Source organism: Passer domesticus, chromosome 10, assembly GCF_036417665.1.
Source record: "Passer domesticus isolate bPasDom1 chromosome 10, bPasDom1.hap1, whole genome shotgun sequence".
In the NCBI taxonomy this organism is placed as follows: domain Eukaryota; kingdom Metazoa; phylum Chordata; class Aves; order Passeriformes; family Passeridae; genus Passer; species Passer domesticus.
The window spans coordinates 7417559-7558234 of NC_087483.1; the positions used below are offsets into that span (position 1 = coordinate 7417559).

General features: G+C 47.5%; 5 protein-coding genes and 1 long non-coding RNA gene across 12 annotated transcripts; 2 read left to right on the plus strand and 4 right to left on the minus strand.

Annotated features, from left to right (window-relative positions):
• Positions 1–642: 642 nt before the first annotated feature.
• LOC135309363 (uncharacterized) lies at positions 643–31965 on the plus strand. The gene is made up of 16 exons (XM_064435515.1): positions 643–794; positions 1980–2778; positions 2900–2952; positions 3488–3664; positions 4023–4197; positions 4288–4313; positions 4775–4822; positions 5162–5234; positions 5523–5613; positions 5968–6099; positions 6750–6823; positions 7681–7817; positions 7949–8078; positions 10187–10610; positions 21832–21970; positions 31072–31965. Exons 2-16 carry the CDS (start codon positions 2056–2058, stop codon positions 31325–31327), a joined length of 2658 nt encoding a protein of 885 aa, XP_064291585.1. The 5' UTR covers positions 643–794; positions 1980–2055; the 3' UTR covers positions 31328–31965.
• On the minus strand, positions 24389–28824 carry LOC135308530 (uncharacterized). The gene is made up of 2 exons (XR_010368939.1): positions 25717–28824; positions 24389–25363 (listed from the first exon to the last, which is right to left on the minus strand). It is a non-coding gene; the product is annotated as an uncharacterized LOC135308530 (long non-coding RNA).
• A 1732-nt stretch (positions 31966–33697) lies between the features above and the next one.
• UBE2F (ubiquitin conjugating enzyme E2 F (putative)) lies at positions 33698–88399 on the minus strand. Of its 7 annotated transcripts, XM_064433576.1 has the most exons (11): positions 88265–88399; positions 86012–86145; positions 77530–77559; positions 76541–76606; positions 71332–71399; positions 67850–67920; positions 63759–63816; positions 63602–63628; positions 55001–55033; positions 52950–53012; positions 34008–34485 (listed from the first exon to the last, which is right to left on the minus strand). In XM_064433576.1, exons 2-11 carry the CDS (start codon positions 86127–86129, stop codon positions 34435–34437), a joined length of 585 nt encoding a protein of 194 aa, XP_064289646.1. In that variant the 5' UTR covers positions 86130–86145; positions 88265–88399; the 3' UTR covers positions 34008–34434. The 7 variants fall into 7 exon arrangements, with proteins under 7 accessions (XP_064289647.1, XP_064289646.1, XP_064289649.1 ...); XM_064433577.1 differs by lacking the exon at positions 63602–63628 and having other exon boundaries at positions 33698–34485; XM_064433579.1 differs by lacking the exons at positions 34008–34485; positions 52950–53012; positions 55001–55033 and adding an exon at positions 55646–55684.
• A 2703-nt stretch (positions 88400–91102) lies between these two features.
• On the minus strand, positions 91103–92494 carry LOC135309364 (interferon lambda-3-like). Its single transcript, XM_064435516.1, has 6 exons — positions 92388–92494; positions 92067–92280; positions 91744–91806; positions 91459–91602; positions 91308–91379; positions 91103–91219 (listed from the first exon to the last, which is right to left on the minus strand). Exons 1-6 carry the CDS (start codon positions 92492–92494, stop codon positions 91103–91105), a joined length of 717 nt encoding a protein of 238 aa, XP_064291586.1.
• A 5069-nt stretch (positions 92495–97563) lies between these two features.
• LOC135308535 (putative methyltransferase DDB_G0268948) lies at positions 97564–102304 on the minus strand. Its single transcript, XM_064433589.1, has 7 exons — positions 102161–102304; positions 101190–101318; positions 100737–100897; positions 100315–100528; positions 99693–99793; positions 99447–99584; positions 97564–97983 (listed from the first exon to the last, which is right to left on the minus strand). Exons 2-7 carry the CDS (start codon positions 101298–101300, stop codon positions 97893–97895), a joined length of 816 nt encoding a protein of 271 aa, XP_064289659.1. The 5' UTR covers positions 101301–101318; positions 102161–102304; the 3' UTR covers positions 97564–97892.
• Positions 102305–106838: 4534 nt separating this feature from the next.
• Positions 106839–120849, plus strand: MREG (melanoregulin). The gene is made up of 5 exons (XM_064433582.1): positions 106839–107024; positions 110055–110214; positions 117996–118086; positions 119659–119822; positions 120608–120849. Exons 1-5 carry the CDS (start codon positions 106936–106938, stop codon positions 120695–120697), a joined length of 594 nt encoding a protein of 197 aa, XP_064289652.1. The 5' UTR covers positions 106839–106935; the 3' UTR covers positions 120698–120849.
• The last annotated feature ends 19827 nt before the right edge of the window (positions 120850–140676 follow it).

Here is a 140676-nt window from a genome sequence, read left to right on the forward strand (position 1 = left end):
GAAGGGTCCGTGAGGGGAGAGAAGGGACTGTGGGTGGAGAGAAGGGACCATTGAGGGAGAGAAGGGTCTGTGAGGGGAGAGAAGCCATTGTGAGAGGAGAGAAGGGACCATGGAGGGAGAGAAGGGTCCGTGAGGGGAGAGAAGCGACCATTGAGGGAGAGAAGGGTCTGTGAGGGGAGAGAAGGGTCCGTGAGGGGAGAAAAGAGACCGTGAGGGGAAAGAGACCATGAGGTGAGAAAAGGGTCCTTGAGGGGAAACGGCGGTACTGCTTCTGAGGGGATATGGCGACACCGGCTCTCAGGGGACACGGCAGCCCTGCCTTTGAGGGGATGCAGCGGTACCGGGGATTCTGGGGGGTTATGGCGGTACTGGGTCTGAGGGAACACAACACCGCGCATTGCGGAAGGACGGGGCGGCCCCGCTTTCTGAGGGAAGCGGGGAGGAGCTGCCCGCGGCGAGAACGGGCTCCGCGCCGGCCAATCAGGCGTCGGAGCGCTGCGCGCCGCAGCCAATGAGCGCGGGGCGCGGCGGTGGGCGTTGGGCGCGCGTGTGGCGGGGCTGTGAGGGCTGCGTGCGTGCGTGCGGGCGGGCGGCGAGCGGAGCGGGCCCGGGCTTCGTGCGGACCGCGAGCGGAGCGGGATTGGGACTTCATACGGACCGTGAGCGGAGCGGGATTGGGACTTCATACGGACCGTGAGCGGAGCGGGGCCGGGGCTGCGTGCGGACCGCGAACGGAGCGGGCCCGGGGTTCGTGTGGGCGGTGGGACCGCGCCTCAGCCGGCCCTGGAGCTGCGGTGAGTCGCCGTTCTCCGGCCTGAGGGTTCCCCGCGGGCGCTGCCCTCAGGGCTCCCCCGCCCTCAGCCGGCTCGGCTGTGGTTCAGAGTTTGGTTGTGTCACTAGCAGCGATAGGGGGGTTATTGTACCTTAGCTGGGGCGTGGAGGTGTTTTGGTTCCTGTTCTCAAGGGAAAAGTCGCTTCTATGCGACAATAACGCTGTGATTTCTGTGCAGGCATCTGGGATGTGCTTTGGCGGTGCTTGGCTTTTTAATTCCACAGAGTTGCTCAAGGATTTAGCTAGGGGGTGAAAGTAAAGTTAATGTAGTAAAAAAGGACAATGTTTTTGAGGCAAAAATAGCTGTAGAAGTGTATAATTAAACCGTGGAGGTGTTCAAGACCAGGTAGGATAGGGCTTGGACCAGCCTGGGATAGTGCAAGACTTGAATATATGAACATTTGAATATTAATCCTTATTCCTCCCCACCCCCCTGGGAAGGGCTGTCAGAGACAGTGACTGGAATTGGGATGTGTCATTTAAATGGTTTAGAAAGCAGACGTTATTGAGAAATATGGCTAATGTTTTTGTGTATTCCTTTCTTTGTTAGAAGCTTCTGAGGGAAGGCAGAGGAGAATTGACAATATTTCTAAGAAACAAGCTTCACAAAGAGCATCTTCCATCCTTACATGCTTTCCTCTCTGCTTTTTGTTGGTGTTTGCTACCAAACTGGGTTTGCTGCAAGTTCAGAGCAGGTGTATTGCTTTAGTCTGGGGAATTGGCCAGCTTCCTTCTATTGCTAAATGACCTTCCTGTGTTCCTTTGCAACTTTCTGATTGCAAAGATTCTCAGGTTTTCTTAGGGGTTTGTCCCTGGTAAGTTTCTTCTTGCTTCCCCAGAATTAACAGCAATGTGCTTTGATTTCCCCCTTGTCCAACACCCAAGGGGTTTTTAGTTTTTGGGAGGCACAGAGCTCAAAGTTCACCTCTTCCTTGCTATAAGGAACATTTAATTGAACACTTTCCGTGCTGCATGATGTCACAGGGATTCCACCAATTCAGAAATCAGCTCTTGGGATTTCTTTAGGAACGTGCTGTAGAATTCCTGTACCTACTGTAGTAGGTGAAAATAGGATGGTTAATTTGATGTATTTTTTTGTCTTTCTGTTTACTATGGAGCATCTTGAACTTCTCTAAATTTTTTTAAGGTGGGAAGAGCCACACCAGTGACTTTGAGAGGTTGCAGTGGCGGTGAGTGGTGTGGATTCCTGAGGAGGAGGAGCCATGGAAGTGGAAAGGAGCAGCAGAAGGAGCTGCTTCACTCAGACCTCCTGCCTGGGAGCAGATTTTGGGGAGGACTCTCAGCTGGAGTACCTCAGTGCTCACGAGGAGTGTGAGGAGGACAGGAGCAACTCCAGCGAGCTTTCTGAGCAGAGAGAGGCTGCAGAGGTGAAGGCCACGCCACTCCTTGGTGACAAGGTGCCACCCCGCATCGCAGCAGGGGCAGAAGATTCTGGCAAGATCCAAAGACCCCCCCACAGCGTGGCAGTGGAGCCGGACATTCCCTCCCTGCCTCCCAGGGAAGAGGCCCAACTCTGCAAGCACGCAGAGCCCCCCTGCTGCAGCAGCTGTGAAAAACCTGCCGTGTGCACTCGTGGTGCCAGCAGCACTGCAGAGGGTGCTGAAACCCAGCCCCCAGTCGCTGAAACCCTCCCTGGTGCTGGCAGGGAAGCTGCAGGTGGATCCTCTGGTGGCAGCCCCGGGGCTGGGAGGTCGGAGCGTGCTGGAGCCCTGAAGAGCGTTCCCGGTGTGGCTGTGGATGCTGGCTCTGATCCCAGAGCTGCCCTCCCAGCGAGCAGAGGCAGCAGTGCCCAGGGCTGGGTCTGCTCCAGGGCAGGGAGCACTGAGGTAACCACGATGAGCAGAACTCAGCCCGTGGCTCAAACCTCCGTGGATGCTGCTTCCAACACGGAGTGGTCCTTAGGAGCTCTCAGCTCACACGTGCAGGTAACTGGCACAAAACAAGAAGGGACACCCGACCAGTTTGATAGAACTTCTGTTCATTTTAACTTGTCTGCATGGGTGTTAATCTGCAAGTTTTGACTTTTTTTTTTTTCTTTTTGAAAAGCAGGAATCCAAAGATCATCTGTCTGTCTGTGACTGGATGACAGGCACCGACAGGTGGGTCAGCAGTTGTTCTTGGTTTTGGAAATTGAGATTCTGGATCAGAGGTTTTTTCATGATTCAAAGGTCTGTGGCTTGGCAAAACTGATGGTGTTAAAAGCTTGCTGGGCAGCAGTTTCTGCTGGAAAGTCCTGGAGTGACTTTCCAGGTGAGAAGAGTGAGCTGAAGACTTCCTGAAGTTGAACAAAGACCAAAGCAGCCTTGTTCTGCAGTTGCAGACCTCCAGAGCTCCTTTCCAACCTAAACTATTCCACGGCTGTGGAAACAAAATTAGTGTGTTTGCAGATCTACACCGTTGCCAAGTTTCTTTTTGGTCTTAAGGCTTCACTTTTTGGGTAGAAATTATGATGGTTCTTGAGCAGTTCTCACCTTTGATAAAACTGGCTGTAATGCTACAATCATTATTGTGGGCTAAACAGGATTTTCCTTAAATCATATCAGAAATAGCTTCTGGCAACCTCCTTCAGAATAAAACACCACAAACAAAAATTTGAAGCCCTGAAATAAATATACTGTTATTATTATTTTGAAGGCCAGAACATCCCAACAAGCAAACTGGGAATATTTCTGCATCCAGCTGCTGTCAGAATGTCCTGCAGAGAGCGACTGAAGCAGAGCTGCAGCTCCTGGCCATCCATTACGAGATGTGCTACCAGCACTGCTTGAAGGTGTATGAGCTGGCTTTGGAGGAGAACACCTGTCTTGGGAGGCACGTGCCTTAATGTCCTTTAAAGTAAAATGGGTAACTGGTTATCAGGCAAAAATTGCTGAATGCTACTGGTAGATCCTATCCATAGCTTCTGGGGTGTTTATAATTAGTGGTGTTGTCTAGAGGACCCCTAAGTCTTATTTCAAGCCTTTTTAAATTTTTTTTTGTAGTGCTCACAGTCCCAAAATCCTGCACTTTTTTTCCAGGAATAAAACTCAAGTGATGCACAATACAGTTGTTAATTCATGTTCTATATAGTATAATGTAGAGGAATCTTTAAATCCTGTAAAATCTCCAGAAGCTGTAAAATCAATGAAATGTCTAAACTGATGTTGCTTTCTTACCCATATTTTAATAGCTGTGAGAAAAAGGCTGAGTTATATTCATCTCTGCTGTTGGTTTTGGATGAACTGGACAACAATTACAGCAATACCAGAAGGGAAATAAGCATGGGCATACCTTTAAATGAACTCCCACCACTGTCAGTTGAGCTGAAGTTTTCCCCACTCTCTTCCTTTTACGTCCCCTCCAAGGTAATTTCTTAACTGTTTTATGTTTTTAATATAAATTGTTTTATAATTAAGATAATTATAGATAAATCTTTCTCTTTTTTTTTTTGACAGTGTTTAAGAAAGAATCTTTACTCTGAGTAAGTAGTTTTCATTTGTTGTTGTACTTTCAAAGTTAACTGAAGAATGACTTTATAAGATGTTAAGCCTATAATTTCTTTATTTCAGGATGCATCTTGCTGTTTCAGGCTGTTTAGCTGAAAGATCAGCATAGGTTTTATTTTAAGGGCATTTTTCCTCTGTGGTGTTCTAGTATGGAAAGCAGGGAGTGTCTTTACTATCTTTATAGTAAAAGTTACCAATTTACAGGTTACTTTCCTGGTTCCCTGCTTTCACTACTAAAAGTCATTGTCTCCAGTTATAATGGCACTAAGCAACAAAAAAACCTCAAAAAATCCCCCACCACAAAAACCCAAAAGGACTTTGCTGCCAGCAGAGATTATATTAAGCATGTAGATAACATTAAGAGATTATATGGAGTTGCTTTGCCAAGATTATCATTCAGATATGAAGAATGATAGAAAAATAACTTTTTTTTCAGGCAGGTACCTGATAGAACACGTTCAGGAACCCCATCCAGTGACTTTCTGTAAGTGGAGATGAAAACAAATTTGGCAGAAAGTTTTTACTGAATTGGGTTAAATGCTAGAGACTGCTTGAAGTTTCCTGTTAGGCATGTGTGAAGTTAATTAAGAAAAGGTAAAGGCAGTTGTTTTGTTTTATAAATTATTAGTCAAAGTTGCACAGGATTTCAGATTGTAAGGAATACATCTGAACATCACACAGAAAACTATTAAGATATAATGCAAAAAGCCAAAATGTATTAATTATGTTAAATTTACTGTGAGCTTCTGGAAATATTTAAATTACTGTACAACTTAAAATTGTTGTCCCATATTTTGTATGAAAATTCTTGGCTGTGTTTTAGTGATCTTTCAGGTGAAGGGAAAGCTGACTTTGAAGAACCAAAACAGCGAGAAAAGGGGATTTCTGTCAATATGGTAGGGAATTCTTCACTCCTGGGTTTTGGAGATGGTAATGTTGAGAAGTATTTTCTCCTTTGGTACCTGCAGATGTGATCAGAGTCTTTAGGGCTCTCTGCCACTGATTGCAAATGCAGCTCATATGTTCACCATTTTAATTGCCCTTTCAAGATAAAATAACCTGGGGGTGCTTAAGGCTGAACAGCAATTAACTTTTTAAAATTCACCTGCTTCATGGGCTGATATTCTGAAAAATAACTTACAGTCAGGTGGGAGTGCTGTGCTATAACTGAAATGTGTTTGTAGGACACCTCACAGACTGATGGTGATCAGCCAGGTGACTCTGCTTCCCCTGAGACGTGGGAAGAGCAACTTAAAGATCAGGCTCTGGAACGTGGTGAGTGATCTGCTCCTCATAAAAATAATAATCCTTTATTTGTGAGCTGAGTTCACAGGGGAGGAAAGAAACCCTGAGTAAAACTTGTATATGGTAACAAGCTGCCCTTTCTGTGAAGTTATATATCAGCTATCACAATTTATTGATAAGTAATAATAGCTCTATATTAATCACATCTTAAAAACACGTTTCTACTTAAATTAGAATTCCAAACTAGCAGTGTTATCTCTTTGAAATGTAAACACCAAGAGATGTAAGCAGCTGAAATCCTCTTCAGCACAGAAATTTGATACTCATTTATGTAGCATACCATGATTTAAACTTTAACACTTGAATTTTATCCCAACTGCCAAGGCTGTGTAAAAAATGAGGAAGGAAGTGAGTATTGGTTTGATGCTAAGGAAGACTTGTCAGTGGCAGATATTTCAGTAATGTGCAAAGAAATGAAAAAGCAACAAGGAAAACAAGACTCGATTGACTCAAGAGGTAAAGTTGTGTGCTTTAAGCTGATAAACCAAATAATGGTGTTTATTATTGGAGTGCTCTGTTCCTTCTCCAAGCATAAGTAAACTTGGAATAAACGCCAGCTGGGTTTTCAGATTTTCTCATTCTCTAACAGTGAATCCTTGTATTCAGGGGTTTTCATCCATATTTTTCCTTGAAAACTTCACCTGCAGTGCTTGAACTCAAATTTGTAAATACCCAGCCAATCACATAGGTGGGAATCTTTCCCTTTTTCTCCCCCTCCTCCTCTTTGTGCTTCCTTCCCATGCTGGACTCTGCAGAGTGTGATGCAAATGCTTTGTGTTTGGAGACTTGAGGCACAGTGGTGGGTGTGGTGAGGAGTGCCAGGGTGTTGAAGGCAGAGAGAGCTTGGGGGTTCTCTGTACCAGCCTTCAGCACTGGTACTACAGAGCTGTGTTTCCTCTGCCTCTTAAAACCTCAGGAAACACCCAGGGAAAGGATGTTCCACAAACTGAACTGCTGTGCTTCTCAGGACATTCATTTTCTTGTTAGAAGGTTCTCTTCTTTCCCTTAGTTTCTTCTAAGGTTTTCTCTCTGGGCTGTCCAAAATCTCCAAAGATGTCAGCTCAAGAACAGTTAGTAACTCTTTGCTTTCTTACATTTATTGTTAGAAGTGAAGATAGTGGGGAGTGGGAAGGAACATTCCTCTGTTCCTGTAGGTGGCCCAAAGCCCTCAGTGCCTGAGGTAGGTCTGTTCTTAATTTGCAGTAGGAATTTCTTGCCTCTTTAAGGCTTCTTTCTTTCATACTCTACATTTACTACCAAGTGCCCTGCTCTGAAATCACCTACTCAACAGCTGGCACATTCTTTACTTGGAGATCATCAAAAGGGAAGTAATTATTGCTAACACTCCTTTGTGTGGCAGACTAAGAGCTTTAAATCTTCTTGTCACATAACATTTAATAGATAGAAAATTTTGTTAGGATAGGAACAGGCATTACATATTGGTAATAAATTTGTGCCAGAAGAGTGAAAACACCATTCTTTTGCCCCTGCCTCAAACTATGATGCTCCAGCTGTTTTTTCTTAATCCTAGGACAATATGGAATTTCCCTATTTGCACTAGATTTTTCATCTTGTAACACCATTTTTTTAGTGTAAATGTCATGTGGCTTTATACAGGAAAGATTTTGGGGTAATGGATGGGAAAGAGACTCTTGGATTTTCTTGCCTAAATCTAAGAAACCTCTACATACAAACAGGGTTTTGTGTTGGCTCAGCCTGGTCCTTGGAGAGTAAAGGGCAAATCAGTAATTGCTGGTGTTGTTCACATAAACCACAAAGATTTTGTGTCTTTGGGGATTTCCCTTTAAACACGCTGGTCCTTTGGGAAATGGTAATTGGAGCTCATTTAAAATAAATTAGATCCAATTATTTTACTTTATTAGAATAAAGCAGGAATAAGACGAGCTTTAAGGTGCTTTCCAACCCAAACCATTCTGTGGGTCTGTGATTTTATATTTATTCATAGGAAGGAGGTGTTGTATTACTTGTGCAACCCTTAACCCATGCATTTTTTTCCTTATTTTGATGCAATTCTAGGATCCTGGGGAAAATTCCCTGCAGAAAACTTCCTCTGTGAACCCATCTGGTGTCTTTGTTTCTCCTTATGCACTGAACTTGAGCAGCTTTACCAAGTTAATAAAGAGACTTCAGGAAAAGCATCCAGGGTTTAGCAGGTGAGATATTTGGGGTTCTTTTCAGCCCTGATTTGTAATAGAGCCAATACCCAGTTGCCAAATGCCAATAACTACTGCTAAATATGTGGCACAAAATGGGATGTTAACAGTTATTTCCTCAATTCCCACAGAAATGAAATCGTGGGGGCTGTGCAGGAGGTGAGGAAAATGAACAAAGGTGTCCTGAGTGGCTTGGCCATCAGCTCCATCGAGGAGAGGGCCTCTGACATTCTGAGGAAGTGTTTTCAGCAGGAGAAGCACTGAAAAAGGTGAATATTCCAGCCTGAGGGAATGACCCACCCTGCAGCCTGACTAGATTAATGCAGCCCGGCAGGAGGTGCTGGGTGAATCCACTGGAGCAGGGGTGTGTAAGGACTGGGAGCTCTAAAACAGGTTGCATTGTATCTAACTGGTGGTTAAGGGAATATGGGGATCTTGGAAGGAATTTTGAATGAGTTAGAGATGGGACCTCGATGAGTTTTTACATGATGCAGTTTATTATTCTTACATATAGATAGGGTGAGTTTGGCTCACATCTTTACTGCATGGTACAGAAGGTCACAAGACCTTTAGTCATAAGACTTTTTAAGGCTTTATTGACCAATAAAACACTCTGAACAAGGATAGTTATGTTCTTGACCCAATTTTAAAATATTTTGTCTTAGGGACTCTTGTTACAATGTAAGCTTTCTTAGCCAATCACGTTATGGCACACAAACCTACAGCACTGCATTCTAAACTCCTTGTTTATCTTTGTAATTACTTTTATTTTTTCTATATCTTAAACTCTAAACTTTTCTTAACTCGTCTCTGTTTTAAACTATAAATCCACATTCTTGCTTCTAGCAGCTAAGTTTGGAAGCCTTTTCCAAGGTCTCAAATCAACTCCTGTGTTTAATTCTAAGCTTTGGCTTACAGGCCCAGAGTTGTGAGAACTCCCTGTATTTTGGATTCCACCAGCTGGACTGCTTTGCTGACGAGCTGTGCCGAGGGCACTGTCACCCGTGCTCGGTGCACAGCTGACACCTAACGGCCAGGCTTGGTGTAGGCTCTCTTCCAGAAATCCCAGCCCTGGCTCCCTTCGGGATCCAGACACTGATGGTTCTGTCTGAAACCTGACACAATCAGGCTGTGTTTTGTGGTTTCCTCACTCCGATCCCTTTGCACGGCGGTGTGGCACTGCAGGAAGCTGCAGCAAGCTGAACGTGCTGAACCCACAGCCCGGAATTCCAGCGAGGTGTCTCTCCATCCTTGCTTGGTGCTGTGCTTGCTTTAGGTACCTCTTAGCAGTGCCACTGCCGGGTTTCCTGCAAAAAAGGAAAATTCTTCATATTAATCTCCTCTCTGACTTTCACAGGACTGCAGATAGGGGCAGAAACTCATCCCCAAAACGTTCAAATCCTATGATTGGAAGTATTTTCAGTCAGTAAGGTTTTAACAGCCTCAAAATGTGTTGTGCTTTCCTTGTGGAGTGATTATTTGGTTTTCCATTGATGCATGGGCTCTGCAGTCCTAATTGTTCCTATTACAGTATTTTTTTTCCTCTTGTTTTGTGTGGGAGATGATGACTTATAATAACTTTTATTTTCATCATGAGGGAGGTGTGAAATGGCCAAGTCATTAGTAAATAATGGGGAGAAGAAGAATCCCCAGTTTCCATAGTGAGGAACAAGTATGTAATACATTTAAGAGAAGGTGATTCTGCTCAGAGCTCACCTATAGTAACTCAGTCTCTGTGTTGTACTTTGTTCTAGACCCTGCTGCGGTTGTTGTTGGAAAGAACAGCCTTGTTTACTGTCAATAAAGGTTAAAGTTTGTTCTTCAAGAGTCGGGCCAGTGTTGTGCTGTTTGCAGACCTGTTCTGCTGCTCTGCTCTTGGCTTTGTGCCGTGCCTTGGTCCTGGTGCTGCAGGTGAGGCCTCAGCTTTGGTGTGTGCGGGTCTGTCAGGATGGAAGCAGTGCCGGCCTTTGCTCTTCCTCCTCAGCAGCAGCGGCTGTTGCTGTTTCTGCTCCCCGAGCGCGGCTCTGTGATTAGGCAGGTGCTGACAGCTCGGGCAGAACTGGCTCTCCGGCCTGCGAGCTGCTCTCTTCCTCCTGGGAAAGCAGAAGTGTGCGCAGTGTGAAAGACTCCAGTTAGCACGCTCTGGTGTTCCTTCGCGTTCCCTTTTTTACTGATCTTTGAGAGAGAGCCGACTTCAAGCGCGAGCTGTGGGGCAGTGACCTGGCTGCAGGCAGACTCCTGCCCTGCTCCCAGGGCCGTATCCTGATCCGGAGCTCCCAGGGCCGTACCCTGATCCGGAGCGCCCGAGGAGCCCGGGCGGGCTCTGCTGCTCAGGCACAGCTGGGAGCGAGCTGCAGGTGGAGCTCTAGGAGCTCGGGAGCGATGTTACACTCCAACAAAAAGCGGAATCCACAAAACATTTCTCCTCAAAATCGCGTTCCATGTGTGCGTTCAGCCCTGGAGAGGGGGAAGGCAGGGATTTTAGCTCGGGAGAAACCCCCTCGGTGGAGGAAGCCGGACTGCTCCCTGCATTCCCTCGGAACTGTGGGCTCCCTTCGCCGCGCCTTTGGGCTGCGAGGGGGCGATACGGAGAGCCCGGCCCCCATCCCGCCGCCCCCACGGGCCGCTTCCCGCTGCTCCAGCGCCGGGAGAGCGGGGCCGGATCCGGGCGGGGCCGGGCCCGCCCCTCCGGCAGCGCCGCGGGCGCGGAGCCCGCCCGGCCCCGGGAGCGGAGCCGCTCCTGCCGCGGGGCCATGGCCCTGCTCCCGCGGCGCTTCCTCTGCTTCGTGCTGGGTAAGTGCGGCCGCCGCGACACGGCTTCCCCGGGGCCGCTGCGAGAGGCTCCCGGGATTCCCCCCGGGAGCGGGCGTGCAGCCCCGGCCGCCGCCGCCGCGCGTTCCCCGCTCTCCCTGGCGCCCGGAGAGGCTCCAGCCTGGCTTCGCTGCCGACACTGCACTAGGGAAATTGGCCCCAGGAGCAGTGAGGTGGTGATGCTGTGGGACGCAGCCTGCTTCGTGCGGGATTCCCTGCTTGCTAGGTGAGATGGACCGAGGCGAGTTCTGCCTCCTGTCCGTGCCTTTTGTTGCAGATGGTTAATTACTGCCTTTGGAGTCTGTCTTCCCAATGCTGAGCCGCAGGGAAGAGGGGGCAGCCAGAAGAGCTGGGGTTGGGTGTTCTGGGTTTGCCGGTGGTGGGGTTGTTTCCTTGGGATGCACCGTGCCTCGGTTTCTTTGCTGCCCCTGGCATTTCAGTGCAACAGGTAGAGATTTGTGCCGTGCTTGTCACCTGTGTACCCGCAGCAAGAGCTCGGAGGGATGTTGGTGCTGTGTAAAGGTGTGCTTGTTTAAGGTGCTCCAAAGGGAAACCGCAGCCCCTCACCCTAACGCTGATCTCCCACAAAATCAAAGTGCTCCTTGAGGCAGCGCAAATTTCTCCTTCTTTCCCTTCCTTCCTTCCCCTGTGCCGGTTTTCCCCCCCAAGCCCCGGTGAATAATGCATCGAGCCGTGCTGCACATAACGAGCTGATCTGTACCGTGTAATTAACTATTTAATTAACTATTTACTGCCCCTCAGCTGTGCGGGGCACGAGCAGCCCGTGCCCTTGGACGAGGCACATTCCCCTGCTGGCTCGCAGGGAAAGGCTTCACGTTCCTGGATGCAGAACCCTGTGCAGGGAGCACTATCTCCTGCTGGCTAGGATTTCTCTCTGCTCTGCTTTCCCAGCCCGTCTCCTTTCCCTGACTCTCCCTTCTCTTGGCTGGGGAGCTGTAATTTTTAAAACTCCTCCAGGCTGCCCCTGTCCATCTCCAGTGGGGTCGGGAGCAGCAGGATGCTGCCTCCTGTGTGAACCAGGTGCCCAGTGGCAGCTAATCTTGGGGCTGTGGATGTGTTTTTCACTGCATTCCCCTCCTGGGATTTTGTATTTTGAACACATTTAGTGAAAGACCCATTTTTTTTACACCTTTCTGCTTTTACACTCAGGACTGCACTGAAATTCCAAGTGGCAACCGAGTGCCCAGCAGTCACGGTGATTTGCACCAATGCAGGTGTTTTAAAGTGACATTTAAAATTTATTTTTAAGGGACGTGTCTGAAAGAAAAACCTTTCTCTTAAAGCTTGAGCTTTAAGAAATTTCACCCCTGGCTGCAGTCTTTAAAAAGCAATGGCAGTCAGGGAATCAGCCATCCTAAAAACCCCAGTGGGGTTCAGCAGGCCAGGGATCCAGCTGTACCCCAAGGTAACCACTTCCATTATGGCAAAATGAGCCTTTTCTGGGTTTTGGCTGCAGCCTGCTGCAGAGGCTGCTCAGGGAGGAGGGGATGAGGCAGGCTCTTGCTGTTCCTGGGGCAGTGATGATGGTGTGGTTCTGTGCTGTGTTTTGGTGTTGAAGGGCAGTGCCAGGCTGCTTGGATTTCTTTTGGGTGTAGATAACTATTACTGTGAGAGGTAAGAGGCAATTGCAGATAAGGTCAGTAAAACATTAATATCTTTTTAATTCCGTGCATCTTCTGTCTGTGCTGTGCAGCACTGTGTTTGTGTAGCCTACAGAAAATGATGCTTTCTTAAAAACAAAACTTCTGGGCACTGTTTATGAGCTCTGCTGGAGAACAGGAATTAAAGTGCTTTGTGTCATCTCTCAGCCCAAAGCACACTCGGTAATGCCTGCCCCTGATTGCAGTTTGAGTGCCTCCTTTAGCAAAAGCTAAAGCTCCCTTTCAACTCGAATTTAAGGCTGCTGCCTCTCTGAGAAAATCCTCCTCGATATTTACAGAGTGCCCTCTTAGAAATCCCTGACAATAAAGTAAAACATTCCTCCTCTGAGAGCATGGAGAGGACTGAGAACTTCCTATGCATCAAAAGAGAAGCGTGTGGATATAGGGACAACAAAATTGTCTCCACCCTGTAATTCCTTCTGTTGCTCCCGTGGGTGCCAGTTGTTTCCCTGCAGGAACCAGTGGCAGGTGGATTTGGATTGGGGCTGGCTGGAGGCTGTGATCTGCTCAGGAATGGGAGCCTCTTGGCTTTGAGAAGCAGGGTTGCGTTTATCAACTCTGCAATTGTGAGTTCAAGAGCCATGAAGCGCCGGCGCTGCAGGCTCCCGATGGTGCTGACCCGGGAGGCTGCGGGAAATGCAAATGGAAATGCCATGGCCTGGGTGGAATGAAATGAGACCCCGTAATGGCTAAAGATGGGCTTGGCATCTCTCACCTTTCCACAGGGCTGGAAATCCACCTTGGGGCTGTGGCAGAGTTCAGGGAGGTCTTGGAGAGCCGTGGGTGGGAATCGGGAGTTAATGCTCTGCTCTGGCAACTTTGTTCTGTCTCCCTGAGTGGATGCAGAATCTGTCTCTGTCATTTTTTGGGGGGAGTTCGGGGCAGGTTTGGGCCCCAAACCCGTGGTTGTGGGCAGAGCCCCTCCCAGCACAGACCCTGCACCAAGCAAGGACCAAAACACCACTGGGCTGGAGCGAGAGGAGCATTAAAATCCCATTAGAGGGGAAATGCAGCGTTTCAGCTCACTCAGATAGCTAAATGCCTTTTTCTGCTCTAAAATACAGCCATGGCTGGGGTTTGCCAGGTCAGTTCCTGCTGTGGGTGGGTGATTACCAAGAAATCTTCTCTGTCTGCCATTATGCTGCCTACAGAGCTGCCTGCTTTTAATCATCAAATCCACTAATGAAGCTGCTTCGTGGTTTCAGTCCCTTGTCTCTGTGCTTCTACAGCATGAGCTTTTGGGGATGTGAAAACACATCCTGACACCTCAGAGAAGCACCCCAGTGGGGTGGCAGGCAGCAGCCTGGGTGAAAATCCCCCAGTTTCAGGCAAGGGTGACCCCCCCTGGGCATCCCTGTATCCTTCAGGGAATGTTTGCAGGGAAAGCAGCAGCGCTGTGTGTGGGGGAGTTGCAGAGAGGTGCAAAATCTCCGTGTGCTCTTCAGCTGGAAGGGAGGAAAACCACATTGAGAAGTCTCTGTTGAAAAGGAAAACAAATGATTCTGGTGATTCCTGGGCTGCTCACGTGGCTCAGCAGCAGATTTCAGTCTGGAAACTCTGTGCTGGAAGTGTTTGGTGAAGCTGCTGCTGTGTGCAGCCTGTGATGGGTGCACCAAGGTGACAGAGAGGTTATTTTGGTTTTCTCCCTAACAGATTTTTATATTTACTCAATATTTGCTTCTTCTTGGGAAATCTGTGAGTGATTTTTTTTTTTATCTTGAAGGTAATTCAATAAAATGTTTGCTTGTGTCATGTAGCAGAAAATCTGTGTTGAACACACGTTGAAACCTGAACCAGTAGGATCACAGTGTGTTGTCTCCAAACCAATGCCAGGCACTTTTAACCTTGGTGTTGCTTTTCCCTGTTCTTATTTTAGCCTCAATCAACTGAAATAGCTGAAGGAAAAAATAATCCCGGAGGTGGAAGGAGAGTACATTTGCCTTTAGCACATTCCTGAGATCTGGAGTGTGGTGGCTGCTCCTTTCTCCCTGCCTTTGAGACCCCACCAACATCTGTGGCATCCAGTGCTTTGTTGATGTTTTAAAAATAACTGTGAACCCGGCTCTAACGTTGGATTGAGGTGTTGGTTTGGCAGTGCTGGACACCACAGTACTCCCTGGGAAGGCAGGAGGGATGTGGCTGGTTCCCCTCAGCCCCTGGATTGGGGGTGCACAGAATCCAGTGGGGATCCCTCCTTTTTTCCACCCTGCTCTTGTGAGCAGGGATTTGATGGTGGCCACAGCCAGAGATGATTTGAACTCGGGGTAGGTGAAGTCAGGGCTGTGCAGACATTGCCAGTGCCTGTCTAAAGCCTGTGGTTTGCCTCCATTAATTCAGTCAAGAAGAGCTATTTTCCAAAAGACCCTGTTGTTCATCAAGGATATAATTATCTTTATAGCTAACAGCTCATGGCACATTTTTCCCTCCCCTGATGTGCAGTCAGCCAGCAGTTGGGTTTTAGCATACCTGGCTTTTGATTTCCTTTCTCCTTCCTCCCTTCTTGGCTGCTTTTGATTTTATTTTCCCTAGTGAGTGAATTTTGGTGGGTAAATAAAATTATTTGTCATTCTGTCCTCTGCAGAATCAAGTCTAGGGACATGTCAGAGAAATCCCATTCCTGGAAATGTGCTTGGCAGCCTCTGATGGATAACAAGGCTAAGACATAACTTGTGCTAAGACAAGTGGGAAACTGAGGCAAGGAGAGAAAGATCCTCATCCAGTTCCTTGGAGCAGCCTATTTCAGTGTATTTAGTAGTTAATATTATTTAACAGCAATGCTCTATGGCACAAAGTCACCCAGCTAAGCAGGACTGCCCTGCACTGGGCTACACAACCTTGATTTTGCATTTTCATTTCAGTCCCACATTCTGCATCTTACAGGAGCTGTCACACGGAATCTTGCACGGATTGGAATGAAAATTATCTTTCCTTTGGGGATGGATTGGATGTTGTAGGTGCTTCATGGAATACTGGACTTTGAAAGAGGAGTGACACAGTGCAGTGGTACCTCTGGGCCCCCAAAAGCCCCCAGAGAGGCTTTGCTTTCAGGCAGCTGGCTCCTGCCTCCACTTCCAACTAATAATTCCCTGGCAGTTATTTTTAGGCAGTTTATTTCATGCCCTCTTCTAATGCTTGGAGTAGCTATAGAACGGCAACAAAAACTCAAGCATTCCCAACCCAGCAAAAAGTAAATGCCTACAAATCATCCCAGTACCAGCTTGAGGGGTAAATCACTTCCTTCCTTTGCAGGCACAACAGGACTTGTGCCAAATTCAAAACCTGGGAGATCCTTTTGGGTTTCATGATGATGTTCAGCTGTATGCAAAATACCTCATTAATGCTGGCTGGGGAAAAAAAAAAGCAGCTTTCTCTTTATTTTGCTTAGTGTAATAAAATGAAGGGAATAACTATTCCAGGAGCAGGGAGTTAATAAATCAGATTAAAGGCCTTTAGGTTGTAGGTTGCACTTCCCCTGAATGTGAAGAAGTGGTTTGTGGGGAGGGCCCCAGAGGGCTCTTCCAGCCCAGCACCTCTTGTGCTGCATTCCCTAAAAGGTGGAAACCTTTGGCCCCTTTGGAAGTTTTCCACACAGCAGGTCCCTAACACGGCACACTGAGCAGGGAGTGACTTTCTCTGCTGCCTGTGGCTCCACTGTCTCCCAAGCCAGCAGGCTGTACTCCCACCATGGGCTGTATCCTAACCCTGCCTCTTTCCATCTCAAGTTTTTCCCCCTCTCAGCTTGAGTGGCTTCTCCCCCATCCCACTTTCCTTTTGTGGCAGTGAAGCTGTTGGAGAGGCAGAACTGGGGATGAGTTTTCCCTCTGCCGGGAGCTCCATCCAGCAGGGCTCTGTCCCTGTGGCCATGCCCTGTTCAGGCTCTGTGCTTTCCTTCTGCTGCTCCATCTGCAGCCCCCTGGAGCAGGGCAGGCAGGGAGGGGGATCCTCCTTTGGGGGTTTCCCAAGTGAGCCCTGGCAGCTGGTCCAAGAAATCCTGGGATCAGCCTTGCCAGTGCTTGGAGATGGGCAGATCTCCCCCACTCCCAGCGTCTGCTCTGCCTCCAGAATCCTCGCTGTGTTGGAAAGTCCCCACTCCCTTTCAGCACATAAAAGTCCCATGAATTCCCTTTTAATTTACATCCTGAGTGGCTGCCCTGGGAGAGGGAATCCTGCAGGTTGAAGACAGTGGCAGGGGAGGCAGGAGCTGCCTGGTTTGGGGACCTGAGGCTGCTCCTGAAGCATCCATGGGCAGATTGGGAATGGGATGATCCTTGCAGGTCTCTGTGTCCCCCATGGTCACCTGCAGGGCTGGGATCCCTTCATCCAGCTCCGTTCCCAGGCTGCTTCTCAGCCCTGGAGCTGCTGCTGGATCCCAGCCGGGCAAGGAGGAGGGGCTTGAAAACTCCATTCCCTGTGCAAATCCCAGGGGAACCAGCCCTGCCCGGCTTGCAGGGGGCACAGCCCAGGCTGGCAGCACGGGCAGGTGGCTCCTGAGGAGGGCACAGTGCTGGGCCAGCCCCCTGCTGTCCCCAGCCCCTGCAGATTTGTGTCCCAAAAAAGCATTCCAGCTGAACGCCAGCTTGGTTTTTCCCTGGTGAACCAAGGGCTGTTTGCAGGCTCTGAAGCCTCTGCTGAGCTGGTGCCTGCCAGAAGCAGCCCCAATGGAAGGTGGTTTTAAACAGAGGGTAATAACAGACCCTTCCCAGGTTTTTGCTGGGAAGAGCCAGTTTTTCCATTTTTGTGGCTGCAAACTGGGATGTTTTGCACACTCATCCTCTGCCTCCTGCCCCATGTCCCTCCTGTGAGTGTTTTATTCTGCAGCCAGGTCCAGACCACGAGGCTTGTTCTGAAGAAAACAGCAAAACCACCGCCTTGGAGAGGAGAGGCAAACAGCCTTTTTCCATCTGGGGCTTGTTGAGAGCACTGCTCATTGCCCAGGGGAGCTCTGAGAATTTGGGAGAAGCCCAGGGGACAATACTGGGGTGTTTGTTCTCAGAGCCCAGAGCTTTGCTGGTGCCACGAGTGCCAGCCCTGCTGTCCGTGTCACTTGGCACTTACCTGCCATCTTTGGGCTTCAGCTTTTGGATCAATATCTGCCTATTTCCTGCTCTTTGCTATGAAGCCCTGAACAGTTTCCCCCCAAAAATCCAGGCAGTCCAGCTGGATGTTCTGGTGAATTCTGTGAGGTGTTGTCAGACAGTTTCATCACTCCCCCAGCACTGCCAGGGGTACTTGCAGAAGTGCCTGGAAGTGGGAACATGCCATGCTGCTGTGCCAGCCTGGAATTCCCAAATCTGTTCTCAGCTTCCACAGTCCTCCCTGTGGGGTTGGTTGCACATCCCAGCAGGAGAAGCCCAGGAATTCCCAGAGTTCCTGGAACACTGAGGGGGGAAAGGCCAGAGAGTGAGGGATTGTGCAGAGGGGTGGTGATCGGAAGTGCAGGATGTTTCTGGCAGAGAAAGCTCAGGGATTTTTGCTGGTGAACCATCACTGACAGATGTGTGGGCTCACAGTGGTGTCCCTGAGCTCTTGGTCCAGGCTCCAGCTCTCAGAAGTGGAGTGTAGGAAAGTCCAGTTGTCTTCCCTCTTCCTGAATTTTTTGTGACAATTCAGGACCGACAGTGTTTTTCTGCTGAAATAAATGTGTGACAGGCTTTTTGCAGCTAGCCCTCAGTAAGCTGAGTCCTGGTGGATGCTTTCTGGGACTCTCCAGGACATCAATCCCAGGGCAATCATGAGGATCTGGGATGCCTGCAGAAGCCATCCCTCCAATCACCTCCTCGACTGCTCTCCAGGTGTTTCCTGAGAGGAGGCAAACGAAGGGTCCTTAATGTTGCATCTTTTCACAGGCAATCAGGGATTCTCTCAGCAGGGAAGGTTGTTCATCAACAATTCTCGTGGAAGGAGGAGAGGGAATGGCTTCCCACTGCCAGAGGGCAGGGTTAGGTGGGATAATGGGAAGGAATTCTTCCCTGTGAGGGTGGGCAGGCCCTGGCACAGGGTGCCCAGAGCAGCTGTGGCTGCCCCTGGATCCCTGGCAGTGCCCAAGGGCTGGACAGGGCTTGGAGCAACCTGGGACAGTGGAAGGTGTCCCTGCCTATGGCAGGGGTGGCACTGGATAAACCTGAAGGTCCTTTCCCACCCAAACCATTCCAGGGTTCTGTGATTCCCCAGCTAAAGACCAAGCTGGGCTGTGGAGGTGCTGTGTGGCTGCAGTGGGATGCTCCCAGATGATCTCTGCATTCCTGCAGCTCTCCATGCCATTGTTCCTGAGGGAATAGCAGTGATGGGGCCCAGGAGAGGGGAGGCAGCTCAGCCTTGGTCCTGTTGAGTTTTGAAGCTCAGTTCTTCAGAGATCCTTGCAGCCTTCCCAGATGGATGCTGCTGCGTGCAGAGCTGTGACTGCTCTGGAGCTGAGTTATTTACAGCTCACTGCAGCTGACTTACACCATCTCCATCAGCAGGGCTGAGGGCAGAAGGAAAACCTTCTGGAAGGAGAGGCAGGAGATACAAAAATCCCTCCCTGCTTTTTCCCCCCCTGTTGTTACAAACCCTGAGCCTGAAGTCTGCAGTGGAGTTGGGGAAAAATCTGTGAAGCAGCAGGGATCTGTGGGGTGAGGTGGGCACCATGTGGAAACGTGGCAGGAGCTTCTCACTTTGACCTTAATTTGTGCAATTACAGCTAAAGTCAGTTCTCCTGGTCAGCTGGAAACAAAAGAGCTTTTCTGCCTTGCTGTGCCCAGCTCCATCCTCACAGCCCTGTTCCTGCTGGGCCTGGAACAAAGAGCCCTTCACCATGTCCAGAATCCAGTGGCCTTGGAAAAGGTCACTGGCTGATGGCTCCGCTTTCCCCAGCCCCTGGGGCAGAGGGATTTGCAGAGCCCACGTGTAGGTGTGGGAGAGGCTCTTCAGGAGCAGCTCCTGCTGGGGCAGGCAGGGGAGCCCTGAGGAGCTGCCAGGGGCACAGCAAGGTGCTCACCTGCCTCTGCAGCACCTCCAGAGCTGCATCTTCTGAGCTGCTGTGATTGGCAAGGGCTTAAAGCTCCCCAGGGTTTGGTTTTCCCTTGGTTTGGGTTGGTTGTTTTTTTTTTTTTTTTTTAATGGTAGGGCTGATTTTCATGCTGGCTACCAGCTATGTGTGGCTTTGCTGCTGCTTGCAGCCAGGTTGTGGTTGCTTCCTCCCCATGGTTTATTCAGTGTTTCTCCACTCAAGGTTAAGGTGTTTTTGCTGAATTTCCTCAAGTGGCTTCGTCTCCTCAATTTCTCTCTGTGCTTTGCATGTCTCACTCATTCCTTCCTGTCCTGTTTCCTCCTGTGCTCCTCAATCCCCTTGGCTGCTCATCTTTCTGCTTTTTAATCCCTTCTCCTCCCCTGCTCTCCCTGTCCTTTTGCTGCGCTCTGCTCTGCACCTGACACATTCCCAGCAGCATTTTCTCTGCAAGCTGCTTGCCCAGACAAGTGCTGGCTGTGGTATTTACGTGTCCTTCACAGCCCAGTGCACGGATGTCACCGAGGGGTGACCCCGGGGTGCCTCCTGAGCTTCCCTGGGACGCTGGTGCTCACTCAGCTGTGTCACTCCTTCATTTGGCTCCTCCAGACTGGAAGGGATGGGATGGGAAGGGGAGGAAAGCCTCCTGGCCATCAGTCATCCTTGAGCCTGCCTGGACTGAGATTTGCAGTCTGTAAATAATTTTACATTTGCCTCTTGTAAAATTATCTTCTTCTTCTTCTTCTTCTTCTTCTTCTTCTTCTTCTTCTTCTTCTTCTTCTTCTTCTTCTTCTTCCTCCTCTTCCTCCTCTTCCTCCTCTTCCTCCTCTTCCTCCTCTTCCTCCTCTTCCTCCTCTTCCTCCTCTTCCTCCTCTTCCTCCTCTTCCTCCTCTTCCTCCTCTTCTTCTTCTTCTTCTCCTCCTTCTCCTTCTTCTTCCTTCTTCTTCTTCTTTCTTCTTTTTCTCCTTCTTCGTCTTCTCGTGCTTTGCTTCAGCATGCCAAGCCCTCCCATTTGGGAGCAGGGCTTATCCCTGCCTGATAAGGCTGTGCTCCTGGCTGGTAGCAGCTAGGCAGAGCTTGAGATGTTGATAAACTTAATTTTGTTATTGCAGCAGTGAGGGTTTAATGCTCTTTAACTTCTCTTGGCTCAGTAACTCCCATGGTTTCATCTCAGGTCAGGCTGCTGCTGTCAGAGGCAGCATGGGAGCCCTGCATCCATCCAGGAGCATCAGCCAAGGCTCTGGGGGCCCTTCCCACCCAAATTCCCACCCATTCACATAGGATGCTGCTACCTAAATGCTCCCAGGATTTTGGAGGGCTGCAGAGGGATGGTGTCCCATGGTGATGTCCCTTGGCCACTAAATAAGCAGCTCAACTCTGTTGTGTTAAAAAAATCAGATAAAAATAAAGCACAGAGTTATTCACACGTAGCAAAAAATAGATCTGGTATGTGGTGCCTGCCTGCAGTGCACTCCAGGAGCTGCAAAGGCACTAGCTGGCACTTTGGCACCAAGGGAAAGCTATTATTTATAGCCAGCCTCACTAAACCATTCCCCCAAAGGTTTTTTCCCCTTCCCTTTGTAGCATCACCGTCCTTTCCCTTTCCCCTCACCAGCAGCATTGCACTGATTGTGCTTGAGGCTGTAAGCAGCACCTTTTTTGTCCCTGTTTCAAAGCACTTGCAGGGACACATTCCCAGGAGGGAATTCAGTCAGCCAGGGGTGGGTTTGATGGATTTCCCTGTGCCTGTCCCTGTGCTCCATCGGAGCACACATGTTTGTTCCCAAGTGTGGCACTGGGCAGGTCGTTTTTCAGGGGTCAGCAGCAGGGTTCTCTTATTCCCCAGCTTCCCCCACACCCTTACTTGTGTTTCAAGCCCAAAACCTGGACATTTGAAGTCCAAAGGCACTTCAGGCGATCAGCAGAGCATAAATCCACATCCTTACTAATTTATGAGTTACCCAGCATGAATTGAATAACTGATTTATCAGCACCAGGCACTTGGGAGGGCCCCAGGGCTGCGAGGAGGGGAACAAACCTGGGAGGAGGAGGTGCCCTAGAACAGAGGCTGGACAGAGCTAAAGAATAAAGTAGGGTTTTATTAAAAGGCCTCAATGGATCCACCTTGGGCAGCACAAGAGCCCAGCCAGGGCTGCACCAAGGATGAACCAAAATGGTCACAAAATGGACAACTGGTCATGGGGTCTCTCACTTTTATAAGTTCTGGTTCATTTGCATATTGGAGTTATTGTCCAATTACAGCTTTATGTTATGAGGTCCCATCCTTCTTGTTTTTCTCTCTTTATTCTGCCATTGTTTGTGCTCTTGGGCCTGAGATCTGGATCATTTGTCCTTGGTCCCCAGCTAGAGAAGGAATTGTTTTGTCTCCCTGCTCTGTGCAGAGAGCTCACCATGCCCTAACATGAAGCTCAGAACTGCACACTAGAGCAGCACAGAATGTGAAAACTAGAAAAGCCAAACCCTGAGGCCTCCCTGTGAGCCCAGCAGAGCCTGACAGCCCTGGCCTGTCTTGCAGCCCAGCACTTCATCGCGGCCACGGCGTGCCAGGAGGCCGACTACGGCTGGATGATCCGGCACTACTGCCTCAAGGACTTCCAGGACAGCATGGAGGGCATCGGCCAGCGCCTCTGGTGTGACTGGGACGAGACCGTGGGGTAAGTGAGCTCCCTCTGCTCCTCCCTCTCGTCCGGCCGGCGCTCTGGGGTTTGTCTCATGGGGGAGCACCCTCATGTCACTCTGCTTGGCTGCCCTGGCTCTGTCCCTGCTGCGTCCCGAGGGGTTTCTCCAGCCTGGTCACACCTGGAGGGCTTGGAGGGGAGAGCAGTGGGTGCTGTGTGCCCAGACGTTGGTGAGGGTTTGGCACTGTCTCCTGTGTGTGCTGGGTGAGGGGGGTTGGGAATGCTGGAGCAGCCAGGCCTGGGGGTCACCACTGTGCTGCTGATCTCTCCATTGGCAATGTGGGTGATGGGACTGAGGGTAACCCCAGCACCTCCAGTGACACCAAACCAGGAGGGTTGTGCTGCTGTCCACAGAGACCTCAGCAAGGCTGGGAAGCTCCTGAAGTTCAGCAGGGAGAAGGGCAAAGTCCTGCACTGAGGAGAACAGCCCCAGGCACCATGATGTGCTGGAGCTGCCCAGAGAAACCAGTGTCTCAGTTTGAAAAGACAGGTGTGTGCTGAGGAGGGCAGGAGCCTCTCTTGAAAGGGAAAATGCAAACCCCCTCCCTCTGAATATTATAATTTTGAAATTAAGGGGCTCTCAGGCAAAGATATGGAATAGGAATAACAGTTCTTTACTAGGGAAGAAAATAAAAATGAAATAAACAATGCAGTGATAGAGGACAACACTGACAGAGAATACAACCTGACACCCTGTGGGTGAGGGTGGTGCTGGCAGTCCCATTAAGTGGTGGCTGCAGCCCTCCTGCAGTGCCAGGTGTGGTTCTGGTGGGGCAGGGATCCTGTAGAAGGTGGAGTTTTCCTCTGAGGGTCCAGTGGTGGTGTAGATGGGCTTGGTCTTCCTCTGGGAATGCAGAGCAGAAGAAAGCTGCCCCTCTGGGAATGCAGTGGGGAAAGGCTGCTGTGGTGTTCCCAGTGTCAGATTCTGTCCAGGAAGGAATGCTTGGTTCCTCCCCCTGGGTGCAGCATCTCCCAATGGCTTGAGGAATTTTATCAGCCATGCAGGACACTCAGTGGCCATGAACAGAAGATACCTCCTGCAGGGAGGATTTGTTGTGGAAAAGATAAAGAAAACTGCCCAGTTAGAGAAGAGAACTGCCCCACCTCTGACAGATGGGAGTGGAATACACACCCCCCGGCACACCTTGCATTTCCAGCCTAAGACAGCAAGAAAGGGACCTGCGGGTTCTGGTGAGCACCAGGTTGAACATGAGCCAGGAAAGTGTCCTGGTGGGAAGGCATGGGAAGAAACTGAGGCATGGAAGGTCCCCTCTGGACACCAGGAAATGTGTTTTCACTGAGGGTGGCCAGACACTGGCACAGATCTCCCAGGGGGGGTGTGGAATCTCCATCCTTGGAGGTACTAAGAAAAAGCTGAATATGGTCATGAGCAACCAGCTGTAGGTGGCCCTGTGTGAGCAGGGGTGTTTGGACAGGGTGAAGTGGATCTCCAGAGGTCATCTCCATCCTCAGCCATTCTGGGATTAAAGCGTTTTTCAAGGAGCCCAGCCTAAGCAGGGTTTGGAAGTCGGGGTGGTGGTCATGCTCCACCCCACAGCAGTGGGGCTCCCCTAGGAGCAGAGCATGGCTGGAAATCGATGGGTTAATGAAGGGGCAGACTGGGATCCCCACCACGGGGGCTTCTGGTGCCTCACAGCTCGATGGACATATTTCCCAGGAGGTTTTTCATGTTTGCTCAGCACTCTGGTTCTCCAGACAGTTCAAACCCACCGAGCTGTGCTCAGAGCCGCGCTGTGAGAAAACCCCAAACTGTCCCACCAGAGCTTCCAGGAGCTGTGTGTTGATTTTCCCAAGCACCTAGAGGGAGAGGCTGCAGTGGTATGGCAATGGCAGCTGCCTGCTAAGCCTCCTGTCTGTAATCAGTGTCAGGGAGGCAGCTGTGAGTTACAGCTTGGGAGCAGCAGAGGTGCAGCCTTGCTTCCCTGCTGGAATGCTTGGGAGCATCTCTGTGGGATGAGGAGGGTGGAAAGTGCAGCCCCACCAGGGAGACACCCCACACATGGTGAATGTGCTGCTCTGCAGGGGTTTGTTGGATTTTTTGGGGGGATTTCCTTTGGGTTTGGTTTTATTTTTATTGCAAACAGTGCTTTCTTTGGATTAGCTCCTTCCTATTTATAGTCAGCAGAGCTGAATCTTTTGGTACCACCACAGTGTAGATCTGCTGAGATGGTTTTGATTGAAGCTGAAAGACTGGTCGGGGTGGCTGACTTTCCATCTTGTGCCTTTCCTTGGCCTTTCCCTGGGAAAATGAAGTGGCAGCACAAAAATGAGCTCATGTGACAGCAGTAGGGATGGGGGTCAGCTGGAAACAGGGAGCAGATGGTGCTGTGTGCCATGAGTGCTTTGCACAAAAATTAAGAGGTTTTTGTGAGATTTCTGTGCTTTCCTGCTTCGTGGCCCTTTCTTCTGGGTGAAATTCAAACACACGTGTGTGTATCCACCAAAGGTTGGACTTGGAGGATCTTGGCTTGGATCTTGGAGGTCTTTTCCAACCTTGATGATTCTGTTCTGTTGTTCTAAACAACACCATTGGGTTTTCCTTCCCCTTGGTCCCTGGCAGAATGGAGAGGAAGAAAAGAGAGCTGAAAGACTGTGGGAGGTTTTTGGTCTTGAGAAGCCTGGTCTGTTGCTCAGAAATGCCCAGGGCTGCTGCTGCTGTTGTCCCAGCCCTGACCATCTTGTTCTTTAGCTGTTTGTCTCCTAAGCAGCTTCAGCTGAACTCGTTCCCCTTGAGGCACTTGGAGGAAATGTTGGTAAGCTTGCAGGGTTTAATGTGATTGCCTGAGTCCATTTGCTCCGTGCAAACACATGGCTCAGGGTTATTTGAGAGGTGACATTCCTCTGATCCCCTTGTGCCCTCAGGACAGTGGAGAAATTGGGTAGAAAAAGTTTGGTTACTGCAGTAAATCAGCTGCAAGGATATGGGGTTTGGGTGGGCTCAACACCTTGCTCCCTGGATTGTGTGGAAAAAAAGAGGAATCACCATCCTCTTTTTGGGAAAGGGAAGATGTCCCAGCAGGAGTGGGCAGGGGGTGGCATAGCTGGCTGGTCACCCCTCTGGGCCTAGGGGAAGGATTTTGTCTTCCACCAGGTGTGAGAAAAAGAAATGGAAATAAAGCACCTGCCTAGAGCCTGTTCTCTCCAGATCTTGCCCCAAACCAAGGCATTTCAGTGCTTGAAACCTGTCTGAAACGAGGAGTGTTGGGAGGTTCTGCCTCTGTACCACCAGCAGCATCATGGTGGGATGATTCCTGGATGCAGCATTTAGCAGGGAAATGCCCCTAAGCTCCATAATTCCTGCTCAGTTGAGGATGGCACGATGGGAACATCTTGACACTGAGAGAGACTCTAAAATTCAAAGACAGAATAAGTTTTAAAGTAGGTATGCTTTTTTTCAGACAATGAGTTTTAAAGTAGGTATGCTTTTATGCAGACAGAATGAGTTTTAAAGTTAGGTACGTTTTTATTCAGACAGAATGAGTTTTAAAGTTAGTTGTGCTTTTATTCAGACAGAATGAGTTTTAAAGTTAGGTATGTTTTTATTCAGACAGAATGAGTTTTTAAGTTAGGTGTGCTTTTATTCAGACAATGAGTTTTAAAGTTAGGTATGCTTTTGTTGGGCCGGACACATGAGGATATCTCCACCAAGTCATGCCTGCCCCCTGCTCACTCAGGTTTTCTTTTATCCCCTGGAATGTTACCTATGCATCAAGGTTCACAGTAGATAATTTCCTGGCTCCCCTCCCTCTCAGCTTTGTGTACTAATCATCTTGTCAGTTGTCTCTGGTTGTTGTCTCGGGGATCCTGGGGGATGAAGTAAACTTGTCTTCCTCAGGGCTGACGTTCTGACCCTGTTGCCTTGCACATGCTTACTGATCTTTTGGCCACTGTCCAAGCCAGGAGTCCAGATTCATTTCAGGGGCCCAAGGAGCCTCCATATCTCAGTGTCCTTGCATACTGTATGCTGTTTTTGATAAACATCCTTCCCCTTACCAAGCATCCTTGCATTCTTCCCTGCTGTTTTGCACCTAGTCCTTTCCTTTCTCAGGAGACCAAGGATGCAGCAGATATTAAGCAATTCCCATCATTTATGTGCCTGTTCCTAATCAATACTTTCTAATTTCTGTGATTTTTGTATGTATCCTCTAGTTTCTGACCCCGTGTTTCAATCTGGACAAATCAATTGTCTCAGCAGAGTCTGTCATCGTGGGTCACTGGTCCTGTTTGTAGGCAGCAGATGCTGCTCTGTGGATGGGTTCAGTAGTTGGTGTGTAGGTTAAACTACTGAGTTAACAGAAGATGAAATTGCTAAAACAGAGAAAGTAAAGAAGTTAACACAAAAACTGCTTTGTCTAATCTTACCTAGGGGGTTTCTCCTTACCCTGCTGCCCTCTCGCCCTCAGAGGCATCAGCTGAGCTTTTGCAGCACTGCTCCTGTTCTGGAGCAGCCCAGGGCTCTCTCTGGAGCAGAGTACTGGGTGAGGTTGGCCTGGGCCATGTGGACCAGCACCAGCTCTCTGGGAAGGTTTGTCCAGCCCCCTTGAGCTCTGCTGGCTTTCTCACCCTTGCTTATTTAGGGGAAAAGGGTGGATTTTGGTATTCAAGTTCTTCTCATGGACTGAGGGAGCCTGTGTGAGCTGTTGCCCACTCTGGCTGCCCTGGACTCAAGGCCAGGCTGGCGCTGCATCTCGGATCTTTGGTGGCCGAGCTGCTTTGGCCAGGAGCTCAGCTGTGCCCAGTGAGTTATCCCAAAGAGCAGCTCGGCTATTTTGACTCCAGCTCCATGGGCTGGGCCAGGGGGATTAGCTGTGGTCTCCCTGGAGGCAGCTATTTCAGGGGTGTGGAGGGCTGGGGCTGCCACTGCCACCCCAGTGCGTCAGCAGGCGCTGATGACTTGGGGATATTTGTCCTGCTGGGATTGGGCTGCAGGGCCGAGGCCAGGGAATGGATTTGCAGCAGGGTTTGTGCACAGGGGGATGCTCAGGGTGCTGAGTGCTGCCACAGCTGTGGGTGTCACTCCAGCCCAGCCAGGCATCTTCATCCCAAATATATCCAGGCTGTGGCATTGCTGAAAATCTCCCTGGAATGCTTTGCCCCCGTGCTGGGAAGGACTCAGCAGGGTAATCATGGTGCTGCTCTGACAGCTGCAGCCAGGGATGGAGCTGCTCTCCCAGCTGTCAGCACACTCACACTCTGTCTGCAGGTTATTGATCCATTATTTACAGAAAACAGATTGATCCATTCTCTTATTATCTACTTATTTATCTTCAGCTTGCCAGGTCCCTCCTGCATACCCCTTTAGCCTGGCTCCAGGCTCACTCTGCAGCCTTGCAGAGGAGGAAATCAATGTTTTCTTTCAATTTGCAAAGCAAAAGTGAAGCCTGATGGTGTTTTCTTTTTCACCCTCTGAAGCAAGGAATTCAGGGAGAACAGGAAATCCCGGGATACTCATGGTGAAAAAACCCCAAAGCTGTCAATCCTGTGAGCCCCAGTCCAAGTGCAACACCATCCACATCCAAGTGCTGTCAAGGAATAAATGCCACAGCCAATTCCAGTCTTGGCTGCAGTGGTAAAAAACCCCGGAGGAATTCCTTAGGATTTATAGCAGTACAAGCATTCAGATGCCATCAGACCCTAAATCATTCTTTGACTGCTTCCCATCCCCATCCTGCCTGCAGCCCTTCATCCCAGGCAGTCCAGCCACAGCATCCTTTAAAGCCAAAGCATTTCCATGGAGACAGGGACAACAGTTGTAACTGCAGCTCACATTGGGTAGGGAAAGAACATTCCCAAGCACAGCCAAGATTTTCAGGGCCAGGTGTCTGTCTCCTGGCAGTGGTGGGATTGTTTGTGAAAACCTGCCCTCCTCCCAGTGCTATCCTAGAATGGCTGCTTAATGTTTTTGTGGAGGAGATGGGGGCTTGCAAATGAGCTGTGGGCTTGTCTGAAAGCCAAAAGCTTGGCTACAGGCAGAATGGAAGCTTGGAACAAAGTTTATTATGGAGGCTGTTCTGTTGAGTCAGGAGATGCAAAAAGATGCAGAAAAACATCCTCAAATGTCCTGGGGTGGGGTCTGGGTGTGGCTGCATCCAATTATTTCCTACATAGCATAGGTATGAAATATTGCCCTGTTTCTTGAATCCATATTGAAGCAAAGCTGTTAAAATGAGCACAATAATTGTTGTGTAGAGATTGATGTTACCACGTGGGCAAATCGTGACCCCCCTTCTCCATCCATCCCTGGGAACTTTCTCAAACAGGGTGAAGTTCAGGCTGCTTTACCCCCCTTAGCAGAGCATCCTCTCTCCAGGGAGTTCTCACTCCGTGCCTCAGGGTGATCCTTGCAGCCTCCAGGCTTGGCTCAGCTCTGCCCTGCTGGTGTGGGGGAACACGGCGTGCTGGGGCTGGGCTGGGGGTGACAACAGCAGGGCAGAGCTGAGCAGGAAAACAACCCCCCCTTCTTGAGGATCTCACCACCAGCCCAGGCTGAATTCCCAGGGGGACCAGGCTGGCCTGGTGCTGCCACAGGAACGTGAGGAGAGAGAGCAGCAGATGCTGCCTGGGAGAGGCAGTGGGACACATCCACCAGGGCTGTGGCAGGGAAGAGCACAGTCAGGCCCAGGCAGCAGCACTGCTGCTCTCCAGAGGGATCCTGATCCTGTCTGACAGGATCGTGAGCAGCCTGGATCTGTGGTTAACCCTGGCTGTCCCTTCCCAGCCTGTGGATCCTGCTGGTGTCCTGCTGTGGCAGGAGAAGGTCCCCAGTGCCCTGTGACTGGTGCACCTGGGATGGACAGAGATGATGGAGGCACACAGGGCCGTTTGGGGGTCTGTGAGGTGCAGTGGAAGAAATGGGAGCACTTGGGCACAGCTGGGAGCTGAGCTCTGCTCTCAGCTGGCCGTGGATGAAGTGCCATGGCCGGGTGTGCTCTGGGTGAGAAATCAGCTCCTGCAGAGCACCAGCCTTGCTCTCCTGGCCAGGAGCTCAGCAGCCCTCAGTGTCACATTCACACTGGGACCTGCTCCTGAAGAGTTTCTTTTCCCTCTGGGACCCTCCCACTCTCTCCCCAGGGGCCTCAGGGGTGTGTGGGGTCAGTGCCCGGGGTGCCACCCTGCCCTGCTGAAGATGCCAGCTGGAGCAGGGGGCTTTAATGCAAACAGCAAAAGTAGAAGGGACAAGAGACTCAGGGTGTGCTGAGCCACTCCATCAAGGTGAGTGCCCTCCCTCCAGTCACAGCCCTGTGGCCAGCCCCTCGTGCTGCTCCTGGGGCCGTGGCTGCCCAGCCCCTCCCTCAGCTCCATGCTCACCTGCTGGAATGCACTGCTGCCCCCTGCAAAGGGCAGTGCCCGTTTATCCTTTCATCTGCTGCCACTGCTGGGCTGTGGTTCCTTGCATGTCTCCACAAACAGTGGTGGGAGCAGTGATTTATCCCTGTGGAAGAGCAGTTGGAGCCAGGGAAGGGCTAAGCCAGCTGCACTGTGGCTCTTGAGCTTTAAAAATAGCTTCTCTTCGCCTGTTAACACTTTCCCTCTGGTTCCTGAAGATGCTGCAGCTCCTGAGATCTCCTAAGGATGCTGATGAACGGGAAATGGTAATTTTGCACATTGGGATGCTGAGCAGAAGCTGTTTTAGCAGCTGCAGGCCCTATTAATTAAATCTCTGGCTGTGTGGGCACAGCCTGCCCCAAAACCCCAAGCCCCAGCTGAGGAGCTGTGCTGGGGCTGTGCAGAGAGGCTGGGAAGCTGCTTCCAAAATATTTCTTTTCCCCCAGGCAGGTTTTTAATTGGAGAGCTGGGGTTTGCTTTGCTTTGCTTCTCTAGGATTAGACATGACTAATTGGGATGGGGGGAAATTGTATCTGTGTCTTTATGCATGGCCAGTTTTAAAGCAGGGAGGGTTCAGCTGTCATTTTTAAAGCAGGGAAGGTTTAGCTGTCATTCCAGAGCATGGCTGCATGGCCTGGCACAGGGACAGTGGCTCTGGCCTAGGGCTGCTCCTGCTTTTCCAGGTATTAAAAAAAAAAAAGGAAAAATGGACTTGCTGGTCCTAGAGGGGTGGGCCTGCCCGGCTGGTTTCTGTGCTATCTTCCCAGTTTTAGGCAAATTGAAGGACATTTTAAAGTAGATGCAGTGGACTTATTTCTGTCCCACTTTGGACTGAGCCCACACAAGCTGGAGGATGCTGCTCCCAAGGCCAGGTTGGGATGGGTTTCCTGAAGGTCTGCTTAAAATGTGGGACTAGCCTGTATTTTCTAATAGCACCAGTTCAGCCAGGAAACTCTGCAAAATTTAACACAAACCAAACCAGAAACCTCCAAACTTGCTTCTTGGTATTCCTGTAAATACTATTTCTGTTTTCATTTCCTTCTGTAAATTAAACCACCACCACCACGTCATTCCATAAATGAAAACAGCTTCTGGGTGTGAGTGAGCACTTCAGAGTTGCCATCAAATGTGGGAATTTAAAATACCCTGTTACCTTTTTACCTCTCTGGCTGTGAACTCAAAACCCCATATATTTTTATAGCTCACATAAATTTTCAAAAACCCGCTATATATTCTCATGGGGCTGGGTATATCCAGCTGGAAACTCAAAATATAGCTAAAAAAATTTAAGCACTCACATGTGTAGTGCAACCTCAGGTACACACTTATGTAATAGAATATATGGTACGGGAAAGGATATACTGTATGCGATATATGAAAAAATACATAATATATATATTATATTAATATATATTATTAATATATAATATATACTATATATAATATAGTATATATTATATAATTATATAATATATTAATATATATAATATATGTGTTGTATATTATATATATGAGATATTCTATTCTATTCTATTCTATTCTATTCTATTCTATTCTATTCTATTAATTGTAAATTACGTAGTATATATTTTGTATTTTATAGATGCTATATATAAAGGATACAGTACTTCATATTGCACGGGGGGAAGGTGGGGTGGCCGTGTCCGGGCGCTGTGCCGGTGCCACCACGGTGCCACCGCGGTGCCAGCCGGTGTCCCTGTGTTTTGCAGCACCTACGGGGAGCTCACCAACTGCACGGCGCTGATCGCCGAGAGGCTCGACTGCTACTGGCCCAACCGGCTGGTGGACGAGTTCTTCGTGGCCGTGCACAAGCAATACTTCAGGAACTGCTCCCCGTCGGGCCGGGCGCTGCACGACCCCCCGAACGGCGTGCTGTGTCCCTTCATCGTGCTGCCCGTCCTTGTCACCCTGCTGATGACGGCGCTCGTGGTGTGGAGGAGCAAACGCAGCGAGGGCATCGTGTAGGGGCGGCGCAGGGCAGCGCAGGGGGGGCACGGGCGGGACTCCCCTGCGGCGAGCCCGGAGCTCGGGAAGAGCCTGCCGGAGGAGCGGCACGGAGGGTACCGAGCCCCGGAGGCTGGGACAGCATCGCCAGCGCCGCTCCTCCGCTGCTTCCCGAGTAAATGTCATTTAGCGATGGGTGTTGGGCGGAGCGGGCAGCGGGGACTCCGCAGGGCTCAGCCCGCACCGGCCGCTTCCCCGGCATCGTGTGCCGAGCGGGAGAACTGTAAAGGGAAAACCCAGGGGGTGTGGGGTAAAGGGAAACAAACCCCAGGGGGTGTGGGGTAAAGGGAAACAAACCCCAGGGGGTGGGGAGCTGAAATCCTGCCAGCCCCGCGGTGCCGGCGCGGCAGCAACGCGCGGGTCTGGGTGCGCCCGGACATCCCCGGCTCCCGCTCTCTGTCCTCTTCTGGGTTCCCCCCGCGCGTGGAAAGGCATCTTCTCCCCCAGCCCAAGCACTGGGTTTGGCCTGGGAGGGGGGGGACAACGCGGGGAAGTTGGCAGTGGGATCGGGTGGCACCGCTGGTGCCCTGGGGCTACTGACAGGGAACGGGAATAAGGTGCTTTACCCACCTAAATAAAGAAATAAATACATGGATAAAGCAGGTTCCCGTCTCTGTGAGGGCTGAGGTGAAGCCTCCCCTCGGTGCCCTCATTCTGTGATGCCAAGAGAGCCCCAGGAGTGGGGTCAGCTCAGAGCAGGGAGCCTGGGCAGCACCAGGGATGGGATGGGGAACCCCAACCCTGCCCTCACAGCTCTGGTCCACTCCAGACCCCTTCAGTGCCTTGCTGGCTCAGCGGGGTTCCCGGGGGACACCCAGCTGCTGTTTACTTCCGACTCTCACATTTCCCAAAAAAACCCCTAAAACCTAGTGGGACACCCAGCCCAGTGCCTGGCCCACCCAGCCCGGACCCCCTCTAACCCAAACCAGTCCATGATTCTGGCAGAAGCACAGGTTAGTTACATCTATACAAATACACATAAAAATACATATAAACAGATATATACTTATGTAAAGATATCAACACCCCCCCCAATCTCCTCACTGTCAGGAAAAATTCCGTTTATTTTCCTGGACTGTGAGGTGACCCCCTGTCCTGGACGAGCACAAACCAATGCTCAGACCCTCCTGTACAGTATTGAACAGTATCCAAACTTTATTGTTCTGCTCATCTCCTGCAGGCAAGCAGCAATCCAGGAAGGGGTGAGGCAGGATTGTCTGGGAGGCAGGGATGGCTTGGATGGCTCTGTGCTCACAGGGCTGCTGGTACCTGGACCAGCTTTCCCTGGCTCTGCTCTGCCCTGGGCACAGCAGCAGGTTCCCAGCCTGAGTGGGGAGCCATCCATGGGGACTGTGACCCCCCCTCCTGAAGGATGGAACGTGTCAACAGCACCAGGGAGAAGAACTACTTTGTTACAGCAACCTGGTTGAGCTTTTGACTCAAGAAGAGAGAATCCTTCTAATGCCACAAGCAAAATCCAGATGTATTCCCAACCTTGCTCTTTCTGTGAGTGTTTCACCCTACCTTTGCTGACATAGCTGTTCTGGCAGCAAAGATCTCTCACTGCAGGTGCCTGCTTAGAACACTGGGCTGGTCTGTGTTTGCCTGTGAATGCTGTCTGCAGGTGAAGCTCTCCTCCTGCACGCCAATCCCTGCATTTCACTCCCTGCTTTCCCAGGCCCCCAGTAACAGCTACAGGAGCTGGTGGAGCTGCAAAGGAAAAGGCACAGGGAAAACTCAAAGTTTCATGCTTACATTTGCACCCCAGCTCTGCTGTGCTCTTGAGGGAGATTGTTGTCATTTCCTCCAGCATCGGCAGCAGAGGAACAGCAGGAGAGAATGAAGGGGGAATAAAACCCCAGCAGCCAATGCCCAAGTGTCACACACACACTTGCTCTGCATGAAATCACACAAATATTTATTTCCTGGTTTGTAAAAGCTCAGCTGGGCTCCATCAGCTCCTTGTGTGATCCCAATCCTGGAGGATGCCCAGGGAGCTCTGACTGAAGCCTCTCCTCTGCAGGCTCTCAGTGCCATCCACTCCTTGCAGAAAAGGCAATTGCAGCATCACATCCTCCCAAACCAAGAAAGCCAAAGTGTGCACGAGGGGGGGAATGTGCTGTGGCTCCAGCTGTGTCATTCCCTTTCAGAGCAGGAATCCTGAGCACACACTTAGGTGCTCTCCAGGTGACAGTGCCTAAATTTACCCTCATCAGATCAAACAGCATCTGATGCTCCCTCCCCGCATCAGACTGGAAAGCCAAAGGCAGATTTCTTTTTTAAAAAATCTCCCTTCCATTAATTTTTTCACAGAAATATATAATATATATATAATATATATATATCATTTTACTAATACTAAACATACTTAAGTTACATGTTAGCCTGTATTTCTTTTAATTACTTCACACAATGAATAGAAACAAAAAACCAATAAACCTGTAGCCCAAAGAGGGCCTGAAATTAATAATGTAAAAATTCCAAACTGTGACAAAAACATACTTACATTAAACAGCATCGAGAACTTCAACACCAGAAGTAGAATCTCATTTTGCATTTCCACTCTGGCAAGCTCTAAGCCTCAGCTGAGTGACTCTCAGAAAAAGCTCATATTGTTTTTTCTGCTCATCAAAGGCAACAGTTTTGTGATTTGGTTCACAGGAGACCATTTATTGCCAACTTGAAGTGCTCCAAAAACACACCACCTTTTCTGCTTGGGCTGTTTGGGTTTGTTTTTTTCCTTCCCCCCCTCCACATCAGGCAAGAGTTAAAAAAAAAGTGTAATTACAATTTCAAGAGTGACTTCTTTTAACTTCTCAAGCATATCTCATCAACAGGATATACAGTACAGTTCAGAAGAGTAAACATTTGTAAAAGGAAGCAGACAACTTTTTCAACCAACAGACACAATTTCTTGCTGAACTCTCCTTTGAACATGGACAGGTTATGAAGTTAGTTTTCTCTTCAGTACAACGTGGACACAGGACTGGTACAAGCCAGGCTGCTTTGGCTGCTGTTGAGGCTCAGCACAGCTCTGGAGCCGTGGTCCTGCCATCCATCCCCCTTCATCATCTCGCGTAGCGCTTAATGTAATCTTCCACTTTACTGCGAAAGTCCTCCTGCAGGGAAGCACAGCACTGTTACAGCAGGGATGGGCTCACAGGGAATGTGGCACTGGCAGGGTGAAGCTGCCCACAGCTGTCCCCAAGAGCCCTGAATCCCTACAATTGCTCACAGCAATCTCCACTGGGGAATGGACTGGCACAAGTCTGCCTGCCACCTTAGGTGCACACAGACTGTCACTGCCTGCCATTCCATAACCTCTGTAGCAGGGAAAACCACAGAGCTGTGCTGGTTTGTGCTTATAAAGCACAGAGATGCTGAGCAAGAGAAATTCTGACATGGTGTGATGATCAGGATGCCAGGCAGACACCACATTCCTGGCATGCTGTTCTCACAGGCTGGTGTTAAGTATGTGCCACTCAAACACACCGAGGGGCCTGTGTTCCAGAGGGCATTCTGCTGGTTTTCCTGCTCCCATTTTTGTCTGCTGCTGGAATACAAAGCAGGAAAATCTGGGAAATGAATGTACTCACATCTGTTAAAAAAGAAAACAACTAAAAAACCAATGCATGCAGTAGACGAGGAGGTGTTGAACACTGTCCTGGTACACTGCAGCTGCCTGGAGAGCAGAGGCTGTGGAAGCACTGAAATCCTCTGCCAAGGCTCTGCTTTACTGAAGGGCACAAAATCCCACTGCCACGACCTGTGGGATCACAGCAAGGCAGGATCCTGCTTCAAACAATGCCACTTGGCAGCTCCAAGTCTGCTAATACATAGCATGATGCCTTTCAAACACATCCCAAGTGTTGTGGCACAGACCCCCCAGAGCTGGACATCTCAGCACACCAGGAAGAGGCACTAAATTGACATTTTTGCCTGAGTCAAGCTTGAAACACATCAATACTTCCCTGGCTGCAACACCACACTTCAAACACTTAAGATCAGCTCCCCTTGTGATGGTTTGGTTTTCTGCTGCTGAGTTTTTCCACCAGTGAAAGGATAAAGGTTATCCCACGGTTAAAATGCAAAAGCATCAAAGAAAACCTACGGTCCATCAGAAACTCTGTGATTTCACTTTTCAGCTGATCAGGTACCTCACGGATATCCATAAAAGTGCAAAGTGCTCAGAATCTCAGTGGAGTTTAAAATGCAGTTTAAGGCAGAAATATCCCATTACAGGGCTGCAGAAATCCCACTCCTCCTTGGGAACAGGCTGCCTGCTCTTTGGGCTGAAAGAGCATTTTTTTGGTCCAACGTGGCACTAAATAATGGCAATAGTGTGTGTACTGACTTTCTCACTCTGCTGCAAGCACACCCATTTCCACACTCATCCAACTGTATGCTGTGTTTAAAAAATGCTGTATTTTAAAAGCTAATGCCATCTTCAACTGCAATAAAATTCCCAAACCCAGGCGATTTCAACCAGAGATGCAGGTTATGTTTGCTGTGGTGGAAACTGAATTCACTGAGGGCTTCTTGCACATTGTTTCCTGTGGGAAATGGATTTGTAGGGAATTCTCCAAGCCTGACAGAAGGCTCACACATCTGTATGTAAACTCTGAGAGAAGAAATGAAGACTTAGAAATGCCATGGAACAGGACAGACAATGTTGAGAGAGAAATGGAACTAGAAACAAGTTTCAAAGGATGGCCTTGCAAATAAGACTGGATACTTTGGAGAAACAGAACTATGAAAGATGCATTGTAGTGGGACCCACGAGGGGTAATTCTAGATGATTTGCTTTAAGGCATTTACAGCATGGTGTGGCTAAAGCTGATAGACCAAGAAACACTTAGAATGTGTTGTAATTAAAAAATAGCTTCTGATTGTGGTAATGTGAATTATAACATCTGTGTGGTCTCACCCTTCTCATGAGACTGAAAATGAAATAAAAGTTTTTAAAATGCCTCTCAGTTAGCCCATCTCTGGGTCAGAAAGGGCATAATCCAAGAGTTTCCCACTCCTGTGTTTCTCCAAAAGATGGATCACTACAAGGAACTGAGCACAGGGCTGGGAAACTCCACTGGACACATACACAGCTGTACAATATCCAAGAGCAGGGCAGTGCAGACAGCTCAGAGCACCCTTGGCTTTTCCCTCTGTCCCTTTATGAGTTACTAAACAGGAAAATGGGCTCTCAGCAGAGCCTGAGGAGAGGAGAGAGCAAGAGCTCAGTAGGGAAGGCAGAAGGCTCCAGAAAGGCACAGTGTCACTCAGCAGCCCGGCCTGAAGGAGCTGATGGTGCTGGCAGGGTGCATTCACAGGGTGTGAACAGGAGGGGCTCAGCCCAGAGCTGCAATGTTCCATCCTCACCTGCCATATGGCTCAGCACCTCCTGATTCCTGGGGGGCACTTCTCTCTGGGCACAGCTGCTTATGTGCAACACTGAATAATCACAAGCGAAAAAAATCAGCAGAGCAGGACGTACCCTGCATTGTAAAGAGGCAAAATGCTGCTAGAAATGAGAAGGGAAAAGAAGGATTCCTAACATCCCCTCAAGGACATAACATGTCCCACAGAAAGTGCCCTCTGTATTTAAACAAAAATGTTTTGTTTGTACTAAGAGGTTCAATAAATAACCTTTACACGAATAAACACACATAAAGTAAACAGGGCAGGGGACAATGATTTTAAAGGGATAAAGAGGTTTCCTTTCAGTGAAAACTTCCTGCACAGAAGAGAAGCAGAGCTGCAAAAAGGAACCCCTGGCACCACCAGCCCCTCACACTGCAAGGAGCCTGAGTGCCAAAGATGGAAGATGAATTTTCCAAAAATGCCATCCTGCAACAATGGAAGGAGAGCCTTCCAACATCTGAAAAGACAGCATCATTCAGAATTCTCCAAGTCATTTCATAAACCCTTCATGGTCTCCAGGCAACTTTCTGATGCTGTCTTCAGGCTAAAACAGCTCCAAAGCCAAACTGGACACGAGAACTCAGGTGATTTTTTAAGGCTGATCAAAATTTATGGGGCTTTTGGCTTTGTTATTTTGAAAAGAGATGCAGCAAGAGCCAAACCTTCACAGATTGGCCACCAGATGTGGTCAAATTACTAAAAAATTACATCTGCTGTAAATCCACAGCGGAAAAGTGATCAGAGAGGCTGTGTACAAGGGCCTGGAGTGACAGGGAAAGGAAAGAATGGCTTCCAACTGACAAAAAATAGGTTTAAATTGAGTATTAGGAAGAAATTCTTCCCTGTGAGGGTGGTTAAGCCCTGGCACAGGTTGCCCAGAGAAGCTGTGGCTGCTCCCTGGAAGTGTTCCAGGCCAGGCTGGACAGGGCTTGGAGCACCCTGGGACAGTGGAAGGTGTCCCTGCCCATGGCAGGGGTGGGATGGGGTGGGCTTTGGGGTCCCTTCCAACCCAAACCAGTCTGGGGTTCTGTGGTTGTATTTAACAGCACTTGGAGAGGATCTGCAGAGCCTCAGCCCCAGAAGAGAATTCCATTCTACCCTTTCAAACAGCATGTAGAAACACACACTCAAGAACCAGGCACAGTTTCAAAAACTGACATTTGACCTGATTTTGCAGCTCTGGGAGAGGAGACTTCATTTTTTCAGCTGTTTATACTGCACCAAGTTATGCTTATTAACTGCTTGTCTTTTATTAAGCTTTCAATTTGTAATTTGCTCAGTTATCCAAAGCAAACACAATATTTCAGTGACAGCTACCAGAGAAGTCTGGAAAAGTACTGATGGAAACTTTCCCTTGGGAATCTTTATTTATTTATTTAAAAACAAATTATGTATAAGGATTACCCAAAAATAAAATTTTAAAAGTATGTATTAAAAAAAAAACCAAACAAAGCAGATTTAGCTCATTTATTACCCTTCACACACCCACCACTGGTACTTCACACCCTGCAGTGTTTGGCCAGCCCCTGCAGGAAAATGTGCAGGTTAACACATCTGTCCCCTCACTGTGACTACAACCAGCAGATACTGACATGAACTTTCTGATCTGCCTTCCCATCCTGTAGATCCACTATCCTGTAAAATTCCAGTGGAGCCAGAAAAAGATCACAGATCAGTTGTTTCTGCTCTTCCCTCTTCTGTGCTAGTAATCATAACAGTAGTAATTCTTTTTTAAAGCAGCTCTATTTTAACAGAACACTATCTCAACCCAACATTTACCACCAAGGTTGAATTCCAAACGACCTCTGCTAGGACCTGACTTGTGGTTCTGCAGTGATGAGCAAAGGGGGCTTCTGAGCAGCAGTAAAATGGCATTCATTGCTCAGCTCAGCCAAGGCTTTAGGATTTAATAACCCACTAACCCTATGAATTATTCTGAAAGCCATCTTTTCTTTCTTTTCCCCTTGCAGAAAATAGTAAGTATTCACACCCATCAACCCCCACACATCCCCTCCCATTTAAGGAGCTGAATGAAACCTTTGAGTAGTACAGAAATCTCAAGTATGAGGAGGTTTTTTTACAATTCTTGTTCCTGCCTTGCTCTCATTTGCCTCTCATTGTTTTATTTAGCTCACTCTCTACATGATGTGAAGAGTTTTCCAAGCTCTGTAATTAAATTTTACCTCTCTGAAGAAAGAGAGGAGTGGGGGGGTGAAAAACCTACACAAAGGTATCTCCCACGAGCTCTCTGCTTAGCAGGTGCAGTCAAAGCCACATCCATTTCCATGCCTGTGATCCCAACTTCAGATTTCAAAATTCTCCTAGACACCAAGCAATTGTCATCTTGCAAAATGATGAGGAAATGCTTTAGCAGATTTCTTAGTAGCCTAAGAACTAAGGGAGGGAAAAACAGGTGAAATTTTTACTGCAGGGAAAAAAAAAGACCAAAGCTAGAATACACCACTGCAGCTATTTGGGAAAGAGGAGCACTGTGAGGAAGAAGAGAAACACTAAGGTTTGGACTTTATTTTTTTTTTTAATTATCTGCACACAGAGGCAGGTTGCAGAATTGTGTGGGAAGCACTGAGCTGCCTGCCAGGACAGAGAGAAGCTGCAGATACCTTGCAGAGACACAGCAATTCGTTGACACACTGAACACATTTGCAGATTTGTTTGAGATTTCACATCTTAAGCAGGAACCATTTCCCTCATGCTTCCACACATTTTCTGCTGTCTGTCACTGGAGAAAGATAAAGGGAGAGAAGGACTCTCTGAAGTTCCTAGAGGAGGAACAGGCTATGGATTAGATAAATACACATAAATCCTGTTTGTGCAAAGGCAAGAGAATTGAGTCAGATGAAGAGAGCAAAGCAGCTTCCCAAAGCAAATTGTGCCCTGGATCAAATGCAGTGTGAGTCCAAAACCCCCATGAGGCTGGATGGAGATGGAGGCCTGGAGAGTCCTTGGGATTTGCCCAGACTGCCCAGGTCTCTTATTGCCATTTAAAATTTCACCTGGGCTGCTGAAAACAGAGAAAAAGGGAATTAACCCAGGGAGCAGAGACTGCTGGGTGCCTCAGTGCCCGAGGTCTGCAGTCTGCTCTGCTCCTCCAAGGCTGGCCTTGGAGGAGGGATCACCTTGCCAAAAAGTTACCCAAAACCCCTGCAGGAAAATTACCCGAATTATCCCAATTACTGTGAGGTCAACCTCCTCTGAGCTGCAAACACACTTCCACCCATGAGGATGCCACTCATTCCCAAGAGAGGCTCTGTCCTGGGGATGCAGATCTTGCTGGATGAATCACGAGCACAGAGGAAATGGGAGCTGCCTGGCTGTGGCCAGAGGGTTCTGCAAGTCATGCTCTGCTCCAGGCAGATGGTGCTCCAACTAACCTGACAGGGCAGGTGGGGAATGCAGCTCCAAGAGCTCAGAGTCCCCGTGAACAGCCCTGCCATATGTTCCCTTTCAAAATCCAAGGATGCTTCTAAAGGATGCAAAGCAGAAGCTTTCCTTTTAAGCCACTTCGTTGCCTCAAGCATCTAAAACAAAAGCTTTAAACATCTGCATTTCTTCCACATTACCTCAGCAAATCAAACCATCTGCAAAAGCTTCATCAACTTCGCTGAACCTGAGAGAGGCTCCATCCATAATCAAAGTGTTATGGAAGATGGGGAATGGTTGCTATAAATACTTGCAGCATTAGAAAAGGAATGTTTTTCCTATTTACATCTGTTAGCACAATTAGCAGCTGTGCTGTTGCTCATTTGCACATGCCATTTAATGCACTTTGTGCTCGCTGGAAAAAGCTTTCAAAGGCTGTAACAAGGACACAGAACATAAAATAGGGAGGCAATCCAAGAAAAACCCCAGTGCAGCTCTGTAAATGCAGAAGTGCTGCAGAGAAACAAAGATGTATTCTACCATGGCTGCCACGGTTTCAGTGGGAACAACAAACACCAAACAGGGTGGCTGGGGGAGCAGAGGAAGTGAAGGATTTACTGCAATAAATATGGAGATAAATAAATGCAATGACTCACAGGGAGAATTGTTATGAAAAGATGTTTTTGGACTGGGATGGAACTGTTGTTCTTAATAAGCCATTAAGCTGTAATCAGAGAGTAATAAAAAACCCCACAACAAAAGTTAAACAGCTTCCAAAAAAACCACATCAAGCTTGAAAGCCTTTTGGGACCACATTCTTTTCCAGTGTGGTAAAAGCTTGGAAGGCTGAGGTTAGCCAAAGGTAAAGATCTACTTCAATTCTTCAGATACACCTTGTGGGTGCATTTAATTAAAAGAATTCTTCAGTGTTTCGTAACCCCTCTAGAAGAAATCTGGGAAGAGATACTTGATTCAGCAGCCAGGAATAAATCTGAGTTTCTTATTTCACCTGAAGAAGGTTAAAAGCACCATCACACTTTCATCACTGCAGTTCTCTACTGTTATAAATAAAAAGCAGCATTCTCACTAATATTTAGAAATAGGAAGAGAGATTTCAGGATGTCAAGGGCTGGTGCAGGGCTATCAATTTAAACCAGGGGATGGGGTTAAAGTGGAAACCCTCATGCCAGACCAAGGACAGAGAGGAAACATGCACAGCAAGGATGAGCCTGTGCTAATTTAAGCAACAGCATTGACTCAAATATGCTACAGTGCAAACAACATAAAAAATGAGGTCCTGGCAAAGCCAGCTTGAAGCAAACAGCGAGAGCCAGCCCTGTTGATGTCCCTGGCATGACCAGCATGAACAGCCCTTCTGCTCTCCACCCTTCCCTGAGCTAAGAGCCCTCAACAAGAGTTTCTGACAAAGTCTGACACCAAATGGGCTGAAAATGAAAACTTTCTTGGACCCAGACCAGAAATCAAGAGCCTGAGAAGTTCCTGGTTTTCAACCAGTATTTTTTTACAGTTTCTATGGGTATAGAAGTAGTTGTATCACCCCAAACTGTTTTCTAACACAGCCTTGGATCTCACCAGAAACTCTCAGGAACTTCCCTTTTTTCACTGTAATTTCTCACTAGGACTGTGACCTCCCAAACTTCACATCACAGTAATTTTAAAACTGTGTGGAGGAGTTGAAAATGAGAAATCTAGTCTGAAGATGAACTGAAAACAACAAAAAATGGTAAGAGGTAATCCAACGAGATGTTATGAAAAGCAGAGCAGAATGCATGCAAGCAGAGCAGCTAGTGTGACAAAGTACACTATTTTACAATGAATTTTATCATGTCACTCTTTCTGTACGCCTTGAGAATTAATAATTCACAATGAAGAAGCAGTACTTCAAAGCCCTGACCTCAATTACTTCTTCGGCAATTTTAACAGCAGATCTTGCTCCAATGTTAGGAGTGAGAGCCAGCAGCAATGAAAATGAAAAAAAATCAGAGTTGCACACAAAATCCCCTAAAAATTCATACATGCAGCAGTGTGCATGTATGCACTAATTACTTCAAATGTGGCTAAACAGGGAAGAGGAAAAAAGACAGCTGCAAGAAAAAGATGCAGCTCTTGTGACCAGCAGGAAGCACTGGAACACCCTGTGGTGTTTGAATAGCTTGTGGGGAGGTCTCTTTACCAAAATAAAACCTCACTTAGCGTGCAGGAGTCTGGAGCCCCTGTAGCCAGGGAATGTCTAGCACAGCACAAGACACACTGAGCATGCAGAGCCAGCAAAGTGTGGCTGCTCAGACCTGCAGATCTCAGCACTGCTCCCCTGGCACTCTGCACCAGCTCAGCCTGAGCAGCAGCCGAGGCAGAGCAAAGCCTGGCTCTGCTCCAAGCTGGAAGTGCCCACAGAGCCCACCTGGAGCTTTCCTGGAGGCTCCCTCCCAGCCCAGCCTCGCCCTGCTGCTGCTGCTGCCAGTTTTGGTGATAGCTACAGAACTGGATGCAAAGACTCTGCTGCTCTGGCAAATGTGATGGGAATCCAAGGGTGTGCTTAAAAGCTCTAGGGATTGATGGGGAGGCTGGATGAGGGGACACATGGATGGCATCACTGCACAAGCCCTGCTCCTCTGCCAAAAACAAACACTACAAAGCAAAGCAATTGCCAAAGGTTCACTTTAAATTCAGGACAGAGCAGGTGAAGGGGCAGTGGGAATGAAGCTGCTGGAAGGCTGAGCTCAGAGGGCCACGAGCAGTGGCAGAATCACTGCCATTCCCAGAGGTGACTCTGAAATACCTCCTGGAAATGTCTCAAGGATGAAGTGCTGGAAAAGCTACAGAGCAAACACCCCCTCTAATGTGATTCAGAATCATTTCACTTGGTTCTGCTGGGCATGAGCAAGAGAACAAAGAAATGTTTCTACCACGTCCTTTAACTTGCATTCCATTAAAATGTAAGATTATTTTCATGGAACCTGACAGCTGCCTTGCCAAGTTTTCCAGAGGCTCCTTACTTTCATCATTATCCATAATTTTATATTTCTTCAAATTATTCTGCTGCTGTTACAAGACCAGCAGACTGACAGACTCCAACTTTCATCAGAGAAGTGAAAGGACAGAAAACAGAAAAGCTCTAAAAGCAGCAGTGGCACTGGATTGACACATCTGTCCACAGCACAGTGATGCACCAAACACCAGAACATTTTGTTAAAAAAGATAGTTTTAGTCTTGGGGTATGGAGGAGAAAACCATCAGGCTTGTCAACCCAGTATTTCCTTCACAGAAGTTTTCCTGTTCTACACCTAATTGCTACTATCTTGTAGTTCAGTATGTTCAAGACCACATTGTTTCGTTTTTAATATATGGAGGGATTCCCTCCTTCCCCTAGGCAATTACATTTCTACAGTCTATGAAACTTTAATCAAAAATTTACTTTAAACCTGAAGTGCCCTGCAGTTCTGAATCTCTCCCCACTCAAAATAATTGGAATTAATCACATTAAATCAATTGCTTCTAAAGCTAAGGCACAAACTATCTTTTCCTTTTCACCCATTTCAGCAGCTATCTGTACTATAATGCCCTGTTCAGGATATTACCATCCTGATGACAGCCTTTGCTCCTATTTCTAAAAAGATGGCCACAGACTTTAATCCCACATGAGAGAAAATTTCCTTTCAGCCCAGGAATTACAGCTGGGATTGACAGCAGAATACAGGAAATTGATCATGGATAAGTGGCCATTCATCCTAAGCCACTGCCAACCATGAAGAGCAACTCTCCCCTGAGCAGCACAAGGAGAATGGTTTTAAAACCCTTTTTGTCAGAGGCTTCCCAGGAGAGGGTGGCTTTTCCACCCAATTGTGACACTGTCATGACTCAGATCTTGGTCTTGCACTGAGCTCCTTGCCAAACATTCTTTACTCTCTTTATCACAAGGCTGGAGGGCTGAAATTTCCAAGATGTAACAGAGAAAAGCCCTGGGATGAGTCTCAGCCGTGAGTGCAGCCCAGCACTGATTTAAGCCACAGGCCAAAACCTCAGTTCTGACACCCAGAAAAAAGAATTTATTTTGCAGGCAGATGTAAAGAATAAAAAAGTAGAATGTCAAGATGAAAAAATTGGTTGCTTCTTCCCTTGTGCATTTTAGCTTATCTGGGCACTGGGAACCTGTGAGGACAAAGGGCAGCACAGCAGAGAAAAGTGGTCTGGATTTAGTCCTTCAAAAGTGATCCTGTCAGAGCGCAGATAAACCAGGTGAGAGAGGCTGCCTGTGCAGAACATCACAGCAACACTGAGACATGCAAGGAAAGGATAAGGAACAGAATGCAATTTAAATGTCAGGCTGTTAATCCAGGACTGAGATGATCCAAATGAACGCCCAGCCTCCCACTGCTCCATTGTCCTACCCTGGCTGAATCATTTCCCTCTCCACAGCACTCCAGTTCTCATCAGCAAAGTTCCAAGCACCACAACAGCTCTCCATCCTTTACATTTCATTTGGTTGCACAGCACTGCAATTTGTGGGCATCAGATCCCATTCTAGTCACACAAAAATAAGTGTCAAGCTTATAAATTCTGGAGTAAACCAACATTAATCACATCATGATACTGAAAATAAAACAGCCACCTATTTTTGTTTAAACCTGTTTTTCAATTTATAACAAAAGAAATCGAAATGAAATCACTTACAATGACTACTGAACACTACAAGAAAAATCAGGACAAGGTGAAAAGCTTGGCTTGCCTGCACCCAGTGAAGAAAAAAACCCAAATTTGCAGTGGTAAAACATCATTTTTCATTCCTGATGAAGCAAGTAAGACCCTTAACCCAAAGGATCATCTTTTTTGCCACCTGTTAAATCCTTCAGTGTTATCTACCTACTTAAATTTTGCTGGCAGACACCTGTGAGTTTTCAGAGAATATGAAAAACAGAATATCCAAGTCCACCTAGACCTGGTGTACTCCCTCCCCTATTAAATGAAATCCCATGTCTTTTTCCAGAGGGATTGCAGCCCAGGGGTTCATATGCTCGGTGCTACTGAAGAACCCAAAGCAGCTGTTGTTTTCTGCACCAAGCCCTGCAAGGGCTGGGGGAGTTCCAAGGGCTGGATTTGAGTTGAGGGTTATGTTAACAGCCCAGCAGGGAGAGATGGTGCAGGAATCTGAGCAACCCAGCTCTCTGAGCTCACATTTCACTGCTGGGGAGCACAACCCCACGGGCTCCTCTGGCCAGCAGCACCACTGATATTGTTTCTGCTCAATCAAACACAATGAAAGCAGCTGCCCAACCTGCAGGATAAAATCTCTGTAAGACAAGCACACAGAGTGCCTGACAGGAGCTGACACGGGGGAGAGCTCCACCTAATCACAGGAGGGTCATGGGATAACCACCATCCTTCTGACACTCCCAGATGAGGAAACCCAGGGGGATGCAGGATTAAAGGGCTCTGAACACACAGGGCTGGTGAATTGTTCCTGCACAATTTGTACAAAGTCTGATTTTTTTTTTCCAGTGCTAAAACAAAATCTGCCAAAATGAACATGGGTGCCCCATCCCTGGAAGTGTCCAAGGCCAGGCTGGACAGGGCTTGGAGCATCCTGGGACAGAGGAAGGTGTCCCATGGCAAGAGGTGGCACTGGATGGTTCCTTCCAAACCACACCACTCTGTGACTCACATGGAAATCAATTTGGAGCTTACATGGTAAAACATTTACTGAAATAAAGATCTTTCAAGACAGCAGGAAAAAAACAAACTATTCTGGCTTGGAAGCTTTTGTTACTGACTGATTCACACTCGTGACAAGGCAGGCAGGACATGATGACAAGCTGAATTTTCACACAGGCTCCTTTCAAGTCTGCCAACACAGGGCTGGAGCCCATGGAAAAGCCCCACTCCCTGACAACACCTCACTTGGCAGCTGGAACCAATCCCCTTTTCTGCTGTCACTTTGTCAAAATGAATGCAGCCCTAACCCAGGCAACCACCAGCACGGTGCCAGAAATAAATTCCAGAAAATGTTCTTTATTGCTGATTTCCCACTCCTTTATGCCATGTTCAAGGGGTCAAACTTTGATACTTTGGTTTTTTAACCCCTCAAAAAGCATCCAGCTCAATTTGTTCATGCCTTACACCCAGCACATTGCTCCTCCAGCACCAGTTCAGACACAATAATAATAAAATAATTTTAAAGACTACATTCAAGTAAATGTTTTTGAGGTATTTTCTCTGTTCTAAAGCTAATTTTCCAGCTGCCTTGAGTCATCACTAAACTTCTGACATTTGAGCTTAAAAAATGGCAACAGTAATTATCAGAACTCTTGATGTATCACTGTCACTGTTTGAATACAGAACTTTATAGAGAAATGTTTGGAGAAAAATTCCAGCTGGCTGGGATGGGAAACCATTTGCAAGGGTGAAAAGCCTGACAAAGAGAACTGGGCTAAAAATAATGCGTGAATGAATTAAATGAGCATTATTTCTTAAAAATTCCTTAGGGAAGGCATTAGAGAAAGCAGTTTGCCATTAAAAACCCTTGGAGTGCATTCCCTGGCTGCAATCCAAAAAAGAAACATTCAGATAGAAACGTGATATCAACTTGGGTCACAGAGGTATTTGACTTTTGAGCCACCCATGTGCTTGCAACACTCTGCAAAAGAAAAGCATTTCAACTGCTCTGTTTCTTCAGGGACCACTACCCACCACAGAGCACAGATTATCCACAATTATCTGGAAAATAAAATGCTTGTTTAGAGCTGTTTCTAATGCTTTCTACCACAAATAACATCTCTGAGATGCACAGTGACAGGATGCAGCATCCACAGTCCACGAAATTTTATTATATTTCATGTTCTCTAAGTGTTTTATATAAAAATGTCTTTTACAGAATCTTGGACAATTTTGGTGACTGCTATCCAAACAAGCTGGTTTGCACCCAAATTGGCCAACAATTACTACAGATCAGTGGGTAATATTTCTAATTCCCAGACAGATTTAAGCCTCAAGCAATTAAGGCAAAAATAAACTGAAAAAAAAGGCAGAATCTAAGCAGTTTGGAGGTAAGGAAGTGGCAAGGAAAAGACCTGATATCTTCTGAACAGGAAAAATCCCTGCAGGAGCTAAATATTCAAATATGCCTTTCACATGAAAATGATAAAGATAGAGCAGGTACAACAGAGAAAAAGAAGCTACTGTAAGATCACTTAAATTACTTTAAAGCAGAAGATCTGAGGAAGAAATACAGATAATGAATATTTTCTTCCCCAAACTTCCAAGTTGAATTTTGTTTCGTGTTAGTTTGCCTGCTCAGAGGATCCTGTGGCACACTGGCATTTACTGCATGCTTTTCACTCAGATGTATCAAAGAGCACTTCAAACAGACTGATCTCCTGAGATAAGAAATCACATTAACAGAAGAAAACTAACTTCAACATGATCAATGATGAGATAAAACAGAATCCAAATTTGAAGGTATTATTTAGTTTCAAATGCTTTTCATCAGCTATACAGAAAAATGGAATTTGAAGGAAAGCTTAAATCTAAATGTAATTATACCTTTATTATGCATGAGCACAGAAATAAAAAGCCAGGAGGATGAAAGCACAGCTGGCCAGGACATTATTTTGGAGGAGTCTTTAGAAGGATCAGATCTGAAATGACACAGAGGCAGGGAGCTCTGGGACTCTTTAGCTGTCTAAAGGCATCAGCAGTGCAAGGACAAAATTACTCCAAACTTCAGCAGAGATAAAAGATCCCAAATCTGCCAGCTCCTGTATTTAGCACCCTGGGGTATAACTCAGAGAAGAAAGCACCAGGCTCTCAGATTGGTGTTTGATAAAACTTGAGGTGGGACACGAGGACAGGAATCCCTTTCCACTTGGAGATGTGCTCCCCAGGCCAGACCTAAGTGCCTGATTAAAAACAAAAAAACAAACCAAATCACTCTTAGCTAAACAAGTTTTACAATCCCAACGTGCTGCTGCTTTCTGGAGGCTGTGCTGGGCAATGACAGCTTTTGATGCAAATGGAAATTCTGAGGGAAATTCAACTCAGTGTGTTTCCAGAGGGATGCCTGGAGACCCTCTACAGAAATTCTGTATTTATTTCTTACTTTCATTACTGACTTGCTGGCAACCTTCTCTTCCCATGGCTCACCTGCTCTCAGCAGGTCTCTGGCCCAGGCCCTGACACTTTGTCAGGTGCTGCTGGTTCTGCCCAGCTGTCCAGGGGTTTCACAGAATTCCACACTGGTTTGGGTTGGAAGTTCATCCCATTCCACCCCCTGCCATGGGCTGGACACTTTCCACTATCTCAGGTCTTCTGCACCCTGGCCTTGGACACTCCCAAGGATGGGGCAGCACAGCTTCTCTGGGCAATGCTTGAGCAATTAATGTTCTGTAAAAATTCTGAACTGTTTGCAGTTTAAGGACTCTAAAAAACTGCCTACAATTATGAAATGTTATAAAAATTCTTCAGTGAGATCTGTACTCAGCAACTGTTCCTAATTACCAATGGAATTTCTAATGGAATGAGATCAGTGCTCTCACTAGTGAGGACAACACGACAGTCCTCAAGTAACTTCAGGAAAACATTCATCCCACAAGAGTCATCAGAACAATCTCCAAGGACCACAGGCAACTGAGAGGAGTTCCTTGAGTACTGAGTATTTAAAGCCAAGTTTCCTACAGAACTGAGGCTGTGCAGGGCAATTACAATCCTGAGAGGAAACCTTAGGAGGCAGCTTCAGATTCTGTAACACCATGAACATCATAAATCCATCTCCACAGAAACAACCCTGAAATAAAAACTTTATTGTCTTTATCATGCAGAAAAACCTTTAATTAAAATTAAAAAAATAAAAAAAAAAAAGAAGAATTGCAGAAGTCAATCCAGAGCCAAGCTCCTCCACACAAGCCTATGCAAAATAATTGAGCATTAAATGCTGCTTTCCAAAGAGGATGCAAATAAAATCAGGGCTCACTGAATTAAGTGAAAAACGTATTTAAAGTGGGTCCTTGGCAAACCCACACCTCTTCCCATTAGGTTTCTCAGCTCTGGCACTTCAGAGCTGCAGGTGAAGGTGATAAGCTGGATTCTCACAAGAAGGAAGAAAAACTCCCTGCCAAGTGCAATGTAGCTCAGTCTTTCAGAAGGACACAGCACGAAGCACTGAGTGCTGACTGATGGGTTTCACCGAGATGGAAACATTGTGCAGAAAACACCACAGGGAGATGGAACTCAGCTTCTCCCACTCCTGACACAACTCCTGATCACAAGCATGAAAAATAAATGAGCGTTTGCTAATCTGCAGGATGACAAAAGTTTACTGGAATTGCACCAAATACAGGGCAAGTATGACTAAAATAGGTCAAGGCATTAGGGGTTTTGGCTCAGCAGGCCTAGGTGAGGAAGAAATCAAAGGAATACTTGGAAAAACATCTCTACTTTAAGCCACACTAAGCTGGCAATGAATCTTCTGTTGTGAGTTGCACAAATGGCTTTGAAATGTTTTTTGGCAGAAGTGAACACCTCTAGGAAATATAAAGGTTTTTACATTTTACACTGGCAAATCACCATGTCCTGAGGTGGCTCCCAAACCAGCCAGGACAGATGGTCACACAGAAAGAATTTCCTAGACTTCAGCTAACAAATCACACCCACAGCACCCCTGGATGAGGAATACCAAGTCCTGAAGCACTAAGCTAACTTAGTTTTCCAGGATGTTCCAAAAGATCCCCGTTGTTTCAGTGTTCAGCCCACCTGGCTGCCACACAGCAAATCAGTCAAGCTCTGTGTGTTTGCTGTATAAAAACCAGCAAATCCTACCATTTTTAGCTCACATCATTTTTAAGTGAGTAGTCATTAAAACCTAGACACTTGCTCATTGCTTTAGAATCCATGGAATTGATTGATAATTAATGGCTCTGGCTACCCATAACTACTGACAGACTGACTCCTGTGCTAAAGGCAGAGGGCTCCATGCTCATTAATTAGCGAGAGCTTCTTTAAATTCACCAAGAAAACTCATAGCACCAAACTGCTGAGATTGTATCAGTGAGAGAAGACAATGCTGGGCAACTCCTTAGTTTATACAGACACATCAATCATCTTTTTATCATCTTTTTATTCTGATTTATTGAGCTCTACACCACGAGAGGATGCTTGCTTATCTTCCAGGGACTGTGACTCAACTGCAGAGCAATGTGGGCACCAGGGATGTTCAGCATTTGGGAAAACAGATGTTGCCCAAATTTGTTGTACAGCCTGCCAAAAAATTACTGGCACCTAGCAAGGTGTGTGTGGGAGAACTGCAGAATGAGTAAAGCTGCATAAACAAACATATTTATTTTTTAAAATAATTTGTAGAAGTGACTTGATGCTCAGTGGCTGAAGGAAGCTGCAAAGGAATGAGTTCAGTAAGTGGCAGCTCCTTCCTGGAGCTAAAGGAAGTCATGCAGGGCTGAAGCTGCACTAACACACATCTCAGGTAAGACAGGTTAATAAAACAATTTATGGAACTTGAGCTCTGAATTTTGTATCATTTTACATCTCAGAACAAGGCTGCTTTTCCCAACGTGCTCAGTTACACACCACAGATTGAATGCACAAATAGAGAGGTGCCTTACAGAGGAAGGGATCACAGCAGCCCCTTCCAGCCTGATCTAACACAAACATTCCCAGCACAGCTGTTTCCCAAGAATCAGCAAGAAGAATTTGCTATCTCTGATGGGATTTTTCCAGCATCTGCAAGGCAGGAGTCATTTGTGATGACCTGGAGCTGACCAAAGCCCAGCTCAGCTCTCCAGAACCACAGGCAAGGCCTGGGATTAGCTGTTACCCTCTGGGGCAGCCAGGCTCAGCCTGGAATTCCAGGATTTCAGATCTGAAGGGACAGCAGTGACATTGTGAGTCACCTCCCCTGGGAGATGCACAGGGGACAGCCCTGGGTGCAGGGGTTTGGCTGTCACACACCCCACACTGCCAGGACTCCTTGCACACAAATCCAGAGATGGATTTGCACATCTGCTCATACAGACACTGCACATGCAAGCACACATCACATATCCACTGTCTGAGGATCCTATTACACATGTAAACAAGTCTCAGAGGAAAGAAAACTAATTACCATTCCCATATTAATCCTATTGGTCACTGCAAGTATTTCTTAAGAGCCAGGATGGGACCACAGCAGTGTGACTCCACAACAAAGTGTTTATGTAAAATATGACATCTCTGCCACAGGGAACCAAAATAACTCAGGCTGCTTCTCTCCCCTGCATTATTCATTCTCTCCACAAAGACATCACTGGGTTTTTTGATGTCACCACAAAACACACTACAGAAAATGCAGCACTACCTGGTACTGTCACTACACACACATTAAATTCAGATAAGCTTGAAAAAGAAAATTAAAATGGCATAATATGAATTTTAGAGATGCTTACGAGACCACTAAGAGTTTAATAAACAAAAAAATGTCTTTTCCCCAAAAAATTATGATTTAGAAGATTATACAAAAACCCAGTCAATTTCCTTTTTCCTTCTTCAAACAACTTCCATGCAATTAGTGTAGCAGTACCTATTTTGGAGGGCTCACCTCTGGTTTTGAGGGAGGTGTGTCTTTAAATCAGGCAGCATTTTCCCTTCTGTGGATTCCCAAGATTTCCAATCTCTCAATGAGGCTGAGAGGTGCAGGACAGCAATTTGAGGGGGTGGAATTGGATGGGCTTTTAGGTTCCTTCCAACCCAAACCATTCTGTGATTCCATGATAAAACAAAACCACAAAGACCCCTCTCCCTTCCAGAGGAGGTTTGTAGGTAGTTTTTCCCAGCTCTGCTCTATGTTCTCATCTCACCCCTGCAAACATGGATGAATACCAGAATAGCTACAAGATCTCATTAATCAAAAAAAAAGCTGGAAAGATGAACTTGCAATCCTGGTATTTCCTCTTGAAAAAATGAGATAAATTAGGTGCACTGCCTGACTGTACTTTCAATGAACTCTTCAAATCAACACTTGCTTACCTGGAAACTTTCTGCAATCTTAAAGGTTAACTTCAACAAAAGTGTCAGAAGAGTTTAATTAGAACAAGAGGTCTTGAGGTGTGAGTTCCATGTGCTTGAGGAATGCATCCATGTAGTGTAACATGATGGAATTTCGGAGATACAAAGGAGAAATGGGCACTTTTGCTCAGGGGTAAGCAGTACATCTCATTTGTGTTCACCAGGCCATGTTCTGCTTTGCCCAGTCCATAATACATACATGAATATTAGGATCAGTAGGAAGAAAATAGAAGTTTCCACTCCTGTTCTTTAAACTTGCCCAGATTTGTCCTGGCTTTATAAATACATGCAACATGGAAGAGCTCTGAGTAAAAGAGCTGCCTTTGGAAAAAGAGAGAGAGGAGATCTTTTCACAGATCTACGGCAAAGGTCACTCATGTCACCATTCCAAACCAACTCACCATCAGCTTGCTGCACAGCACATGCACAGCTTCAGGGGAATCTCAGACACAAGAAGGGAAAGATCATCTATTTTGGGGCTGTGACCACATTATGGGCCACAGCCCCAGCACACGGTGACTAACACTGCTGTGTGCAGTTTGCTTTCCCAGAGAAAGAGAAAGCACTTTTTGTTTGAATAACTGGCTGCTGATACAATGAGTCACTCAAGCACCTCGAGCAGCAGCTCCACCACTCCAAAAGGACTGGCTGGGAAGTGCTGAGTACAGAATGTGTGCTTGTTTAGGAACAACCTGCCTGAAATAAACCACTGACTCACCTTGTCGCGCAAATGATGCTCTGCAGCCTCAATATTCAAAGGATCGTCAAAATTCAAAAGATCCTGGAAAAGAAAGAGAGAGCATTGAGGGGCTCCCACTCACTGCATCACCAGGAGCCCAAAGGCCTCAGGAGCAAGAAAATGGCACAAAGCAAACAGGGCAGCAGGGGCAGTGCCATTTCCTCATTTAATCACTGCCAAAGATAAATGGAAACGAGTAATTTGGTAATTGGAAACCAAATCACAGGGCTATTAAATGGTAACAGCACCAGGGCATTTAAGCCTTTCTGATGTGGGCTCCATGACACTTCTCCCTGGAAGTGAAAGTATTTCTATCAGAAAACTCAATTTTAGAGGAACAGTGAAACTTTCAGGAGGCACAGTTCCTGCTGATTTTTATTAGAGGGCAAAGTAAACCTTGAAAAAAACTTCTGCAAACAGTGTGCTGATAAAGTAGGAGTTACCTTAATTTCACCTCCACAGAAAAGCAATTTCACTCCCTCTGGGAAGAAGCTATGTGATCTGGAGCCTGACAGGGGAGTTTTAGTGCTCTGGGAAAAGCAGGGGAGTGGAAGTAGAGGAAATAGTGGAAATAGAGGTAAAAGAGTGCAAAGACCCTGAGAACTAAGGACATGTGGGGTCAGGGAGCAGAAATAGTCCTGACAAACCTCAGGCCTCTCAATTTAATCTCATATATTAACTTTGGAAGGAGAAAGGGTCTAGGGTTAAAAACAATGGAGAAGAGGAATCAGCATTAAAAATAACACTGAATCACAAGTGGCAGATAAAACCAGCACTGAGAGTTAAAAGAAACAAGGGGAAGGATTCCACTGATTGATGAATTGAAAAAGATATTTGCCTTTACTAACACACTGTAGGTTTGCTGATAAATAAAACTGGAGATTGAAGGATGAAAGAAACACTGGGGAAAACCCCTAAATTCCATAAGAATTAAAAATTAAAAAGGAGGGTTATAAATTAGAGGGAAGTCTTCAGTATCAGGCATTTCAGGACAGAAACCTCTGGTGTTTGTGGATTCACTTTCCTGACACAGCCATGACAAACCCCCGTGGTCTCCTAGGCAGGAGCACCCCTCTCTGCAGCTCTTTGCCCAATATTTTTATTTTATTTTATTTCTGCCCCTGAGGATTTTGCTTCCTTCCACTTACTTGGCATGCACAGGGAGACTGACTGTGAAATGCAATTCACTTTTGCTGCAAAGGCAAATGCTCTCCAAACTTTTACATCAATTTACCAAAGAAACTGTTGAAAAAACCAACCAAGACTTTGGACGCCAGGAAATCCAAACTTCCTTCCACACCCTGGAGTGGCTGGGGTGGCCCCTCCAGAGATGCCAAATGTGGCCACCTTGTTAGTGCTGCTCTTTGCTTCCCCCTGACCTTCCCACCCAGCAGCAATGGCTGAGGAAAGGAATCCCTAAAAAAGGTAACTTTTGTAAAGACTTAGCTTCTCTCCTCTTCTAGGGCAAAAGCAGCTGTTGCATCCTGCCTGCCGCTTGCAGCTTCCTGCCCTCTCTCCTCCATTTTCAAGGTGTTCCTGCAATTACAGGTTCCTTGCTCCCAAAAATCTTTTTTTAAAAAGGGAGGAAATGGGATCCCTGAATGAAATCACAAATTCTGTGACAAGTCAGGTTTTATGCAAACAAGGAATGAGACTGCAGGGCAGTCATTAATTCTTAAATACAATTTTTTTAAAGACTAACACCAACACAATTCCTTCTCAGAGCAGTATAAATTTTTATTTCCTGCAAATCAGCAGAGTTTCATACTGTGTGGAAGATCCCAAATAATTTGCTATCAAAATACAAAATATCCCCTAATACTTCTAACCAAAGTAAAATCCATGTACAAAAAGCTGGCATTTCAGATAGTGGGGATGAGTTCCACAAACAAAAGCACAACACCCACTGAAGCCAAGGGAAATAAAGAAAGACCTAAACTTTTACACAGTTGGGTTTGTCATTAGGAGATGCTGAAACTAAACCAGGCAGGAAAAAGAAAAGGGGGCATGCAAAATATTCCTTTACTTACAGTAAATAACGAGTTTAACCCCCAGACAATATCCTGCAAAGGAAAAACACAGTTAATTAGACATGCATTTCAGGAGTTTTGAACGTGTTCACAAACTTAATTTTTTTATTAATCCATGAAATAACTGGAAAAAATCTAGATTAGGAGTAATGTTTTACTAATTTAAATCAAAATGCTGAAAAAGCTTTCCCATTTCATGGCCACTTGATATTCAGAAGTCAGCAAAAACCAAATACAGCATTTTCAAACATAAGGTAAGAGATTTCTCTGTGTAGTCCTGTTGCTCCTCCATTCAAGGAGAGGAGTGACACCTTAGGATTTGCCACCAGCTGAAAACTGCACTGTTAAAGGGTGGGTAACGAAAGTTAATTCAGCAATCTAGTCTTAAAGAGGAAAGGAAAAAAATACAACAAGTACTTGAAACTGCCAACATATCAGAGAAAAGAGGGTGAGCTGCAGTAGGAGTACAGAGGAATACTATTACATAAACATATGTCTCGAGTCATTCCACAGCTAAAATGCAAATTTATAATAAAGATAAGGCCTCAAAGCACCAAACTTCCTATGCACAGCAAAGAACTTCAATAAATGAGTGTACCTGAGCTTGTTTCCTGCTCTGGGCCCTGTGCTGAGAGCGTGCAGCACAGAAATCCATTTCCCTTAAGGGCCCTGTCCAATGATGCCCTAATGAACGAGACACGATGTCAGCACTCTGCAGCCAACAGCCTCTCACCTTCCAATTTCCCTGTGCTCCTGACAGACATCGCACTCACTTCTGCTCTGGAAACACCACTCTGCCCAGCCTGGCCAGCCCCAGCACCTTCTCAAGTGGGGCAAAGACAGCAACTTTCAAACGTGGCAGCACAGACACCTGAACTGCACAGAAGGGCTGACACAGACATTTAATTCCAGTTATCTGGAAATTTTAAGACTCTAGTGCTGAGCAGTCACCCTCACTGCCAAAGAACAGCTCTGCCATTCGCCAGCAAGCAGGAGAAAAATGAACATTTCAATTTTCATTGTTTTATTATTCAATTATTTCAAAGAAGGGATGCAAAGCATTATTTCACACTTTAAGCTTCTGTGCTTGTTCAGCTGCTGGAACAGACAGCAGGCATAGCAGAGGGCAGCAGAGCATGGTATTAAGGACACCTGGATTAAACCCAGGGGTAAATTATCAGTACAATGCAGTGATGTGCCAAAGTCACAGATTAAAGGAAGATCTGTTGGCATGGAGAGCAGCAAAAGGCAGGAAGGTCTCCATTTCCACTTGATTCTCCCACATCCCTGCAGCTCTGGTTAGCCCCTCTGCCCCCAAAGGTCAGGATCCCATTCCACTGCTGCCCTCCAAGGCTGTCCTGTCCTTCAGGGAGGCAGAGTTGCAGGGAAAATGACATTTTTAGAAGCTGCCTTCTACCTACACCATGGGACAGCAGGCTGCAGCTGCAGCACCACAGCCCTGAGCATTGAAACCATCCTGAACAGTACAAGGTCACCTGGGCACTCTGGGCTCTGGCCATTTCTAACTCCTGAATGCCAAACCTGCATCCCCAGGTTACAAACTGCTGCTCCAGCACCAGCATGGCTGAGAAGGAACAAACCAGGAGCAGCTCAGTGCCTTCTAAAAGCCTCAGGAGCTCATCTTCTCCTTACCCTGAGGAGTGCTGACCCCCCTGCTCTGCCAGAAGTTCCCCAGACTGCAGCAGAGCTCTCTCCAGACAAAACTCCTCCTTGTCCAAGACCAGCTCCAATGCCTCATGCCAGTAAATGCTACAGCTCAAAAAGGAGATGTGATATCATATTCTCCCATTATATAATCAACTGTTCCCAAATTCTTATTTACTGAACCCTGGTTTTAATGCTTTGGGGTGCTTGACTCATTTGAGCTGGTTTTACAGAGTTCTATTAAAAAATAAAAAAAGGAAACATCAAACAAAAAAACAACAAAAACCTTTGTACAGGAACAAGCTGTCAGAACACTGTACATCTCCACTGCCATTCTAGACACCAAAAAGCATAACAGCATTACTATTATTACTGAATAATTTACCTGTGAAAGTCTTAATACCATTTTTGATGTTTCCATCTATTCAACTTTCATGATTTGCTGGATTCATTTTATCCCCTTACATGGCTCCATAAGAAATAATGCTAAATTACTACCAGAGGACAATTGCTTTTTGTAATGAGCTTGAGTCTAGCCTGGATTGAAATCTAGGAGATTGAGAAAGGCAAGTGGGATGGAACAGATGAGCAAAAGTGAAGCAAGTATTTGGTATTTGTAAAACTCAACACTGTAGAATTGCAGAAATAATCACTCTGCTTTGCTGACTTCAGCAGAGGCTGCATGCAGATAAGCACTGGCCTAGATGCCTGCTTTGGGTGTTCCTGAGGAACCAAAAGGATGTGAAAGCCACTGAAGATCTTGTCAATTTAACAGCTCAAAAACTTCTCCTTCAGTGTAATAAAGCATCAGGCTTGGCTTCAAATATTTACTGAACTTGTGGTTTAAACAGCCTGAAAACAAAGTTAAGCCCACGTGCAGGAGTTTTTAAAGGTGACCTTCACAGGGAGGAGCAGGGCAGGGGGCCCTGAGAATGTCCAGGGTGCACACCTTGACAGGGCTGCACCCCAGTGAGACCCCGCCTGTACAGGGCCAGACACCTGCACCTGACAAAGCTGCTTCCTTCACCAAGCTGCTGTGCATCAGACTCCTCCTCTGGGTTTGACATCCAACTTACAGAGGATGAGGGGCAGCCACAGAGCAAGCTGAGAGCCTCTGCTTTTGGCCCAAACCTGTTTTTTGTGCTGGACCTGCAACTGGGCTGCCAAATTCCTTGAGCTGCTGTATCTGGCTCCTGCTCCAGCCTGTTCCATGTGTGGTGTCCCAAAGCTTTGCCATCAGCTCAGATGTCACCCGTGGCTCAGACCCTTTGGGAGTCCAAGGCAGGTCTTAGATATGCAAGTGGGTTTAATTCACATTTATTGTTAGTTCAGAGGAGGCAATGATGGTGTTTGAAATCAGGAACTGAGGTTCCCAAGCACAGCAGTACCTGGTTAAATCCACAGTGGGTGATGGGAATACGGAACAATGAGGGAAGCACACTCTGCTCCATGGCACTGCCACCCCCTGGGCTGGAGCATGGGGAAGTCAACACAAGCAAGTCAGAAGTCCAACAGACTGCTGTAAACAGCCCTTTATAATTGTCCCTTTTCATTCTGCACTATTTTTGTGCTGCATCTGAGTGAAAAGTTACACTAAACCCCTGCCCACAGATTTATTTACAGCATGCCAAACGAGGAGAAAAAACCTGCTGCTGCAGCAGAGTCTGAAGCTCAAGAGCAGTGACTCAAAATCCTCAATGCAGCTTTTGAAACAGCCTCTCCTGAGGCCAGGGAGTCTCAAAGCTTTGCATTTCTAGGAGGTCCTAACTCAGTCACTGATCTTGCCAAGGAACAGTTCTCAGAGCCACTTCACAAAAGCAATGCCACTGAAACCATGCCACAGACAAGGGATTCAGAAAGACAACCACAAACACTTCTGGAGAGAGAGCAAACACGGAAATTGCAAATTCAATAGATTCTTCATAAACAAATAATTTAACCCAGTCAGATGAACAAAAGGAGCAGCAGTCATTTATACAAGCACATGTCTGAAGCAAATTTTTTTGGTTTGTTTTAAAAAGGGCTGAAATGCCACTCTAAAGTCCAGCTTGCTCTAGTCCAGGCCATGCATGGCCAAGTCCTGGGGCAGCTCTCTGCTGTTGCATCTGCCTATTCACCACCTCAAGGTGGTTCTCCTCTTCCCTTCCCTTCTTCCACCATCTCTTAAAAACAAGCTTCTTTCTCTCTTCACTGCAGCCTAAAAAACCAAGCACACTTCATCTCACTCCACCAATCACTGGTCCTGGGGATTGAAAAAGAAAATTTCCTTCCAGAGACAAAGGCACTTTTTAGCTTATGAAAAAGCTTCCTCTCTCTTAAACTGTCTTCTCTCAAATGAAATATATTTTTATATTTCCTCTCCTGCTTCTCTGTAATCTTGCAGAAGGTGAAAAATCTTGTTTCCACCTAGAAAAACGTGAAAAAGTGAATGCCACCTTTCTTCAGCCACCCCAGCTGTCATGTGCCTGTCATCCCTGCCTGTGCTTCCCACCCAAACACTGCAGCAGCTCCCCACAGGGCTCTGGGTACCTAAAAGGCATCAACTGCTCCAGTTAGCAAGCACAAAACAAGGAGGAAGGCTGGAAAACCATTTCTTTTGTGCTTAAATATAGGAGGGGAAACAAAACAAGAGCAATTGCAGCCTGTTCCTGTCCCAGAGCAAGGCAGCTGGGAAGTGCCAAGCATTCAGAGCACTCCTCTCCCATCCCTCACTTTGTCACTGACTCCTTGACCTCTGTCCCCGTGGTTACTGCAGGACAAGTGGATAATCCTGGGGAAATTGTTCCCTGGGGAATGCTCTGATAGCTCCTTAATGAACTACACCACTGAAGCCATCACCCTCTGGAGACCACTCTGCTCAGTGCATTACAGCTGACACTCAGTGAATATTCAGAAATCAACAGTTTGGGGAGAAGAAGCATGGCTTAATTACAATTACAGAGATCTCTCAGCTCTCCTCACTCACATGCTCACAGTAACAGCTACTGCACCTACACCAAAGATTTGGTTTTGCCAGGGGACATTAAAGAGAGAAAAGTAAAATTTTGCAGATCTTTTCTGAAGCAAAAGCTATTAGAAGACAATGAGCTGTATATTTTTACCAGCCTGGGCATGTATGGAGGAGAAATAAATAAATCACCTCTTTTTACAAAACTGATAAAGCCATTTTATAACGAAGTCAAAATACAACACAATATATCCTTGGAGAAATATTTCCTGAAGCTTATTTTAAGAAAAAACTGAATGTCAGATCTGCACAGAAGATTGTCTTCAGTTTACTCTTTCGAAATACTGGGTCTGAAGTTTTTATCTAGGGCTTATTCAATTTTTAGAGGTGAGGAAGACACACAAAAAGACCAACTCCAAAACAGAATCTGAATAAATCAATAGCTGTATAATGTTATCATAATGCTGAGAAAAACAGCCTGAGCAACAAGAATTAATGGAACATAAAGCATGCAGGTTTCTTTTTTCCCTTCATCCTCGAGGCAGTGACAGTTACTTTATTGTCTGTTTCAAACACTCCTCTACACTAATTACAGATGATGTTGACAGCAGACCATCTATTTTCCTTGAGATGATAGGTGAAAGTTTTGTACTTTCAAAACTCCTCAGGTTGATGCTTAAACATTGAGGTAAATTGGAAAAGTGAAGTCAGGACCCTCTGATTCATTTCTCCAAGAGATGAGTTTGGCATTTGGGTAATTCCAAATGAAGTCATTCCAGTGCCTGAAGACAAGGGCAGAACCAGTGAACCAAAGAGGACAAAATGCTGCCATTTAGTATTAAAACACTAATTAAATAAGCAAGGCTCCTAAGGATCAACTCCAAGTAGCAACAGTTTACTGGAAATGAGTCTTAATTCCTTTTAGATCAGGTAATCTAATAGCACAGACAGATACTTATTAACCTAGGATCTGGAGTTATGGGAGAGAAATTCCTGCAAAAACAGTGCTTTCCTGCAGGGGGGCATGAAAAGCTGTCTGTAAATCTGTAGTTTAAGACTACCTGGATGTTTGCTGCTCCTGGCTCTCCTGAGAGCAATAACACAAAAGTGACAAAAGCCAGCACTTGGAACTACCTCAGGGAAAAACTGAACTGCACATACACCTAACAAACATGGAAAGGCTCCAGGAAACAGCCCAGCTAGCTGAGCCCAGCTGCATCTCTGTGAGAACACAGCTACAAAAAGAAGAAAAAGGACAAACATTCCCTGTGAGCATCCATCATACATTTTTAAACATTGGCTTTAATGCTCACATGCTCAGCCCTCCACAGAGCTGCCCAAGTGTGCTTTGATTATTTTTAAGGTCCATCAATCAGCCACTGATTTATGAACCCATTTCCAGCTGCAGTTAGTTAGAGGCAACTGCAGAAGGAGTCTGACTTTTAGAACCAGCCAGGCATTTAAAATACAGATCCACTTGTGCAGTTCTTAAAATCAATCACCTGAGATGTTTTCAGAGCAAAATGGAAACATTTAGGACAAAGCTGAGGAGTATTAAGGAGAACTAACTGAGCTAGGCAGGTGATAATCCTGGCAAATGAGGTGCATGTTGGGGACTAACAGGAGCCACTAAAGCACTATGGAGTCTGAAATTGAAATTACTGAAGGGTACAAAGCAGAGTAGCAGAGAAACAGCAACAGTGTGAAGTCATATGAGGTATTTAAAAGCTGTGACAAGCTTTAAAAAAAAGCTTTAAAAGTTCCAGTGACATTAAAAAAAACCTGAGAACAGAATGGAATTAAAGCCATCTATTTGCTTTCTGCCTGGGAAACGTTAATTTTGACCATCACACCTAAAAACAGGAGAAAAGGAAGTTCAGACACTCTGAGCAGGGCCCAGAGTAACTGCAGCAGTCTCCAGCTTTGTGAATAAGCTGCTTTAGAGAGGAAAGTATGCAATAAAATGATGCAGAATGTGACAGAATGGAGACTGAAAGGTAAATAAGCTCCTGCTGCTAACTCAGGTTCAGCTACAAAGGAGCAGAAGGAACACAAAAATCACAAAGGAGTAGAAGGAACACAAAGATCAGCCAGAAAGCACTGCAGCAGTGTTCACATAATCCACAGCCTGGAGACCAACCACTACCAGAGATTATCTAAAGGTAATTTAAGAATAATAATCTAATAAAATATATACTCTAATAATAATCTATTCATCTATAACCTAATTAATAATCTAAGGATATGGAGTATTTCAAAAATAAAAAGAAAGTGATTTTAAAAGTGTATAAATAGACAGGCTGGCAGGTTAATGTTTTAAACCTGTTCCAGGGTAAGAGCCCAGCTCTGCTCAGAACCTGATTTCAAAAAGCACCTCATGCAGGAATTCAGAAATAGCACATTCTTTAGCTCCCTCACTCACACACAGGCTGCTCTTCACAGTGGTCCATGGAAACGTGCTCCCAAGCACAAAGAAGGGGAAAAAGATAAAGCTCAGCACTTGGTTACCTGAAGAGAATTCAATCATGGATGAGATGACACCAAGTGCAAAAAAATGCTGGGAAACAAAACTGAGTTAGGTCTTCCCCCCCATTAAGAATCCTCCACACTGCTAAAAATACATTTTATTAGGTAAGTTTTCCAGACAATTTAGCAGACTTTCATTGTTATTTCAGAAAGTTTCTTCATGTTTCTACCCATTTGATACTAAAAAAAATATTAAAAAGGTCACAGCAGTTTATTTTGAAGGATTTTTCACACAGGAGCTCTGCTGTCACCACAGGGTTCAAAATGAGACACAACCAAAAACTTGAGCCTTCTAAAGGCTTAAGCACACAAACCCAAAGCATGCAGCTGGTTTCTGCATGGGGCTTCTTGTGTGTATTCTCTGTTTGAATGGCTTCTCTAATTCCTTTGGAACAGTTTTTGTGGCAGAAGGACATGCCCACTCTCAATTTAATTCTTCAGGAGTAGTTCAGAGTGCTTTACTGGGCAGGTGTGGGTGCTATTCCTCCAGAAAACCAGGCTGACTTCATGTGACTGACAAATTAAACACTGACTTTCAAGTGCATAACGGGCCAAGACTGGATTCCTGCCCACAGAGCTTCTGTGCACATTCTCACTGATCCCCTTGTGGTGATGAAAAGCTGTAAAAAATGAGCTCACAACTGTGGTGCTTCAATGTTCAAAAATTTAAAAATCCAAGGAGATCCAATCTGATTTTTCTCTTTTTGAAGTTAAGCTATTACTTTCTTTTCTCTTGCTGAATCTTTCATTTCAACAATCACAGATAAAGTCCCTGTCTTTTGGGTTTCTTGTCCACTTGTACTAATTTTTAAGCTTAAAACTGTCCCTGAATGAAAATACAGGGACAGGAACAGAACTAGTTAACTCAAATTACTCGGTGCCTTAATTTAACCTGAGGTGAAAACAGAAACACAAAGGGCAAAACAAAAATCACACCAACTGATGAAAAAACAACAGGGAAAGACTGCTTAAGAAAATCCACAAAACAACACACTCATTTTACTTCCAGAAAGTCACATGCTCACCTCAGGAGAGATTTTACAGATGAAGAAAGTCACAAATCTCATTCACAGTGCCAAAGAGCAAACCAAGTATCAGATAAAGGTCATTTTCAATTTGCTTTTTGAAAGAGACAAACACCTGATGTATACCCTTTATCCACCTAATGCTGTTAAAGCTCTGCAAGAAACAATTCTGGCAGCATTCCTGGGAACAGCCAGAGGAAGATAAATGCCCTGCTCAGTGCTCTGCACTGATTTTGTCAGGAATATCAATCCCATGGAAATTACCAGGGTTATGGATTGCTGTTCACAGGAGGCTCTTGTGTTTGCTGCCTGGGTGAAAGCAGCACACCTTACAGAGTGTGGGTTCCCAGGGTCACACCAGCCTCCAAAAGCTTGGATCAGAGCAGGACTTGTGCAGCCACCCCAAAACTCCCAACACTTCTACAATCAGCACTGTACCTGCTCCACTGCTGCCACCACCGCTTGCTGAAAGACAAAAACCTCACCTCAAAAACCTGCTCTGGAGCAAACCACATGAGCAGATTCTTTCCAAAGCCAGGAAAGGGTTTTTAAAGATGTATTTAGTTTGAAGGACACATCCAAAAGGGAACAGTACCTTTAAGGTTCTAGTTGGGGCCCAGCCAGTGCCATCAATTGAGTGTTCTCTCAATAAACTGGAAAAGAAAGACAAACACACATTACACAGAGCAACTTCTGCTTCAACTGCCTTTGTCAGAAACCTCCTCAGAAAACATCAGGAAGCAATTGCAAGATAAGATCTAATTCTTGCACTATTTATATCCAGGTAATGTAATTTTAAACCCCAGGAGTTGGGATGTCTGCCTAAAATTACCTTCTCCACAGTGTCATTACAGAGCTCCCCATCTGAGCTCAACCTCTGTCAAAACACCTGAATTATTTTCCTCCAGCAGCACAAGTCTGACAGAAATGCTTGTGACAGCCTCAACATTGAACCCTTTTTTTATTCCCTGATGCATTTTAGAACATGTTCATCTCTGGTGAAGAGACATCCTTGTAGGATGACCCACCTCTCACCAAAACTGGCACGAACCAATCCAAAAAAGGGTGTTTTGGGGAGGGATATCTAATCAGCAAAGAGAGGATCATCATGTTTTATTGTGTGGAAGGACTTCAGCTTCCTGCAGGTAAATACAAGAAAGTGAGAGATTTTTAGTCTGTCTGCTCTGGAGGGAAAATTTCCTTATTAAAAATATGTATAAAATATACATAATAGATATTAAAAAAAATTTTTATATATGTGTGTGTGTATATTATATATATACTTTTTCTATATAATAGCTATAAATATATATTAATATATATGATGAAATGTATATATTATAAACTATAACTTGACTTTTAATATGACTATGAAGATATAAAATACAGAATTTCCTAGATGCACACATGCAGTATAGATGTCCCATATTGTGGTACAACATATTAAAGCCCACTGAAGATGCTGGCCAATTTGCAAGTGGAAACCATTGAGGTGTTCAGGCATTTCTGGACCTTTTGGATCCAAACCTCAGCAGTTATGAGAGGGAGATTGGGGATCAGAGTACAAGTGATAAATAAGCTGAAGTCTTGCTCAGAACTGAATGAAAACAATGTAAAAAAAATCCTTGAAGCATCATTTCACAATCACACCTTCCTCTGCAAGGAGTCAGCTGAAACAACTCACACAGCAAAGCACAGAAATTCACCACCAGCAGCAGCTTTTGCCTCTGGAATGACAGGGTTAAAGTGAAATTGCCTTAAACTGTAAGGTTTTAGCAATTCCCAGGCTGTCATGTATTAAGCCATTTTTAAATTACATAGATGATTAGACCATACAGGTTATGTAGTTATTTAATGAATATGGCAAGATTATATCCAAGGAAATTCAACCCTTGTTCAGTGCAGAGATCCTAGGAACAGGATGATAACCTGGAGAAGCCCATTCCACCTTAAGTGTGCTGCTCATCTCATTCCTGTGCCTTTCAAAAGACAAAATATGCCATTACCACTTGTGCAGTGTTCAAAATAACATCTTGTGGCTGCAGTTTGTCTCCATTTGACAAAAGCAAAAAAAAGCTTGCTTTTTGTCTGTTCCTTATCAAACTGTGTGGCAGTGCTTCCATTTGCCTCTCCATCCACCTGACTGGGAAATTCCAAGTGAGGGGGAAGTTAACACACCAAATAAAATCAGAAAAACATTCAGTGACAGAGCACCTGAGCATGAGCTAAGCCTCATGGACAGCCCTGCAGCTTCCCAAGGCCTCAGAGCTGTCCTGGCACAGCTCCAGCTGGGACACCACAGCCAGGGCTGAGGGGACACCACAGCCAGGGCTGAGGGGACACCACAGCCAGGGCTGAGGGGACACCACAGCCAGGGCTGAGGGGACACCACAGCCAGGGCTGAGGGGACACCACAGCCAGGGCTGAGGGGACACCACAGCCAGGGCTGAGGGGACACCTGTACCTCAGAGCACTCAGGCAGGGAAGACACACAAGTGTCCCTTTGGCTTCATACTCCTCATCTGCTGATAGGATTTGTTTTAGAGCAGCACCCTCTTCCTTCTACACACTGGGAATGATCACTAAGCCCCTCAACAGAACCTCTCCCCAGATCTAAGGAGACTTCCCAGCCTATAAATCATACATCAGTCTGGGCTCCTATGGGCACCCTGCAAAATCACTGCTTTTGAAATTTCAGTATCCAAAACAGCCCCTGGTGTGACCAGTCAGCTGCTCAGTTTTCATTTCAACAAACATCTTCTCATTCTGTGAGTAACTCCTGCACGGCAGAAAGCTTTGAGGAATTTTATTCTTTTTAAAGACACACAGCCTAAAGAGATCTTTTAAAACCCATCTCCTGAAGTGGGAACTGCATGATTGCAGTAAGTGCAAAACCTTCTGAAACTCCAGCTGACCCAACCTGCAGCTTAAGTGACAACAATTGACTGGAAGGGGAAGATCAGCCTGGAGAAAACCCAATTTTTTCTATCCACATGTGCAGTAGAGCTGATATCCAGTACAGGCCAGACCTAATTAGGACCTGTCATTAATAATATGGCCCAAGGTAACTGCAGCCCATAAAGCACAGAAAAACACCACTTGTCCTGCCCACAAGTGTTACACTTGAGCACAAGTTAACTATTTGAATGTTTTAATCCAGGGCTGATTATCAAACCAGCACACAGCACAGCATGAGGTATGTGGGGGGAAAGCACTGATGAAGATGATTTTCTGCTTTTAAAAATAACTGAAGCTATTTTAATGCAAAGACTCTTGTGGAAGTTGATTGCAGATACTATACATAGAATGCATTCTCTAACAGGCAGAAAGCAATTAAGTTATTTTAGCTTTTCCATAAAATGCCAGACATTTCCAGGGTTGGATATGCTGAAGTATCTGACAATCCAAAGTGTTTCAGAGCAGATGCTGAAAGAATGCCTCCACTTCACCAGAATTATGAATGATGCTCCAAACACCACATTGATCTCTTGTAATTCAAACCATTTCAAGAGATGGAAAAGCTGTGCCTGCCCTGTCCCTGGAAGTGCTCCAGGCCAGGCTGGATGGGCTTTGGAGCAGCCTGCTCCAGGGGAACGTGTCCCTGCCCAAGGCAGGGGGGAATGGGATGAGCTGTAAGATCCCTTCCAAGCTCAACCTTTGTGGAATTTCATGAATGTGAGGCTCTACTGACCCCCAGAAATGCTGTGCTGCAGCTGGAGCTCCAGCTTTGGTTTGTTCCCTGCTTCAAACACCTCACTTGTTCATTCCTCCACCTTCACTCAGAACATTTCAGTTTCTTAATGCTGATGAGCCTGACCTGCCAAGGAAGGGCAATAAAAAACTTCATTTTCACCAGGACTTTCAACACAGCACTAAGATGATTTTTTCATCTAGAGGAAAAATTCAGCTTCTCTTTAAGCACTGATTTGCCACACATGGTAACAAGCATGTTGGATTTTCAGAGCAGCTTTCAATCTCACTTATGGGCTTTGCTTCTGCTTCATCTGCCTTTTCTTCTGTGTGCCATTAACTTGAAAAACGACAGGCAGGCTTCTCACTTCTGTTTCTGTTTGGTTTCTGGCCAATTTCACCATCAGGTATTGAGGATGAAACTGCAAAGTTTCACAAATTCATTTGGAAGAGGAAACATTTACTATCAAGGAAAGCCACCCAGCAAGAGAAGCCTCTCTGGCAAAGCAAAGCTTTCAGGTTTCATATCCTGCCTTATCCTGAGCCCAACCCTGATTTGTGATAATTGGCACGTGTGTCTTATCACTGGATATTAAATATCATAATTAACAAATGGCAAACAAAAAATAATTACTGTCAAATCTAATGAACACTTTTTTCCCTCCTTTTTGAAATAAAAAGAATTTTCAAGCTCTGAACACACTTGGGCATTAAATGGTAAAGCCTCTCTCAGGGCCTGAGGATGATTCAGTTATGAGGGAGGGAAGAAAAAACCCAACTACATTTTGTTCAGGTTGGAGTTTACATTTTATCCCATTTTTTGTTCTACAAGTAGAACAAAATACTAAGTCTGAACCTGAAAAGCCAGGCTCTCCATGGTCCCTGCAGCACAGCAAGAATGAGACTTTGACCAAAAAATACTGTCAGGACATCCAATATTTTACCAAACAGAGAAACCTCCAAGGTTAAAAAACTCCAACAGAATGTTGTTCCTACCTTAGGCAGATTTCTCCTGTCTCTGTAATGTTTGGGTGCCAGATTCTTGTCAAACATTTTACCTTTGGAGGCTGCCAGGAGAGAAAACAAATTACTGTGTTATTCTTTAAGATAAAACCCTGTTGTAACTCATAAAACAGAAAAAGGCAAATATATTTGATCTTCACAGCCTGGGTTTGTATGTTTAGAGCAATGATGCATTATCTACAAGAGTCAAAACAGACTTCTCTGCCCTTTTAGCTTTTCTCAACTCTTCATAAAAACAAGGCTAGTATTAGACTTTTCCTTAGAAAAATATAAATTTTAAGAAAGCCAAGAAAATTTGCTCCTTCAGGGAAAAGAAAACACTAAGTCATTCATTTTCTTCATGCTTAAGACAACAATTTAAACCAAAAAACTTCACCAAGGCTTGTTGAAATCAGGGACTTGTTAGAAAACCAGCAGAGATAACAAATAAATAACAAATAATAAAGAAGTTATTTTAAATACAGACCCTCCTGTTCACAATTGAAGAGAAATGCATCAGCATTGAATTTGAGGCACTAAAATGAAAAGCCACAGGCAAGATCACCAAACTTCTGAATGTCATAGAGGGGTTCTGAAGTACAGATTTTTTCAAGTACAGATTTTTTACAGGCTCCTTTGCTCTAGTTTTGAGAAGTAAATAAAGAGTGGGACATAAAAATGTCAGTAGCTTAGCAACAGCACGTTGTTGAATCCCTGCTCTCCCCATTAGGACCTGCAGCTTTTCAATCAGGCAGATTATTTCTGATGGGAAGTGTCCTGGAATCCATCAGCACACACCAGCACCATGCAGAACTTCAATTAAATCCCAGATTATAAATGTGGAGCCATCTCCCTCCACTTTTCCCAATGATGTTTTCAATCAAGAGGCAAAAGAGCTCCAAGAGCTCTATTTGCATGGCAGCATCAGGTGTTTTATCCCAGCTTGTTCCCAACTTCCCAATTACCCTTTCTAAGAAACTTTTAAAATTAAGACTCCTTGGAAGAGGTAAGAAAATATGCATGACCAAAAAGAGACCTAAAAGAGATGTTCTAGAAGAAAAAAACACTGATCACCATGACAAATCTGGAATTAATAAAGCAGATTTTGCCTTTCCTCCACTTCATTTCTGTGCAATAACTCAAGGGACATCAGTCATTATTGAAAATTAGGTGGCTTACAGAAAACAGTCTCAAACTTTGTGACCTCTAAAACACCTCAGAAGTTTTCTAACAGCACAAGCTTTTCATTAGCTACACTTTCACATTGTTTTGAAAGATGATGTCTAGATCTCAAGCAAGGGAAAGCAGCAGAATTTATTCCATGCCATTAGATAGAGATAAAAGAGTAAATTTCTACCATATGCACCTTCAAACAGGGAATGTATTGATGAGTCAAAAAAAAGATATATGGAAACTCTTTTTAAAAAAATCCCCAAATCCTCACAGTGAATTAACTGGTGTCTCATTTTTTGTACTGTGGAAACAAAAGAATTCCTTTATCCTTTCAAAGTGATTTTCACTGCTAAAAGTTATAAAGTTAGAAACTCCTGACAGCAAGACAAAGGTTTTTCTCTCTCTCCTTTTTCCCTTTTAGACACACAGGAGAACTGCAGCACCACCACAAAATTCATCTTCAGACAAAACCTCACCTTGAAACTTGTTCCAAGTCATTTTTGAACCCTCCCCAGACCAACAGATCCAGAGATTTCCCCAGGATGATGTTTCACCTGAACACCTGTGACACTCTGCACAACAAAGCTCCCAAAATACATTTATGTCCTTGCTCCAACTCCTCCTTCCCCTCAGACCCCACAGGTAGATGCAGCCTCAGCTGGGGGCACAGCACAGACCACATTCACTTCCTTCTCCATTTCCAAGCAGCCACTTCTGCTCTGGGATCCTTCATTTAAAATCAAAGTTTCAGTTCTTGGTAAATTGGCACTCTAAAAGGACAGGTGTACCAACAGATCTTGTAATTTTTTAAATTATGTACTATTTATATATTTAATTTGATCTCTTCACTAGTGAAGAAATTTACCTTGAGAAGGAATGAATGTGGCTCCTGAGAGAAATCTGGAAATGAAGTTATTTGAAATGTTTTCTCCACCAGCTAGTCCCAAAGCTAAACCACTCTGCTAAACCACCCTGCAAGTCTGTAAAAAACACCATTGCCCCAGGAGGCCCTAGTGGGGATACAAGTTCTGGGGGTGAACTACATTTCAGCCCTGAGATATTTCTTGCCACTTTCCAGCAGCAGTTTCTGGAGAACTCCTCAGACTGGCTGGAACTGAACACTACACACGGCAAAGCACTGAGTGCTTTGGCAGCAGGCCACAAGACCAAATCTTCCAAATTGTTCCTCTATGTTTATTTTATGCTCCTCCACTACATCCCAGTTCCACATACCCACTCCTCTGGCCAGTGCAGGTGTGTATCCCAGCCTTGCCTGGCAGGTCTCAGAGCTCTCCTGAAAACAGGGATCACTTGAGTCAGTCCCACTCTGCCTGGCAGGAAACCAACCACAGCCTCAGCAGAATTCCCTCAATATTGGGATTAATACTGCGCATTAATCACCTGACCACAATCCAACATCCAACCTCCTGCATTGTTTCAAAACTTTTTATTATGGTATTGGGTAAGAGGTGCTCAAATTTAAAAATATTTAATTAACACTTGCTGTAGATTTTCCTGCCAGTGCTGAGCAGGGAACCATAACAAACCAGAGACTTTTTAATTATGGGAACTGAGAATCAAAAAAAACTCTGATCAAAACTGAACTTCAGCTCTTCTGTTAATGCACAGCAAACACTTTCCTGCAGCAATGCTCTTTGGGTGAACAACTGGAATACAAAAATCAAAGGAAATAACATGAATACACAGAAGCTATTAAGGGTAACCTCTGTCACAGTATGAAATTCTTTGGTAAAGTTAAGGGGAACTTCAAACATCCCACAACCAAACCCACACAGCTGCAAACACTACCTAGCTGTGACTGCAACTACTACATACAGATAATGCTGAATTGAGGCTCAGCTGGACAGGAACCAAAGACTTTTCCTGAAACTCTTCTCCAGGATCCTCCCTCCTTCCTCGGCCTCTCTGCAAGAACTCTGAACTACCAACACCAAAGGAAGACACCAAAGCAGAAGAATGTGGGGGAAAATGACAGAACTGTCAACCTTTTCCTTTTGGTCCACTCGTTTCATTCTTAGATATATAACTTTTTAATGAGAATAATCATTAAATGCAGGTCTCATGAATAATTAACAGGAGAGAGCAGAACCTCAGCGAGAAGGGAGGACACTCAGGTTTGACTCATCTGCACTTCCCAGAGCTTCTGCCAGACAATTGCAGAGATTTATTTTATTAAGCACAGAAGATCCTTTCTCAGTCTCAATGCCACGTTCTCCCTGAAGTCTTGTTACCTGCAAAGAAAATCTAAAATGACAGCTATGAGACTAATGACAAATACTCACCACCATATTGTAGGCATCAGGAACTTCAGTTTCAAACTGAAACTTGCCCCCTTGGTAATAGCCCTCATCTAGAAAAGGGAAAACAAGGCAAATAGTTAAATAAGAGAAAAACACCAAGACTACAACAACAGCACAGGGTTTCCATCAAACACTTCAGCTGGCTGCACCACCAGCTGCCACCTAATCCAATGAGTGTGTGAGCATCGTGTCTTCCTGCACTCCCACCATTTCTACAGCAGAAATTTGAAGTCACAAGAGCCAACAGTCCCAGAAAATTCCACCATCCTGATCACAGGAGCAGGGATACCCAGCCAGAGGAACCCTGCACTGAACTTCCCACTGTAGGAAGCAAATCCTGGCAGGCAGCACCACATCAGCGACCCTTGGAATGAGCTGGAGAAATCCTGAAACTGCTAATACATTGCTAGATGCTGCTCCAGAACTGAGCACATATTCTCAAGCTTGTGCTTGCTAAAGCACTGCTAAATCCTTCTGCAGGACTGAGCAGATCTCCCCAAACTTGTGCTTGCTAAAGCATTGCTAAACCCTGCTCCAGGACTGAGCAGATCTCCCCAAATTTGAGCTGGCAGTCCTGGTGAGTAGTACAATGATGTGCAAGGGCATGTTTCAGTGCACTGCAGTAACAGCAAGCAGGCTCTTTCACTGTAATTATCCTACTGTGATGTATCTGCTAGGAACACATGTCTCCTCTCTGCCAGCCTCAGTACTGAATTATTAAAATGGCTAAATTTCCAAATATGACATATTAAAAGATCTACTTACATTTAAGCAGGGCTAATAGAATGGGATGACAAACAGCATGTTACTCTTGAAATAGCTGTGCTTGGAAGCTGAAATGCTTACAAGTGATCTGAAATGCACCTGGCATTGCCATTACTGAGGTTTTTCATTAAAATAACAGGTACCCAGCCCACACTGGGGGTTTGAGACATCTGAGGGATGCTCTGGCTCAAAGCACCCTGAGCACTCCAGCCCCAGTGAAGGCCAGGAGGGCTGGTTAGCATTATAGGATGCAGGTTTTTTATATTTCTTAAGCCAACACTGCAAAGAAATGTTCTGTGAAACAATCCATAGTTTAGAGAAAGACTAAGAAGAATTTTGTTATTATCTGGCTTGTTCCAAACCACAAAAAAACCCCCTTAGCTTGTCTACTGTAGGTCATCAAAATACTAAATCCTCCTTCAGGTTGCTGTCTCTTGATGTGCTTTTCAAATCTGTTCTCCATTCCCACTCCAAATCAATTCTGAAGTGAGCTGGATTTATTAAGCAATTTTAGGCATGCTATGATTTACCAGGAAGTAAAGGGACATGCACTAATTTTTACAGGAAAAAGGCAAGATAAAAAGCATTTCTCTTTTGTTGTTAAATATAAAGAGACAAAAATCAGTAAAGCAAGCCATTAGTGAAGACCGGGGAGTAAGAGGTGACTTACACTGATACCCTTTGGTAAAACTGCTCCCTGTCAAATGTGCCATGCACTGAGAGTGAGACACTGTTCCAGAAAGGAATCATTGAAAATGGTCCAATATCCCCCAGGAGCTCTAACACATTTATCCAACAGAACACAGACAGAACACTGACTGCACTTCATCCACCATCTAGCACTATAATACATTTTAACCAAGTGACAGGAATTATCACATTTCCAAGTACAGAAGTTCTTTTCCTTGGCTTAATTTCACTAGTTCCTTGATTTGCTGGACTTGGAGCAGAGCATGCAGCAGCTCTTCACATTCCACCCCTGCTAAAATGAAATAAATGCCTGCTGATGGATGTATCCACGTGTGTTTTATGTCAAAGAAAATCCCCAGGTTTGATGAACACTCACTGCAATGGTTGTCCAACAGAAACACTCAAGAACTTTCAGATTAATTCTTCCTCAAGACAACTCAATATTCATCACTGCCTCATATTACAACTCATTTTATATTTTGGTTTTACCTTGTCACCAATCACTAATCAAAACTCACACTGGGTAAGCCTTTGCTATCAAATAAGCAAGGACATATTTACACAATTAAGAGGAGCAAGACATCTGTCCTCCCCTCTTTTATACAATTCTCTCTCTGTGTTCCTAAAGCAACAATCAAGCTACTCATTACCAGTCACTCAAACATATATTAAAAATTCTGGAGAGCCTCAGTAGCCAGCCAGAAATCTTGCACTGCATTAACACGATAATTCACAATAAAGTCATCTTTCAGCATCTCAAGTAAATAGGTTCTCAGACTGGGAGAGAAATCCTCAGTTTTTTAGGCATGGAGAAGTGGTGGGAAAAAAGTTCTGGCAGAGTCAACAGTGAGGAAAGAGCTATAAATAAACCCATCAAATGGAACAGCTTTAACACGGAACTTAGGAAGCTGGCCACAGGGACTTTTGCTAAAAAGGGAGGATGTCTGAGCCACAGTTTTCCTCCCACTGCTTAAATTTATGTCTTCAAGCTGTATTAGCAGAGCAAGCATCCCTCCCACTTCAGTCTCAAGTTTCATTACCAGCAACCTGACTAATCTTAGCTTGTATTTGTAGGGTGTTTTAATGCCTGAAAGAGCTCTGGAAAACACTTCACCAAATTATTTCCTCCGTTTAGAAGAAAATGCAAGATAATTAGGGCAGGCCACAAGGGATGCACTTTGCATAGCTGCTCCCTGAATCAGCCATGCTCACCAATATTTGTGGGCATTTCACCAGAAAACAGGGCCTTTATTAATCCCCCTAGAGTGGCACTCAAATATCCACACCATGCCCAGACTAATCCAACAGCTTGGGAACTGCAGGGAAATTACATTTACTGCACTTACTCTTCTGGGTTTTTTCATATGTAAGCTATCTAAAGTCACCTCCTTTATTTTTCTCCAGGTCATTATCATGTTTTAATCCTCAGCTTCCAATTTTGTGCTCCAAATACCAGCACAGCAAGGCTGGATTCTAAACATCTCCTTATTTTCCCTAGATTTTCATCCAGTATGATACTGGTGCAAAAATAAGAACAGAGGCAAGTGGTGGCACAAGGGTATTTTTCAAAGGCAGAACAACTGTTTCAGATGACAAAAGGGAAGAGAAGCTTCAGGCAGCAGAGAAAACCAGCAGTGTCTGCCTGGGGAACACGGAGTTTGTCCACTGCAGCAGAAAAATCCAAGCCTGAGCCATTTTCTATCCACTGGTGGTGCACTGCAGAAAACTGGAGCATACAGAGATTGGAATTTCTTCAATTATATGAAGCAGCCACCCTCATCAAGATTTTCTACAAAATCATTTTAAATTAAAAACCTCCTGTTACCAGGATAATTTTGCCACATTAAATAGTGGCTGAGAAAGGTTTTGGTGAGAGGTGCTGAGCAAGGGACCTGAAAGGATTTCTGCTTGGTGGTCAAGTCCATTTTCTTACTCAAATTAGTCTTTTTGTGAAAGCCTAAGGAAGCTTCTTTTACTGTCCTTTCAAGACCAGCCACATTCAAAATGACAGCAGGGAACAAAGTCAAGATTCATGCAATACTGTCCAGACAATACAAAAAGAGTTGGCTCAAGCCTGCTTGAGCCATAAAACTCCTGTGACAGCCACTCTGCTGCCTCAAGGAAAACCAAGATTTAGCACACACTGGAGAAAACTTCAGTGCTGAAGAGAGGCAGAAAACTACCAAGATTTTCTTGCTCTGTGTTCTGCCTTTAGAGTGCTAAACTATGGTTGATCACAAGATTCTACACCTGAATTATGCACAGCTGAAAATAGATGTTTACTTGGGTCAGGCTGCAACTGCAGAGACTTCAGCTGTGCAGCTATATTTAGAGTAACAAAATGTTAATTAAGATCATCTCATTGGCAAGATCATTGGCACAAAACCCCTGCTCTGCATTCAACAGCTGGTTTCTGCCTGCAGCATCCTGCAGTGAGAAAGACAGCAGTGAGCAGACAAAACAATTCCCAGGGTTTAGACACCTTGGAGTTAGGACAGCTTTTGTACACATTACTCATTTGCACAGGGATGCTCTTGTAAAGTCAGCTCCTTTCCAAAACATAACAAAGCAGCATCATGCTAAGTGAAGGGCATTTGGTGCAAGCAGAATTAACACCCACCAAGTAAATATGAGCACAACTCCTACGCAGAATGGCACGGCCAAAGCTCTAGATTAGCTCTTGCATTTATTTTTAATTACACTGACAAGGGCAGCCTCACTCATTTTTCCATCACAAAAGGGAGTCACATGAATGGACATGTTAACAGAGACCACCCAAAATTTCTGCTGGAGGAAGGGCCAGCTGGTTTGGGCTAATGAACAGCAACAGCGACACCTAGTGCTGCTCTGCCTTCAAAGGAGTGGATTACAGAAACGTTCCAGGCACTGCATTAAGTGCACAGCACAGTTCCTCCAGGTCAGACACCAGGATGAGTGCCACAGCTCACCCAAATTCTGCATCCACAGAGAATGGGCACCCAGGAGAAGGAGCTGCCAGGGGGACACCGACCCAGCACACCACACTCCATCCTCTCAGTGCACTGCACACAGCAGTGTTCTCACCTGACATGCTCAAACTCAAGAAGGGCATGTGAAGTTTAAATAAACTCCCATGCAAATTCATTCATAAAGCAGAACCTTCTGTTCTAAAATGCACAGAAAACACTAATTTCAGGTGGCTATTAAGAAATTTGCATGGAAATGATAATTTATGAAAATGCTTTTACTGACCAGCCTGCCAGCAAGAGCTTCACAGGATACTCAAGTTGTGTTAAGAATAAAAAATCTGATTTTACATATTTGAAGAATCAAAGACTTAGAGATTCCTCCTTGTTAAACATCTGCAGGAACACCTGGGTCTGAAGTTTTCCAGCAGGGTTACACTGGTAACCTCTCTCTACACCTCTGCAGAACCAAACAATCAGCACAGGGCAACGCACAACCTAACAGGGCTGTAAGGCAAAAATAAATCAAGGTGGTTGGAAACTGGCTGAGAGGAAAAAAGTTCTCAAAGTAAGCAAACAAGATCTGAGTTATTTCCTAACCCTACTCATTTTTGAAGGCTTTTTATTGGTATCTAGTTGTCAAAACTCAGCCCAGTTTCTCCATCTCTTTAATGAAATAATCACTGTAATAGCCAGATCTTCTTTGACTCGAGGCTTTATTGGAATTCCTCTTGGAATTACTTTCCTAAACACCAACACAGAAACAAAAGTAACACGCTGAAAAAAATTACCTGGGGTTACAGTTAGCTGAAAGTAATGGAGCTTGTTTGGGTCAGGAAAATTCACTTTACATGTACCTGTGAAGCAAAAGAACAATTTACATCAGAAAGGAGTTCTCCTCTGCTGGCTGACATGAGGAGACAAGTCTGTCATGGTTATTTTATCATCCATATTCTGCAGTCTTTGGCTTCTGAACCCATCAGGCTGGCTGTTCCTTTTCTGTAGCCAAGGAGCTGAACAGTACCATAGCTATAAATCCTATGTGCCTGAAAAAACCTACCTGGAGCTGTACACAGACCCTGGTACTGCACTCACATTGTAGTAACTGAAATCTCACATTCTGCTGGTATTTGTTACCCTATAACAGAACCCACACTGAAAAAGGCTTACCTAAAATTACTCTCTGTAAATTTAAATTCTCTATAACTGCCATTAAGGAAGGCTTATATCTCAAGTAAGATTCCAGGTCTAAATCCATCATTATCTTGCCTTTTTTTAAAATTATTTTTTAGGGAATATGGATCACTCTTAAAAAATTAGTTTTCACAAGTATTTTCACTATTAACAAAGACATCAGGTTACATCTGGAAGTGAAAAAACTGCAGGTTGACTTTAAACCCTGAGAGCTGAGCTATTTGCTCTGCCCCTAAATCAGAATCTCCTGGTTTGAAAATGAGAGAATAAAGAAAAAACACAAGTGAGGCACTAATTGCACCCTCGAGTCCCAGAAACCTTTTGGGCACTTTTATAAAAGTTTTGCTGCACTCCCCAGCAATTAAAAACTGGAGGCAAATTATCAATACTCCTTCCAAAGGACACTAATGAGGGTCCAGTTCTCCACAGTCCCATAACAGGAAGCAACAGAGAAAAATCTGTTCAAGCCAGAGTGGTGGAGCTTTGCACAGTTAACAAACACCATCAGCATTCACACTTCAGTCAAAATGTTCACTTCAATGCTCCCTTCCCCCTTAAAATGCATACTATTAAATGTTATACTCACAAGGTAAATTAGCTTCAAGGTCTGCAACCTCTGTTGAAAGAAAAAAAAAAGAAATAAACCCATTATTTATGCAAGCATAAAGCCCTTCTTCAAGCCCAAATTGACAGATCTAATTTAAACCACCCCATAAATCCAATTTTACTTAAAAATATAATTAAGCTGCAGTGGAAGTTTACCTTGAAATTTCTCTTTAAGCCACTCAATTCATTACTAAAATGCTCATCTGCCCTACAGACATGGGAAATGCACCCTGCTTTGATGGGGAGCTCAGCTCTGCCATGACTGAAGCACCAGGGCTGCTACCTCAGAGAGCACAGGCATTTCCAAAGCACAAGTTTTGTTACTGATATGCACTCCTATTCAATTACATTTTCCTTTTATTTATTTCCTGAGCTTAAAATTCATAAAAGAAAGGAAGCATCCTGATTCTGTTCCACAGCCCCTAGGAAATGAAGTTTTGAGGGTATTCCTAAGCCTTGCCAAGACACCTTCCCTGGAAAAATCCCTGCTTTTGTGAATTTTATTGAAATCTTACTTCCAATTTCTCATGAACCAGATGCATCAAGGTATCTCCCCACTTTACTTCTGAAGTCCAAGGAAATAAAATTGAGTATATTTTTGTCCTTTCCTGTGGTCTTATTTTCCATTTCTAACTTTGCTTTCAGGCCCCCCCAGACACAGCCCATTTACTTGAGCTGACAACCTGCAGGATATTTCAGTTCCAACTCTCAAAACCACACATCTGAAGGCAACTGTCACTCAGAATCCCTGGCACTGAATCCAAACTGACCTCATCACAACTCTCACTAACTCTCCAGAGCTTCTCCTGCCATCCATGCTTACCAAACCTGGCATTTGGGAATGATGTTTATTTGACTCCCATTTCCCTTGTGCTTGGCACACCCTGCACCTGCAGCCTACTACACCAAGAGAAAAAAAAACCACCAAAACAGAAGCATTGTGCTTCACACTTACATAAAATATTCACAACTTCACTCTTTTAAAACCCCACACGTGCAGCCAGAGCTGATTTAACCAAAGCCATGCACTGAAAGACAACACTGGAGCCATACTTTTGCTAAAGTACTGTCTTTATAAAATATACACACACAAAAATGTAATTGCAGCTGTAATCAAGGACTTTATTTCCATTTTCCCTTCCTGGTTGATAAAAAAAGATGTGACAACCAACCCCTGAAGGCTGCAGCTATGTAAACTTTTCCCAAGATTATTCCCTCACTCCTTCCTTTAAATTCACCAGCCTTTCACAGTGGCACAACAATCTCCACTGCAGTGCAAAGTTTAGGACCTGGTTCAATTATTTGAAGGTGTTGACTGCTTTCCTTTATTGCCTTCTGTGCTTGTGTGATGTTCACCTCAATGAATCCTGCCTGCCCTCTCCTGATCCCAAAAAAAGGAGACATTTAAGGGCAGAGCATGCTCAGTCCCAGCAGGGGCTGAGCAGCTCTGCCTCCTGCAAGGCTCAGCAGAGTTTACAGCCACCAGAGTTCCTCTCAAGTGTGAAAATTCCCTGTGATGTGCTCACACTCCTGTGTTTCTCTCTGCCTTGGCCCAGGAATGAGTGGTTTTTCTTGTGAAAACACGAGAACAAAATGCCCACACCCAGCAGAAGGCAGCACTGTGCTCCTTCTCTGAAGATGTGCAAACAGGTGGGAATGCTGCGCTAATAAACCCACACAAAACTTTTGGAAACAAAGACAAATGGCCCAAAATTGAGGTTTCTAATGAACTCTGCAACAAACCACAAACTAAGAATGAAACAACCTCATGAAGACAAAGCAGATAAAGATCTGCTTCAATAATCTGAATGGGTACAGCAGCATCAAGTAAGGCAATGTTACTATAACTGTGCCACATGAACAACCACTGGTGATTCACCAATTAACATGCACATTTAACAGGCCAAAGCTCAGTGTTTGAGGGTTTTCCAAATTCTGTGTCTCTCTGGTGGTGACAGCATTGACATTAGAGCCATTTCAGTATGCTGCTGCTCAGAAAGCAAACATTTTGACCAGAGCATTCAAGCTCCATTGAGATTCTGATGTTCTAACTCACACATTTTCTGCACAAATCAATACCTCTGGCATGAGCATTCTGTAAGAAAACACCCCTGGTGCAGGCTGCCAACCTATTTAGCAGAGATTTGTGAACAAGCAAAGCATTGAAGTGCCAGAGCTCCAATGCACTGAACTCCCAAGAGCTCCAAAAGCTTCACTAAATTAAAGAACAAACTTTTTTCTAATCTATTTCCTAGTTACAGTACCTTATAAATATTTTTCAGCCTATTAACTTCTACCACACAATACCACTATTACTTGTAATCACCTATATTTTTTCTCATGTAGTCCTCCAATACATCTTTCCCAATTTTAATTTTCTAAGATATCCAGCCTTTTATAACTTTATGTATCTATTTTTATATTATTTCTATTATTTTATCTTAATATTATATAACCTATATATGTGTGTGTATATTTTTAATAACCTTTTTTGTTTACATTCTGCTTTGACCTAAAGTGTAGGCTAAAAGTAAATTATCAGAATTGCTCTGGGTAGATGCCACTTATCACTGACCAGAACATTTCTTTCCTACATAAAAGCATCTCCTGTCTGTGGTGTAATATGTCACTGTTACAGTATTTTAAAACTTGTTAAAACTTATTTCTATTTCAATCTCTCTCAACAATATCATCTGTATTCCATAACCTCCCAAAGTCAACACACCTTATTTTGGTGTTTACAGACAAATATACAAGACTGTATAAACTTTCTATCAAGTTTTAAAAATTCTTTACAAATCCATTTCCCACACAAACTTACAAGTTTTTCTGAGCTCTGCTTTCAAGAAATGACTGTCCCTACAGCTGAACAGTGAAGAAAATTCAGTTTGAGTACTTTTCATGGTAATTTTGTGGAGAATCTGCATCTGTGTCTCAATTCACACCATTAAGACAGGAGACAACCAGAACACCCAAGTGGCAGGAACTCTGAGAGTCCATCTGGTGTTCCCAAAACCTGGTGTGACCTGCTGCAGGAGCAGCCCCAGTGGAGGTGGGTGTGCAGATCCTTCTCCTGACCCAGCACACACTTGAGCAGTTCCAAATCTATTTTAAACCATCAAAAAGGAGAGGCTTAAACTTAAACCCAACACAAACACTGCAAGAGCTGAATGCAAACAGATTGTGGCTCAGCTTTTCTCTCTCCTGTACAGCTCCTGAGCTGCTTCTAAGCCTAACAGAAGCAGCCAGAGTTATTTATAAATGATTTCACAAACAATAACTCTCCCTGCCCATGACAGTTCTCCAGACAGAAATAGGAACACTCCTGCTGTGTGTACAAGGTTTATGAATGCTCAGTGCACACACCACAGCCCCACTGCTCTGCTCTCTCTCCCCAAGTCAGAATTTAGCACTGCTTTGTTTACTAAGCCTTCCACAAAAATCGGACTCTATGCTTGATTTTGGAGCTGGAGTTTGGTTTTAAGTACACCAAATAAAAGCATTATTTCCTCAAGTGAACAGTCTCACCCACAGCAGTACTACTCTCTAGTTTTGTTTAAAAAGCCCCCTCTCCTGTTTAGGTCCCTGAAGATTAAATACTTCGACATTAATAAAAATTCCATTTTCTAAGTACTAATTCTAATACTCTATTAATTCCAGAAATACTGTTCGCCTCCTCATTCTTATCCATCTCTCTTTATAGCATTCCCTGCTTAACTCCTCTGAACTGCACAGACCAGTGTAAGAAAAAAAGTATTTTCTCACCTCTCAACTCTCCTCACCTGTTTTTGTGAGGAGGGATATTATTATTTTTAAAGGCTTGAAGAAAACAAATAAATGGTTTCCCTCATTTTTAGTTACAATGGATATTCACCTCACTTTCACCATCAGTTTCCCCAATTCCATTCTCTCAGGCTTAAACAGAGGCACACATTAAATATTTTCTGGTTACATAAATATAGTGGTAAAAGCCACAGATATTGAAGACAACCAAGGAATAAACCTTGTTACCTCATTTTCGCATATATTATTTCAAGTTGCCACAATCAAACTAAGCAGTAGCAGGAATATAAAAGTAAATTATGAAGTTTCTGTACAATACCAAAAATGCAATGTAAGTGACAGCCTTTGTGATCCATGAGCTGCTGCTGCCATCCTGGTGCTCTCTATCTTCAATTCCATTTAGCAATCACCTTCATTATACAATATTAATCTTAAACACCACCTGGGTTTGTCCTCAGCCCTTTTTAAATTTCAGAAAGGATTTGCCTTTCAAGCTCAGCACTGCACGCTTGCCATGAGGAGCAGTCATGTGGCCCCTGCTCCCAGCTTAATGAAGTTCCCCTCAGAGATGAACAGGACATTAAAAATTGCCTCTGCAGCACAGAACAAAATGAAAGCTGCTGAAGCAATTGTACTGCTTGCTCGATTTTAATTTGGGCACTGGGCTTACAGAATTAGGGCCTTACTCTCCAACTGAGCCTAGATGGAAATGCAGTGAGAACAGATGAACAGATGAGTCACACGGAATTTTGAACAAAGCTGTGCTTTACTAGACCCTCTCTACAGCTGGAAAAGAACATCCAAATGACTCAGAATTACTTCCCTAGATATAAAACTTTAGTGACAGAGAGATTTCTATTCATAATACATCCATAAAACAACCCAAGTGTCCTGAGACATGACTGACATCTCAATCTGTAGCAATGCTGGATAGAAGCAGTCAAAGGAAGAACATAAGGAAAAACCAACAAAGGGCACCAGTACTTTAAGAGCAGCTTTCCCCAGAAGTGGAACAAAGCCTGTTTAACGTTCATCCATCAATAAAGTCAAGGTCAGTGCCTGACACCACTATTTCCAACACCAACTGAATGTTTCTTCACACCCATAGTGCAAATAGCTATCATACCTAAATTAGCACTTATTTTTAGCACTTACTTTTCCTACTTTCAGGCATGCATGCCATGTCTTTAAAAGTCTGTAAGCATCATCTGCACTTGTCAGTGGCTGGGGTGCTGGTCATCACCTCAATCAAAACAGAAATGATCAGGCAGAGCACACAACACAGCTGAGGGCTGCAGGGGTACCAGTGTGCCAACACATCCCTCAGGGATCTGCACTGCCTTCCTGCACTGGACTCTCTATCACACAAACAAGGCTGTCTGCAATTCACCTCCACAAAAAAACCACAGTCTGTGTCTGGGCAACACCCTTAGCAAGGCTGGCAGACATCTGTCTGCAGGATTTATTAGATGATCCCTCATTTACTGTGGAGCAGGGACAGGACAGTGGTGCTTCACCACTGGCAGAACACTCCGGGCCTTTTCTCTCCTCCTCCTCCCTTGCTGAAGGCCAGGATTTCTCTTCTTTTATGCAGGAGAGATTATTTTCTGATTTGTTGCCAGGACACTGACCTGATGGAGCCTTTCCCCTGTTCTGCCACTGTCATCTGTTTGTAACTCCAGCCAAAACACACACCAGTGACAACTTCTACTTACAGCTACTCTTCCAGGCTCCTGCTGGCTTTGGGATCCATCACAACAGCCTAAATTCAGCTCTTGCAGCTCCATAGCCAAGCTCCAGCTGCAGCAGCATCCCTGTTGCGTGCACACCTTCAGCAGGCAGCTCTGCACTCCTGTCCAAACTCATTCCTGCCATCTTTGCATGACCTAGCAACACCATCAGCATCACAAGCTCACTCCTCTCAGTCTCACCACATCGTAGGTGCTGCTGCAGCTCGTCTGTCTGAAAGGCTGAAGCAAATTCTAAAAACTTGTAAGCAAATGGTTTACATTTCACTTTTCACATCCCCAAAAAGCCTTTCCCACTGCTTTCCCCTCTCACTGCCAGCAGCTCCACTGGAATGATCTGCTTCTCCTGTCAGGCCCATTTCACCCAGAAACCACCCTCAGCACACTGACAGCTGCTCCCACAGCTCTCCTGGGGAGATATTTTAATATGTCTTCCCATGTATACATACACATGTGTTACCTTTGCACATTTGTGTGTATATCCATGTATATATTTATATATATATATATTTTGTGTATGTGTGTGCATTAACCTGAACACACTATAAAACAGTGCATGTTATTATCTTGAATCTATATTATGTTTATAGCTGATTAATAATTAATATAACACTCAAGTGCTTTTATTATTAAGTTCTGCTAAATCTTTTAGATATAACTGCTGAGCCCAAGCCTGAGACTGGGTCCAGCTGCACTGAGACTCCTCCCTGAGGAGTTTAGAAAGGAAGGAATTTCACCCTGAACCTCCTGACTCAATCAGGAGTTTCCTTTACCTTTTTCCCTTTCCTCTTTTCATTCCAGCCTCTGCACGTATCACCCTGAATTGACCCTAATTTTATTTTCCTTTACATGCATTACCCATGCAGTAAGCAGTATGCTTACCAACCTTTGTTGTGCTTTTGCAAATTCCTGTTAAGGCACATTTTCACCAATGCCTTTGATGGTGACTAAGTGACCTACACCACTCACTTCACAGCAGGGATGCAACTTCCAGGCACAATCAGATCAGGATCCAGCCCTCAGCCATGTGAGCACTGACCTGCTTTTAACATTTGTCAGTCTGGGACTCATTCAATACTTAGTCTGAACTCAGTTAGTTTAAATACTTAGTTTTACTAAGTATTTTTAATTTACAGGTTTTTTTTATTTACTTTTATTTAAATAGCTGGTTTGCTATCACAGCCACAGCAACTACAATTACAAAGTCAGTATTAAATTTCTACATTCTCTTCCTCCCCTGAACACTTGGGTATGGGTTTGTAAAACATGATTGCTCTAAGGGCAGAGTAAAATTTCTTTGCCCCCTCACATGAAGGGTATTTATTTCACACTGTTATCTTCCCCTCAAGTCCTGTAGGTTAGGGAAAATCTCAGATTATGTATATTTAGTAATTTGGCTTTGTAGCTTAGCCTGGTTAAACAGCTTATTTCTCCTGCCTGAATCATTCCCCCTCGATGAGGATTTCCAAATTGGAAGAGTGATCAAAATAATTATTTAAAGCATGTGGAACTTCCCTGTCCTTAAAAAATACAGGGAGAAAATTGTGGACACAACATTCCTACAGCCCAGGTGAGGCACTTCCAGTGCACTGAGGCAGCAGTGTTTGCAGTGACACCTTGCTCCAGATACCTGACAGAATTTACCCTAATTTAGGAAAAAACCATATGCAGTGCTAGTTAGGTAATCTCAGTCAGGCAATTATAGCCATGTCAGCCTCAAATCACTCTGAAACAAGAACAGGAAATGTGGATTTCCTCTGACTGGCATGAATCCCAACAGTGCCAGCTTCAACAGCAGAGTATTTGCTACTGATCATTTTCAGCAGAAACTTCAACCTAAACAACACATTCCTGCGCCACTAATATTCAACTGTTACCAGAGGGACTGAACCTACTTTAAATCCACAGTAACTGCACGCTGTCAGCACCTATGGATTTTTAAATGTAGTATTATCTATGCTACAAAAAAAAAAATCAGTGAAGGAAAGAGCTGTCTAACAATGAAACAGTTTAATTATTGTTTCATTAACTACCCCATTTACCCCCAAGTGCCAAACAGTAGGTTTGGGGCTTCTTTTCCACCAGCCTACAGCAGTCTTCTTAAAACACACCACACTGCAATCACTGGTTTATTATTCACAACTTCACACTCAACTTGTAGTGACTCCAGGCCTAGAAAAATCTCTCTCTGTACTGCTTTTTAAAATCTTGTTAAAGTGTGCTGCCTCTGACCTGTGCCATTAAAACCACTGTTGTGACTTTCAGGGTGCTTTTTCCTGTGACAGGCAGTTATAGTTTTGCTCAAAAACCACCTTCATACCAAGGCAGACAGACTTCTGTTGACATTCTCCTCCTCTACATTCAATGCCATTCATGTGGCAATTATTTATCATGTTTTAATTGATGATGGACTAATCTTCAATGGAGTAAGGAAGACACTTGTTTTTATTGAATGATGAAAATCAAAACAAGTGTCCTGCTGTCATCACAATGGGAAATAACTGACATAGACTCCAGGGATTTCAGAAGGCTAATAATGATTTTCTTTATTAAGAAAATTATCTTTTAATCTTTATTAAGATTAAAATCATTGCTTTTTATACCCTAGTTCACTACAGGCGTATCTAATTGGTCCTTGAATTAAAGCACCATCACCATTGACCAATTAAGAAACCACCCTTTGGCAAACAAATCTCCATAACACATTCCACATGCTCACACCACCAGGTAAGAATTGTTTCTCATTCTTGGCTCTGATCGTCTCACAGCCTTTCCCAGAGCGATGCCTGGGGAAGTGTCTGTTCCTCTCAGCCAGCAGAGAGCTGCTGCCACATCCTACAGCACATTTCAAAAACACCTCTGGGAACTTATAGGCAATTCAGTGCTGCTGACTGAAAGCAGTGAGCCCAGCCTATTGCAATTTCGTGTCACCTTTAACGAGCAGCTTGTCCCGGACAGACACCCTGCGGGTGGAGTCCGCCGCTGGGGTGGGCGCACGGGGGCCTCTGACGCCGTCATCCCGCTTCAGCTTGCTTGCCAGAGTTAGCATCCCTGCTGCTTCCCTCCTGCAACACAACACAGGGACAGTCACACGCCTGGGGCACGAGCGCCACAGCTCAGAGGTGCTGAGGTGCCTCAAGCTTGGCTTTTGTGTTTTCTAGACTCTGTGCTGCTGCAGGGTGTAACTCTGAGGTTCACACCGAGTGTTGGCGAGCTCCCTTCACAGGGCAGGCAGGCAGAACAATCCTTTCCCAGCTTGTCCAAGGACAGCTGTTACAAGCTCCAGGCCCAAAATGTACAAACAATGAACTGAAGAGAGAAAAACAAGAAGGATGGACCTTCATATCCTGAAGCTATAACTGGACAATTAACTCCAATATACAAATGGACCAGAACTCATAAAAGTGAGAGACCCTGTGACCTGTTGCCCATTTTGTGACCATTTTGGTTCATTTTGGGTGCAGCCCTGGCTGGGCTCTTGTGCTGCCCAAGGTGGATCCATCAAGACCTCCTAATAAATCCCTGCTTTATTCTTTAGCTCTGCCGGCCTCTGTCCCAGGTCAGAGCTGACCAAGGATTGAAGGAACAGAGATGCTGCACTCAGTGAGGTGAACAAAGGTGGGGATGGCCCCAGCACCTGAGGAATGAGCTTGTTTGGGCTGGGAGCACATGCAGTGCATCAGGCCAAGAGGAAATCCAGTTTTCTGAGAGAGGCCAGGCTCACATCAGTGTTTACAGCCCCATCTCACTGCCTGACACTGCTCCTTCCAAAGAGCTGCTGTGAAAACACCCCTGTGAGGGGGGCTCCCCTGCACACCTCACAGACAACACCCACAGCTGCCTTTTGCCTGGCCAAAAGGGAAAAAGATAACCAGGAGAAAGGGCAGGGATTCCTGGAACAACCAGGACGTGAGCTCTGAGACAGCTCCCAGGGCACAGGACTGAGGTGCAGACTGCAGTCACCCACACAGCACTAAAACCTGACACACAGAGACCAAGGCACTGAAATGAAGAGATGCTCCTGCTGTGCCAGCCATCCACTCTGGGAAATCACACACTGCTGAATTCATTCCAGTGAAAGGTGCCCAAGGTGCCAAAGCCACGAGGCCAAAACACCCAACCTGTCACGGCTTCACATGTTTTGGTGCTGCTCTCAGTAGAGGGCAACTCCTCCTCCTTTAACATTTTGGCTAAAACCAACACAGTGCTGACAAAACCCAAACCCCCAAACAGCTAAAATGGTAGGGGAGCTGCTTATTATTTAAATCATACCAATTAATTCAACCAAATAAAGGGGAGGGAAGTGCAAAAAGCCAGGGTATAATCTTTACTTGGAGGCTGAGAAGGACTTAACAGAAAAGTGAGCAACAGAGCTTAAAAAAAAATAGGAAATAAACTATTTCACAACAGTCCCTAACAGCAGGAAACTCTGGTGAGATCCACACGAAGGTCAAGCTCCCTGACGCTGACAAGTGATGTGTGTGTGAGCTTCAAGATGTATGTTTAAAAACAAAAGTACAGCTCAGGGCAGATGTAAAACCCAGCTGGCTGAAGCGAAACAAACTGTAGGTTTTACCCCGGAGGAAGGAATAAGCAGAACAAAACAGCCCATTTTTCCCCGGAAAAGGAAGAGCGAGCAGCTTCTTTTTTAATAAAAATATATTAAAAAAAAAAAAAGAAAAAAAAAGAGGGGAGCAGGGGTCTGAAAAGTAATGAACGCGGCCATAAATTAAAAACCCGGAAAAAAAAAAATGCCTGTAAGCCGCAGACCAGCTGTTCCCTCAAAAATGCCCCCATCTTTCACCTTCGATGGGCTTTAGACGCCTAAATACCTTTCCAACTTGTCCTGAACAACCAGGAAACCCAAGAGGAGTACGACCAGTCTGGAAAAGAAATTATTCGCCTCGGCAGCATCCCAAATTCTAATAAAACCCAGCAAGAAAGCACTGCCAGACCGCAGGTAAAGCTTTACCGAGGAGGCAGAGGAGCAAGGGATGTGCTTATTTCTAAGGAAGGCAGCAAGAGCCCGGGGAATTCTGCAGCTCCCAGAGCCAGGGCAGCCCCTCCGCCAGGCACGGCGCTGAGGGGCCGGGAGCCGCGGCCTGGCGGGCCGGCCGACGCGGGGACAGCGGGAGCGGCCAGGCCCGAGCCCAAGCTGCGGGAAGCGGGGCAGCCCGCACGTACCTGAGCGCGGCGTCAGGGCCCGGCAGCCGCGGCCAACACCATCCCCGGCGCCGGCCCGGGGAGCGGCGGCGGCGGCGGCTCCTCCTTCCTCCTCCGCCGCCTCTTCCTCCTCCCCTCACGGCCCAGATCTCGCGAGAGCCCGGGCCGGGCAGCGGAGTGCCCCAGCAGCCATCTCGCGAGAGTTTGTGGGGGGAGGCCGTTAGCCGCCGGGAGGGCGGCGCCATGTCGGGGCGGCCGCTGAGGGGCCCCTCAGGCGGCGCCGCCATGTTGGGGCGCTCCCTCAGCGCTCCCTCAGCGCCAGCGGGGTGCCGCAGTGCCTGGGGGAACTTATGTCATTTATCTGTCCTCAGGGCCAATTTTGTCGCCTTTTGTAAACAGAATCACACAGTCCTTAAGGTTAGGAAGGATCTCTGAGATCGCGGCTTTGGCGGATCTTCACCGTGCCACCCCGCCCGCGGCACTGAGTGCCCCATCCTGCAATACCTCCTTCCTCGCTTAAGGAATGAGTCGTTCCCTAAACACCTCCGGGGATGCTGATCCCACCACCTTCCTGGCCAGCCGTTCCCCATAAATTCCCTTATTTTCCCGTCCCCTCACACTGCTGTGGAAAGGGGGGTGATTTGGCCACAATATAAATTAATGCTGAGTCTGCGGCAAATAGGAGCACACCAAGAGGGAGAAAAAGGATTGCTCAGGAGCAGAGCTTAGCCAGGCTACAGCGTTTCCCTTGGTTAAGGAAAATCTACTATTAATTAAATCTACTATTAATTAAATTAATCTACTAATCTACCTAATTTAATCTACTATTTGTACACTCCAGCAGCAGAGGAGTGGAAGACTAATGAATCAGATGGAACAGTCAATGTGTCAATAATATCAATATGCAACAGTCAATTGTGAGAAAAATGACTCACTATTTAAAATTTTTATAAAAGTTTATTAAGGGATAAAACCCAATACTGGGGTGCTTGGCTATTCGCCAAAATAAAAATAAATAAATAAAAACTTCACCCATGTTCTCTATATACTGTTACATTACAGGGAATATACATTACATGCATATTCATAGACATTTATACATATTCAAACATTCCTTTGAGTTTAGATGTGCTTTTGCTTTGTTTTAACCTTTGACTTCTTGCTATCCTGTAGATTAAACCAATATATTTTATTTCTTCTTGTGGTTCCATCTCGTTGTATTTTCACTCCCTGATAATGAGGGTTAATAAATTCCTTTATCCGGTGCTCCGGTTTCTGTTTCCGTTATCTTGTCTTTCAGATAAGATAGTCGCTAATGTGGGAAATCACTTAATTATTTTACACCATTTTCTGAGTTAGTTACGTGTAAAAGCATTTTAACATTTCACAGTCTATTATGCTACAGTCTAAGATAGCATATATTACACCACTATCTAGAAAAGCTGTACAGTGCATACATAAATTGACATTACACTACATCAGAAGCAGTAATTACAAATTACTATATCAGGATTTTTGCGATCAGTAATAACTTGAAAAAGCTAATACATAAATGCGAAAGCCAGTAACTGTATTTGTTGTTTATAACATCAATCAAATAGAAATATCAATCTTATAGAAGCACAAGTCCACTAGATGGAATCTGCGTAAAAAATGATCGTAAGAGTGCATTTAGTGATGGAGAGTGAATACTTGGGTATCGTAACTAGACTGCCCAAAAACTTCAGAAATTTCCACAGTTTTGTTAAACCTGTAAAAGAGGTGCATAAATTTAAGTTTTTCCACTAAGTAAGGGAACAAAACTTGAAAGCAGCACCCAGGTCAGAAGGTGTGGTCAGGCAGAGCCGGAGACCTGACATGGGAATTCTGTCAGACTGAATATACTGAAATACTCACTGCATCCTAAACATTCCCTGCAGGGACACCACTGCCCCTTCCCCAAAAACAAACTGCACCGAGCTCACTGAAATCCGGCTAATCCAGCACAGAGCCCTTTCTTCCCTCCTTCGGCTTTTCCATCCAGATCCATGTGTCCTTTGGGGAAATGGCATCTGCCTGCTGGGAGCCCGCAGAGCATTCCCGCAGCCCGGATTTTGGGGGGAAATGGCATCTGCCTGCTGGGAGCCCACAGAGCATTCCCGCAGCCCGGATTTTCAGGAGAACGAGCTGCGCCTCGCCGCAGCCGAACCCCGCATTCCACGGGGAATTCCCGAGGCGCCTCCGGGGCTCTCCCCGCCCTTGGGAGGCGTTGGCCCGAGGGCGTTTCCCTCGGGATGGGTTTCCATTGCCCCGGGCGCTGCTCCTGGCATTGGATGGCAGCGCCTGGGGCGCCCCGAGCGACGGAATGCCGGAAAGCTCTCCCAGAAATCCCAACATCCAGGCGTTTTTCCTCTGCCCGCCCCCAGAGGTTCCTTTTGGGCAGTGCCCTTGCCGGGATGTGCGGGCGATGCCTGTGCGGTGGCATCGCAGAAAAGCACGCTAAAATAAGCTTATCTGCTTACGGTAGCTAACTACTTTAGTTTTCATATTAAATAGCAGACAAGAAAATAACACATACAGGCAAGTATGCAGAATATACTCTTTAATAAATAGCAGGTAAAAAAATAGATCTCCTTAAAAACATTTTGAGAACCGGAAAGACAGAGGTACCTTATAAATACGCATATTCACGTTCTCTCGGGGAGGGCATTACTTCGCCTTGTCCCGAGCCAATAATTTAAAAGACAGTAGAAAAAAAAATAAAATAAAATTAAAAGAATTGTTTCCTCAGCTCGCATAAAAGAAGGGTTAAATGGGTGAAACAGGCAGTAGCAGTCGTTTTTCCCGGTCCCTCTCCCGGGGGCGGCGCCGCGGGGCGCTTCATCTGCGGGCGGGTCCGGCAGCTCGGCACTTGTCCTGGAGCGCCCAGCAGCGCAGGTTGTCCTGCACCTGCATGACGAACGGGATGGTGGTGGCCCTGAGGCACGCCGTGCTCTCCTGCGGGGCGACACGGCCTGGGTCAGCTCTGCACAGGGCGCTTTTGACACCCCAAAAAAAGGCTCCAAGCCCCGCCGGCCCCACTTACTGTGCGCAGGGCCTCCTGCAGCCTGTGCAGCCAGCGCCGCAGCTTGCCCGAGGGCTGGAGCCCGGGATCCACCTGCAGGGAGAGCGGCCGGCTCAGCGGCGGCACGGAGCGGCCCGCGGCCGGCCGGGGCAGGGCTGGGGGAGGCACTCACGCAGCCCAGCACGTCCTCCCGGGCGTTCCTGAAGAACTCCAGCGGCTGCCGGCGCGCCTCGGCGAAGCTGGGGGAAGCGGGCAGCTCCAGCATGGCGATGGTGAGGTTCAGCTCGGCCGCCACCAGCAGCACGCGGTCGGACATCTGTGGGGGAGAGTTTTGTGGTTAAGGGAGCCGAAGCAGCAGGGCTGGAGGATGGGGTCTCGGAGACCTGCCCAGGGGTGTGGGTGGAAGCGGCGGACAGGAGAGCCGTGCCCCCTTTTTGCAGCATCACCTCGCCCTTACCGGCAGGTTTACCGCGTTCCATTTCCGGTGGAAGAGCTTGGTGTTGCATTTGTGGTCCTTCATCTGCTGGCATAAACCGAGAGAGAGACTGAAAAACTCTCATCGTGACTTCTGGCTATGTTGGACAGCCCTGGCCAGCCTTGAGGGGTCTGAAACCAGGATGGCCCAGCATCCTTCATGCCCCCAAACACCATTGGAAAACATCTTGCTCATCCCCAAACTGCCGCAGAAAACCGGCACTTTGTCACTCAGGTCTTGAGTTCAGCATCCCCTCTGCCTCGCCCCCTGCCAGCCCGCAGCCCCCCGTTGCCGGCAGTACTCACAACCTCGTGTCTCATGTTGCTCAGAGCCTGCTGCTGCTTGGGTGGAATGTGCTGGTACTTGGAGGGCCTGCAGCCATTCCCCGGGGCGTCATGGGGAAAGGCAGCCCCCGGGCTGACCCCCAGCACCAGCACGAGCAGCGTGGCGAGGCTGAGGCGCAGCATTTTGGCAAGGAAAGCTGGACAGCCGGCGATGGAGCACGACGGGGTGAGGAGGCTGCGGTGCAGGATGCCAGAGAGGATGAACAGCAGGACTCCAGGCAGGATTCGCTAAATTCCAGCTGCAGAGGTGCCTGACAGGTGCTACAGGTGGCTTCTTCAGACGTGGAGCTGCTGAGCTGCTGGATGTCCCAAGGAGTTCCTTTGCCTTGCTCGCTGTGGCTGCCTTGCTGCTCCATCTCCAGCTTTTTATTCCTGCCTGGTGCTTTCATCTTCGCAGGAAAACCCTGGGCTGGTACAGCTGAAAACAAGAAAATGAAAGTGGTGCAGGGAATCTCCCCTTGTTTCTCTTACCTGCCCAGCTGCCTCCAGCTCTGCTTGCTCTGCCTCAGCCCAGGATGCCGGGGGATGCTGGGGCTGGGGTTGGCAAGTGGGGGGATGCCAGCAGGACCCAGTCCCACCCCGTGCTGAAAGCTGTGGGAGACACCTGGGGACAGCAGGTCCACGGGGACAGGAGGGGTGTGGTGCCTCCTGAGTGGCAGCAGGAGTTCAGGCTTCAGTTTTCCCGTGGTGGGTTGGGGCCATAAGCAGCAGCCAGGAGTGGGCACTGCACTGTCCAGGCTGCAGGCATGAGCTTTTATGGCTGTGTTATCCTGAGGGACCAGGCTCACCACCAAAGCAGGGAAAAAGGTGAAAGCAGAAGCACTTCCACCTCAGGTTTTCCAGGTGGGACACAGAGTTGTGTTTGGGAGATGAAGATGAGCAGAGCTGCCACTGGGGCTGGCTGGGGTTTCCTCCCTCTTCATCCCGGAGACACAAATAGGGTGTATTGACATCCCTCTGCTGACAGCTGGAATGGTACCTCTCAACAAGCTCTCCCTTCATCAAGGGAACCTCCTGTGGTCACTGCTGTGCTTTTAAGTCTCATGCATTCATCAAGCATTAAATATAAAAAATTAGGGCAGTGCCTGGCTCTGGGAAGCAAACAGAGTAAGGCATAAATGAACTTTGCAGGTCCTTGCACAATGACCACAGAACCCTCCAGGAGGACCCAGTTTTTAATGGTCATATTTGGAACTGAAGTGCTGAGTTCAAAGGGTTCAAGAAAAGGAGAAAAGTTTTTGTGGAAGCATGTGGAAAGGTACAGCTGTGGGTGAGCAGAGTGGCGTGGATGTGGTCGTGGAGGTGGGCTGGGACCCTCAACACCATCCAGTCCAACCCTTGCTGTGGCAGGATCAGCTGGCACCGGCTGCCCAGGACAGCGGCCAAGGATGGAGCAGACACTTCACAGTCTCTGTTTTTCTTGTGTTCAGATGGACTTTCCCTGGCTCAGCTTGTGCTGGGCTGTCACACCACCCTGACCCCTGAGCCTCCTCTCTCAGCCTTTCCTGGTGGCAGAGACGTTCCTGTCCATCACCTTCATGACCTTGATTGGACTCCTCCAGCCCCTGCCACGTCTCTCTCCCACTGAGGAGCCCAAAACTGGCCCAGCACTTCAGGAGTGGCCTCACCACTGAGGAGAGGGGAGGAATCACCTTCCTCAGCCTTCTGGAAACACTCCTCCCAGTGCAGCCCTGGATACCATTCACCTTCTTTCCCACCAGGACGCTTTCCTGGCTCATGTTCAATTAGTGAAGAGGTTGAGCAGGACCAGCTGTTGACTCACAGGGTCCATCCAGCCCTTCCTGAGCCCTTCCCCTGCTCCAGCAGCATCCCAGAGGGCTCAGATCTTTCCTGGAAAACCATGATGGAGATGAAGAACGGGAAGGGGCAGCATGGATCAGACAGGGCTCAGATCTTTCCTGGAAAACCATGATGGAGATGAAGAATGGGAAGGAGCAGCATGGATCAGACAGGGCTCTGATCTTTCATGGAAAACCACGATGGAGATGAAGAATGGGAAGGGGCAGCATGGATTGGACAGTGGCTCGTTCCACTTTGTCCAGACTGGATGCAGACACAGCTTGGAGAAGAGCCAGGACAGCAGAACGTGGTGCTGAAGCCCCAGAGCGTGGTGGGCACAGGTTTTCCAGTCATGGATGTGGCCACTGGACCAGGCTCCCGTGCCAGCCTCCCTCACAGCAGCAGGTTGGGGGAGGTCAGTAATTAAAGTTGGGCCCTGGTGGGGGCTGGGTCCCTTGTCTGCCTTTTTGTTGAACAGGACAATGGCTCTGTCCTTCCTTTCTCTCGCATTAAAGAAACCCACAGGAGATAAATTTTTATTCAACACAACAAAGTTCATGATCAGCATAGCTGTGAAATACAAGTCCAAACCAGCATAAATAAGACCACTTCTGTCATCCAAACAGGCACAGCTCAGCTGGAATAGAGGGCAACTGAGTAGAAAATCCCAATAAATGAAAAATAAATGTGGTCCCCAGTGGGAGAAGGGTGATCCACCACCAACCCCGGTCCCACACCACCGATCTCTGCTGGGACACTTTCGGGTCACCCGTCAGGTCACAGAGCAGCATCACATCCTCGTGGGACAGCTTCGGCTCCTGTTTCCCACGGCAGTGGCTTTTCTCTCCCAGGTGTCATTTCTGTTTGGAGAAGTAAAGCGAAACCTCATCTCTTCACACGTGCAAAAGGAAGTTCACAGGCACCAAAGGAAAGCTAAAGCTGCGGGGCGAAGCCGGGCCATGAGCGCAGCCCCTGGCACCCATGGTGGGATGAGGATCTCTCCTGGGCACCCTGCTCAGATATTTGTGCCACCCCCAGCCACAGCTGAGTCCCCAGGGAACTGGCTGAGCAGCACTGAGAGCTTTTTCTTCACGGGATGCGTGTTGCCATCCCGGGCTTTGGTGTGTGTCTTGCCCAGCAATGCCATGCTCCACCATAGCCCAGCAAAGCACGGCTGCATTCGCCACAGCTCCTCCAAACCGTGCCAGTGCCAGCTCCTGCCCTGGCAGTGGAGTCCCCAAAGCCAGCACGGGCTGGGGACATCACACCATGCCCAACAGAGTCTACAGAGCACGGGGCACCCACCACAATCATTGTTCCAGTCCCAGTGATGCCTTGGGAAGCTGACCTAGAACAGAGGCTGGACGGAGCTAAAGAATAAAGCAGGGATTTATTAAAAGGCCTCAATGGATGCACCTTGGGCAGCACAAGAGCCCAGCCAGGGCTGCACCCAAGGTGAACCCAAAATGGTCACAAAATGGACGACTGGTCACGGGGTCTCTCACTTTTATAAGTTCTGGTCCATTTAAATATTGGAGTTAATTGTCCAATTACAGATTTATACCATGAAGTCCTATCCTGCTTGTTTTTCTCTCTTCAGTCCATGTTGTTTGTGCTCTTGGGCCTGAGATGTGGATCATTTGTCCTTGGTCCCCAGCTAGAGAAGGAATTGTTTTGTCTCCCTGCTCTGTGCAGAGAGCTCACCATCCCCTCATATGAAGCCCAGACCCACACACTAAAGCAGCACAGAATGTGAAAAATATAAAAGCTGAACCCTGAGGCATCACCGGCTGCCAATGGTGCTGTTCCAGGAGAGCAGCACAGATGGTGATGATGGAGCCCCTTCCTTGGAAGGCTGGAGTCACTCAAGCTTGCTTGGAGCAAGAAATCCCAGGTGTGGAATTTCCAGGTGCGAGACCAAAAGTGAAACCTGGCTGTGGGCAGGGCTGGCGTCAGCGCGGGTGAGGCAATCGCTCCGTGGTGACTCACGGGCTCCTGCATGGCATGAGCATGGCAAAGGTGCTTGCCACTGGCACAAGCATGGCAAAGGTGCTCGCCACGGGCCACGGCACCGGCGTGGGCAAGGATGAGCCCAGGTGGCTCCTGAGCCCGGTGGGCCAGTCTGGGAGGAAGTGACTCCTGCTAAAGCGACTGGTCTGGGTAGAGAAGACAGAAAGAACAGAAAGCATGCCCCAAAAAAGCCAGGTTTAAAAATAACTCCTTGGGTGAGGTGTGGGAGCCCTGTCCATGGCCCGATGGTGCCAGGACAGGGGCAGCAGTGGGCTCTGCTTGTCAGCCATCACCAGTCCTGTCCCTGCCAGCCCAGGGTGTGGTGCCACCAAAGTGCCCCCAGCCCCACTGCATCCCCCAGCACGTGTGAGCTGCAGCAGCCCCTGCAGTGGCTGCTCTGCTGATGCAATCCCTGCTCTGACCTCATGGCTGGGCACCCACTGCAGGGAGGGAAAGGCTTTTAAATTAAATCACAGGCGTAATTAGCGAGCAGACTTAAACTTGTTGTAAATTTAAAGTGAAGAAAAAACCCAAACACTTTTTCCCCAGAGCCTCTTTGCCAGCACTGTAGGGACACGGGATGCCACATCCTGCAGGACCCCTCCCTGCCCTGGAATGTCTGCAGGGATGCACCCCACAGGGATAATCCCTGCCAGCAGAGCTGGGGCTGCCCCAGCCCAGGCAGCCCCTTGGCATGGCAGCAGTGGTGCCAGCCCGGGCAGGAGAGACCCCTCGTGCTCACCCAGCAAGGGAGGCCTGGAGCTGCTGCTGGCCCAAAGCCAAGCTGCACCTGGAGCAGCCTCACAGTGGCATCAGGGCCTGATCCAGTATTGCTGCCCCAGCACCTGCCATGGGCACAGAGCAGCCTCCCATCCTCGATGGGCTTCCCACACCATAGCTGTGCTCCCGAGACCCCATCACCCTCCTGGGGGCAAAGCCTTTGCCCCCCACCCTGGGCAAGCTGAGGGCAGCTCAGTCAGGACCCTGAGAGCTCAGCAGAAGCACCTCCAGCCCCCTCTGGGGCTGGGAGCAGAGGTGGCACCTCACCTTTCTTAATAATGCACTGACGTGGAAGAGAGTGAGGGCACAGCCCTTCCCATGGTGTCAGGGAAGCTTTCTTGCCAAGGACAGGAATTACAGGAAAGGGAAGGATCCCTGCACAGGGTGGGTCTGGACTTGAAATATCCAGAAGGCAAACAGGAGGTGACTTGTACCAGGGTATGCCCAACTTTGAGCCCTCATGTCTCCCCTTGCCCCTCCCAAAAAAACACAGTCTCTAATCTGCCCCTCGCAGCGTGGGTGGGTGATAGGGCACAAACCTGCTCTCCTTCAGCAGTGATCCCATCAAGGCTCCTGAGCTGTCCTGAGGGATCTCACCAGGGCCAAGGCACTCCTGGGGCAGGTAAAGGTGCTGATACCTGCACCAGGGATGGGGCACACTGTGGGTGAGAGCAGCCCCTGTCCAGGGCAGCCCTCAGCTCCTCGCTTAGCCAGGGCAGGGAATGGCCCTTCCTCCCCCAAACCCACCCTCCCCACGGAGCAGAGGGGCACTGAGGGCTTCAGGACACTCAGTGTCAATGTAGCACAGTTATTCCCACACCAGTGGGTGCTCCACTGTCTCTTTGTAAAACAGGAAGCACAGGCAGCATTTTCTCAGCTTGCTTTTTAATTCTCATTAATTGTGTAAGAAATGCAGTGAGTTTCTCAGCTGTTCCTGTGATTCTCTTCCCCACATGTTATTAAACCAGCAATCCACAATGGGACACTTCCAGTGCCCAGGGAGCAGCACTGGGCAGACTGCAGGACCCAGGTGGACAGGAACCTGAGGGGCACAAAACCCCATCTGCTTCCCACAGGAGATCAGAATTTCAATCAGCAGTAATCTTCCCAAGGAGTAAGAGTGGTTACAAGCAGGGTTTTAGGAGGCAATCCACCTTCCCCTTGATTGTAGCACCAGATCAGGAGCAGGGTTTGCTCTCAGCATGCCTTGCACCCCAGCACACAGACGTGCCTCACCAAGAACTCCACTGGGGTCTCACGAGAGGAAACTCCCATTGTCTCCAGCATCCTGCAAGGACAAGCAGAGGAAGGGTCTCACCCTGCCCACCTGATGTGGGGTAACACCCAGAGCCAGAGACACATCCCTTCCACCCCCAGCACACAGCGGGGATGGCAAATGCTTCCAGCTGCTGCACAAGGGCTGCTCTGGTCAGGGAATAAATGAGCAGCACCCCTTGCCCACAGGCCCTTGTTGGGGCTGAAACAGATGGGTCAGTGTTGGCATGCAGCCTCTCTGAGCTCCCCAGAGAGGGAGATGAATGCAGGGCTTGAACTAAAGCCTTTAGAGAAATTAAGATATATTAAACCACACAGATATGAAGCAGAAGTGTAGGTTTAAATTTTAAGTAAATAGAAGTGTGAGTTATAGTTTTAAGTAAGTTTAAGCTTTAGGTTTTAAGTAGGTAGAAATATATTTTAAGTGCCTTAAGAAACTGTACTAGCCAGCAAAGGCCCTAAAACCTAGTTTAAAGCCCAGCAACTTAGCCCTAGACATAACAAAAACATGGCAGAACCTTGCAGCCAGGCAGAATAGATAGAATAGATAGAATTATTCACATAAAACAACAGATAAAACTACATACGTAAATAGAAAGAACTATTCACGTGGATAGATAAACTTTCAAGTAAGGAAACAGATAGTACATTTGCATAAATATATACTATGATATATGTAATTTTTAAAGAACTGACACTACTTTTGTACTACTTCTGCACATTAGAATCAAACCTAGATTGGCTTAGAAAGAATGTTTTAGAATCATGTTTTCAGTTGATTGGGTGTTTTAAGAATAAAAAGTCTCTGTAAGGGGGTGCAAAAGACAACATCAACAACCAACACAACCACAACTATCAACAACCACAAAGAAGAAGAAAACAGAGAAAGAAAATGAGAAGGATAAAGAAGAAAGAAGGCTGTGGTCCCTGCTGCTGCTGAGAACATCAGAATTGTCCCTGCTGCTGCTCAGGCATTGGACTCTGTGCCAGGGAACAACTGTTGCTGCTGCTGTTCCTGCACAGAGCCTGGGACTGTTCCAGAGAGCAGCCTTGCAGCTGCTGCCCTTGCTTGGGACTCAGCCAGAAAGCTTTTAGCACTGACTTGAACACCCTGACCTCTCTGCCTTCGAGGCTGATGCATTCATGCAATAGAGAACCTTAGAGCAGCCCACAACTGCTCGTCTCTTTGAAAACCCTAGACCCACTAAAGCTCAACAGGTGAAGATGCAACCACCAGTATTTTCCATTCCCTTTGCCAATTAAAAGCAAGGTAAAGAAACTCAGGAGAGTCTCGTGTCAGAGGTTTCATGGATACAATGGTGCAGGCACATCCTACTGCTACACAGGAACCCCTGACAATTGTCCCCCCGGGAATGGAGGGAGCACATCCCTGCAGGCTCCCCTGCAGCTTTGGAGGGGTCTGCACGACCTCCCTCTGTACAGGACAGGTCCTCCACTCCCTGCTTGTTTTCTCACCTCTTTTCAGTCTCTTGGAGGAGGGATGTTGCAGCTGTAGGGTCACTCTTCTTGAAGGTTTGGTACGAAGAGGTGGACTCCATGTAACCAACCACACCCTCGACAGTCATGGGAATTGGGTCATAGATATCAGTGATTCTACAAGAGACACGGGCAAGTTAAATCTCAAAGGCAGGAGAACACAGACCACAGGTTGGCACGGTGGTGGATAAAATGTCTGACACCATCCAAGGTGGTTCTGCTCACCTCTTCTTGTCTGAGAACGGCAAGGCCTCAAAGATAGTTTTGTAGTCATCCAAGACATATTTTACTCTGTTATTTGAGTATTTTAAAATCTCGTCCCAGCACTGCAAAGACAGTGTATTAAAAACAAACACAAAACCACTTGAAGTTCTCAGATGCCACTTAGGTTTGGGCCTGCATGTGATACATTCTTATGTGTCTTTTTTTTTAAAAAAAACTTATTGCATTAAAATACAGCAAAATCTTGCTTAATATAAAGAATTCAAGGATCCTGTTCTAGAAATAAGGCTCCTGTCCTCCTTACAGAGCTCTTACTCATAGTGCAAAGTCTCTTTTTATCCAGTTCTTAAAACACCCTTGGTCCAGAAAGATTCCTAAAAAAAAACAGTTTCTACTTCCCACTCTTTTCACTGTGATCAGGGCGACAGGAAAAGTCTCCTGGACAACACCAGCTCCCAAATCTGCCCTGGCACCTTTCTCACCCCCACCAGAGTCTGCCCCATCAGTCCTCATGTCCCCCTCCTCATGATCCAGCCAGTCCAGTGCATTCTTCTCGTCACACCCCCTCAATCCCACTCCTCCCTCTCTGCAGGTTTCCCCCCGCCCCGAGGCTCTCCCAGCTGACCTCCCTGAAGACTCTGGTGAGCTGCTGGGAGCAGTCCCCGTGGCGCAGGCTCATGTCCAGGGTGTAGGTGCTGATGGCCACGCAGCCGCCGGGCCGCAGCACGCGCCGCGCCTCGCGCGCGAAGCGCTCGATGTCGAACCAGTGCGCGGCCGTGAACGAGGTCAGCACGTCCACGGAGGCCTCCGCGAACGGCAGCTCCTCCGCGGGGCACACCCTGCAGGGCACGGGGAAAAGCCACGGACGCGGAGTCACAGGGTGGGTTTGGGATGCAAGACCACAGCTTCTGAAGTCTGGGGTAACGCTTGCTCACACCAGGGATTCCACCGAATGGAATCTTTGGTGCCAGTCATGCTCACAAACCACCACCTCCGCGTGAGGACCTGAATTCTGCCCCTGGCCCAGCGTGCTGGCCTGGCACTCACAGGTAGGAGATGTTGGGCAGGCAGGGGGTGTCCTTGGCCTCCTGGATCTGCGCTTCGCTGATGTCCGTGCCCACCACCTTCTTGAAGTGCTCCCCAAGGAAGTGGGTGCCTTGTCCAGAGCCACAGCCAACGTCCACCGCCAGCTCCGCAGGGATGGCCTTCTGCAGGGAGGGGTGGATGTCTCTCGGGGGGCAGCCACCCAATTCCTGTGCTTTCACCCCATTCCTTCCCCCAGCATCCACTTAGCATGGCAGAACCTGTGGAAAGCCTTTTGTGTGCCCCCATCTGGCCATGAGCCCTGCTGCTTTATCTTTCCCCGAGGCACCAACCAAGGTGACACTCCCAGCAAGGCAAACACTGCCACCCACGATTAAACACCCCTTGGATTTTTTCCCCCACCCACAATTAAATACTCCTCGGGTTTTTCCTCCAGCCTGGCCGTAGCCCGCTCACCTTTTCCCGCAGGTAGGAGAGGATGGTCTGCTGCAGCTCTTTGCCCGGTGCAAACCTGTATTTCTGGTAGACGGCCGCATGCCCCCTGCCCTCGAACATCTGGGTGGCCATGCTCGGCTGGCCTGGCCCCTGGGGGAGGCAGGGAGCCGGGGATGTCACAGGGACCGAGCTCCTGCCGCCTCCCAGCCCGGGCCCGCAGGCTCTGGAGCTCCGGCGGGGCCGCGGGGAGGACTTTGCCCGGGAGGCTCCAGCGAGGGAGCGTGGACCTGCTCTCCAGGAATCCCTCCCACAGCCCTAAGCTAACCACAGGAGCAAACAGCGGCGTCCACAGGAAAAGCTTTCCAGGTTTTTACACACCCGCGAGGAGGAGTGTGTAACCCCTGTGTTTTCCCCACCCACCCGCCTGTTTCCTCAAACCATTCACTGAGCCGTGAAGCAGGAAAACTACCAGTAAAACACGGCGGCTTTTACTAGCTGGTTTTGCCTTAAAAAAAAAATAATAATTTTTTTTTCTATTACCACACAACCACAACTCCACCTTGCGCTCTCCCACCCACCCGCTGCTTTTTGGCCCCTCCCGTCCAGCAGCCACCCCAAGTCCCTGAGGGCGCTGAACCCCTCAGCGCGTGTGGAGGCCAGCGGGGCCCTTCGGCCGGGCCCAGCTCAGCCCGGGGAGCCAGGACAGCACCCGGGGGAGCTCGGGGAGCCAGGGGCCGAGCCCCCGGGGAGGCAGCGGAGCTCTCGGGGCCGAGCCCCGGGCACTCCCGGCCCCGCGCCCCCCGGTGCCCGCAGCCCCGAGGCGCCGCCCCGGAAGGACCGAGGGTTGCTCGGCCTCCACGCAGGAAGAGATGCTCCAGCAGCCAGGGCTGCAGCTCCCAGCGGGAACAGCAGCGCTGCCGAAGCGGGGATCTGCGGGGATCCTCCCGGTGCGCCCAGAGGAGCCTCCTCCCGGCAGCGTTCCCGCTCCTTACCCGCAGCCCCCGCGCCAGCCGCTCCCGGTCCGGAGCTGTGGGCTGGAGGGAGGCGGGGGAAGGCGGGGGATGGCCCCGCACCGCCCCCGGTGCCGCCCGCACGGCGCTCCCCTGCCGAAATCCCGGAGGCGGCCTCTGGAGAATCCCACCGGGATTCTTGCCCTGTAATCGGCACTGGTGAGGGCACGCCTTGAGTGCTGTGCCCAGTTCTGGGCCCCTCAGCTTAGGAGGGACGCTGAGATGCTTGAGTGTGTCCAAAGGAGAGCAACGAGGCTGGTGAGGGGCTTGGAACACAAACCCTATGAGGAACGACTGAGGGAGCTGGGATTGTTTAGCCTGGAGAAAAGGAGACTCAGAGGTGACCTTACCACTCTCTTCACCTTCCTGAAGGGTGGCTGTGGTGAGCTGGGGGTCGGTCTCTTTCTCCGGGCAACAACAGATAGAACAAGAGGACACAGTCTCAAGCTGCACCAAGGGAGATACAGGCTAGACTAAAGGAGGAAGTTTTTCACAGAAAGAGTGGTCGAATACTGGAATCATCTGCCCGGGGAGGTGGTGGAGTCAGCATCCCTGAATGTGTTTAAAAAAAGACTGGATGTGGCACTTGGTGCCATGATCTAGTTGATGTGCTAGAACATGGGTTGGACTTGATGATCTTAAAGGTCTCTTCCAACCTAGGAATTCTGTGATTCTGTGATCCTGGAGCCGCAGAGCCGAGCCTCAGCCTGTGGCTACTGATCACATAGTTACAGCTTTCAAAGTGCCCACGGATCCTGGGAATGCTCAAGCAGCCTCCACATCTCAGGAAGCAGAGCTTAGAAGGTGGCAGAACAGGATTCAAATGCTGCAGGCAGCCGCAGCCATACCCACAGAGCTCTGTCTGCGCTGGAGTCCCCTCCTGGTGTCCAGCAGAAAGAGAAAATGCCACAGGAGCCCCCAGGAGCAGCACTTGAAGAGCTTAGAATGCTGGGATTTCAGAGCTAGGCAGTTTGCCCTGACTCGGGGCAGGATTTTACCCCTTCCTCAGGAGAGTAATGTTAATTCCGTGCAGCTGAGGCTGACGGAGCCGTGGTTTACTGGAAGCACAGTCCCTGCAGTACTTTGCACGGCAGCCATGGATCCCTGCTGATTAGCACAGCCTTTAAGCCACTCCTAATTTTAGGAGAAACCAGTGAATTTACTCAAGGACTGAAGACAGAGGCTGGCTTGAAGCAGTTTGCTAAATCAAAGCGTGGGTTGGAGTTCCTGGGCTTGTGTCCCAAATATTTTATTTGGGCCACCTGCTGCTTGATCATGCAGGGGTGGTACCTGCAGCAAGAGAAAACACCACACAATCACCAAAGGGCCCTGTGTTTTCACACCCTGGCTCTCTGGGGTTTGGGCACCCCATTTTGCCTGGATTTTGCTGAGAGCACACTGCAGACAGGAGGGGGTGATGTCCCAGGCCTGAGGCACCTGCCCCGTTCCAAACTTCACAGTTCCAGGGCAGTGCACAGGTGGTGTTTAACTGGGCTGCAGCCAGCACCAAACAGGAAAACAAAACAGCAGCCAGGCATGGGCTGCAAATGGCACCAGGCCTTTCCTGAGCTCTCCCAAATTTGGGATTCTGCTGCCTTTGGCTCCCTCCTCCATCCCTGTTGTGCTCCCCAAGGGACTGCTGCTCTCTGATGGCCCTGCACCATGTAGAAATAAACTGGTCTCCTCAAGGTTTGGGTTGCTGAGCCTTAGGCCAAATGTGGGTTAAAACACCAGGCTCAGAGATTCAGACACTGTCCATCATGCCTGCCTGCCCACTTATTAAGTCCAAATACTGGAATGCCAAAGTGCCCTGGGGCCTTTCCAACTTGTTCCCCAAACCTTCAGACCCTGGGGATTTTAATTCTATAGCAGGGTCCTGGATTAATAGACCTTCATTGGGAATGCATCTCACTCTGAATTTATTAAAACTGAAAAAATGAATCAATCTATTTTAGGGGACAAAAAGGCCAAAGGACACTCCTGTCAGTCCTCCTGTGTCCAGTGGTATTTTTCACCAACAGATTTATCTGTGGATGGATTGCTTGGAGTTAAAGGAAGAGGAGGTAAATGGCACAAATTAATTTACAAATTTAATTTCAATTTTAATTGACTCAGGAGCTTTTTGCTGGACCACACAAGAGGAAGGATGCCCACAGGGCTGGGGTCCACCTCCCCATCCCCAGGATCCCCTGAAGAGGTCAGTGATATGTCTCCTACCTTGTGGAAAACTTGATTTGATTTGAAGATCCCAGTAAGGCTTCAGCTCTTGGGAGACTCTCCCCTGTTTATTTGTTCTCTGATGGAAAAGGAGCAAGATTTATTCTCACAACAAGGAATAAAGGGATTGGAAAATAGTTGGTATTTCTTCAAGGATCTTTTCAAACCTAGAGGCTTCAGACTTTAAATTAGTGAAGAATATAATTCTCTTGTCTTAAAAACGGATAAAGATCCTTGTAGGGAAGGGATTTATCCACAAACCAGGGATGTCACTGTTGATGTGTTAGAGCTGTGCCTCAAGACCTCAGCTGGCATCAGGGCTGTCCCTGCCTGCTCCCTGAAATCCAGGAAAAATCAGTGTTTGTGTCAAAAGAAAGCCCAGATGAACAAGAGACCGGAGAGGCGAGGGAGAAGGGACTTCCCACAGCACTGACAATTTTAGGGAAGTGCAATTCCCAGATCCTTGCAATGGCAGCAGCAGTGGCTGGTGATTGCTGTGCTGCAGCACACAAAGGGCTGGAGGGGAAATGAAGGCAGCCAGGGACACGCTCAAGGGCAGAGGAGGAAGCCTGCAGAGGAGAGAGCCCTTGGCTTTGCAATCCTGCCTCGCCCCTCAGCTCATCCGGCCATAAATCCTTCCTGGAATGACTGGTGAGCAGCACTGGGGCTGGAGCAGGGGCTGAGAGCAAAGCCCAGCCCTGGGGGCCTCCAGAAACAATAGCAGCAAGTCCTTCTCCCACCTTTTCACTAAGGAAGCTGGGAAATCTGGAGTCAGTGCATTAAATGAAATTTAGAAGCCACCTGAGAATCTGTGGCTGAGCAACTTGAGATCTCCCATTCCCCACGCAGGGGCCGGATCTGCTGATGAATTAACAATTCTGGGATAAAAGGAGGGAGAGAAATGTGAGCTCGAAATGATCTTATTTCACCTTTCCTTGCATGCACTCTCTGGGCATGAGGATGTAGTAGCTGATATTATTATATCTGCTGGCACAAGCAAAAAGTCCAGTGGCGTCAGGAAGCTGCTGTACTAAAATTAAATAACTCTTGGGGATGTGCACGGCCAAACCAGACTCAGAGCAATTGCTCTGGGTCTGGCTGATGCCTGATGGGCTGTTATGAAACTGCAAACAAATTTGTGGCAATTAAACAAGATCCCAGGACCATCTTAATTCAGAGTTTCAGCTTTTTCTTGGGGTCCCAGCCAGGCATGTGATGGAATGTGAGGCAGTGAAAGGAGTGAGAAGGAGGTGTCTTTACAAACTGTGGGCCTGATGGTAGCTAAGGCCAGACATGGAGAGGTGAAAGAAGCAGTGGGGGAACCATAAATTCCATAGGAATTCCAATAATTGACACAGACTGTTGCTCACTCAAGACTGTGCTGAATCTCTGGATTTAGGAAAAAAGAACAGAGAGACAAAGAAAAGTGGGGTATACATTAGAAGGGGCCTAAGGTATCAGGCATTTCAGGAAGTCTCTACCTCTCAAATACCTCAGCTAACGGGGAAAGAGGGAAATGTGGCTGGGAAATTAGGATAAAAAGGAGGCTGTGTGATCCAAAAATTGGAGAGACCCCAGGGGAATGCCCCATAGCCTCTCCCTTCACTTGAATTAAGTTACAGGACTCCTCTGTTTTCTTTTTGGACAGAAACATCTGGTGTTTGTGGATTGATTTTTCTGACAATAGGGAGAAAATAAAAAGGAGAAGGCAGCAATACTTTAGGCTCTTCTCTTCTTCCTCAAAAGCCCCTGCACCAGGAGACAGCTGAGTCCATCCCCCCTGCCCATTTCCCACTGCAGCTCCCAGGATCACAGCCCTGTGTCCCAAAAGCCAGGTGGGAACAGGCCTGGAAGTGCAGTGGTGCAGAGGGTGGGAAAAGGGGGATTTTTGGGTTCTGGCCGTGCTGTGATGGCCAGTGGTGGTCTGTCCCAGTTGGGGGCAGGAGGGCTGGAGGCTGCAAAGACACCATGGCATGGAGGAGGGTGCAGGAGGGCACAGAAGGGTGCGAGAATTGCGGCAGGCTGTGGAAGGGTGTGGGAGGATGCAGGACGTGCAGGAGGGCACAGAAGGGTGCGAGAATTGCGGCAGGCTGTGGGAGGGTGTGAGAGGGTGCAGGAGGATGCGGTGGGATGGAGGAGGGCAGGTGAGGATGCGAAAGGGCAGGGAAAGCTGCTGCAGAGGACAAGAGGGTACAGGAGGTCTTGGAAGGGTGCAGAGGGGCGCTTCAGGATCCGGGAGAGTGCAGAGCAAAGCAGGAGGATGATGCAGGACGAGGACGCTGGAGGGTGGTTCAAGGAGGCTGCAGAAGGACGCGGCAGCTCCGTCCCCGAGCTGCCGCTCCGGCGGGGCCGTGCCGGGCGGGGCCGGGCAGGGCAGGGCAGGACCGAGCCGGGCGGGGCCGGGCAGGGCAGGACCGTGCCGGGCAGGCAGCGGGGGCGGTGCGGAGCCCGGCCCGGCCCCGGCGGGGCGGGGGACGGCGGTGGGGCCGGCCCGCCGTGCCGTGCCGTGCCGTGCCGTGCCCGGCTCTCCGGCGGCGCCGATGGGGCTGCGGGCCTGGCTGCGATCGCTCGGCTGCTGCGGCTGCTGCGGCGGGGAGGCGGCGGCGCCCGAGAAGGAGCCCCTGCTCAGGTGAGACCGGCCCGGAGCCTTCCCCCCTGTCCCCTGCCCGCTCCCCGCGCTGTCAGCCCCGCTGGAGCTGGGCATCCATCCCCTGCCAGGGCGCTCCGGGCTCCGGAGGGACCTTCCCCGGCTGCCCGCTCTCTCTCCGCCCGGCTGGGCTCCTCCTGACAGCCGGCATCCCCTCGGGGCTCCCCGGCCGCAGGGACGGTCCAGCGCTCGTCTTTCCACGGTGGGATTTCAGGGGAGCTGAGGCGCTGAACAAAAAGGGGGCCCTGCATCCCTGAGCAGGGCAGGTCTCGCTGCCGGCAGCTCTGGGTTGTGCAAGCTCCGTTCGCAGGCTGGGCTCACAGAATCCCAGAACGGACTGGGATGGAAGGGGAATTAAAGCTCATCTAGTTCCACCCCCTGCCATGGGCAGGGACTTTCCACTATCCCAGGTTGCTCCAAGCCCTGTCCAACCTGGCCTGGAACACTTCCAGGGATGGGGCAGCCTCAGCTTCTCTGGGCAACCTGTGCCAGGGCCCCACCACCTTCACAGGGGAGAATTCCTTCCTAACACCTAATCTAAATCTCTCCTCGCTTCCTTTAAGACCGCTCCCCCTTGTCCTGTCACTACCTGCCCCGGTAGAAAGTCGGTCTCCCTGGAGCCTTGGCTTTTCCAGGCGAGCACCCGCAGCTCTCCAGCCCGGCTCCATTCAGGAGATGACATTACTACAGGAGATGACGATGCTCAGCCGGAGCCGGCTCTAACGGGGAGCTGCGTGTGCTGATCCCTGCGGAGCAGATCCTGCTCTCCCGCTCTGTCGCTTTGTGCACAGAGCGCGGGGCTGGGGCTGTTGTACGGACAGATTCTCCCTGACCCGTGCAGAAGAGCTGTGCAAGCACTTACAGAGGCTTTAAACATCGCGGCGGCTCTCCCCCTTTCCCCGATGCCAGCCGCAGAGCGTGTCCCAGCCCCGGGATGGAGCCGGGACCGTGTCCTCCTTCGGGCAGGAGGGTGGGATGCTCCCTGCCTCGGTGTCGGGTACAGCACAGCCGGGCACACCCGGCTCCAAACGCCCTGATTTCCCGCTGGTAAAGCAGTTACCTCAGTAATGACCGGCTAATCCCAAGCATGGGGCCCAGGAAATTGGCATTAACCTCCCGGGAGCCGGGCACACGTGCGGAGAGGCTCCCGCTGCTGCCCCGTGGCCGCGGTGGCTGTGCCTCACCTGGCACCGGGAACAGGCTGGCCATCCAGCTAATGCTGGCCCCAGGGAGGAAAGCCTCTGTAAATTCTGGGAGTTGGGAAGGCACCTGCTCTTATACATGTGTGCCAGCGTAATTAATCTAACAGCCTAATTGCTGTCCCTAACAGCATAATGCTTGCCCCTTCTTCGGCGGCTGTGGGGTCTCATTTCAATAGCTTGCTGGCTTTGTTTTTACTGCAGTGCTGTTGAAAGTGAATGAATTACTTGAGGTTTCAGGTCTTTTAGCTGAATTTTGGGTTTGGGAGCTGCTGTTGCAAAGCATCCAGGCTGCTTGGTTGTCCCTTGATGTGTGAAGGTGGGGTCTGGCTCGGATGGTGCTCTCAGGACGAAAATCAACTAAACATTTGGGCTCCAAATGCCAAAATTTAATGTGAACTGAAAGCCCCCTGGAGCAGCAATCCGATGATGAAGCATTGGAGCTCACCATCTTCTGGATAAAATCCACAGTGTGGAATGCTCCCTGTCCCTTCTGGTCCCACGGAGACTCCTTAACCTGCAAAGCCACTGCTGTTCACGTGCTTCTTTTCTCCCTCCCATTTTTTCCTTTGCAATGTTGCTTGGAAGAGCTGCTGGCAGAGCTCTCCGTGCTGGTAGGGATTTGCTGAGTCCTGGGCACTGCCACATGCCTTACAGGATGCTCCGTGCTGTGATTTGGAAATGGGAATGTGCTGGGAATGCCCTTGGAGCTGTGAGGGAGGGAGTGGCTTAGAAAAGCTCAGGTGTGGCGGTGTTATTGCTAAATGCTGGTGTTTTAAGTAATTCAAATGTTCAGCATATTTACTGGGGTAAGTGCCTGAGTGGGAAGAAGCTGTGGAAGGCAGGGTGGGAGTGAGCTCCTGCTGATGGCACAGCTGGCTCCTCAGGGCTCCCTCCCTGTCTGCTCCAGAAGAGGAATGGCTGTGCCCCTCCACACCCTCCAAGTCACCTTTGTTTGCTTGTCTTTAATGAGAGATTATAAGAGATTATCTTTCCCTTTATTACCTGTTGCTCAGGTTTTTGGTTTGTTGAAAGTCTAATTAACCTTCCTGCTGGAATGCTGATGGGAATTAGTTTTTTTTCTATTTCAGCTATGTGCTGGAGCTCCTCTTAGCCTCTTTTTATGGCTTGGTGCCATGGTACCCACAGTGTTACCTGTGGGATGAGTTCCTTGGGAAAGGAATGGGGTTTGGGTAGCAAACAAAATAAACAGTGGGTTGTTCTGACAAGAATTGAGCAGGGATTGCCAGAGGGTGATAAGGCCAAAAATAGTTCTCCCCATGTATTGTTCTGCTGAAGCAGCTGGACGTCTTGCTTAGACACTTTATGGAAATCCCCTGCTAAAAGTTCTCTTGGCAGAAGTGTCCTTGTTAAAAAATTGCACATCTCAATAACAACATAAAGCCATAAATCACAGAACTGCCCTGGTGCAGAGAAAAGCTCCCCACCTCCATGGGGACAGCCTTCCCAGAAGATGGTGCTCAGCTTTGCTAAGCAAATAAAGCCTGGAGTTCATGAGAAGGCTGAGGACATTCCCCTTGCCAAAACAAGATGGGGCTGAATACCCTTTCCATGCCCTGTGCGTTGTTGCCCAGCTCAGCTCATCACTGCAGCTCTGAGGCAGGAGCTGCTGGGTGGGGGGATCTGGTTTGGTTTGAACCATGGCTTTCCTGCTCAGGATGTCTGCTAAGGGAAAAACCTCTGTCCCCCCATTCCCCCTGCTCCTTTCCCTCCTCTCTGGGAGAGGGCAGGGCACAGCAGTGGGCAGTGGGAGGGCAGCGGGTGCTGAGCTGCCTGCCCCTGTGTCCTGCAGTAACAACAACCCCTACGCATCCTTCGGGGCCACGCTGGCGCGGGATGAGGAGCAGAACCTGTGGAGCACCCCCCACGACGTGACCCACACCGAGGCCGACGACGACCGCGTGCTCTACAACATGATCGTGGTCAGGAACCAGCTGGACAAGGACTCGGAGGTGAGGCTGGGCTGGCTGTGGTGAATCACGGAGTCACAGGAGGCTTTGGGGTGGAAGGGACCTTAAAGCTCACCCAGGCCCCCCCTGCTGTGGGCAGGGACACCTTCCACTATTGTATTTGCTGGGAATGTCCTGGCAAAGGCAGGAATGATGCATCTGACTCCATGTTCTCAGAAGGCTAATTTATTACCTCATAATACTATATTATATTAAAGAATACTATACTAAAGAATGCAGAAAGGATACCCAGTGCTAAAAAGATAATAATGAAAACTCATGACTCTCAACACAGCTTGGCCCTGATTGGCCAAAGAGTTAAAACAACTCACACCAGAATCCAATGAAACAATCACCTGTGGGTGAACAATCTCCAAACACATTCCACACAGGAGAAGCCAATGAGATGAGAATTGTTTTCCTTTTCTCTGAGGCTTCTCAGCTTCCCAGGAGGAAAATCCTGGGCAAAGGGATTTTTTTCACACAGTGTGAATGCTACCTTCCACTAACTCAGGTTACTCCAAGCCCTGTCCAACCTGGCCTTGGACGCTTCCAGGGATGTGGCAGCCACAGCTTCTCTGGGCAACCTGTCCCCACCACCTTCCCTCACCACCTTCCCTCACCACCCTCTCAAAAAGGATATTTTTCCTAATATCCTGTCTAAACTCTGTCAGTTTGAAGCCATTCCCCCTTGTGCTGTCATTCCAGGCTTTCCAAATAGTTTTGCCTCATCTTTCCTATAGGATTCCCTTCAGGCACTGGAAGGCCACAGTTAGGTCACCCTGTCTTCTCTTCTCCAGGCTGAGCAATCCCAGTTCTCTCAGCCTTTCCTCACAGCAGAGCTGCTCTGATCACCTTGGTGGGCTCCTCTGGACTGACACCAGCAGGTCCATGCCCTTCCTTAAGCTGCTGTGGAGACCCCAGAGTCCCCCAGTGTGGCTCATGTAGGCACCAGCTCCTCCCACCTGTCCCATCACCCTCCAGATTTTATCCTACATCTGGTGTGGATGTCTCTGTGGCCATCTCATCCTGGGAAGCTCAGGGGTATCTCCAGCACCTGATCCAGGAGGAGCTGCCCTGAAGTGTGGTGTGTTTCTCACCTCCATGGTACCCTTGGGCTCATTTCCCTCTGTGGTGAGAATCTCCATGTTCTCCTTGGCTTGGATACTTTCAGTGCCCTCCCAGGACATTATCCCATTGAGCATAAACTGCCTCCAGAATATTTTCTCCCCTCACTCCCCATCCCCTTTGGAAATCTCCATTTCTGTACATCTTTGGTCAGCCCAAAGCAAAGGTTATGGACTTTCCATGGAGGAGTGAGGGAACACAGCAGCTGACACTAAAAACCACGGAAGTCAGGAGGTCACTAATGGGCTGCCTACATGCAGGGATTGGGAAAAGACACGAGCTAGGCTTGAGCTGGACACCAGGCACAGACTTCTCAGGCAAGGAAACTGAGAGGAGGAATAGAAGAGACAGAGAAGGGAAAAGAAAGTGACAGGGAATGGGAAGAACATGAAGATGCTTTACGGTGGCTGGGAAGCATTTGTTTCTCACATACCAGGAAGCAGGGAGATTCCAGGGAGGTTCCCCTGGAATTCATGGGGATGCCCTGCACCCACCAAGGTGTGCTGGGCGCTCTGGGGCCCAGCCCCATTTCCTGCCTCCCCAGCCTGTGGGTTTGGTTGGTTGTTTATTTTCCTGGTTTATTTCCCTGGTGGTTTATTTCCCTGGTTGTTTATTTCCCTGGTTTGTCCTTCCCATGGCCGGCCCTGGCGGTGCCTGGCTGTGTCAGGTTCACTCCTGCTCCAGTGGGATGCACGGCAATTATCGGGAGGCAGGGAACTGGCAGGGCTCTAGTGGGAAGGGAAGAATCACGGCTGTTACATAAAGGCTGTTCTGCAGCCCTGATTTCCTTTGCTAAGGCACTTCAGTGCAAAGGAGATTGCAGTGGCCTGATTAGGAGCAGGCTGTAGCAAACAGTGACACATTTTCCCCTCTCTGATTGCTTTCATGATGACAGAATGTTTGCAGGGAAGCCTGGAGGCTTCGTGTTTAACTTCAACATGATGCTGCTTCATCCAAAGTCTGCAGGAGTGTAACTGTTTCTCCTGTGGTAGTCTCTGTAAACCAAAAGCCAGCTCGGCTTTACAAGGAGCCTGAAACTCCAGAGAAATCAAAATTACAAGTTGTAATTAGCTAGAAGAGGTAATGGAATGCTTATATACCGTTGGCCAGAATCCCCATTTGATGGGGTTGTTTTCTGGTGAGTGTGATTTAATCATTGTGTTTACAGTGGATGGTTTTGTAACAACATTTTCATGGTGGCATGTGACCTTTACAGCTCAAACTGGAGATCTTCTCCCTCCCCACTGCTGCTCTCCCTACCTTGAGTTGTTTGTCTGAGAGAAGCCAGGGAGCTTGCTCCATCCCAAAGTGGCTGAAGGAAGCAAGGACATTCCATTTAGGGGGACACAGCAGTGTTGTGTGTCACCCTGCTTCAGGGGGCAGGGAAGAGCATCAGTGATGGCTGAGCAGGAATGTGCTCCTGCCCCTGCATGTCCTAAACCCACTGTGCCTGCCTGCCCTAAATCCTGCCCTGTCTCCTGCCCTCAGTGGATCTGTGGGGTTTTTAGCAGCTCTGAGCAGTCCCTGTGCCTGCCAGTGGAAAAGGAAAGCCCAAAACTCACAGGGCTTCCTCTCCATAGCAAAGGCAGGATCACATACTCTGCTTTTCCATGCAGGGCAATCAATAAAAGGCCTGGGGAGCACAACACCAGGACAAAGCCAACACACTTTACCCTTGCTTTGAGTGTGGCCCCATGCCCTTCGCAGCCCAGGACTGGCAGCAGCTCTGCTGTCCCCTCCTACAGCTGGGAAACTGAGGCACACAGGGAAGCCCAGCAGGCTGCTGCAGTTTCCAGTTGCTGGGTGGCAGGACAGGGAGGGGCTTGGACAGCAAAGCCAGCATTCCTGCACTTGGCCCCTGGTGCCAAAATCTCTCCTTACTCCAGCAAGCATTTTAAAACTAGGCCAGATTGCAGTGCCCTCCCCTCCTAATGAGACTTCAGCTCAGAGAGAGAAAGAAAAAAGTCTAATTGCAGAACAACACTGGGCTGCAAAAGCCATCATCTGCTTGGGGGGCTGCTCTGCTCCCAAAATCCCCAGGAGAGCCTGTGGATACTGCAGGGCTGAGCATGGAGGAACAGTTTCTTTGTGCAGTGCACGAGTGTTACGAAACCATAGGTGCTTCCTGTGGTTAAAACTGACTGAAAGGAGAACTTCCTGCATTTCTGCTCCTTCATTTAACAAAGAAATTCTGGCCTGCAGTGCGCTCACTGTGCTTTGCCATTCCCCACCTGTATCTCAGGGATTCCTCAGCTCAGGCCTTTGGAAGGATCCCAAACAGCAGGTTGCTGTCCATCGTGTGTTCCTGATCTGCATGCCCCATCTTGGCAGTGTTGGTGCCCTCCTTTGGGGTCAGTTCTGTGCCCCCACACCTGATCCATGTGGATCTCCTCCTGTCCCTGCTGGCAGCTCTGCTCTGGGAAATTTGGCACTCCATCCCAAACTCAGTGTGTCCTTAGCTTGCACAGAGCAAACCAGGAAAGCCATTGCTGAGGGGCTGGTCAAGCAGGTGCAGCCTTTGAAGATCAGAGCTGTCACCACAGCTGGGATCATGTTTCAAATATGGGAAAAATGGGAGTTTTTTTTCCCTAGTCTGGCTCTGCAGCTTCACTGAGCCTGTTGTGGGGTAAAATAAATGTGAGATCTGGTGGTGAAATGAGCAGCAAGGCAGCCCTGGGGCTGTTGCTGGGCCAGTGAGGGTGAGGTGCACAGAGTCCCTCCACGAGGTCCCCTCTGGGGTGGCCCTGGTTTCTCCATGGCCTCTGCTGGGGTGTGTGGAGTTACCCAGGCGTGGGCAGGGAGCTGTGCACCAGTCCTGGCTTCAGAGAAGGAGCCAGGGCAGCTGTGCCACAGCTCTGGGAACAGAAACTAAAGGTGGCATTTTGCATGGTGACTGAGGAAAACCCCCTGTTTTCATGGCTTGCTGTAAATGCAGTGTTTTATCTTTTCTTGGCTTATTCCCTAGAGAAAGGTGGGATCATAAACCCCCTAGCAAAGGCAATTCCTCAGCCTGCATCCCTGCCAGGGGCCTGGCTGGCACAGCAACACTGGCATGATCCCCCTGAAAAGCCCATTAATGAGCTGGCAAGGCCTATTTTTCTTTCTCCTCCTGCTCTCCTACAGGATTATTCTTTTCTAAACAGGTCACAGAGAAGGTCAGAATTGTGACCAGCTGTTACTGGGGCACAGAGGGGTGATGGGATTTATCCAGGGCTGGGGAGCCCAAACCCAACCCTCTTAATGTCTGTCTGCGTGCCTCTCTTAAATTGAATCCAATTTAAGCTTCTTCTGAGATGTCAGTCTGTAGTTTATATTTGTTCAGCTCCTTCCAGTGGAGCCGGAGCAGGAGCATCCCTGGTACCTGCCTGCACTGATACTCTGCAGCCTGTTTTGACCTCCTTTCTAAAATAACTCTTGAACAGAATGGTGACCTCAATTGCTTTTAAGAGAATAAAGGCAATGGATTTGGTAGAGGATTGTTCTGGCAACGTGAAGAAAGCTCCCTAGTAATTAGGAAACTTTCATATGATCAGGGATGAGAAGCTGGACAGTGTTGCCTGTTCTCTTGGCACATTTTTTTTCCCAGAGCTCTGAGTTATGTACCAGCCTGGCTTATTCCACGTCATTTGGCATTTGCAGCTTTAGTGTTTCACACTAGAGAGTCTGGGGAGGTTTTCCAGATAAATATTTGAAGGGCTGAGCACGTAGAGAAGGGAGGCAGCGGGGTTTCCCTGCTGCTCCTAGGATATTCTTGACTCACACACTCAGGGTTTTCTCAAGCCCCCACTGGTATCTGTGGTGCCCTGCTCTTTAGGTTTAAAGGGCAAAACTGGCTGCAAAAACCAGGGCTGGGAACTGCAACCTGCTTTGGTTTCCTGTGGTTAACTCAGATTTTGGCAAAAGAGTCCATTTCTTCAAGGACCACTTTTGAGTGTGTGGCTGGGATGTCCCAGAAACAGCCCACGTTTGTGTGTCAGTCTCCCCCTGTGCTTCCAAGCCTCCTCCCTGGCCCAGGAGTTTATCTGACTTCCCCAGAAGGAGGAGAGGGGTTTGCTGTGGAGCTGCCTGCCCTGCCCTGCCCCTGGGGACTCACGGGATCCCTCCCCAGAGCCTCTGATCTTGCCCTTGCCTGTGCACGGGCAGGGCAGGCTTTGCTCTTCCTCTGCTGTGCAGCTCAAGGGAGATGCTTTTTAGAATAATTTTGGGTGTGGAGAGATGCTCTTGAGTTTATGCCCTCGTTAAAGGCACACAGAGCACAGCCCAGGCAGTTCAGATGTCTGTGCTGGAAGGAGTTGCCTGGGAAGATCCAGTGGTTTCTGAGACTGATGGAGAGCAGGGCATGAGTCCCTTTGAGCCCAATCTCATCCTGATCATCTCTGCATCTCTGGGTCTTTTTCCATGGCTGGGAGCATCCTCCTCCCAGCTTTCTCTACAGAAATATAAACAGATGCAGCTTCTTGCTCAGGCAAAATAAATCCCACCAGAACAAGAGGTCCCACCCAGGCACCACAGTTAAACATCATTTTGTGTACCAAAATCATTCCTTTGCACTCTCCCCAAACTCTCCATCAACAGGGCACTGTCAGAGCTCCCCTGGGACTGAACATTCACCATATTCACTTCCATAACACAGCTCAGACACTGTGATGTACAAGAAAGCCATAACCTAGATTCCCTTAAAACAAAAATAGACAAGGGAAAACACGCTGCTGTTAATCCAGGGAAAATCAGGAGCAGCTTCCCTGCATGCTAAGCACTGCTCTCCTTGCTTAGAGAGGAGTCTGGCTCCTATCACAGGGTAAATCCCCACAGCCCTGAAAGCTGCTGCTGGGTGCCAGGAGGCCACATTTTGTGGAGAGGAGCATCTTTCCCAGTGCCCCAGCTCCCTAATTCCACAGCGTGAAGCAGGCCTGGGATCACAGTGGCTGTCTGGAGGAATTGTCTGCACTGGAGGCCTTGTTTATCTCCATGGGAGGGCACAGACACCCAGCTATTCCCCACCAGCATGCCCAGACTGGCTCCCTCTCCTTTCTGCCTGTGCCAGGGGGTCACGAGAGGCCGAGGCGTTTCCAAGGAGCCCCTGCCAGCGGGGACCAAGGCATCATGCAGCTTTTCAGCCTCTTTCTAAAAACTCTCCAGTTTTCAATAAACTTCCCACAAAGCTTTAACATAATAGCCCCCCTCTTTTCTTTTCCACCCAGAGGAGCTCAGTTCCCAGCTCTGAGCTGGGAGAGGAGAGGGAGTCTTGCCCCTGCCTCATTCTTCTGGCGAAGGGCTGTCCTGGTGCCTTTGCTGGCAGCCGGGTGCTCTCCTGTGCAAACAGCAAAGCTGCTCTCAAGTGGCACTCCAGGGGAGAGGGAAATGTGCCTCTGGAAGGGGATTTTGTTTTCTGGGAGTGAAAGGCTGTGGCAGAGCTGGTTCCCCTGCTCTCCTGACCTGAAGTCACTGCCTTAACCCCGCCGGCTGCTTTTTCCAAAGTGTAATCTCCCAGGGCTTCCTGCAGCTAGTGCTGATCAGCAGGAAAACAGGCTTGGCTTTAAACCTCTGCTGTCGTGGCATGTCAGCCACATTCAGGGAGAAAACACTAAGGGATCTTCCAGTCTTTATGGAATCAAGGCAGCTTTTTGATCAAGTACCTGAAAACAGTGGGATTTCTAACCCACCTCTGTGGGTGTTGTTTTCCTGCTCTGAACCCAGCATGGCCTGTAGGAAAATCTCAGGGTGACAGCACAGATTAACACCTGTTTATTCTTCAGGAGCCCATCTAGGTAATCCCCTGCTGAGAAATGAGATTAATTAAGGTTGTTACTGGGAGGAAGTTATCAGGTGATGTTATGACCCTGCTGTTGGGCTGCTTCTAAAATGCACCCTTTGCAGTGTGTGCATTGATTAAACTCAGCTAGGAAGAGCTGGGAAAAGTGCTTCTAGTTTTGTTGCAGAACACATGCATTTCCACAGGAATGCATGCTTATGGAATCATTCATGTTGGAAAAGTCATCTAAGATCGTCGAGTCCAGCACTGCCAAGCGCACCATGAAATTTGTGTGGTTGTGTTTAAATGTGCTGGTGTGACTTTAGTAAATGACCCCAAACCCTTCCCTCTCGCCCAGTGTCGCATTATTCAGCTCTAAAGCTGTAGGTCCAGTGCAGTATTTCAGCTGTGCAGTGAAGTGAGGCATTAACCTGGCAGCCACTAAAGGTGATCATATCAGATGGCTCCAGTTCAGCCCTCGTCCATCTGTGTGCACCTCTTGCAAAAGAGGCTACCCTGATCTTTAAAAAGAGTATGTTTTTCTTGTTTTCTAGTACTTTTGAACACCTGCCTGCTCCAGTTCATGCCAAACAGGGCTCCCTGTCTGGCTGAGGAGCAGTTGTCAGCAATACCTGAGCTAAATTCTGTAATTTCAGGGAAGCTGGAAGCAGTTTGGAACAGAGAAGACACAGAAACGCTGAGCCAAGTGTCAAGCTAAATATTCTGTGCTGGTCAGTGTAATTTCTTCCAGGGGCAGCAGCAGCCTGGTCATTTCCCTTCACAGCCAGCACCTCCTAGCTCAGTGCCTACAGCAACTCTGCACCTCTGGCTCCCTTCCTCAGAGCTGAAATTCCTTGGAAAGCAGCAAATTCCAGTGACTGTCTCTCATCCCTTTGCTTTGCAGGAGTGGCAGAAGCTCAACTATGACATTTATACTTTACGGCAGACCCGGAAAGAAGTGAGGAGCAGGTGGAAACACATTTTGGAGGATTTAGGTAAGCTGGAGGCCAAAGGCATGTAATTCCAGTGGTACTGCATGCCAGATCCCACCATGGCTTAGGATGGGAACAGCTCCACAAATCAAGCTGGAGAGGAGGGAAGTAAAAGGAGGTTTCTGAGGGATGCCCACAGGTGTCCCACATGGTACCTGGGGCTCCTCAGGGCTCAGGCAGGGTGGGGAGGGGACAGGGACACCGTGTCTGCAGGCATGTCAAAAGCCCATGAGCCATGATCACCTTCCAAGCCCATAACAACTTGCACAGTCATCCATTTCAAGCTTCCCCGTGGAAACCTTGCAGTGGGAGTTCACCCTGGGTTTTTCCAAACAAGATCAGCAGGAAGGAATGAATATTCCTTTCAGATGGGAACACAGATACATCTATTTCGTTTTCTTAGCCAATGGCAGCTGATCAGAGCTAAGCCACTCACCTCGTTTGCTCCCAAGTGGGCTTGAAATGTTCTTTCACCAAGTGGAATTGCTCCACAGGAACCCTCCTGCTGCTGTTTCCCAGTGGTGGGGGTGGGTGTGGCAGGCTTGTCCCAGCTGCCTGGCACACAGCATGTGACACTCGGGATGTGCCAGCACATCAGCTGAGTGACTTCCATCATGCTCTGGAGGTGGGTGGTGGCTGATGAGAGGAGGATGAGTGAATCTATTCTAGGATACCCTCAATGGGAGCCAGAGATGGCTATCTCAGCCACTCCTGCCCTACCTGCTGTTCTGGCATTTGGGTGGGAGGAACATCATAAATCCATACCCAGGTGTCAACCCTCATCTCCACCCAGGTGCTCACAGCAGGCCAAGCTTGGGAGGGATCGCTTGGCATCCTTCCATCTCTCACTGCAGGCTGACAGAGCCTCTCCCACATCCTTCTCACATCCACAGTGGCTCTGGAGATGTTCTGCAAAGGCTGGGGAAGCTCAAGGCCAGGGATCATTGGGCCTTAGTGAAGCTAAATGAGCAACCAGATGTGAAACCTGCTATCTTCTGTTTTCTAGGCCTCTGCTTTAACCATAGGCCCACCACTCTTACCCCATAACAGTTTTCATGTGAGATGCATCCCCACCAGCCCCCTGGAGCTGAACAAAGAGTTAATAGGAACCACTGCATTTAAAGACCCCTGCACTCACTCTCCTCCACCTTTCCTCCTCTGGGTACCTTCCTGTAATTGATGCTGACTGCTACAGGAACAATTAGCCTGATGTTCATCACTGCCACAGGTTTCATCCCTGTTACCTGATTTAGGGACCCTCAGCAGCCCTGAAAGCTCTGGTAGCATCAGGAGCATGGAAGAGCTGTATCAGCACCCTGGGTTGTGCATGTTCACACACCTTTTCTCAGGAAAAACAGCAACAAACTCACTGTGACTACTTTTGTGATTTATTTTCCCCACCAGGGAGTTTATACCTGTCCCACAGCCTGCCTGAGGGAGTGCTGGTTTGTTTTAGGAAGTAGGGGTGGAGCTGCCCAGCGTGGAGGGGGAATAAGGAACCTTCCAAGAGCCTGAAGGGTTCAGGAGTGACCCTGCTCTCATGTTTGACTTGTTTCTGTAACATCTCTTGCCCAGGTTTCCAGAAGGAAGCAGATTCCCTCTTGTCAGTGACCAAACTCAGCATCATCAGCGATGCTCAGAACATGAGCAAAGCCAGGGACATCTTGTTGAAGCTCTCAGAAGAGACCAACATCTTCCCCACCAGCTGGGAACTTTCCGAGCGCTACCTCTTCGTGGTGGTGAGTTCTCTGAGCTCACCTTCCCCCATCCAACTCTGCAGGCAGCTCATGTGAGGGGGAAGAGAGCAGGTGAGCCAGAAGGTGCTCAGATACGTGGTGGCATCTGGGGTGATCCCCTCAGATGTTGCACTTGGAGCTTGGTGTTCAGTTTCCTTGGAAATGCCAGTGCGGCAGCACCGTGAAATCCATACACCTCTGCAAATTCCCTGCAACTGGATGCTCCTGCATCCTGTGCACGAGGTGGGAAAAGGATGTCGAGATGCTTGAATGCATCCAGAGGAGGCAACGAAGCTGCTGAGGGGTCTAGAGCACAAGCCCTGTAAGGAATGACTGAGGGAGGTGGGGGTGTTTAGCTGGAGAAAAGGAGTCTCAGACCTTATCAGTCTGTACAATTTCCTAAAAGGTGGTTGTAGCGAGGTGGGCTTGGTCTCTTTCTCCAGGCAGCACTGACAGAACAAGAGGACACAGTCTCAAGCTGCACCAAGGCAAATATAGGTTGGATATTAGGAAAAAGTTTTTCACTGAAAGGGTGGTAAAGTTCTGGAATGGCCTGTCCAGGGAGGTGGTGCAGTCACCATCCCTGGGTGTGTTTAACAGAGCCTGGATGTGGCACTGGGTGCCAGGGTGTAGTTGAGGTGTTGGGGCTGGGTTGGACTCAGTGATCTTGGAGGTCTCTTCCAACCTGGTGTTTCTGTGAAAAGATGAGACCTAATGCCTGAGAGCAGCTGTGGAGGGAGGGCCATGCCTGGAACCCCCCGCAGTGACCACCACCCCTCGTTTGGCAGGACCGCCTCATCGCCCTGGACGCTGCTGATGAGTTCTTCAGGATGGCCAGCGCGGTGTACCCCAAGCGGAGCGTCCCCGCCGTGCCCTGAGGGACGTGCCTGGCGGTGTGACACAGCTGGCACTCCTGGGCAGGCTGCTGTGCCCAGGGACAGCAGGGGAGTGCCCTCCTGGTGGCCCTGTGGAGAAGCGAGTGGGTGCAGCAGGGCGAGCTGTGCCCGCGGAAAGGGACCCAGGGGCACCACGAGTGACAAGTGCCCCAGAGCAGCCCTGGTGGGACACCACTGGCCAGCAGTGGATGCTGTAGGCACAGGGAGGATCTGCCATGTGAGGCACTGCTGCCAGGAGCTGCAGGTGCCTCTGGTGCCAAGGGCTGTGAGGAAATGCACCTTTCCACCTGGCTGGTACCTGCCACTGTCCCCTCCCAGCGAGACAGGAAAAGCACCTCTGTGTCTGCAGCTCCATGACTCTGTGCACTGGTCCTCCTCCTCACCCCAGCCCCCCAGGGGATTTGGGAAAGAGGCAGGAGCTGTGCCAGGACAGGATTTAGTTCCAAGCAGCAAAACCTTGGAGCAGTGTCACGGTTGGGTGCTCCATCCCCAGCCATTAGTGGCTGAGGGATGTCTTTGTCGGGGTGCTCAGCTTGACATCTTAAAAGAAGGTAGAGTTTAGGAAGGTGCCAAGTTCAGAGCTGCTGAGAATTTGGCTCCTGGAACATTGGTTGCCCAGCATCTCAACCTATTTTGAAAAGTTTTGGTCTTAATTGCCTAAAAACCCTCCATCACAAAGCTGCATGTACTGGCAATATAAAAATCCTCATTACCAGCAGGGATGGTGTAATGAACGTCCTTTTTTATCTTGGGGTTTTGTCTGATAATGAGCAATAATTTTTAAAACACTGGATTTGATAATTTAAAAACAAGTGGAAGTTCTTCACTGATGAACACACATGCTGCTAATTGGCCAGTTGAAAATGCTGGTTACATGGGGCCTCCCAAAGTAGCAAACCAGAGCTTTTATTTGTTTATACCTACAACGTTTGAAAAAAAATATTTATGAGCTGTTTTTGTTTGTCAGTCTTCCTGGGAAGCATTTTTGTCAACTCAGAACAGCAGTGAAAGCTGAGTTTAATAAAGAAAACATTACAAAACCAGCCTTTCTTATTCTCTCTGTGAACCTATCCAGGTAACAATGTTTATGTTGACTGCTGATAGCAAAAGGGTTGGGATATTTGTAGAGCCTCTGCAGCTTGTTCTCCACACAGTTTAAATTGCCTGTTGACTTAGGAGAGTTGCATTTGCCAGCCTAAGACCAAAGTCTTTGTAGGAGATGATGGGGATCAAATTTAATTTCAGTGGGATTTGGCATTAGGTACCCATTTCCTACTGATTTTTTTTTTTTTTCTAGCAGGAGTTCAGCTGCCCTTTGCTAAACCTCCCGTGTTTTTATAGAAAATAAACTTTGGTGCATGACAAATCCGGGGTTTGATTTGAACAAATTGTGGAACAGAGAGGTGCCAAGGTGCCTGATGCCACCCAGAAGTCACTTTACAGTGCTACCTGTTGTTCAAAACCACCTGATGAGTTTGGGAACCTCAGAGGCAAGAAGAGGAATCCTTTTGGCTGTGCTGCTGTTTCTGAGCACGGAGGTCAGCGTCCAGCAGTGCCTGTGCACAGCTGCCCCTCGCTGTCACCGCTGTCACACCGGTCTTCATGTCACCAAAATGAATTTTGTTGGAACTTAATAGGGCAGACTGCCCAAAAGGGACGATAATCGGGATCTCTGAGTGAGTTTAGCTGCTGAGGTAAGGTCCCAGGCAGGGAAGCGCTGAATTTCTGAGTGCAGCCACAAGGAGGAGCTGGAATTTTTTGGATGAGAGCGGAGCCGCTCCTTTCCACACTCAGGGCTCAGAACTTGAGTTTATGGACCGATCATAACAGGAACAGAGAAGAACCTGTCAGTCCCAGCAGTCAGCTAAAACTGGTCATGGGGTATCCTGAAAATACTGCAGAACAGCCTTTGGTGGAGTAGAAGGATGCAGAGCTTTGGAAAATCTGCAACTTGAAAAATGATAGGAACCAGCAGAATTGTTTCCATAAAGATCCAAGCTCAGGTTGGTCATTCTGTCCATCTCCATAGGAAATGTCTTTGCCTGCACTCGGGATAGGAGACCAACAAACTGTATTTTAATTAGCAAGATGCAGAGAGCAATTTGCCCTTTCTAAATTCCGTAGAAAATACCAGGGAGATGCACAATGGTCCTGGGTCAAGGAATTCCTGCCCTGAGAGAGCGATTCCCGTCTTCACCAGAAGCAATTTGGGATTTGATGCTCCACCCAGGCCTCCAGCTGCTATTCAGATGGGCTTGGGCCCCCCACCTGATATTTGGGGAAACTTCTTGGGATTCTGCATATCCCAGGTGCCTCTGAGGAGCCACACTCTGTTGGATTAAGTTCTGTTCTGACCCAGGGATGGGCTGAGTGGAGTTTTAAAAACTTTTATTCTATTTTTAGTCTTATGAGAAAGGTGAGACAATAGAGATGTTATAATTCACCTTATCACAATCAGAAGCTATTTTTAAATTATAACACATTATAAGCGTTTCTTGGCCTGTCAGCTTTAGCCACACCATGCTGTAAATGCCTTAAACCCAATAATCTAAAATTACCCCTCGTGGGTCCCACTACAATGCATCTTTCATAGTTCTATTTCTCCAAAGTATCCAGCCTTATTTGCAAGGCCATCCTTTGAAACTTGTTTTTAGTCCTATTTCTCTCTCAGCATTGTCTGTCCCTTCCATGGCATTTCTAAGTCAGCATTCCTTATCTCAAGCCTTGCACACGGATGTACACTGTGAGAGCCTTCTGTCAGGCTTTGAGAATTCCCTACAAATCCACTTCCCACAGGCATCCTGCATGTCCCAGGTGCTGCTGGGGAGCCAAACCCTGCCCATGTCCAGGGAATGTTCCAGCAGCCGCCTGGGACGCGGTGGCTGTAGGAGAGCCCAGCCAACACCAGATGCCACTGTTCCCTCAGCATGGGAAAAATCCTGTTTACGATGCAGGGGAAATATTCCCAACCTTTTCTTGCATGCATCGAGTCTCTGGAGCCTGCAGGAAACTGGCTCTCTGTTAAAGGTTGGGGTTTAGACACTCAATAATGACTCTGGTGCTTTCCAGGAGAGCGTGCCCAGCCCATCTCTCTTCCAGGGCTGGGGCCAGGGCCTCTGCTCCTGCTTGGAAATGCCACTTGGCCTGAGGCTGGCTGCTGCAGGGATTAGCATGTCCACTAAGAACATTCATTTTTCTAAGTAGAGGGTGATTTTGGTATCCCTTCGTTCAATCATGAAAGGAAAAAGACCAAGAATTCTTTAAAATGAGTGATGTGAGAGGGTTTAAAGTACATCTGGGTTTACTTGGCTTTCAGATATTTTTCCCCCTCAACTTGACATTGCATTTAGCTAATATTTCACCAGAAGAGAAAGAAAGAAAAAAGCGACCCTTCTTTTTTTTTTTTTTTTTTTTCCTTTAGAAGCCATGGTTGTGCTTCACTTAGATTTCTTCTCCTAGGATCACAGGATGGTTTGGTTTAGAAGAGACCTTAAAGATGTTCCACCCCTTGCCATGGGCAGGGACACCTTCCACTGCCCCAGGTTGCTCCAAGCCCCGTTCAGCCTGGCCTGGAACACTTCCAGGGATGGAGCAGTCACAGCTTCTCTGGGCAAAATATTTTAATATTTTTTGTGTGGGAGCAGCACTGGAGAGTTCCCTTCCTCCAAATTAAAGCTAGAAAGTAAGCATAGTGCAATTAATAGAGACAAGCTAGGAAAAAAAAAATCAGTTTACAGACCGTGTTGATTGTGCATATGCACGTGAGGTTTCTTCTTTGTATCCTAGTTTTGTTTTCCTGGGACATACATCCTGAATTCGTCAGGATGAGCAAAAGAAAACCTGAAGTGTGGTGGAAATTCAGCTGTGAGCTGTAAGCCAGGCAGAAGGTGGCAGTGCAGGTGTTTGGTAAAGGCTGGAGCAGCAGCAGGCAAAGGAGATGGGATGCAGTGGCCTGGAAGGGGTCTGGCTTGTCCATTTTACTTGTTAGGGATGTAAATCACAGCCCAAGTTCTGATAAATAATGAGAATGGACACGGGAAAGAAAACTGTCATCTTTTAAATTTCAGCTGTAGGAAAAATTACCATTTCAAACTGCTCAGTTTCAATCATTTCCAACGTTAGAAATTCCAACACTTACATGCTCTTCCTGGAGGGAAAGCATGTACTTTTCTGGTCTAATGAGGATCACTAACGCTGAGTGACTGGCCACAAAGCAGCTCTCCAGAAGCATTCCTTTGAAGACAAGCAACCATTTTTTTTTTGTGTGTGGGGAATCCTTGTTAAGCAAGTTGTGGATTTCTTTGCCTTACAATTCACCGACCTTGCGGACACATCCACCAGGAAGCTGTCCTTGCAAAAGGGAGACGATGGAGAAATCTCTTGATAAAACCCTAAGGAAAGACTGGCAGAGCAAAAGCTTGGCTGCTTTGCCTGTCTGGTTTGGTCTGATGGAATGTGCTACACCCTTCTGTAAGCCTTGTCCTTACTCCTGGGGAGAAGAGTGGTTTTTCAGAGTGGTAATAAATTTAAGTGAATATTTTGTTGGACTTGGATTAGGAAAGGGAGACACCATGGAGGCCGTGGGTGCCCTCCACAGGATCTCAGCAGCATTAGAATAAACAGATTTAGGCAGCCAAAGATATAAATAGATGAGATAGAGATAGATATGAGATAGAGAGATAGAGAGAGCCCCATGGCTGGATGGAGCTTGGAGCAGCCTGGGCTAGTGGGAGGTGTCCCTGCCCATGGAAGGAGGTGGGCTTGGAGGCCCCTTCCAACCCAAACCATTCTGTGATCTCAAAGCAAAAGCAAGAGGGCAGCAAATGGAGGCCCAAGAGGCCCAGGCCCAGCCCAAGGGGAGGGCAGAGCGTTTATTTGGGGTGTGCAGAGGGTACAGCACTGCTGCCAGGATCTGTTGTGATGGTGCAGCATCATCTGGGTAGCAGCAGCAGGATGAAATGTGGTTGTGCATGCCCCAACAACCACCAGAAAAACTCCTGCCTGAGGAGAGTCACCAGCACGTCAGAAAGAAGGGAGATTTATGAAAGGATGTGTTACTAAAAGTTTTTCCTTCCCAGAGTGGCAGCCTTATATCTGCTAAACTGCTGGGATTCTTTCCACTGGCTTCAACTGGGTTTGAGTCAGACTTTGGAGACACAAACACCAGAGCAAGTCCAGACACCACTGGAGTCATAAACAAACCTCCTTCCAGCTGCCCATCTACTCTTCTTCTGCACCAAAGTCACAAAAATAACCAATATGGTTCCTGAGAGGGCTTTTTACAAGGGATGAGAGGATCTACCTGTACTTCCCTAAAGAACAAAAATAAAAGCCCAAATAATTTCTCACAGCCAAGGGATCATAAGGAAGATTCAGGCTGGAGGAGACCTCAGCAGGTTCTTTCAGCCAACCTTCTCCTTTCTTGAAACCATCTTCTCTTCCCTTTTGAAAATGGCATGAGAAACTTGTATGGAAAGCATTGTTGGCATGCACAGTGTTTCATCTCTCCAAAGCAGTGCTGGTTGGTACAAAGAGAATAAATTTATTTTTTGTTTGAATTAAGAGGAATAGAAGATCTGTGAAACCCATCTGGAGGGCAGGTTTGGAATGGATTCACCCCTCCATGAAACACTGCTTTGATACCTGTAACTCAAGGGACCACAGGTAGCTTTAAAGGTGCATTTTCCCATTCCTCCTTAGGTGAGGGGGCTGGAGGGAGGAGTGATGGGAGCCTGGAGCCACCCAGGGTGATAGAATTGGTGGCAAAATGCTCTTCCTGTGCTGGAGGTATTGTCAAGGTCTGGATATTTCTGCATCTGTCTTCAAGTAAAGCTTTGTATCTCTAAAATGTTCACAATGCTATTATCCAAAAGACTCTGCTATAATACTTTCAAGATGTTTTGCTTCAATTTTGACTTTTCTTTCTTTCTTTCTTTTTTTTTTTATAATGCTCTCCAGCTTTTTAATATAAGCCAAATCAAGCATTGTTTCTATCCAGAAAATAACGTTTCAAATTTAGATCAGAGCAGTGCTGAACCCGTCGGGTTCTTTCTAAATTCAGGGGAATACCTATTCTGCCAAATAGTTTCAATTCTGATAAATCAGAATTTCCAGACAGAACAGCAGTCAGTTTAGTTTTAAGTCCTAACCCTGTGCAATACTTAATTCTTTTTGAGATCTGCTTGGGGATGCACTAACACAGTGTGCTGCACAGCTGTCAGGAACATCCCAATTATTTTTCGAGGGAAAATTACATTTCAAAACAAAAGGGAAGGGCATCTTTTAATCATTTTGACTATGTTTAAATGAGATCACCAAGAGAGACTATAGCTCTGCATAGACATGTGCAGGCATGCCTAGGAATTTGGCTTGCCTGCAGTTTATCTGTCCCAATTAAAGGCAGATGCAGCCTTTTGCTTCCATGGACATTTATGAACTGGTAGATGTGCTAACAGGGAGAGAGCTCGCACACAGCAACTGGTCCTGATCTAATCACACACATTCTTACAGTGCTGTTTGGCTCCAGCTTGCCCAGCTGCAGGAATATTTTCAGTTTTCTTTCCTACCTCCTTGGACAGGAATCACCCAAGTTTGGGTAATCAGGCAGTTTGCAGTTTATGTCACTTCTCCCCAGTCTGTGGCTAAAGAGGGGAATTACAGGATGGACAAAGTGGCTTAGGCTCCAATTCTGCTTTGCAAACGAGAAGGAGCTTCCCTGGAGTATCAGCAAACACACTGGGAATGCTGCTGAGTGGCTCAGAAAGCTTGGCAGGTACCAAAATCTGCCTTGTGCTCAAATATCCAAGGAGCTCACTGGAGCTGAGCACCACCATTGCCACTATGAAGGGCTGGGGATGCCCTGCTGAGGAGCCCTCCAGGCACCTGCTGAAGCTGCCCAGGCTGCAGCTTTGGTGGAGTGGGGACAGCAGGGGACAGCGAGACCTGACCTGCTCCCCTGCTGGAACCCTGGTTACTGAGAATTTTAGACTTTCTGTCCTGGGACCTAACCAGATCCCCTGGTTACTGAGAATTTTAGACTTTCTGTGCTGGGACCTGACCAGATCCTCTGGTTACTGAGAATTTTAGACTTTCTGTGCTGGGACCTGACCAGATCCCCTGGTTACTGAGAATTTTAGACTTTCTGTGCTGGGACCTGACCAGGTCCTCTGGTTACTGAGAATTTTAGACTTTCTGTGCTGGAACCTGACCAGATCCTCTGGTTACTGAGAATTTTAGACTTTGTGTGCTGGGACCTGACCAGATCCCCTGGTTACTGAGAATTTTAGACTTTCTGTGCTGACAGGCAGTGACCCCCAAGAGACCACTGCATTTGACCTGAGGTTGTGGAGAAGGTTTCCAAAACTGAAGGATAGAACTGGGATTGTGGGTGTGGAGTTTGAATAGAAGTATGTAATAACACATGGTGGAAAGCTTAGAGTTTAATGTTTTAGAATGTAGTCATATATATAAAGCAAGATGGAGGTTTTAGGGCAATGGCTGGTCCTTCTACTTCTTCACCTTCTTCTGCATGGGTTTGGGTGGTTTTGTGTAATTGGATAAAAAAGTCCTCATTGAGGGCTATGAATGGTTGGTTGGTTATCGGGTTAAAAGTAAAAATAATTTAGGAGCCATTTCTTAATAGGAGGGTTTATCCTTAAAAGGCCTTATAGAGAGAGAGAGAGATAGATAGGGCTCCATTTTTACTTTGTTAGAGAGAAGTACTGTAGGACTCATGGTTTGTGAGACTGTAACAGAGATAAGAACTAATAAACATGAGTCCCAACAAGAAATTCTGTCTCATGCATTTAATCCCAACCTGGCAAAAAAGAAGCAAAGACTCTGCACTCCCCTGCAGCCCTGGTGTCACTCATAAGCCACATTTGACCCAGACACACATCAGAGGTCAAAAACTGCTCCTCTCAGCAGTTCTTGCTCTGAAGAAGAAGGAATAGCCTCTGCTTTAAAACTACTATCTTGCTCTCTCTATATTACTATATCCTAAAAACCCAAACTCTTAAATTTTCTACCTGGTGATATTACACACTTCTAATCAAACTACACACTGGTAAGCTCAGTGCTATTAATCAATGTTGGAGGTTTTCTCTATGGTTCCAGGTTAAATGTAGTGCTCTCCTGGGGGTCAGAGACTGTGAGTACAGCAAGTCTGAAATTCCCAGCACACAGAATCCACCACTTGAACAGCAGCAGTGCACAGAAAGCTCCCTTTCCAGAGGCAAACCCCTGGCCCATGGATCCAGCCCCCCTGGATGTGAGCCAGCACAAACCCCTCCAGGCAGGCCTGCCAGACAAGCAGGATGTCTCAAGGTAAGCTCAGTGCAGTTTTTGTTCCTGTGCTCATAAATACCCCTTGCTAATGCTGATTTCTCTATGAGCTACATATTATCAAGAGTTTCAAGAAGTCTCACAGCAATGCCCATGCTTCACACGACTGCAGAGCATGTGCAGGACCAGAGGGCCCTTTTCCACCCTCCCCAGCCCTTATTTTTCTTAGCAATGACAATTTACATCACTACCCACCAGATTTTTTCAGATTCTTTCCTTACCTTTATTATTCTTATCTCATGTTATGTTTATCTTCATGTGTTTTTTACCTTTGAGCCTTCCCATGCCCACCTCCCCATTTCCTACACTGCAATATTGTAAATCTGCACGGTTTAAAAGCTGATGAGGTGGTAGGGACTGACTGGGAACAGGACCTCCTGATGGCAGTGGTTACCAGGCTTTTCCTATGTTTAGGAAAAGATGTAACCATGGAACTATGTGAGGTGACAGTCAGCAAACCTACAGCTCTGCTGTGAAATATGTGCACAGACGTAAGCACCAGCCTGTGACTGAGTCCCCCACACGTCACCCTGTGCAGGAGAACTTGCTGGAGACAGCAAAGCTCTTCCCTTTTTTAATGATTCATGCAAATACAGCCACTGAATTGAGGGGAGAGAGCTCAAGGTTTGAAGCTGGGGGGGCTGGTAGTCGCTGTGCAGTTTCTAGATAAAAATAAGCACATTTCCCAACACTGAAAAAGGATCATCCAGAAGAGGTGAGTGGCCACTCCACACAGCTTTTCATTCCTGTGTTTGCAGCTTCTTTTGGAGATGCTGTTCTCTATTTTTTTTTAAAATTTCTTTTAGATTAGAGACCAGTTGAACTTGGTGAACTGGATAAAAACATAGGGGGAAAATAAAGATGAGCAAGGAGAGAGATGGCTGTGAAGTCCTGAACATTTTGACATTGGGTTTTCCCTTGCTAAGCTAAAACTAGGGGAACCAGCACTACAGGGTAATGCCTCCAAATACACAAAAGGCCATAATGCACCCATTTATTCTTGCAGCCTTGCACAAAAGGGGTTTTACATGCAGGGAGGATAATTGTGGGTAAGGAAGAGGTCAGCGTGGATGATGGGACTAAGCTGTAAACACACCTGATTGAGGCAGTTTATCTTTTTGCTTTAAGTGCACCAAACACTATTTTTCACTTGGATTCCTTTGTCCAACACCTCCCTGGTTCAGCAGGATGTGAGCCCACATGCCCCAGGCCAACAGAGCACCATCACTCATGGCAAGAGCACCCTTGAGATGTTTCTGTAGCTTCAAAGGTGGGCAAGCAGCAGGTGTGAGGATGCCCAAACCTCCATGTGCCAGGGCTCCCAGGGTGCCATCCCATCCAGCTCCTTCCTGTCCTGCAGTGAGGATGGGTAGTGCTCAGGACAAGCCCTCAGTGGCTTGGGGAAGCTCTCCTGTGACATCAACTTTCTGACAGAGCAGAGCAGAGGGTCTGTGCCCTGCAGCTCCCCACATAAATCACCACAGCTCTGCTGAGCCCAGGTGTCCTGGGGCCTGGCCCCAACCACTGGGCTTGTACAGCTTCTTCTGGCTGTCTTGGAATGATTTGTGCCTTTTGAAGATGCAGAAGTGGCTCCATCCCGAGCCAGGGCCAGTGACCTGTTACTGGGGTTGATAGGTGATAAATGACAGCGAGGAGAGAAGGGCAGCTGCTGTGACTTTCACGTGTGTCTTCAGTAAACAAGGGGTGGAGGCAAACACACATTCTGCTATTTTAACCTGCTATTAACTTTTCAGTTTGAATTTTCAGCACCTGTTACTGCCTTTTTTTTAGAATGATTTCCCACCCCAGGAAGAGGCAGATGTGATGTTTTCACAGGCTGCAAGTGCTTTGTGCTTGCTTTGCCCTGCACAGGTCGGCACCTTGCTCAGATTGTCTTGGTTTGAAAAGAGAGGTGTCTGCTAAGGAGGGCAGGAGCCTCCCTTGAAAGGGAAAATATAAACCCCCTCTCTCCAAATTATTATAATTCTGAAATTAAGGGGCTCTCAGGCAAAGAGATGGGAATAGGAATAACAGTTCTTTACTAGGGAAGAAAATAAAAATGAAATAAACAATGCAGTGATAAAGGACAACACTGACAGAGAATACAACCTGACACCCTGTGGGTGAGGGTGGTGCTGGCAGTCCCATTAAGTGGTGGCTGCAGCCTTGCTGCAGTGCCAGGTGTGGTTCTGGTGGGGCAGGGATCCTGTAGAAGGTGGAGTTTTCCTCTGAGGGTCCAGTGGTGGTGTAGATGGGCTTGGTCTTCCTCTGGGAATGCAGGGCAGAAGAAAGCTGCCCCTCTGGGAATGCAGTGGGCAAAGGCTGCTGTGGTGTTCCCAGTGTCAGATTCTGTCCAGGAAGGAATGCTTGGTTCCTCCCCCTGGGTGCAGCATCTCCCAATGGCTTGAGGAATTTTATCAGCCATGCAGGACACTCAGTGGCCATGAACAGAAGATACCTCCTGCAGGGAGGATTTGTTGTGGAAGAGATAAAGAAAACTGCCCAGTTAGAGAAGAGAACTGTCCCACCTCTGACAGATAGCAATAGAATACACACTCCCATTTGCAACCTAAGACACAGCTGGAGACCATCAGTGGGTACAACCAGAGCAACCATTCCAGCTGAGGATTTTATTTAGTCTTCTTTAGGATTTAATTTGGTTTAGTTTTAGGAGTGAAGGATGCCGTGCCAGGCAGAGGTGGGCATTCAGGCAACACAGTTTGAAGGAGAGCTGGAAAAAAGTGTGACACTGCACTTGCCCACTGTGGAGCACAGAAACCTCTCCAAAAAGGACTCTGGGAAGAGGGGGGCATAGCAGGCAGCTGTCTCCTCCTACCCTAACCAGAGGCACTAACCCCTCCTGAGCTGATATTAGTCTCTATGAAATAGCCTATAAAAGATTAAATTCAAGCTATCTGTTTCTATTTGTATTCCTCCTGTGTAGTCCTTTGAAGCATATTTTAATTCTCCCTGCTCCCCAACCTCATTTCAGCTGCTGGTGGTGGAAGGTATTTAAAGTTACAGCCGTAATCCCGTGGGCCACCATGAAAGAAATTAGAAAAAAAGAAGTAGGAAGAAACACAGAAAGAAACCCCAGGTCTGTCTGATGCACAGCAATGCTTATATTTCAATTACAGAGAGCGAGGGGCCAGACTCAACAGAGTCTGAGACAGGGAAAGGAAGAATTATGTTGGAAAACCAGACAGGGAATCCATCAAAGAGCAAGTGGCTGTAAATGGCTAACCCAGGTAGGGCAGTGGGCAGGTGGTGACTGTGCTTCCCATCAGAACTGAGCATCCCCCACCCGACTGACATGGCCTGGGGGTCTGGGTGACCAAAAAGCAGGAAATTCGAGTTCCAAAACCTGGAAATTCAGCCTCACAGAGCTGCTGCGGGGCAGGCAGCTTCCCAGCACCATTTCCTTGGTAGGATTTCTGTCCTACCGCCGCAGTTTGCCTCGTCGTGCTGCTGCCAAGCCCTGCAGATTGGGGCAGAGGCTGCTCGGGCCGGGCAGGGAGCGATGAGGGAGGGATGGAGGAGGGATGGAGGAGCTCTCTGGGCACAGCCTCTCCGATAAGCAAAGCCGCCTGTGCCGGTCCCAGGCTGAGCTGGGCACGGCTCCCCGCACAAACACAGGCTCCTGTGGGATCTCTGAACAGGGCTGGGCAGGGATGCGTGTGTCTGAGGTGACATGGTCCAGCTGCCTTCCCCGGGGAGGCTGGGGGCAGATAAACAGCCCGCCTGGCTCCTCGGGGCCGCTTCTCCGATTAGCCAATGTTTTGCTGCGGGCTCTGCTCTCCACGTCTCATAAATCCCCTGGCTGCTTGGCCCCTGGGCAGCCTCGGGGGCTGTGAACACCCATCCGAGCGCTGCATCCTGTTCCCGGCTAACAAGGGAGCGTTTCAAAGAGCTCTGGGCAGGGCGATGCCGAGCCAGGAACCTTCGGGAGGATGTTGCAAGTCGGGCTTTGAAGGCAGGGTTTGTTTAGGGACGTCAGGTTTCAGCTGGATCCGCTGATACCGGACGTGCCAACGAGAAATCCCAAGTACCGGGCAAAACTGAGTAAGATTTTCAGGATTTGGGTACCTTTGGCTGAGCAGCACATAAAGATCCTGCCCTCTCCTCAGCAGGGAGGGGAGGATAAACCACTGTGCCCTGGGGGCTCTGTCTGGGTTAAATCAGAGCTCCCCAACAAGCACAGGCAGCAGCACCTCTCCCTTCCCTGTGTGCCCAGCAGTCACAAAGCAGGGCAGCAGAAAGCTCAGGATGCTCTGTGCGTGTTTGGGGAGTGCAGAGCAGAGCCCAGAGCTGAGCTGTGTCAGGTTCCACGGTGCTCCTGCAGAGATGTCAGTCAGGCTTACCGGAGTCACCAGGAGAGCTGTAAACACACAGCGCTGCTTCATCTTTATAAAGGAATTAAATAGTAAGAAATCCTCCTTGACAGCAAGGACAATGAGAGGCGGGGATATAGCCTCTTGAATTTCCAAACTCTGGCTTGGATCTGATCCTATTAAGAAGAGGGTTTTAAAAAGAGTTTAATTCTGTCTGTCCCTGCCTGCCTCTGGCCAGGCTTTTCCAACAGGAGATGGGACCAGAAGCCACTCCAAGTGGGAGATGCTTTCTTCCTGGTGTGCTGCTCTCAGTCAGGCCACATCACAAGTCCTGGAAGCTGTACTGAACAGCTTGATGCTTTTAGGAGATGCAGCAGATGCAGACAGGCTTTTATCTTCCAGAGCCTCCAAATGGCTGGATCTGTATTTTATTTCAATGATCTCTCAATTGCTGGTGATTATATAGAGCAGGAGAACAGACCCATTTGGATAACTCCTGCTTGGTCAAAGCCTATATTTAACCTCAATTCCTGTCTCCCCTTCCAGCAGTCCATGATAAGGCTTATTTCCCAGCCAGCACCTGAACACCCAAAAGTCCTCAAGAAATCAACATTAAAGCTGGAAACAATCCAAGCACCAGCTCTGCCTATGAAGGGTATCAGCTGCTAGTGGTCTCTCCAAAGAGTTCCATTTAATCCCATCACTATCCATCTGCAGCTCTATTCCCCAAGTCACTCTTTGGGAGCTTGATGACCTTATAAAGCATGACTGGGTTTTGTTTAAAGAAACAAAACCAGCTGCCTGCAGGGTACTTTGATCCTAAACTGTATTTTTAAGTACTGGGGCTGGCTGAAGCTATGAAATAACCTGCTGGTGGGTCAAATCTCTTTTTCCAGGGACTCTCTCTGTCAAACAGCACACCTGATCTTCTTGCTCAGTGTCAAATATTTGCTGTCTGTCTGAGTAGAAAGGCTATTTCCCTAGCAAGGCCAAATATCTGTCTTTGCAGTGTGCATCCTTTCACTGCTGTCCATTCTCCCTCACACATGTGTACACACACTCAGCTGCCCAGAGGAGCCAGACACAAAGCCAAGGTGAAAAAGCAGTACACACAAAGCAAAACATGCCCCCAAATGTCATTAACTTCCAGGAAACAGTAAACCTTGAGAGTCCAAATCACCCTCAGTGAGAGCGAGCCCAGCTCCATTAGGTTCAGCAGGCTCTGTTACACTTCACTGAAGTAGGTCTTTTGGGGTTTATTTGAGGTTAACTGCCCAAATCCCTGGCTTGCAGAGCTCTTTATGTCCAAGATAACAAATGCAAAGGCAAACAGGAGCTAAGAAAGAAGCTGTGCCAGTGCCTGCTCCCCTGCTCTGGCTGCCTGTGTTTGCTGACAGCACAACTATGCAAAGCATTTGGCTCCACACGCAGCGTGGCCATCCTGCTTTTATTCCAGCAGTCCCCAAAATGGCCCATTTCTCTTCTGTTTGCTCTTGGGGGCTTTGCAGAGCAGCCAGGTAGGGATACCCACAGAGCAAACATATCTTATCAGCACTTTTCCTTGACGAGGAGAGTGAATTATAAACAGGGCCTGGCCACCTCGGGCACAAAAACTGGGCTTTGTCCGCACCTGGAGGATGCTGCAGTGGGAAAAGCCAGGCACTGGTCAAACTGGGACAAAGCCTAATGCTGCAGGAGGCCAGAGCTGCTGCCACAGAGCTGCCCCATAGGATGGATGCTCCCAGAGCAAGGACAGTGGGACAACTGGCCATGTCACTGCTGCACCGTGGGGTAGTTTTACACCACTGCCCAGCTCCAGGCACAGTAAATCCAGATGCAGACCAGCACCAGGCAAATGTCTCAGTGCCTGGCACCCTACACCACCTCTGTACCCTGCTGTTTCCTCATGCATGAGCAAGCCTGGTCTCTATTTGCAAGTGCAGCAATTAAGCTCGTGTTCAAGTGTCTGTGTGATCCAGGGCTCAGAGCCATGAACCTCGCAGTGAAACATCAAACCAGTCTCTCTTTAACACATACTTATCTCATAGATAAAAATGGCCACATGAAGTGGGGGGAGGAAGAAGGAACTTGCCTTAAGGACTAGGAAGTGGAAAAAAAGGATTTTATTAGTCATGTCCTCAGGGTTCAGCAGCAAAGCAGCTCTGATCTCAAAAGAAGACACATGTTGGGTGCAAGCTGTGGGGAAGCAGAAAGGGGGTGTTTGTGGGACAGGAGTGTCAGCACACAGAGGATCTGATCAGTTTGTTTTGCTGTGGGACAGCTTCTCCTGGGCTGGCACCCAGGCATCCCCTCCCTCCTGGGAGCTCTCTCCCCATGTCAGCCACCAGCACAGCAATAACAGTGAGCAGCTGCTCCAATAGGCACATTTCCACCCCACCCCGGCTAACCCCAGCCCTTCACTTTCACCCAGCAGTTCCACACCACAGGCTGTCCTTTCACATCAAAGGGGAAGCTGGGAACGTGGTGACTGCTCCCAGGAAGCAGGATGGGAATGAACTGGAGAAAGTTCAACAGGGCTCCGCAAGAAGAGTAAGGAGACATGATTTATGTGGAAAGAGTGGAAGAATGAGAATTGTTTAGTCTAGAAGATGGATGATCATGACCTTCAGATTCACTCAGGACAGAGGAATGGATTCATCCTTTCCCAGAGGTTGTGGTGGATAGTAGAAGTAGTAAGAGAGAGGCTTAAGCTGCATCAAGGATGACTTTGGTTATATATTAAATAATACTTTCATGCTTTCCTATGCTTGCTCTCCAGACTTACCTGTGGAGTCTTCCTCCCTGGATTTTTAGGAATGGGATTCATCGGTTAATATATTAACCAATAAATAACTTATAAGCATTATTGGTTATAAATATCGGCTTATTAACCAATAAATTACTAATAACCAATAAATAATTTATAACCATTTATTGGTTGATTTTTCCCTAGTAGAGCCTAAATCTCAGCCCCCTCCCCTTTTTTTAAAAAGAAATCATTAATAGCACCAGTGCAACCCCCACTTATCAATCTGATTCTTATTATGGAAGGAGTCCTCTCATGGGAAGGGGTTTGGGGATCAGAACCCATTATTATCTGGGGCAAAACAGGGTCTTTTATGGCAAGAAAACACTCCCAATTCCCAGTTGTCTCAGGAGAGATCTGTGGTGCCTCTCTCAAAGAGAGAGCATTTTGAGTATTTTGAGTCACAAAGTATTTTGAGTCACAAAGAGAGAGTATTTTGAGTCACAGCTGGATAAGGGCTCAAGCACCTTACACTTCAGCAAGTTCCTGAACTTCAGGAACATCAATGTCTCCCAGGGCTTCTGCAGAGCTCCAGGGAGGACCTGAGCAGTGCTGCTTGTACCTGGGATTCCCAGCAATTTCCTATTTTCTCTCTGTTTTGGGATCACCTGCCTGCACTGCCCTTGAGGCTCTTACAGCTATTTACACTCCCAAGAGAAGCAGCTGCTCCCTCAGTGAGGAAGAGGCAGGGAGCACCACCCCATTTACTCACTCCAAACAAACTCTCCTTCCCTGTAATCCCCAGAGCCATGGGGGATGCAGAGCCACTACTTGCTGGTCCTGCCCCTGCCAAAATTGCCTGAGTGACTACAGTTAGCCAAGGGCCCTACTGGATTTTTTTATCTGGTGAACAGCTATCATCACTTTATATATATCAATTTATGATCACATCTACACCCCATATGCCATACTAGAATTTTCTAGGACTCTGAGGACGCTGCCACATCTTCTTCTCCTAGCAGGCAAGGTCCAGTGGTTTGGGATAGCTTTTTCTTTTGGCAAAGAGATTTTCCACCCCCTGCCACACTAGACACCCTCATTTCCTGCTCCTCCAGTTTTAACCACAGGTCACAACAGCTGACGAACACAAATTCTGCCCAAGTCCCTGAGCCTGAGATCTGTTGTAGCAGGGACTATATAAAATTAGCTCCTGATGGGAAACATCAGGAAAGAAAAAGGATGAAAAGATAAAGCTTTTGCAGGGTAAGCTCATGGAATCCTGTTTAAGTGTAAACCAGGGAGTTCACCATCCATTATTCCCCAGTGGCACCCAGATCTAACCCAGGCTGCAGCCCACCTCAGGTTACTCATGGGCTGCAGAGGCCCTGGAAGCCACAAACCAACATTTTTCTGATTTGGGGCTGGTTTCTGGAGCCATGGACACAGAGGGAAAGACATAATGAGTGCTGCCCTTGTGCCTCAGCAGGAGATGTGCTATCTGAGGACTGCACAGGGACAGAGGAGTCTCTGTCCTCATCTGGGACAGAGGAGTTCCCAAGGGATGCTCTCATGGAGGGAAGGCAGCTGGGGAGAGATGGTGGGAAGGGAAGGAGGCAGGGGGAGGGCAGAACAATTGTTATTTATCTTGATTTGAAAACCCAAAATTTCTAGTTTGTTTATCCTGCATTCTGTGGAGGGAGCACAGATTCCCAGAAAAAGTGTCTGGGAAAAAGAGGCTCCCATGTCCTTCAGCTGTTCAAAGAATAGGACTACAGTGTTTGTTTTAATTAAAAAACAAAAACAACAACAAAAACCCCCAAAACAAAAAACTAAACAAACAAACTAAACCCACCCCCCCAAAAAAAAGCAAAAAACCAAAACACAAAAACTCAGAAAAACCAACAAAAAACCCAAAGACAAAAAAAACCCCCTACAAAACCCAAAGCCAAGCAGCAGCTCCAGTCCTCATTCACACATGGATGCTGGCACTGCTTATCTGAATCACAGAATCACAGATGGGTTTGGGTTGGAAGGGACGTTAAAGCCCATCCTATTCTACCCCCTGCCATGGGCAGGGACACTTTCCACTATCCCAGATTGCTCCAAGTCCTGTCCAGCCTGGCCTTGGACACTTCCAGAGATCCAGGGGCAGCCACAGCTTCTTTGGGACTCCCCACAATCACAATAAACTCTTCTTCAAGCCTCCCTGGTCCCAGAGCAGGTCTGGGTCCCTCCATCTTTTATTCACCACCACAAGATTTTGGAGGGAGGATGGAAACCAATGAACAAGTACCTGAAGTGACAATCTTGGTGGTTCAATTGACATAAATCCACAATTTCAGTGCTAAAGGGGGAATATCTCCTCAGCCACTCGATCACTTGCATGAATGCTTTCTCTCTTCAGAGCAGCTCACCCTGGTCCCCAGGCTGACAGCCTGTCTCAGGAGCTGCCCACACTCTGAAGGTGTGAGACACACCAGGTGGTGAAAGGCAGAAGTCTATTAACAAAAATCACACAAATGTTAGACCAAGATGTACAAAAAGGCAATGCACGTGTTTGTACTCACTACCAATAACTCAGAATGTAGAGCAGCCACCAGTCTGGATGAACAGCCCAACACCTCCTGCCATTAGACCCATCACAGAAGTCCAGAGACAGCAGAATTAAATTTATTGCATTTTTCCTGGATAGGTTTTAGCCAAAGCAACAGCTTAACTCCTTGGTGTCCTGTAGCAGGCACTATGGAATATTATACATTGTTCTGATGTGGGAGTTAAATGAAAAAGAGCCTTTTTTGGCTTAGTCCTCAGACTGGAGAGGTTTGATCTGGCACTGCTTTTCAGTAGGACAGAGCTCACACTTGGCAGGAAAACACCTTTGAAATCAGACTTTTTGCAAGTGGAGAAGGAGCCTCGCCTGCCATTCTTCATGAGCAGTTGTCTGGTACACCAAGCTCTCCTGGGGACAGCAGTATTTGGTCAAATTTTGGTTCTCAGCAGGGGCTAAGGGAAGGTTGGGAAATCACACACCAAGAGGTACCAAAGGCTATTTTTACCCTGTCTGGGTTTACACCCACCCCTGTGGGTTTGTTGGCTTGGTGCATGAGCCAGTTCTCAGCTGGTTTGCTGACAAAAGCAAAGAACAACTCGTTCTGAATGGAAACACCCTGATTTAAGACCATGAGTGATCTGGTCTCTGAGACCTATTGCAATAATAAAAATGGGCATTTCTTGCTTTGTGGAGAAAATACATTGACAACAAACTTATTCCTGTGCCATTAATGTCTTTATAGATTTAGCTTCATAAATGAAAGCTATCAAGAGAATTTCTGGAGTGGAAAATGCTGTCAAGTAGAAAAGGAACAAACTAGAATTTATCTGGTAGCCATCTCAGATGAGACTAAACTGGACCAAAGATGTAGACACAGCCTTTGGGCTTTGGAGGCTCCCAGGCTGGGCTGGGAATGTTGGTGGGTCAAGCCTTGGGTGCTTCCCCTCTGCACACAACACTTGAAGAGGAAGGATGCTGGGCAAAATGAACCTTTGCTCTGGACCACTTAGAGATGTACCTACATTTGATAATCAATGATGATTAGGCTGATCTTTTATTCCCTTCCTCTAAATTTTCCTGTTTGCCTTCTAATAAAGTAACCATCATAGAAACAGCCTTAGGAAATAAACCACAAGGAGCAGCCTTGTCTTGTTTTCTAGCAGCAAAACATGGAACAAAGCACAAGAAAATTCTCTTGCTTTGCAATTCTGTGCATCTTTCAGAATGTTTCTCCCACTGCAAGCAGTCCTGAGGATTGACCACCAGTGCTTCCCAGCCTGTGGAAGTGCTGCAACAAAGAGGACTTACCCCATGACCTTCCCTTTCTTCCTACCTGCTCTCCCTGATAGACCTACCACTGATTATCTACCTCCAGAAGATCTCTGAGGAAGTGGAAGTTAAGAGGTTCTCCTTTGGGGAATTTTGGGCTTGTTGGCTTTCTAAATGCTGAATATCTCACTCTCCTCTATCAGAGGCAGTTCACATCCTGCTGACTCGACCCTTCACACACCAGTTCAAGCCAGAGACAGCCCTGACCACATCTAACAATGACAGCACAAATTCAAGACTGTGTACATACCCCCCCAAGTTTCCATCCAGTGTGATTGATCAAATATTTGCTTTTCTCAAAGCAGATAACGTTTGTGAACTTACAGTCTTCAGCCACAAAGCCTTATCCCCCTGTGCTATTTATCTCCAGAGTACAAAGGCCAATTGATTTCTTCCATGACAGTCAGACCCAGGCTCTCAGCTTTCACCCCTGCTGCAGTTCCTGGTCTGAGTCTTTGTTTTAGACTCATTTGGAGAACAAGGGAGAATAATGGGGAGAAGAGGGTCAGTAAAGAATGGAAGTGTTTAGAGTTAACCAGTCATCCGAGTACAAAGAAATCATTCAGCCCCTCTCTGCAGTGAGGGACTCATTTAGCCCCAGGCTCTTTAAGGCTCTCACACCAATTTCTGCTGCTCTGAGTGGAGCTTGGCACCTGCAAAG

Excerpts from the sequence above, each read along its gene's own strand:
- LOC135309363 (XM_064435515.1), top strand. The coding sequence starts at position 2,056 with ATGGAAGTGGAAAGGAGCAGCAGAAGGAGCTGCTTCACTCAGACCTCC. Across the intron at positions 4,314-4,774 it reads AGAAAGAATCTTTACTCTGA|GCAGGTACCTGATAGAACAC; the intron begins GTAAGTAGTTTT and ends CTTTTTTTTCAG. Across the intron at positions 5,235-5,522 it reads AGGGGATTTCTGTCAATATG|GACACCTCACAGACTGATGG; the intron begins GTAGGGAATTCT and ends ATGTGTTTGTAG.
- LOC135309364 (XM_064435516.1), bottom strand. The coding sequence starts at position 92,494 with ATGAAAGCACCAGGCAGGAATAAAAAGCTGGAGATGGAGCAGCAAGGC. Across the intron at positions 91,603-91,743 it reads GGAACGCGGTAAACCTGCCG|ATGTCCGACCGCGTGCTGCT; the intron begins GTAAGGGCGAGG and ends TCTCCCCCACAG. Across the intron at positions 91,220-91,307 it reads TGCAGGAGGCCCTGCGCACA|GAGAGCACGGCGTGCCTCAG; the intron begins GTAAGTGGGGCC and ends GTCGCCCCGCAG.
- LOC135308535 (XM_064433589.1), bottom strand. The coding sequence starts at position 101,300 with ATGGCCACCCAGATGTTCGAGGGCAGGGGGCATGCGGCCGTCTACCAG. Across the intron at positions 100,898-101,189 it reads TCTCCTACCTGCGGGAAAAG|AAGGCCATCCCTGCGGAGCT; the intron begins GTGAGCGGGCTA and ends CCCTCCCTGCAG. Across the intron at positions 100,529-100,736 it reads CTGCCCAACATCTCCTACCT|GGTGTGCCCCGCGGAGGAGC; the intron begins GTGAGTGCCAGG and ends CGTGCCCTGCAG.
- MREG (XM_064433582.1), top strand. The coding sequence starts at position 106,936 with ATGGGGCTGCGGGCCTGGCTGCGATCGCTCGGCTGCTGCGGCTGCTGC. Across the intron at positions 107,025-110,054 it reads GAGAAGGAGCCCCTGCTCAG|TAACAACAACCCCTACGCAT; the intron begins GTGAGACCGGCC and ends TGTGTCCTGCAG. Across the intron at positions 119,823-120,607 it reads AGCGCTACCTCTTCGTGGTG|GACCGCCTCATCGCCCTGGA; the intron begins GTGAGTTCTCTG and ends CTCGTTTGGCAG.
- UBE2F (XM_064433575.1), bottom strand. The coding sequence starts at position 86,129 with ATGCTAACTCTGGCAAGCAAGCTGAAGCGGGATGACGGCGTCAGAGGC. Across the intron at positions 63,817-67,849 it reads ACAGGAGAAATCTGCCTAAG|TTTATTGAGAGAACACTCAA; the intron begins GTAGGAACAACA and ends TTTCTTTTCCAG. Across the intron at positions 62,170-63,601 it reads TGGTGGCAGCAGTGGAGCAG|CATTTTTTTGCACTTGGTGT; the intron begins GTACAGTGCTGA and ends TTTGTTTCCCAG.